Source organism: Muscardinus avellanarius (assembly GCF_963383645.1).
Source record: "Muscardinus avellanarius genome assembly, chromosome: 5".
Taxonomy (NCBI): domain Eukaryota; kingdom Metazoa; phylum Chordata; class Mammalia; order Rodentia; family Gliridae; genus Muscardinus; species Muscardinus avellanarius.
In genome coordinates this window covers 92,885,709-93,015,453 of record NC_137790.1, presented here as the reverse complement: position 1 = coordinate 93,015,453, position 129,745 = coordinate 92,885,709, and the positions used below count along the sequence as shown (strand labels likewise).

Below are 129,745 nucleotides of genomic sequence, written 5' to 3'. Positions count from 1 at the left end.
CTGTTTTAGCCTCCCAAGTACTGGGATTACAAGCATGCAACACCATGAGATTTTTTCTTACTATATTTTGTAAGGATGAAAAGATATAACACCTTCATCAACAGATGAATAGATTACAAAACTATGGGATATGTACACAGTAGAATTTTATGCAGCCATTAAGAATAAAATTATGTCATTTGTAGGGAAATGGAAACTGGAAATATTGTGCTAAGTGAGATTAGCCAGTCACAAAAAAGGAAAAGTGGATGTTCTCCTTAATATGCAGACCCAGTGTCATCTTGAGCACTGTCTATTTTATTTTGTAATTTTTTTTGTGGTTTTGTTTGTTTGTTTGTTTGTTTGTTTTTTACTGGGGATTGAACCCAGGGGTATTCTACCTCTGAGCTACACTCTCAGCCCTATTTTTATTTGGAAACAGGGTCTCGTTAGATTGATAAGAGTCTCACTGCTTGCTAAGTCTGTGATTCTCCTGTCTCAGCCTCCCAAGTACTGGAATTAGAAGTGTGTGGTTTTACACCTGGCTGGAAATATTAATTATTAATATTTGAAAATATTAACTTCCAAACTCACTCTCTCTCTCTCTCTCTCTCTCTCTCTCTCTCTCTCTCTCTCTCAAACACAATATTTTTCTTTGGTACTGGGTATTGAACACAAGGGGGTTCTACCTCTGAGCTATACCTTGAGTCCTTTTTACTTTTAATTAATTAATTAATTAATTTACTTATTTATTTGAAGATCTGGGGATGGAACCCAGGGGCATTCGACCTCTGAGTTACACCCCCTGCCCCATTTTTTATTCTTTATTTTGAAAAAGGTCTAAGTTGGGGAGGGCCTAAGTAGCTGAGGCTGTCCACAAACCACGAACCTCCTGAAGGCTGGGATTACAAGCATGCGCCACTACACTCGGCTTTTACTTTTTATTTTGAAACAGAGTCTCTTCTCAATAAATTGCTGAGGCTGTCCTTAAATCTGCAATTCTCCTGTCTCAGTATCCCATGTGATGGGATTATAGTCATGTGCCACCACACCTGCCGAACCCCTTTTTTTTCCAGCTAAGCAGAAGAGATGATTTATTGTACACACGTTACACTCAGCCACAACAGAGAACTAGTCCAGAATGCCAAAGGCCCAGCGCAAAGGACCAAAGGGGGCAGCTTGTTATGAGCAAGGCGTCTCTCAGGTGATTGTGTTGATGTTCCAGAAACACTGGTCAGGAGCAGCAGTCCAACATGTAGCGGGGTCGCCGGCCTCTGGCATTCCTTGTTTCTGCCTTTTTGGCCTTCACGGTGCATGCACTAGTTTACTTGGACCTCTGCCTCATCTTTCTTCTTTTGCGCTTCAGTCTGCGCATTCGCTTCTTCTTCCACTTGGCTCTCATGGCGCAGAGGTTTCTATGAAGATGGCGCTAAGGCTGAGGGCCGCGAAACCCTTTTTTGTAGTTGATGCAAATTGAACCCAGGTTTTCACATATGCTAGGCAAGCATTCTACCACTAAGCTACATTTTCAGCCCTTTTCACACACAATTTTTATTTTTAATTTTTTTTGGTGATATTGGGGGTGGAGCTTTTCTACCTCCAGGCTATACTCCCAGACCTTTTTTATATTTTATTTGGAAATAGGGTCTCACTAAGTTGATGAGAGCCTCACTAAGTAGCTGAGGCTGGCTTCAAACCTGTGCAATCCTCCTGTCTCAGCCTCCCAAGCGCTGGGATTACAAGCATGCGCCACCACGCCCGGCTCACACACAATTTTTTAAATGTTATTATGGATACTACTTTGTGACTTTTTTTGTTCTTAATTCTTTTAATGATGGGTATCTTTTTACTTTTATTTATTTATTTTTTGTTTTGTTTTTTTGGTACTGGGGATTGAACCCAGAGGCATTCTGCCTCTTAGATATACCTTCTAGGTATACCTCCAGACTGATTTTATTCTCATTTGGAAAAATGGTCTAAGTATTGAGAGACTTGCTAAGTTGCTGGTGCTGGCTAGAATCTGGATTCCTCCTGTCTTAGCCTCCCAAGTACTGGGATTACAAGTATGCACCACCATGCCTGGTGAAATATTCTTATTTATTTATTTATTTGTGGGTCTGGGGATGGAACCCAGGGGCATTTGACCTCCAAGCTACACCCCCTGCCCTATTTTTTATTCTTTATTTTGAAACCAGGTCTTACTGAGTTGCAGAAGGCAAATGCCTCTGGGTTCCATCCCCAGACCCAGACTTAGTGAGTCTCACTAAGTAGCTGAGGCTGTCTGCGAACCACAATCTTCCAGGTCTCAGCCTCCAGAATGCTGGGATTACAAGCGTGCTCCACCACACCCGGCTATATCCTTATTTATTTATTTATTTATTTATTTATTTATTTATTTATTATTTTTTATTACTTTGTGGGCCTGGGGATGGAACCAGAGGCATTCAACCTCTGAGCTATACCCCCTGCCCTTTTTGTGTGTGGGGGGGTCTGGGGATGGAACCCAGGGGCATTTGATGTCCAAGCTATACCTCTTGCCTTATTTTTTATTCTTCATTTTGAAACAGGGTCTCATTAAATTATAAAGAGGGCCTCTAAGTAGCTGACACTGCCCATGATCCACAATCCTCCTGTCTCAGCCTCCTGAATGCTGGGATTACAAGCATGCACCACCATGCCCAGCTCACCCTGCCCTATTTTGTATTCTTTATTTTGAAACAGGGTCTCACTAATTGCAGAGGGCATCACTAAGTAGCTGAGACTGTCCACAAACTGTGATCCTCTGGTCTCAGCCTCCCGAATGCTGAGATTACAAGCATGCATCACAATGCCCAGTTTAGTGGAACATCCTTTTTAAATAATGAAAAAAATACCCATGTCAAAGTTTTAAATTTGTGTCATGTTAATTGTGGTGTTTCTTTTTCTTTTCTTTTCTTTTTTTTTTTTTTTTTTTTTTTTTTTTTTTTTTTTTTTTTTGCAGTACTAGGGATCGAACCCAGGGACATTCTATCTCTGAGCTATATCCTGAACCCTTTTTTCTTTATTTATTTTTTTTTAGTATGTGTGTGGTACTAGGGATGGAATACTGGAGCATTATACCTTTAAGCTATACCCCCAACCTTATATTTTATTATTTTTCTGTGTGTGTGTGGTACTAGGGATGGAACCCAGGGGCATTCTACCTCCAAGCAACATCCCCAGCCCTATTTTTTGTGTGTGTGGGTCTGGGGATGGAACCCAGAGGCATTTGACCTCCGAGCTACACCCCCTGCCCTATATTTTATTCTTTGAAACAAGGTCTCACTGAGTTGCAGAGGGCCTCACTAAGTAGCTGAGGCTGTCCGCAAACTGGGATCCTCCTTTCTCAGCCTCCCAAATGCTGGGATTACAATCGTGTGCCACCACGCCTGGCTCCCTAGCTCTATTTTTTATTCTTTATTTTCAAAGAGTCTCACTGAGTTGCAAAGGCCCTCACTAAGTAGCTGAGGCTGTCTGAGAACCCAGATCTTCCTGTCTCAGCCTTCCAAATGCTGGGATTTCAAGTGTGCACCACCACACCCAGCTGTGAACCTTACTTTTCATTCTTTATTTTGAAACAGGGCCTCACAAATTGCTGACTCTGGCCATGAACTCATGATCCTCCTGTCTCAGCCTCCCAAGTACTGGGATTACAAGTTTGCTCCACCAAGCCCAGCTCAATTATGAATATTATCTGAAGGTTGCAGAAATAATCACTGATGTGCTGGTGGAATGCCCCTAGGTTCGATCCCCAGTACCAAGGAAAAAAAAGTAAAATAGAGCCGGGCATGTGGCGCACATTTGTAATCGCCGCGCTTGGGAGGCTGAGACAGGAGGATCACACAGGTTCGAAGCCAGCCTCAGCTACTTAGTGAGGCTCTCAGCAACTTAGTGAGACCCTGTTTCCAAATAAAATATAAAATAGGTCTGGGAGTATAGCCCGGAGGTATAAAGCCTCTGGGTTCCACCCCAGTACCACCAAAAAAAAAAAAGCAAAATAAAAAAATCACTGATGTGAGTGTTGAAAATGAAATGCTGGGTTTAAATTCTAATTCTGCCAATTAGAATTTGTGTGATCTTATGCTGGGTGTGGTGGCGCATGCTTGTAATCCCCTGTCTTGTGAGGCGGAGACAGGAGGATTGCGCAGGTTTGAAGCCAGCCTCACTGGCTTAAGAGACTGTTTCCAAATAAAATATAAAATAGGTCTGGGAGTGTAGCCCAGAGGTAGAAGGGTTCCATCTCCAGTACCACCAAAAAAACTCAAAAAACAAAAAACAACAAAATAAAACACACAAAAAACAACCAACAAACAAAAAATAACAAATTTGCGTGATCTTAGATAAGTTACTAATTGCTATTAAAGCTCAGTTGCTTAATAAAAATCATAATGTCTACTTAGCAGGAATAGAAAAATTTGGCTGGAGGTCCAGATTTAAATGTTTCCAGTATTCAAGTCTTAAAAAAGACCACCTCTATTTTTCAGTTCAGACAATTCACAGTCATTTGGTATGTGTTCAAAGAGAACTTATGTAGTTCTTTTCCAAATTTCTCATATTGAGAAACAAACAAAACAAAACAAAACAACAACACCCTAAAAGCCAAAACAGACAAGTAAAAGGGAGGAAGAGAGGAAGGAAGGAATCCCCAAAGCAAACCAGGACCCTAATAAACTGCTGGTGGGAACGCAAATCATGCAGCTGTGCTGGAGAAAGTTTTTGACAACTCCTCAAAAGGTAAGCTTAGCCGGGCATGGTGGCGCACACTTGTAATCCCTGTGCTTGGGAGGCTGAGACCTCTGCTGGCTTAAGAGACCCTGTTTCCAAATAGGTTTGGGTGTGTTGCCTGGAGGTAGAAGGTCCCCGGGTTCCATCCCCAGTACCACCCCCCCCCCCCCGCCAAAAAAAAAAAAAAGTAAGCTTGGAGTTACTATTTAAGTGGACAATTCTACTTCTAGGTATATTCTAAAGAGAAATAAAAAGATCCATCCATACAAACCTTGTTTAGGAATCTAATTCTCTAGCCCAAAAGTGGAAATGACTGAAATGATAAATGAATAAATAAAATGATGTAGGCCGGGCGTGGTGGTGCACGCTTGTAAACTTTGTGCTTGGAAGGCTGAGACTGGAGGATCACACAGGTTCGAAGCCAGCCTCAGCTACTTAGTGAGGCTCTCAGCAACTTAGTGAGACCCTGTTTTGAAATAAAGTATAAAATAGGTCTGGCCGGGCGTGGTGGTCCACGCTTGTAATCCCCGCGCTTGGGAGGCAGAGACAGGAGGATTGCGCAGGTTTGAAGCCAGCCACGCGTTCTGGCTTAGGAAACCCTGTTTCCAAATAAAAATGAAAAATAGGTCTGGGATTATAGCCTGGAGATAGAAGGGCTTCCAGGAACCCCAGTACCACCAAAATAATAATAATAATAATAATAATAATAATAATAATAATAAAGTAAATAAAATAGGTCTGGGAGTATAGCCCGGAGGTAGAAGGCCCCTGGGTTCCACCCCAGTAGCACACACAAACATAAATAAAATAAAATGATGTAAGGAATTGGGGGTGTAGCTCAGAGTGCATGCTTAGCATGCATGAGGCCCTGGGTTCTAATCTCTAACACCACCTACCCCCCCAAAAAATAACCCTCACAAGAACAATAAGAGGATGTGGTACGTCCATTCACTGGTATATTGTATTCAACTAAAAGGAATGAGAAGCAAAACATGCTTCAACAGAGATGAATCGGGAAAACATTACACTGAGTGGAAGAAGCTAGTCATAAGTGACCACATATTATATAATTCTAGATATATGAAATATTTAAACTAGACAAACTTATAGAGACAAAAAACAGCTTAGTGGTTTCCTAGACCCTGGGGAGTTAGGGTCAAATGGAAAGTGACTATAAAAAGGTAGTTTTTATTTCCATCAAAGGGGGGAAAATCAAAATAAAATGAGTGAATTATAACTAAAGAAATGTTATATTAAAACACAACCTAGAAGCTGGGTGTGGTAGTGCATGCTTGTAATCCCAGCATTCGGGAGGCTGAGACTGGAGGATCACGGTTCATGGACAGCCTCAGGTACTTAGGCCCTTTGCAACTCAGTGAGACCCGGTTTCAAAATAAAGAATAAAAAAAAAAAATAGGAAAGGGGGTGTAGCTCAGCGGTCCAATACCCCTGGGTTCCATCCCCAGACCTGCAAAAAAAAGGGGGGGGCAGGGGGTATAGCTCAGAGGTCAAATGCCTCTGGGTTCCATTCCCAGACCCACAAAACAAAAACAAAAACAAAAACAAAAACAAAATCCCACAACCTAGGACATTACAGTTCTGAAGGATCACAATGACATGTTATACAAAGTGTTGGCAGAAGCCCTAACAAGTGGCTAGTGCTCACTAATGAATAGTTTTTGTTTTTCTTGCTATGGTCAACATTTTTGTCAACATTTTCACTGTTAATAATAACAATAATTATAGGGTACCCTCAGCCCTATTTTTTATTCTTTATTTTGAAACAGGGTCTCACTGAGTTGCAAAGGGCCTCACTATGTAGCTGAGGCTGTCTTCAAACCACAATTCTGTCTCAGCTTTCCAAATGCTGGGATTACAAGTGTGTGCCACCATGCCTAGTGGCAGACAATATTTTTAAAGGACTATTCTGTACATAACAATAATGAGCACTTTATGCATTACCATTTTCTTTATGACTCTTTGGAGATGTTCAAGTGCTGGCCAAATATTATGTGTGTATGTATGTGTGTCTATATGTGAATGTTTTCTTTACATATATGTTTTATTTTGGTGGTGGTGGCTGTGGTGGAGGTATTGGGGATGAACTCAGGGACTGTTTACTACTGAGGTACACTTCCAAACCTTTTTCTTTTTGAGACAGCCTTAGTAAATTGCCCAAGAGTCCAGCTTGCATCTTCAGTCTTCAGTGTCCCATGTAACTGCCTGCCTGTGTACTTTTTTGAGGGGAGGGGACTACAAAGGCTGGACCAGTGGGCTTTTCATTGGAAGCACCCAGTACTCGCAAAAGCATCCATTCCAAAACAATTTTCTGTGACAACTGTGATACTAGTCAAACAGGCACATACAGGAGCCCTTCTAAACCTGGTGTAGTGGGGCACACTTGTAATCCCAATCCTTGGGAGTCTGTAACAGAATTGCAAGTTCGAGGACAGCCTCAGCAAATAGTGAGACTCATCAACCTAGGGAGACTCTGTTTCAAAATAAAAATAAAGTAGAACCCTTATAAAGGTATAGTTTGCAGGTAGAATGACTCTGCTTTCAATCTCCACTTAGCCTTCCCTCTCCCCAAAGGTACCTTTTTAGTATTATTTCCAAAGGTATTGCTTTGGGGGAAAAAGCTTTAGCATTTTATTGTAACAAACGTTCAAAGTAAGTGTCTTTGCTTTCAGAGTCGGTCGGGGTAGGTTCTGGTAAAGTCCCTATTTGAGGAACTTTGGAAGTGTTACAGCAAGGAAATCCTGGTCTCCTGCTCTATTAAGTTTCCCTATCTACGTCCAATAATAGGCATCAACCTAAACTCTGCTCCAGGTTGCGAACGTGGCTAAGATGCAGACTATACATACTTAGTTCGACTTTTAAACAGCTAAAGTGGTAACAGGTGGGGAGAAGGCTTGGCCAAACCGTGCAATGGGATGTGCAACTGTGGAATTTCAATTAAGTACTGATTTGAAAAGAAAGGAGAGGGCCGAAAAAACTGGGGGGAAAACAGTACACGCCTTCAGGCTGCCCTCTGCCCTCGAAGCCCCGAAAGCTCAAGGTCCGAGCCCCCGAGCCGCGCGGCGCAGGGGGCTGCGGGGCGGGCTGAGCGCGGGAGGCAGCGCGGCCCGAGCAGACGCGCACCTCGGCGGGGGGCGGGGCGGGGCCAGGGCGCCGGGGGCGGGGCCAGGGCGGGGCGCCGGGGGCGGGGCCAGGGCGGGTCAGCAGAGGTCGCGCGATTGTGTCGGGGCGGCCGGGAGTGGGCGGCGGCGGGCGGAGCCCACGCGAGCTCGAGAGGAGCGGAGGGAGCCCGCGGGCGAGTCGGGGCGGCGCGTCGAGACCCCAGGGGTGCGGGGCGGGGAGCCCGATCCCGCCCTGCACGCCCCGCCCCTCCCCGCCTCCTGCACGCCCCTCCCCCGCCTCCCCTCTGGTTGGAAAGTTTCTAGAATCTCTTCCCAGCGGCCTTTGCGGTTCCAACATGGCGGAGCTGACGGTGGAGGTTCGCGGCTCCAACGGGGCTTTCTACAAGGTATGGGCCCTTGCGCTGCTCTGCCGGGCGTCCTGGGGCCCGGGCGGCTTCGGGGGCGGGCTGGGCCCCGCAGGGCGAGGTTGGGGCCCGGAGGGCGGCCGGGCCGGGCCGGGGCCGCAGGCTGCCGCGCTTCTCCCCCTCCGCCCGCGGTTTAACGGTCTCGTGGGCCCGGGCTCCGTTATGTTTTGAAACAACACGCCGGACACTCCAGCCCTCTCCCATTTCTGGACCGTCTCTTCGGCTGCCCGGGGCGCCCTTGGCGGCCGGGAAGGAGGGCGAGCGGCCGCGGCGGGGCAGGCCGGGCCGGCGGGCGGCGGGATTGTGCGCTCACGCCGCTGCCCCCCGCGCCGGCCCCGGGCTGCTCGCGGAAGCCGAACAACTCACCTTTGTGCTGTGAGCTGTTGGGGCCGCTGAGCTGAACAGGAAGGGGGTGCCGGATCGAGGGTTGTATCGAAGAGAGAAGTAGAAAAGCTCGAAAGGTGGCGGGTCACAATATTTTTGCGGCCTGGGGAGTTGGGCGGCGCCTTAGCCCAGCCTAGCCCCCTCTATTATGGAAGAAAAAGCGAGAGTTCCGAAGACTTAAAATGTGAAATGAATTAGGGAGACAGGTGGGGAGGTGGTGACTAGTTTTTTTATATCAGTTACCCCGTCAGGTGTTTATGAGGTTTTTTTGTTTGTTTCCTTTGGGAGGAAAGAGATGCATTACTATGGAATCTGGACTGGAAACAGGAGGGATTCTAGAGTAGAGGAATTTGTTAGGGGCTTATAGTGACGGAGGAGGGGTCATGCAACTTAAAATAAAATTCTAAGTTTACTTTTACCATTATAACAGTTCCTTCTCTCTTTTCCCCAAAGTATGCCAGAATGTTACAAGATCAATACAAAATCTGCCCAGCTGTTGTCTGTCAGTCATTCTTACTAAGCCTCCATCTCAAATGTTTGAGAGTCTTGGCTATTTTTATGAAGGGCCTTCTAATACAAGAGTATTGTGCCTACGCAGAGTAGTTCCTCACAGGTCTCCATTTCAGTGTATCTGTCCCGTGGGATTTTATTTGGTGGTCATGATTTACTATTTTCAGCGTTTTGTTTTGTTTTTTCTTAGTTTGCTGATTAGGTCTGTTGGTTTGTCACAATGGTAATAGCATAGTGGAAAATCACAGTTTCCAGTGTATAAAGCAACTCTTAAGTTTTTACAGTTTTAAATTACCTTAGCTTATCAACATAAAGTAGAAACACTGCCTGTTTGAAAGGAGTCTTCAGCATGACTTACTAATGTGTAATTAGTTATGTTAGCATTCTAGGTTTAAAACGTGGTGTCACACACATGATCTAAATGAAATTTGAGTAGATAACTTCATTGACTTCTGTTAAAGCCTAGTGGTTGCTTTCCCTTTACTGTCTATGGCGAGGTTAGCTGGGGCACTAGGAATGGACTTCCTTATACTTATTTCTGACTGGGATAGATAAAATTTCATTATTTTTTGCATCATCCTCCCTCCCATGGAAGTTTAGTTTCTATTTAACAATAACAGTTTTTGTGCACAAGGCATGCATTTTGAAAGACAGTGGAACCCATTGTGGTGACACAAACTTTTAACCTCACTATACTTGGAAGACTGGAGGGCGACAGTTTGGGGTCAGCCTCAATAATTTACTGAGACCCTGTTTCCAAAAAAGGGGGGGAGGATTATAGCTTAGATGTAGACTGTCTCTGGTTTTAATCCCTGGTACCAAAGAAAAATTGATGGTTTTACTTATTTTATAAATTTTTCTTATTTTGCCATACTGGGGATGGAATCCAGGGGCATCCTACCTCCTAGTTACACCCCAGCCCTATTTTTATTCTTTATTTTGAAACAAGTTTCACTAAATTGAGAGGGCCTCACTAAGTAGCTGGGGCTGGCCACAAACCTGAGATCCTCCAGACTCAACCTCCCAAGTACTGGGATTACAAGCATGCGCCACCACTCCTGGCTTATTTTGCAAATTTTTACAAGGTATTTTTTAGCAGTTTTGTCAAAACTTTTTATTTTTATTTAAATAATTTTGTTTTAGTAAGGATTGTAATATTTGGTCTCTCATGTTTTTCAGTCAGTTCATAATAAATGCTCTCATGTTGGAACTCTGAAGTGTTCATTATTGTTCCTTTATACTCTAAAATCTACAGATTGGTTTGACTTATGCTTAAACCATTTTGCCTAACCAAGTGAGGTGGTGGTTTGGCAAAGGTTGGGAAGGACACATTTAGCTATGTTTGTGTTTATTAAAAATTGTGCTTAGCTGGGGCATGATGTCACATACCAGTAATCTTAGTACTTGGGAGGCTGAGATAGGAGGACGGCAGGTTCATGGCCAGCTTCAGCAAATTGGTGAGGTCCTCTGCAACTTAGACCTTGTTCAAAAATAAAAAAAGATAAACCAGGCATGGTGGTGTACCCTTGTAATCCCCAGTACTTTTGAGGCTGAGACTGGAGAATCGCTGGTTTAAGGACAGCCTCAGCAAGTAGTGAGATTATTCTCAACCTAGGGAGACCCTGTTTCCAAATAAAAACAAAGCTGGGGGTATGGCTTGGAGGTAGAAGGCACTTGAGTTCAGTCCCCAGGACTCCCCCTCCTCCCCAAAAATACTGATGTCAATTTTAGTTAGGACTGGTTACAAAAAGCATTTCAGAGTCATGGCTCCTATAGCCTGACACAAATTTGAAGTGAGGTTACAGTTTGTGTTTGGACACAGGTTTGAAGCCACCCACACCAACTTAAGCAGTCAGCAACTTAGTGAGAGACTCTGTTTGAAAAACAATAAAATAAAAGCAGGGCTGGTGGTATAACTTAGAGGTAGAATGCTCTGCAGTTGAATCTCCAGCACCACACAAAAAAGTCCTGATGTAACCCATTTGTAGGTGCACTTGGTAGAAACATTGGTATACAAGAAATTTGAAAGAATGAGAATGGAAAGAGCCCTGGATTTGAAGTAAACAGGATTTCTGGATCTTGAGTTGAACAAGTCCCTGATTTTTTTTTTTTTTTTTTACCTTTTTGTGGTACTGGGGATTGAACCCAGGACGTTTGACCTCTGAGGTATACCACCCTGGGCCCTATTTTTTAATTTTCAAATTGGAGGGCTTCACTTAGCTGAGGCTGGTGAGAACCTGTGATTCTCCCATATCGGCCTCCCAAATACTGGGAGCCACCATGACAAGTCTATGCCACCATTCCTGGCTGTTTTTTTTTTTTTTTAATTTTTTATTTTGAAACAGGATCTCAACTAAGTTGCAGAGGGCCTCACTAAATTGCTGAGGCTGGCTGTGAACCTGCCATCCTCCTGTCTCAGCCTACCAAGTACTGGGATTACCAGTGTACACCACCATGCCTGGCTTTATTTTTATTTGGAAATGGTCTAAGTAGTGGAGGGCATCACTTAGTTGCTGAGGTGAACCTGCGATCCGCCTATTTCAGCCACCACACCAGGCCCTGAGTCTATTTTCTTTTTGTTGTACATGAGGAATTTGAAGTAGTTCAGTGGTCCCCAATGTTTTTTTATCCAGTGAATCTGCTCATTTGGAAAAAATGTGTTAGTGCAGTTTATTATTATTAGCCAGTTTTTGGTTGGGGGGGCTGGATCAGGAGGATCACGGTTCGCAGCCAGCCTCAGCTACTTATTGAGGCCCTTTGCAACTCAGACCCTGTTGGGAACCACGATCCTCCTATCTCAGCCTCCCAAGTACTGGGATTACAGGCTGGTGCCATCACTCCTGGTTCCTGCATATAATTTTTAAGGTGAATGAAATTTCAGGCCCTTTCTATAGAGGATAGAATTAATTTTATAGCTCTAGGATTTGTTTTATGTAATTGACTTAACTACAAAACAAATCTCAAAGTATTGTGATACATCCATAATTGATTTCCTTATTCCTTTATCTTAATATTAAATGAAATTAGAGTAATAGCTAAATTGTGTAGGAGGTATATGATTACTAATAATGAACTACAGAATTCTAGTGAAGTTGTGTTTTTGTTTGGTACTGAGGATTGAACCCAGGGGCATTCTACTTCGGAGCCACATACCAGCCCTTCTTATTTTTGAAACAGGATTTTGTTAAGTTGCTGAAGGTCTTCGTAAATTGCTGAAGCTGGCCTTGATCCTGTGATCCTCCTGTGTATTTCCAAGTACTGGGATTATAGGTGTGTTTCACCACAGCTGTTGTGAACTTGTGTTCTGATATTATACTGACTTTTCAGCTAGTATAAGATCTTGTTAGTTGATTGCTTTGTGGAGATTCATAATTGAGGAAATTGTTTTAACATTAGAGCTCTTTGTTAAGTAGAAAATAGTGTGAAACATTTTTAGTTGTACTTATTTAAAATACTTTCTTTGTTTTTGTGGTACTGGGGATTGAACCAGGGGCATTCTATCACCAGGCTATACCCCCAGCCCTGTTTTATTTATATTATTATTCATTTATTTTTGTGGTACTGGGGATGGAACCCAGCGGCATTCTACCTCTGAGCTGCACCCTCAGCACTATTTTTTATTCTTTTTTTGAAACAGGGTCTCACTGAGTTGCAAAGGGCCTAAGTACCTGAGGCTGTCTGCAAACCATTATCCTCCTGTCTGGACTCCCAAATGCAGGGATTATAAGGGTGCGCCGCCACGCCTGGCTGGCTGGCTATTTATTTATTTATTTATTTATTTATTTATTTATTTATTTTAGTGGTACTGGGGGTGGAACCCAGGGGTTTTCTACCTCTGGGCTATACTCCCAGACCTATCATATTTAGAAACAGGTTCTCACTAAATTGCTGAGAGCCTCACTCAGTAGCTGAGGCTGGCTTTGAACCCACGCAATCCTCCTGTCTTGGCTTCCCAAGTACTGGGATTACAGGCATGTGCCACCACACCTGGCTTTTTTTTTTTTTTTAAGCGGGTCTGGGGATGGAACCTAGGGGCATTTGACCTCTGAGCTACATCCCTTGCCCTGTTTTTTATTCTTTATTTTGAAACAGGGTCTCATTAAGTTGGGAGGGCCTCACTAAGTATCTGAGGCTGTCCATGAACCATGATCCTCCTGTCTCAGCCTCCCAAATGCTGGGATTACAAGTGTGCACCACCACACCCGGTTTTTATTTTTGAAACGGGATATCTCTAGGTTGATGAGAGTCTCATTACTTGCTGAGGCTGGCCTCGAAACTGTGATCCTCCTCTCAGCCTCCCAAATATTGGGGTAACAGGCATGTATCAACTGCTCTGCTATTTTTATTTTTTGAAACATGATCTTGCTAAATTGCTGATGGCTGGGCAAAAACCCCGGCAGTCCAAGTACTAGCATTACAGGTGAGAGACACTATGCTCATCTACATATTTTACTTTGTGCTGGGTGTGTGTGTGTGTGTGTGTGTGTGTGTGTGTGTGTGTGTGTTTTCTACCTCTGAGTTACATGCCCAGCCTTATTTTTCTTGAAACAGGGTCTTGCTACATTGCTGAGGCTGCCCTCAGCACCTTAGTTTCCCAAGTATTGGGAGAATAGATATATGCCACCATGCCTGGCTAACCCCCTATATTCTATATCATATTTGTGTGGCTTTTGTAAGATATTAGTTTAATATGAGAGCATGTTGTTTACTAAGTAATCTTATTAACCTTCTACATGTATTTCTTGCATATTTTCTCAAGGACTCCATTAGAAACATTTTTATCTTCATTACATATTAGGAAACTGATGAATAATTTGTCCAAGATTATACTGTAGCTGAAAGGGCATTTAACTCTAGGATTTTCACTTCCATTTGCCTAGTTAAGTATATTATTTGAGATTCTTTTTGTGTGTGGGGAGTACTGGGGATGGAACCCTGAGCTATGACCCGGGCCTTTTTGGTTTTTCCTTGTGTTACTGGGGATGGAACCCAGGAGCATTCTACCTCCGAGCTACACCCCTAGCCCTCTTTTTTTATTCTTTCTTTTGAAAACAGGGTCTGAGTTACAAAAAGCCTCACTAAATAGCTGAGGTTGTCCGCGAACCATGATCCTCTGGTCTCAGCCTCTGGAATGCTGGGTGCACCACCATTACAAGTGTGCACCACCAGGCCTTGAGCCTATTTGTTTTGAAACAGGGTCTCACATAGTTGCTCAGGGCCTCCTGTTGCTGAGGCAGGCTGCAAACTTGTCATCTCCTTTTCACCCTCCCAAGTACAGGGATTACAGGTGTGTGCCATTTGAGATTCTTTAAAGAGAATTTTAGGGTTGTGAACTTAACATTTTTGTTAGGAAGATAAAGGTAAGACACTTGACTAGATTATAGCTTACTGAATTCTCAATTCTCTCATCACAGTGTTAAGTATGCTGCAGATTAGCTTTTTTCCCTCCTTCCATTTAGTGGAAAGAGCAATATACATTTTTATTATTGTTGCTATTATTGCAGTACTGGCAATGGAACCCAGGGGCATTCTACCTCCAATCTACACCCCCAGCCCTATTTTTTATTTTGAAACAGGGTCTCACTAAGTTGCAGAGGGCCTCACTGAGTAGTAGCTGAGGCTGTCGGTGAACCACAATCCTCCTGTCTCAGCCTTTCAAATGCTGGGATTACAAGTGTGTGCACTATTGACCTCTAATTCTTATAATTGATAGTTGTGAGATTTTGGTTGTTTTTAAAACAACCATATATTTGGTTGGAATTTATATCAAGTCATGGAATATCTGCCAGGTTGTTAGTTGACTAAGGTCCTACCTAGCTCTAACAAAAATAGCAGCAAACACACACACACACACACACACACACGGAGAAAGAGAGCGGGCGATTGCGCATTCAGATTCATGTTAAGTAGTGGACAATCCTTTTGTGTCTTTTGAGGGGATTGAACACAGGCACATTCTATCTCTAAACCTGTACTTTAGCCCCCCCCCTTTTTATTATTGAAGTAGTCTTTGTCTAGCTTTTATGTCAATTAAAATATCTGTAATAAGAAACATTTTATGTTTCTGGATTGTCTATACAGTTAAATCAGAAAAAAGTATTTAAAAATCACACTGTATTGAAGACAGTAGAATATAGAGGTTTCTTTGCTGAGGGCTTCTAAATCACTGAGGCTGGCCTTGAACCTGTGATCCTCTTGTCTCAGCCAAATATTGGGGTTATAGGTGTGTCCCACTATTCTTGCCTGCAAGCATATTTTTAAAGAGCTTTCGTATTATCTTCACAATTTTAAGAATTCTTACCCACTATGCAAGGATAGGATGGGTTGCCTTCTTGACTTTTACCAGGTGTCAACAGAATAACCATCCGATAAGAAACCTCAATTTTTCCTATAATGCTTCATTGGGTTGCTGAATGAAATGTTGAGCAAGTGCCACAGAAAAATTGCAAGCAAACCAAATTTCAGCACGCCTGTACTGACCTTTATATCCTGATTACCATATGGTTGTTCTAAGGTGCCGTCAGTTCCACTGTTGGCTGTTTTAAGATGCCTTCAATTGTAAGAGACATAGATTGCATAGATGTTAAATTGCATAGATGTTCGTTCTTTGCATAGATGTTGATTACATTGATATTAAACCTTCAGATTTAAGGCTGGGAAGGTAAAATCCAGCCAGAGAATGGCATAGCCAAGTTGGTAGTGGGCACACTTGTGTGTATTCCTAGTACTTGGGAGACTGAGACTGGAGTATCAAGGCTAGCTTCAGCAATTTAGTAAGATCCTATTTCAAAATAAAAATTAAATATTAACTGAAGTTTTAGCTAGGAGGTAGAATGCCCCTGGGATCAATTCCCAAGAAGAGAAAAAAAACCCCAAGAATGAATTAGTGAATAAACTGATAATTGATCAAGAGCTAACAGGTGGTAGTCCAAATGCATTGGGGCAGTTCATTAAAAGTAAGTGTGAGCTGGGCATGGTGGCACACGCTTGTAATCCCATCATTTGGGAGGCTGAGACAGGGAGGGTCCTGGTTCAAGGACACCTTCAGCTACTTACGCCCTTTGCAACTCAGACCCTGTTTCAAAAAATAAAGAATAAAAAATAGGGCTGGGGGTGTAGCTCGGAGGTAGAATGTCCCTGGGTTCCATCCCCAGTACTGCCAAAAAAAAAAAAAAAAGAGTGAAGTGGTGAATTTTGTTTAAGTCTTGCCAGTAGGTTTTTCTTTCTCACAGGTTATATTTTTGTAATCAGATTTATTCTTGACAATAATCATTAACTGATGGATTAGGGAGAATGGAGAGTTAATCAGAAGAAGGGCTGTACAGAATCTGATTAAGTCCAGTACCAGTAGTTACGGGAGAATTTAGTTTATTTTTAGAAATGCAGTGGTTTGACACAAGTTTGTTATAGGAACTAAGCCATCGACTGCAGTTTTTTTTCTTTTCTTTTGCAGTACTGGAGATTGAACCCATGGATTTCTGCTTATGTTAGGCAAGGGCTTTTCTAGCACTTGTTAAACTTTATTTTGAGACAAGAGCATGCTAATTGCCCCGACTGGCTTAGAACTTAGGATCCTTCTGCCTAGACTCCTGAGTAGCTAGGATAACATATGTGTACCATCACACTTGGAGCAGCCTCAGTGATTTTAAACATAATCAGGAAAGAAACATATGTAGGATTATTTCTAATTATCCTGCTGGATAAAGCTTTTACCTTTTTTTTTCTACTGGGACATTTCACTTCCAAGCTAAACCCAAAGCTTTTTTAAATTTTATTTTTATACAGGGTCTTGCTAAGTTACTGTGACTGGCCTTCAACCCTCAATCCTCTATTTTTTTTTTTTTTTTTTTTTGCCCGTCAACCTCCGAGCTACACCCCTTGCCCTATTTTTTATTCTTTTTTATTTTGAAACCGGGTCTCACTAAGTTGCAGAGGGCCTCACTAAGTACCTGGGGCTGTCTGCCAAACATGATCCTCTGGTCTCAACTTCCCAAATGCTGGGATTACAAGCCTGCACCACCACACCCGGCTTCAATCCTCTTGTATCAGCTTCCCAAGTACTGGAATTACAGGTGTGTCTCATCACATCTAGCTAATGCCAGATAAATTTAGACAGAAAACTTTAAATTCATGCCAGTAATTCATGACCAGATATTAAAGACTTAGAAGTATTAAAACTCTAGTGCTATTCAAACTGTAATGTAGAATACTTGGTCAATTTTGAAGGAAGTAGTAGTATAGTGAGTCTGATGGTTTCTTTTGCTTGCTCATAAGAATAAATGAACTGGATGCTTGCTTGCTTGCATGCATGCTTGCTTGCTTGCTTGCTTGCTTGCTTGCTTGCTTGCTTTCTTTCTTTCTTTCTTTCTTTCTTTCTTTCTTTCTTTCGTAGAACTGGGGATGGAAACCAGGGGAATCTCTCTCTGAGCTATGCCCCCAGCCCAATTTTTTTTTCTTTTGAATGTTAAAACAGGGCCTCTCTTCAGTTGCTGAGAGGCTCACTAAGTAGCTGAGACTGGCCATGAACCTGTGATTCTCCTGTTTCAGCTTCCTAAGTACCAAGATGACAGGACTGTGCTATAATGCCTGGCTTGGATGCTTGAATTTTGAAAAATTCCATGAAAAATCAGTTTTGGTACTGGGAATGGAACCTGGTGGCATTCTATCTCTGAGCTATACGCCCAGCCCAACTTTAATCTTTTTTTTTTTTCTTTTTTCTTTTTTTCTTTTTGCAGTTCTGGGGATGGAACCCAGAGGCTTTCTACCTCTGGGCTACCCTCCCAGACCTATTTTATATTTTATTTTGAAACAGGGTTTCACTAAGTTGCTGAGAGCCTCACTAAGTAGCTGAGGCTGGCTTTGAACCTGTGCGATCCTCCTGTCTCAGCCTCTCAAGTACTGGGATTACAAGCCTGCACCGCTATGCCCGGCTCAACTTTATTCTTTTATTTTGTAACAGGGTCTCACTAACTTGCTGAGGCTGGCCACAGATCTGTGATCTTCCTGTCTCAGCCTCCCAAAGACTGGGATTATAAGTGTGACCAATGCTTGACATTCCATGAAAAAAAAAAATTTATTTTTTTGCGGGTCTGGGGATGGAACCCAGGGGCATTCGACCTCCGAGCTACACCCCCTGCCCTATTTTTCTTTATTTTGAAACCGGGTCTCATTGAGTTGCAGAGGGCCTCACTAAGTAGCTGAGGCTGTCCGCAAATTGCAATCCTCTGGTCTCAGCCTCCCAAATGCTGGGATTACAAGGGTGCGCCACCACTCCCGGCTTCATGAAAATGTTTAAGAGATTATATTTTCTTTATTTTTTCCTTTGAGGTACCGGAGTTTGAACCCAGGGGCATTCTAATTTTGAGCTATTTACACCCCCACCCATATTTTATTTTGCAACAGGATCTCACTAAGTGTCTGATTATGGTCACAGATTTGTGATCCTCCTGTCTCAGCCTCCCAAGGACTGGGATTTATAAAAGTGTGCCACTAATGCTTGACATTCCATAAAAATTTTTTAAGAGATTATATATTTTTCTTTTTTTTTCCCTTTGAGGTACTGGGGCTTGAACTCAGGGGCATTCTAACTTCGAGCTATTTACCCCTCCCCATTTTTTATTCTTTATTTTGAAACAGGGTCTTACTAAGTTTTGGAGGGCCTTACTAAGTAGCTCATTGGCCACGAACCTACTCAGCCTCCCAAGTACTGGGATTACAAGCCTGTGCCACCATGCCCAGCTGCTTGTAGTGTTGAGATTTGAATCATTTAAAAAGCTAATGATTGCACTAAGAATAATTCTGGCCTCCATTTAGGAAGATTATATCATATATTTGCTAGCTCTTCTATTGTACTTGGTTTACTTCTCAGTCAGTGTTTCTAAGGAGAATTTTAGCTGGGTGTTGTCCTGCATCCCTGTAAATCCAGTAGGTGGGAGGCTGAGACAGGAGGATCACAAGTTATAGACCAGCCCCAGCAATTTAGCAAGACCCTGTTTTTGTGTGTGTGTGTGTGTGTAGGGGTGATGGAGGTGGAACCTAGGGGCCTTTCTACCTACAGGCTATACTCCCAGACCTATTTCCTATTTTATACTTTATTTGGAAACAGGGTCTCACTAAGTTACTGAGAGCCTCACTAAGTAGCTGAGGCTGGTTTCGAACCTGGTGATCCTCCTGTCTTAGCCTCCCAAGTGCGGAGATTACTAGCATGCTACAAGCTTGCGCCACCATGCCCTGCTAAGACCTTGTTTTAAAATAGTAAAAAGAGCTGGGCGTGGTGGCACACACTTGTAATCCCCGCGCTTGGGAGACGGAGACAGGAGGATCGCGCAGGTTTGAAGCCAGCCACGCTGGCGTAAGAGACCCTGTTTCAAAAATATAAAATAGATCTGGGAGTGTAGCCTGGAGGTAGAAGGGCTTCCAGGAACCCCAGTACCACCAAAAAAAAAAAAAATAAAAAAAAAAATAGTAAAAAGAGCCAGGTGTGGCGATGCAGGCTTGTAATCCTGGTGCTTGGGAGGTGGAGACAGGAGGATCACGCAGGTTCAAAGGCAGCCTTGCTGGCTTAAGAGACCGTTTCCAAATAAAATATAAAAAATAGGTCTGGGAATGTAGCCTGGTGGTAGAAGGGTTCCATCCCCAGTACCACCAAAAAAAATAGTAAAAAGAGTTGGGGTATAGCTAGGCTGTAGCTCAAACCCTAGTACCATTACAAACAAGAATTTTAAAATTTAAGCAAACTGGATATAGTGGTACACAACACCTTTAATTTATTTCAGCTACTTCAGAGGCTGAGACCGGATTGAAGCTCCAGCAATTAAATGAGACACTCTCAAAATTGGAAAGAAAAAATAAAAAGCCGGGCATGGTGGCGCACACTTGTAATCCCAGCATTTGGGAGGCTGAGAAAGGAGGATCACCATTCGTGGCCAGCCTCAGCTACTTAGTGAGCCTCTCAGCAACTTAGTGAGATCCTATTTCCAAATAAAATATAAAATATAGGTCTGGGAGTTATAGCCCGGAGGTAGAAAGCCTCTGGGTTCCACCCCCAGTACCCCCCCCCCCCACACACACACACTGCTGAGGCTAGTCTGGAACTTGTGATCCTTCTATTTCAGCTTTCTTCCCAGGTTTTGGAGTTACAGACATGCACCACCACACCTGGCTCCCCAAAAAATCTTAAAAAAATAAAAAGCAGCTGGGGCATGGTGGTGCATGCTTGTAATCCCAGTACTTGGGAGGCTGAGATATGAGGATCTCAGGTCTGCCAGTAGCCTCCGCTACTTAGGCCCTCAGCAGCTTAGGTCCTGTTTCAAAACAAAGAATAAAAAATAAGCCAGGGGTGGTGGTGTAAGCTTTTAATATACTCCCAGCATCTGCTTATAATTCCAGCATCCGTTTGTAATCTCAGCATCAGAGAAGTTGAGACAGGAGGATTGTGGTTCGTGGACAGCCTCAGCTACTTAGGTCCTTTGCAACTCAGACCCTGTTTCAAAATAAAGAATAAAAAATAGGGCTGGGGGTATAGCTGGGTGGGAGGTAGAATGTCCCTGGGTTCTATCCCCAGTACCCCCCACCCCCCACCCACACACACAAAGGACTGGGGGTGTAATTTGGAGGTAGAATGCCCAGGTTTCATCCCTAGTACCTGTCCAAAAAAAAAAAAAAAAAAAGAAAAAAGAAAAAAGGGTTGGGGGTATAGCTCAGAGGTCAAAGTCCCTAGGTTCAATCTCCAGTACTTGGGTGGGGAGTGTTTAAATAAATTGCATAATAGGAAGGTATTGGTGCATATTTGAAATCATACTTTCTAGTCAAAATCTAGTAGATTTGAAATCATACTTTCTAGTCAAAAGGAGTTATTCTGGATGAGGAAGGTAATGTTTGGAATGAGTTTAGTGGGAATGAGCTCAAAGGGACTTGTGAATCTACAAATTTTTAAGTGAGACCTCTAGCAAGGCCTCTGGTATATTAATCAGTTTTTAGCATTAAAGCTTTAACTCAAATCATGTTTTGGATATAATAGCTGCCTTTCCAGTTGTAAACTAGATATTGATACTTTGTTCTGAATTAAGGGTACCTCATTTCTTGTGATGAGTATTGCTTCCAGACTTTTTTTCATCATTATGAACCATAAGATAAACGAGATCCAGAGAATGAAATTTTAAAACAGGTATTTATTTATAACTTACTAGCGAGTGAAACTGTGTGTATAAGATATACGTATATTGTTGATTTTTTTCCCTCAGTGGTCTGGAAAGTTTATAAATAATTTTTTTTTTTATAATAGAATCATTAGGTTACTTTAGCCAGTGTTCATAAGCCATTTGTTCCGAGTTTTGGCATTATTTATTTATTTATTTATTTATTTATTTATTTTTTGTGGCACTGGGGATGGAACCCAAGTACACCCCAGCCCTATTTTTTTTTTTAATTTTTATTTGGAAACAGGGTCTCACCAAGTTGCTGAGAGCCTCACTAAGTAGCTGAGACTGGCTTAGAACCTGTGCGATCCTCCTGTCTCAGCCTCCCAAGCGCGAGGGATCACAAGCGTGCGCCACCACATCCAGCTTATTTTTTTAATTTTGCAAAAGGGTCTCACTAAAGTTACAGAGGGCTTCACTAAGTAGCTGAGGCTGTCTTCGAACCACAGTCCTCCTGTCACAGCCTCCCAAATCCTGGGATTACAAGTGTGCACCACCATACCCGCTTGGCTATATTTATAATACCAGTGTTTTCAGCTCTTGAAGTTTACTTTATTCATTTTGTGTGTGTGTGTTGTGGTACTGGAGGGCATTCTGCCTTCTAGCTACACTCCAGCCCTTTTATTTTTTTTTGCATGGTACTGCGGATGGAAGGGGCATTCTACCTCTAAGCTACACCCTCAGCCCTATTTTTTTTTATTTTTTATTTTTTCCGGATCTGGGGATGGAATTCAGGCGCATTTGACCTCCAAGCTTACACCCCCAGCCATATTTTTTATTCTTTATTTTGAAGCAGGGTCTCACTGAGTTTGAAAAGGCCTCACTAAGTAGTAGCTGAGGCTGGAAACCACGATCCTCCTGTCTTAGCCTCCCAAATGCTGTCATTATGAGCTCGTGCCTCCATGCCCAGCTCTTTTTCCTTTTGTTGAGAATTTAAGCTTCTACCTCAATTGCTCATTACCTTATGCCAATGATAAAAAATGAGAAGCCAGGCTTAGTGTGGCCCATGCCCAGTAATCCCAGAACTTAAGAGGCTGAAACTGGAGCATTACAAGTTTAAGGACAACTTCATCAGTGTAGTGAGACTGTCAGCAACCTAATGAGACCTGTTTCAAATGACTTTTTTAAAGACTAGGGATATAGCTCTGTAGAATGTCTCTGGGTTTAGCCCCTAGTAACACACCCAAACACTAAAAAAACAAAAACAAAAACGAGAGTTATAGCCAGGCATGATGCACACTTGTAATCTCAGCATTTGGGAGTCTGAGACTGAAGGATCCTGGTTTGAGGACAGCCTCAGCTTAGTGAGGACCTTGCAAATCAGTGAGACCCTGTTTCAAAATAAAGAATAAAAAATAGGGCTGGGGGTATAGCTTGGAGGTAGAATGCCCCTGGGTTCCATCCCCAGTACTGCCCCCCCCCCAAAAAAAAAGTTATATCTTTAAAGGAATTTTCTTTTTCTTCTTTTTTATGGTGGTGGTACTGTGAATTGATCCCAGGGTCATTCAGCCTTTGAGCTATGCCTCCAGCCCTTATTTATTTATTTATTTATTTATTTATTTATTTATTTATTTTGTGGTACTGGGGTTCCTGGAAGCCCTTCTACATTCGGTCTACACTCCCAGACCTATTATATATTTTTATTTGGAAACAGGGTCTCCTAAGCCAGCACGCGTGGCTGGCTTCGAACCTGCGCAATCCTCCTGTCTCTGCCTCCCAAGCGCGGGGATTACAAGCGTGCGCCACCACCCCCGGCTTGTCTGTTCTTTCTTACCTGAACATACTGTTAATTGGGAATTTAGTCCTTTGTTCTGTAGTATTTCCTCCCCTTCTTTTATTTTAAATGTGACATTACCATAATTCATTGTTTTGGTTGTATAAACTTGTAAACTGTTCTGGCTTTTGTGTTGCCATGTAGTTGGGAAAGCTTTCCTTATACTCTAAGCTTATAAATAAGTATATAATATACTCATGTTTTCTTTCTAAATTTTACTGACTTAAAAGTCTGAATCCTAGCGGGGTTTGGTGGCACATGCGTGTAATTTTAGTACTTGGGAGGCTGAGACAGGAGTACTTCAGGTTCAGAGCCAGTGTAGGCAATTTAGTGAAAAACCTCAGCAACTTAATGAGACCCTGTTTTCAAATAAGAAAGTATAAAAGAGGGACTAGAAACTAGTGGTGGTGGCACACACTTGTAATCCCAGTACTTGGGAGGCTGAGACAGGAGGATTGCAGTTTCTAGGGAAGCCCCAGCTACTTAGCCCTTTCAACTTTCTGAGACCATATTTCAAAATGAAGAATAAAAAATAGAGCTGGAGAAATGTAGCTCGGAGAAAGAATGACCCAGAGTTTAATCCCCAGTATTGCAAAAAGGGGGGAACTGCAGTGTAGCTCTAATATAGAATGTCACTGGGTTCAATCCCTAATATACCACCCCAAAATAAAATTTGTTTGCACATCTTATGCAATATCTAAATTGAATGATACCAGATTAGTGGTAGGTGGTATGAAGCTGTGTAATCAATTAACTGATAGGTGGGAATGAAGCTGTGTTATCCATTATGTGTAATCGATCAACAATTCTCTTGGACAAAAAATGTCATCTTAACCATTGATTTTATTTTGGTCAAGATGCTTATTTTTGTTTTTCCCAACAATTATATATTACAGAGCACTTCAAAATAACTTATTTCCTCCCCTTTTTGTAGATTCCTAAATGACTTGCTTTCAAACTGCCTTTACTTTTTCCCCTATCTTGATTATTATTTGTATGTTATTGGGGATGGAACCTAGGCGCCTTCTACCTTTGAACTATACCCCCAGACCTATTTTATTTTTTTATTAGGAAACAGGGTCTTGCTAAGTTGCTGAAAGCCTCACTGAGTTGCTTAGGTTGGCTTCAAACTTGTACTCCCCCTGTCTCAGCCTCCCAAGTAATTTGATTATAAGTGTGAGCCACCATGCCCAGCTTTATAGTTATTACAATAAATATTGTTTGGTAGGTACAGTATGTTTTATCTCCCCCACCCAGTTCATTACTAGGACTGAACCCACGGGCATTCTCCCATAGGCCCTTTTTATTTTAAGACAGGGTCTTGCTATTTTGTCCAATTCATGGAATTGTGACCCTCCTGTTTCAACCTTCTCAGTTGCTGCTGATTATAGGCATATAATAAATTTTTTATTAATGTTTTGTTAAGGTTTTTCTTTTTTGAGAAAGTTTCTTGTATTTTTTTAAATTAAGATTTACTTACTTTCCCTGATAGAAGACATACTCCTCCAGTATTTTAGTGAAATCCTATTGGAATTAGAGGCTAATTTTAGGGGCTTGTAGAAAATTTTACAATATCAGACATATTTAAGAAAATGATTTACATTAAAATGTTCTTTGTATCTTGTAGTCATTAGCATTTCGGAGGTTCTGCACATTGCTTAACGTGATCAAGTTGTTGAGGGCATTTGTAAGATTTTTTTTTTTTTGGGTGGTGCTGAGGATGGAAGACAGGGACATTCTACTTTCATGCTACACCCCCTGCCCCATTTTATTTTTTATTTGAAAAAACAAGGCTGAGAGCCTTTCTAAAATTTTGAGGCTGTTATTGAGCCTGTGATCCTCCTGTCTCAGCCTCCTTCCAAGTATTGGGATTACAGGTTTTTGCCATTACACCTGGCTGTATGATTTATTTTACTTGCTATTTTAAGATACCTTTTGTGAGCTGGGCGTGGTGGTGCACGCTTATAATTCCTACACTTGGGAGGCTTGAGGCAGGAGGATCGCACAGGTTCGAAGCCAGCCTCAGCTACTTAGTGATGTTCTCAGCAACTTAGTGAGACCCTGTTTCCAATTAAAATATAAAATAGGTCTGGGAGTATAGTCCAGAGGTAGAAAGCCTCTGGGTTCCACCTCGAGTACCACCAAAAAAAAAAAAAAAAAAAGATACTTTCTGTCCATTTTATTTTTCGTCTGCTTGTTATGTCTAGAAAGTGAGTTGATTGTTGGTTAACTTTCCACCTTACTGAATCACTAAGGAATTTTTTTTTGTGTGTGTGTGTGGTACTGGGAATGGAACCCAGAGGCGCACTTTGAGTCTTATTTTAGAAGGTAGTCCTCAGCTATACCTTGAGTCCTATTTTATTATTTTAAAACATGGTCTCACTAAGTTGTGGAGGGCCTTGCAAAGTTGCTGAGACTGGCAGTGGACCTGCTACCCTCCTGGATCAGCCTCCCAAGTACTGGGATTACAAACATGCTCTACTACTACCAGCTGTAATTTTAAAAATCACATTTCTTCTTCTTCTTCTTTTTTTTTTTTTGGTAGTACTGAAGATTGAGCCCAGGGGCATTCTACCAATGAGCTACCCCCTCAGTCCTACTTTTTTTTATTCTTTATTTTGAAACAGGTTCTTGCTAAGTAGTGGAGGGTCTCACTAAGTAGCTGAGGATGGGCACGAACCTGCAGTCCTCCTTTCTCAGCCTCTCAAGTACTGGGATTATAAGCCTGTGCCAACACACCTACTTATTTTAAGATTTTGATAATAATTCAAGGTATGTTATATTGCCTTATTGAGTTTTGTTTGAATTATGATTAAGAGTCTCAAATGTAAACAGATACTGGGGTCTGTGAATGAACTTTATCATTTAATAATGATACCTTAGAATCTTTTATGTTTGCTTTATGTATAGAAAGAAATGTCAAAGGTTTTGTTGTGATAAATACAGTAGTTTTCCCTTATTGCAGGGATGCAGGGATTCCCAAGTAGATGTCTAAAACTTAATAGTATATTTTTCTCTTATAAATACAACCTTTTCACCTAAAGGAAGCACTTTATGGCTTCTTGTTGGCATGTCTGAATTGTTACTAATCTTTTGCTCTGGGCTTATTAAGTAAAATACAGGTCTGTACTCCCAAAACTTGGGAGACTGAGACAGATTATAGGCTCAAGGGCAGCATATGGTTAACATCGAAACCCTGTTTCAAGCCATGCGTGGTGGCGCACACTTGTAATCCCCACGTTTGGGAGGCTGAGACAGGAGGATCGCATAGGTTCGAAGCCAGCCTCAGCTACTTACTGAGGCTTTCAGCAATTTAGTGAGACTCTTGTTTCCAGAAAAATAGCCTGGAGTAGAAAGCCTCTGGGTTCCACCCCCAGTACCACCAAAAAAAAGAAACCCTGTTTCAAAATAAAAAGAGTTGGCTTTAGCTCATAGGCAGAATACCCCTGTTTAAAAAAAAAATAAAAAAAAAATGAGTTGATCTGGGCATGGTGGCTCACGCTTGTAATCCCAGTGCTTGGGAGGCTGAGACAGGAGGATCGCACAGGTTCAAAGCCAGCCTCAGCTATTTAGTGAGGCTCTCAGCAACTTAGTGAGACCCTGTTTCTAAACAAAATATAAAATAGGTCTGGGAGTATAGCCCGGAGGTAGAAGGTCCCTGGGTTCCATCCCCAGTAACACATACAAACAAAAAGGGGCTTTAGCTCATAGGCAGAATATCCCTGGGTTCAATTCCCAGTACCAAAAAAAAGTTATTTAAGCATAAATATAACCATGATATTTGGCCTGACAGTAGAGACAGTTACTAAGTGTCTAGCCAGGTGGGGAGTGAATATAGTGTTAGTTATACTGAATAAAGGAATGATTAATGTTCTGGGTGGTGGGAAATTTCATTATGCTACTTAGAAGGATCTACAATTTAAAACTTAAGAAGCTGGGTGTGGTGGTGCATGCTTCTAATCCCAGTATTTGGGAGGCTGAGACGGGAGGATCACTGGTTTGCAGCCAGCCTCAGCTACAAGTGAAGCCCCCTGCAACATAGTGAGACCCTGTTTCAAAATAAAGAATAAAATAGGGCTGGGGGTATAGCTTGGAGGTAGAATGCCTTTGGGCTCAATCCTCAGTAGTGTTAAAAATAACTTTTTGAATTTGTTATTTTTGGAATTTTTCATTTAGTATTTTCGGACTGCATTTGACTTTAGGTAACTAAAACTTTAGGAAGTAAAACAGAATAGAGTGTCTATAGTGTGGGTATTGGGGGTAGTTGTGTGTGTGTAAAAGGAAAAAAGATAAGCCCAAAGGTCAGGGCTAATACAAGGAAGATAGAAATTATGAAAACTTAAATGCTTAAAACCTCCTTATGCCATGTGCAGACAAATGTGGCTATTGTTATTGGTGTCTTATGACAAAGATTTTGCTAGGATTCAACTCTTGACATTTTGGGTCTCCCAAAGATAGAAACTAAGTATCATTTTGGTGGCATGGAGAGAACAAAAATAGTTATTTTTGTGTGTGTATGGGTCTGGGGATGGAACCCAGGGGCATTTGACCTCTGAGCTACACTCCCTGCCCTAATTTTTAGTCTTTATTTTGAAATAGGGGATATCACTAAATAGCTGAGGCTGTCCATGAACCACAATCCTCAGGTCTCAGCCTCCCAAATGCTGGGGATACATGTGTGTGCCACCATGCCTGATTTACAAAAATAGTTCTAAAAGTATTGCTTGGAGCTGGGTGTGGTGATACAGGCCTGTAATCCCAGTACTTTGAAAGGCCAGGACAGGAGGATTGCAGGTTCCAGGGAGGCCTCATCAACTCAGTGAGACCCTCTTTCCAAATAAGAAAGTCAGAGCTGGGCATGATGGTTATAGTACTGAGACAAGAGGTTCAAGTTTGTGGCCAGCCTCAGCTACTTAGTGAGGTCCTCCACAATTTAGTGAGACCCTGTTTCAAAATAAAGAATAAAAAATGGGGCTGGGGGTGTAGCTTGGAAGTAAAATGCCCCTGGGTTAAATCCCCAAGTACCACCAAAAAAACCAAAAACAACCAAAAACCAAAATCAGGAGCCGGGCGTGGTGGCGCACGCTTGTAATCTCCGCGCTTGGGAGGCTGAGACAGGAGGATGGCACAGGTTTGAAGCCAGCCTCAGCTGACATAAGAGACCCTGTTTCCAAATAAAATATAAATAGGTCTGGGAGTGTAGCCCAGAGGTAGAAGGCCCTGTGTTCCATCCCTAGTACCACCCCCCCCCAAAAAAAAAAAATTGGGCTGTAAAAAAAAAATTGGGCTTAAAAAAAAAATACATTGCTTCTCCTGCATCAAGTGGACTAAATTTTATAGTGATCCTTTTGTCTCAGACTGCCAAGTACTGGGATTACAAGGGCCACCAAGCTGCCTGTCTAAAATGTAACAATGTCTAATGGCAAGAGATGATTTACTAAAATGTAGGTGCTTGGAAAATCTCATTTTCTGAAATACTTAAAAACAGGAAAGGAAAGCTAAGTTGCGCATACCTTTTATTCCAGTACTTGGGAGGCTGACACAGGAGGTAGCAGATTTGAGAAAAGCCTCAGCAAGTAGTTGTAGCCCAAAGATAGAATGCCCTGGGTTCAATCTCTATTATCAGAGCAAATAAATATAAAACCAGGAAGGGCACTGGGCACTGTGGTATATACCTGTAATCTCTGTACTTGAGAAACAGAGACAGGAAGATTGCAGGTTCTCTACTAGTCTCAGTTACTTAAATGAGACCCTGTTTCCAAATAAAGAATAAAAAAATAGGGCTGGGATTGTCAAGGGCAGCCTCAACAACTTGGTGAGGCTGTCAGCAATTTAGCAAAACCCTGTTTCTAAATAAAAATTAAGGTAGGGCTAGGTGTTGAAGCTTAGAGGTAGAGTGTAGAATATGAATGTGAGGGGAGGGCACTGGGAGACAAGGTTTATGAATAACTTACGTTTTTGCACTTGGTGATACTATCATATTTAAAAGAACCAACTGCCCAACTGTTTACCCAGTCTGATCTGTCTCTTTTTTTCTGTTGGTACTGGGCATTGAACCCAGGGGCGCTCTGCCATTGAACTATATTCTGCCAGCGTTTTTGAGACAAGGTGTGCCCACCAATCTGACCTTGAGTTTGATTCTTTTGCCTCAGTGTCCCAAAGTGCTGGGATTCCAGGCGAGTGCCATCACACCCAGCCATCTCTTTTCCAAGATTAGCTTCTATTTGAAAGATTTTGGGGGGTTGTATACTGATCTGCTTGCTTTTTGGGTTTCCCATTGCCAGTTTGTTTCACAGTCTTAATTTGCTTGAAATTGAACATGTAGTAAATATTTAAATATTGTTGCTTTTTTAAAATTGCTTTGTAAATTAACAAAAAACTTAATTGTGATTTTTTTTTTCTTCCTCCTTTTGGGTTTATGCATCAGAAACCTTTTAGTGTTTTTTATTTTTTATTTTGGCTGTACTTGGGATGGAACCCAGGGCATCCTACCCCTCAGCTATACCCCCAGCCCTAATTTTTATTCTTTAATTTGAAACAGTTTCACTGAGTTGCAGAGGGCTTTACTGAGTAGTAGCTGAGGCTAGTTGGGAACCAGATCCTTCTCAGTCTCCCAAATGCTGGGATTACATGCGCACACCACCACACCAGGCTTTTTTAGTGTTACTTAACAAACTTTTAGGAAGAGGTGCAGTGTATAGAGTATTCCTTTCTGCCATTTTTTAAATTTATTTATTTATTTATTTATTTATTTATTTATTTATTTATTTTTGTGATGCTGGGGATTGAATCTCGAAACATTCTACCTCCGAGCTACATCTCCAGCCCTGTTTTATTTATTTTTTTAAATTTTGAAACAGGGTTTCCTAAGTTGCAGAGGGTCTCATGAAGTAGCTGAGGGTGGCTGTGAACCTGTGAGCCTCTTGTCTCAGCCTCCCAGCCTGGCTTCTGCCATGTTTTAAACAGATTCTGCATGTGTGTATTCATAAAGCTAGTTTTCAGTGGATGTTACAGTCTGTGATAAAGGTGTTTAGAAAAATAATTATTGTCTGTTGGATCAGTTCTATTCATTAGAATTTGAGCAACATTAAAGCAGTTACAGTTCTAATTGACAGTAACATAAAAAGTGTCTTTTTTATGATACTGATGAATTGAACCTGGGGCATTCTACCTGTGAGCTACATACACCTCAGCTCTTTAAATTAAAAAAATTTTGTTTATAAGTTTATTTATAAACAGGGCCTAAATTGCTGAGGCAGACCTGGAACCTTGGATTTTTCTGTTTTAGCCTCCTAAATACTGGGATTACAGCTGTGTATCACTATGACCAGCTGAGAGAAAACTCAGCAGTTTTGAGACAGTGCATTAACTCTAGTGCTCCTTCCACTTGTTGGTGCAGTGGATTGAACCCAGGGACACTCTATCACTTACATCCCCAACCCTATTTTTATTTATTTGGAGACAAGTTCTCACTAAGTTGCAGAGGGCCTCACTACTGCTAAGGCTGACCTTGAACCTGGGTTCCTCCTGTCTTAGCCTCCCATGTACTGGGAATTAGGGCCATGTGCCACCATGCTCAGCTAGTTTTTTTGACAGGGTTTTGCTAAATTAGCCAAACTGCCCTGGACCTTGCAATGTTCTTGCCTCAGACTACTGAGTATCTAGGATTATAAGAATGCATCACTATGCTAGATTAGCTTTTTTTTTTAAGGAAGCAGAAAAAATAGTAAGTAAGAAAAATCAAGATAATTGCAAAGATAGTATCTGAAATTCAGTTACACATTTTACTTAAAGTTGGGCTATAATTAATATTTATATAATAAAATTGTCCTTACTACTCTTGTTATTGTGCTAAATATTATTAAGTTTTTAATTTCAATGAGGTATTCACTGAAATTAAAATTGCTTAGGAATGTACAAGTGATAGAGTTGGGATATGAATCTTATTAGCCAAATTTGAGATATTGAGCTCTTAGACATAATACTAAATTCTGAACTCTTAGTTACAGCATTAGATTTTGCCTCATTCAGCCAGTACCTATGATCAAAGAGTGAACATTTAGTGTTTGCTAATTTTAAGGTAGGTGATACTTTGAAGAATGTTATTCAGAGAGCTGAAGTAACTTTACATCACACAAATGGTAGATATGATAAATCAAACTCAGATCTGCTTAATTCTAAACCCTTTGTTCTTCAGCATTTTACATTGTGTTTTATTTGTATCAGTTTTTTTTTGTATCACAGTGTTTTAGAATTATGTGATATTTAACTCAGTAATATTTTAGGGTTATGTGATATTTAATATTAATATTTTAATGTTTTTGTTTCTTGCAGGGATTTATCAAAGATGTTCATGAAGACTCCCTCACAGTTGTTTTTGAAAATAAGTAAGTTGTTTTTTATTGATAGAGCTTATTTCTGTAATCTCAGTGCTTGGGAAGCTGAGACAGGAGGATCTCAGGTTTCCAGCTAGCCTCACAATTTAGTCTCTCAGCAAAGTCATACCTGTTTTAAAATAATAAATAAAATAGAGTTGGGGTATAACTCAGAGGCAGAATGCTCCTGGGTTCAATCTACAGTACCACAAAAACAAAAAAAAAATCACTGTTTAGCTGAAGGTCAAAGACTTGTTCAGTTTTTAATTTTGAGCTGCTTCAGGAACCGTGGGAAAATATTGTTGCTTGGGGTTGAAGGGGTGCATCTTCGCTCCAGTGGTAGAACATTTGTTTAGCACACATGAAGCCCAGGGTTCAATCCTCAGCAAAAAAAAAAAATAATAATGAAAGCATAAAAAGATCCTTGTCAAACGTTACTTCACATAGAAAAAAGTTTTTTTTTTTTTTTTTTTTTTTTTTTAATGCAGTACTAGGGATAGAACCCAGGGGCATATTCTACCTCAGGGCTACATCCCCAGCTCTATTTTTTATTCTTTATTTTGAAACAGGGTCTCACTCAGTTGCAGAGGGCCTCACTAATTAGTAGAGGCTGTCTGAGAACCACACATCCTCCTGTCTCAGCCTCCCAAATGCTGGAATTACAAGCGTGTGCCACCACGCTGGGCTAGAAAAAATTTTGGTGATTCCTGTTTTAGAGCACCTGCCATTTAGGTAGTAATGTAAAAAGTATCCGAAAATCCTGCTGGTTTTTGTTTGTTTGATTCGGAATTAAACCTAGCTCATTCTATATTTGAGCTATACCTCCAGCCTTTCTTATTTTGAAATAAGGTCTTGATAAGTTTCTGAGGCTGACCACAACCTGCAATCTTCCTGTCTCAAGTCTATCAGCTACTGGGATTGTAAGCATGGGCTACCACACCCAGCTTCTACAACTGCTCTTTGCCCAGCATTGGCAGATTAGAAACATTAGAACATTTTTTTTGGGGGGGGTCTGGGGATGGAACTCGGGGGCATTTGACCACCAAGCTACATCTCCTGCCCTATTTTTTTTATTTATTTTGAAACAGGGTCTCACTAAGTTGCGGAGGGCCTCACTAAGTATAGCTGAGGCTGTCCACGAACTGTGATCCTCCAGTCTCAGCCTCCCAAATGCTAGGATTACAAGCTTGCGTCACCACGCCTGGCCATTAGAACATTTTATGTGCTGGTATGCATCCCAAGTAAATACATGACCAATGAGAACTTAGAGTAGGGAAGAATTTTTACCTTTATTAAATTCATTTTATAAACTATCAGGTAAGCAACAGCTAAATTAGTAGTTTAATATATTCATTATTTGCTCTAAAGATTAGAAAAAGTAAGTGTTTTATAGGTTCCAATTATAATTTATATGTAAATTATAGAAAGGACAAATTGAAAGTGAGAATAGGAAATTTTTGTAGTTTGGCTATTCAGTGAATTGCCTATATCTCCCCTCCCTTGTGTTTCCAAAGCTGAGGATTGAACAAAGTGCCTTGCATGTGCTAAGCGCATGCTTGTCCATGTGGTACACCTCTAGCTCCATTTATATTTTTGTACTTATATGAACATTTATACTAAACATAATTAAGCAGTTTTATTGTCTTGTAATCTACTATGAAATTGTGTTCATTTTGACAAGTCATATAGTTGTGCTTGAAATAAGTTAATCTTTTCACTTTTATTTAGCAACTGTATAAATTTGCTTTATTTCATATCCAAGTTAGTTAATTACAATGAACTTAGTTTATTTTGTCTTCAGTAAAATGAGTATATGATTCTCAGATGAGTAATATAGGAGATAATATTTATAAAATTTAAGAACTATGCAAAGTCCAGTCTGCCTCAATTAAGAAATTATAGTATTAAGGTTTTTTTCTCTTAGGGAATGCTTAAATGATAAATAACTTGAGCATATATATAACACTAAGCATAGGCTCTATAGGTTTCATATTAGTGGCAGTTAGAATGTTACATTTTAAAATTTAATTCTTTTTTTAATCCTTTAGTTGGCAGCCAGAACGCCAGGTTCCTTTTAATGAAGTTAGATTACCACCACCACCTGATATAAAAAAGGAAATCAGTGAAGGAGATGAAGTAGAGGTATGTGTTTTTAAGTTTCTTTTCTTGTGGTACCTACTTTTTGTTTTAAGTGAGAATTCTTAAAAGGAAATATTTTCATTTGATGAAGAATCTAACTACCTCTGTTTTTTTTCTGTTGGGAATGGCTTTGTAATGTAGCAGTGCCTGAGACTTGGTGTCAGAATTGGATTCATGTCGAGCAGGGCGTGGTGGCTCATGCTTGTAATCCCCGCGCTTGGGAGGCTGAGAGAGGAGGATCGCACAGGTTCGAAGCCAGCTTCAGCTACTTAGTGAGGCTCTCAGCAACTTAGTGAGACCCTGTTTCAAAATAAAACATAAAAATAGGTCTGGGAGTATAGCCCAGAGGTAGAAAGCCTCTGGGTTCCACCCTCAGTACCACACACACACACACACACACAAAAGAATTGGATTCATGTCTCAGCACTACTATTTTTAGTTTTGTGACCTTGATCAAGTTTATCACTAAAGTGAAAATAATTTGAACATTAAGTATTAGAGTCTATTTGAATTGATTTTAAAAGAATTTGGCTCAGAACCAAATGGTGTTAGGGTCTTGTGATTGTTGTTTTAGTGTCTTTTTTCCCCCCCTGGTAATGGGGATTGAATTCTGATGCATTCTTCCTCTGAGCTACACCCCCAGTCTAGTTTTTTTTATTTTTATGGTGTCTTAATAGGTTGATGAATCTCTCACTACTTGCTGAGGCTGTCCTTGAACCTGAAATCCTTCTGTTTTAGCCTCCCAAGTACCGAGATAATAAGTCTGTGCCATCACACCTGGATTTCAGTGCCTTATAATGTTGGTAGTTGTCATCCTTTATTTTATTTGTACAGGGGGTAGAACCCAGGGACTTTCTACCTCTGGACTATACTCCCAGACCTATTTTCTATTTTATTTGGAAACAGGGTCTCACTAAGTTGCTGAGAGCCTCACTAAGTAGCTGAGGCTGGCTTCGAACCTGTGCGATCCTCCTGTCTCAGCCTCCCAAGCATGGGGATTACAAGTGTGTGCTACCACACATGGCATTGTCATCATTTATTATAGTGATTTTTAATCTAGTTCATAGTGTAATGTGAAATAATACAATTAATGAAATACCTTGCAGTATATTTTAGAACTGTAGAACATTTTTTGAAAGTTCAGAAAAGTAAAAAAGAAAAAAATTATCTCAGAGAAAAAGAACACTGTTTATATTTCATCCTCCAATAGATTCATTGTACATCTTGGTACTTTTGGAGGGTACTTGGGATTAAATATAGGGGCATTCTAACTCAGCTACACTCTCCAGTCCTTTAAAATTGTTTTATCCCCCTCAATCTAGGAAAAGCTGTCTGTCTGTCTGTTTGCTTGTTTGTTTATTTATTGTACTGGGGGTAGAACCCAGGGGCTTTTCTTTTCCGGCCTATACTCCCAGACCTATTTTATATTTTATTTGGAAACAGGGTCTCACTGAGTTGCTGAGAACCTCACTAAGTAGCTGAGGCTGGCTTTGAACCTGTGCGGTCCTCCTGCCTCAGCCTCCCAAGTGCTGGGATTACAAACATGTGCCACCCTGCCTGGCAAAGCTGTTTATTTTTTAATAGAAGGAATTGGGTGCTGGAGAACAAATAATGACAATTAGTGGTAATATTTTTTTAGTGTCTTAGAGCCTATAAAGTACTTTCACATATACTTTTTCATTTTATTTTGCTGGATTCATCTTAGAATTGACTAAAATTCTGCCAGTTCTCTTGAAAAAGGTATACAGGCCAATGGATGAGAGTGTTAGAGCTTCCTATGAAGGACCTGGGCTCATAACCTTATCACAAGTTGTATGGGATTCTGCTTTTCTTGATCAAATTCTAGAACTGGAAAAATCTCAAGAAGTCACCTGATCTGGCATCTTTATCCAGAAGTTGCTTGTTTAAACTGTTTGTGATAAACAGATGTTTGTCAACCACTAGATTTCCTTTCCTGTCAGTGTTTTGTTTAAGTCATGGTGCCCAGATATATCCAACCAAAACCTCTTGGTTGGACTAAAACTCATTTCTACCACATCCTAAAACATATGTTCCCAGATCCCCTCAGAACCTTCCCTAGCAAAATTCTCTTCTGGAGTCCCAGCCTGTCTTCCAGCCAAAGTCCTTCTTGTCCTTCACAAACCCACAACACCCATTCATTACATTTTAACATCTTTGTCTTCCTGTATTCTGTGATCCCGGATTGATTCATAACTATGTCAAAACACTATAGTCAACTATGTTAACAGTGCCCATACTAAACTACTTCTTAAAGCCTTTCTAATATAGGTTGGTATCTGAGTAACATTTTCTAAAATGTCAAAAAAGCCATTGTTCTTTTCAGAATAAGGCTAATCTCAACATCAAGAGATTGATATGTGTGCTTGGCCAGCACCTGCCATTACAGATAATGAGCTGCTAAATGTGTGTGTGTGTGTGTGTGTGTGTGTGTGTGTGTGTGTGTGTTTGTTGGGGATTGAAACCAGGCATTCTACCTCTGAGCTATATCCCAAGCCCTATTTTTCATTCTTTATTTTGAAACAGTCTTACTAAGTTGTAGAGGGCTTCATTAAGTAGCTGAGACTGGCTGTGAACCTGTGATCTTCCTGTCCCAGCCTCCCAAGTTACTGGTATTACAGGTGTGTGTTACCATGCCCAGCTTGGATTTATATAACTGTGTTAATACTTGGTTTCCAAAGTACTGACAATTCACATTCTGTCAACCTAGCATATCTCACTATTCTAAATATAGATTATGTTGTTCCTAAATTAAAAATTTAAGCCCTGTTTATACCTTAAGTTTTGATTCTGATCCTTCAAATTGCATCATACAGCTTAGAAATCTCTATTTCCAACTTTTATCTGTACTAATATATTCTATAAATAATTTTATATAGACATAGTCTTCTATCCTTAGAATTCTATAGGGTTTCTAAGTGGTTTCTAATTAAATAATTGCTGCTCATCAGCCCTGTTCCTCAAGCCCACTTACCCTAGTCCTTCTATTAAAATTGTTCACCCATATATCACTCAGTCTCCTCTGTGTTATCACACATGAAAATCCTCATGATTGAAACAGTTCTTAAAACCCAACACTCAAGATCTAATACTCAGTTGGGCCATTTCTGTGTGTTAAGTGTTAAAATAGTTGGTGAGCACTTATAGATGAAGGCTAGAGCCAGGGATGCAAAATATTCCACAATGCATGAGACAGTCTTCAATAATAAAAAAGGATCTTACCAAATGTCAAGAATGTCTCTGTAAGAAACATTGCTCTAAACAAGCTTATTGTCTACTCCCAGAGCTGCCTTGTCTGAAAGCAATATTAAATAACTTTGCTCTTTTCCTGTCACTCCTTTTTTTTTTCTTTTTTTCTTTTTTTTCCCTTTTTGTTATTTTTTTTTATTGGTGCACTGTATTCATACATCATAGTGGGATACAAACTTTTGTAGACATACATGCACACATTACCCAGTCAGCCCCCACCGAATCCCCACCCTATTCCCTCCCCATCCCTCCTTCACATGCTTGGCTTAGTGGTTGACATCTAGTATTATAGCAATTTATCCAAAATTAAAAATGATAATCTCACATAACAGTTTCATTTGTCTGATACCAAGCTTTTGATGACTTAAAGATAACATTTCAATATTTCTTTTTGCTTTCTTTCTTACCAGAGAATATTTTTTTTTCTATTTTTTTAGGTGAAACTATCATATATTTATATATTTATTTTTCAGAAAAAAATCTATCCTAATATAGAATAAGGATTCTAGATACCCAAAACGATCTTGAAAAAGAACAAAGCTAGAAGATATATATTTTCTGATTTCAAACCATATAAAGCTACAATAATTGAAACAGTGTAGTACTGTTCCAAAGGCAGATATATAAACCATTGGAGTTAAATACAAGCCTAGAGATAAATTCTTTCCTATATTATCAATTTATTTTTGACAAGGTTTCCACACACATTTGGTGGTGGAAATAATAATCTTTTAACTAAATATTGTTGAAAAATAATAATTACATGGAAAAGAATAAAATTGGACCATTACCTAATCCCATATACAAGTATTAACTCAAAATAGATAAAGGACCTAAATATAAATCTTAAGACTATAAACTTTTAGAAGAAAATCTGGGTCATAAAACCTCACAACATTGAAATTGGCAGTGATTTCTTGGATATGATTTCAATGGCACAGGCAACAGAAGAGTATACAAACTCCCTAAAAAATAAAAAAATATTGTATATCCAAAGACAATGTAAACAGAGTTAACAGTTACTAATAGAATGGGATAAAATATTTCCAAATGCTATATCTGAAGGTATATTAATATTCCAACTAGACATCCTAAAAATTAACAACAATAAAGGCAAACAATACAATTTAGAGATAGGTAAAAGACTAACATAATGAATCTCCACAGAAAACCAATCTTAGTTGTCTGTTGGATGGAAAATCTTGTTTCTCTAGTTCTGATGTGTGTTACCTATTTCTTCTTTGTAGTTAATCTCTTTGAGTATTTTCTTTAGTGCTGGTTTTGAAGACATAAATTCCTTCAGTTTCTGTTTGTCATGGAAGCTTCTTATTTTTCCATCTAATTTGATAGAAAGTTTTGCTGGGTAGGAAATTTTTGGCTGGAAGTTGTTTTCTTTCAGAGTTTGAATATGTTACTCCAAGCCCTTCTGGCTCTCATGACTTGGTTTGGGAAGTCTGGAGTGATTCTAATTGGTTTGACTCTGAATGTCACTTGGCCCTTTGATTTTGTTGCCTTTAAGATTCTCTGCTTGGCTTCCACATTGGTCATTTTGACAATTATGTGGCGTGGGGCTCCTCTTCTCCGATCCTGTCTAAAGGGAGTTCTATAAGTTTCCTGGACCTGTGTATCAACCTCTTGCTCTATGTTTGGAAAATTTTCTGCTATTACTTCCTTGAAGAGAATGTTGATCCCTTTGGTTTCACTTTCTTTTCCCTCCTCTATTCCAATTATTCTTAGGTTAGCTCTCTTAAAATGGGCCCATATTTCTTCAATATCAGATTCCTGCTGTCGGATATTTTTTTCTAGATTAGAAACTATGCGTTCATTTTTGGAATGATCATCTTCTAAGAGCGAGATTCTGTTCTCCATGTGTTCTAATCGGTTGTTTGTGCTTTGAATTGAGGCCTGTACTTCATTAATTGCATCCTTTATCTCTTTTTGGCTGTCTCTGAGTTCTTTTCGAAGCACCTCTATTATTTCTACAGTTATTTTCCTGATTTGATCTTCTAGAAATCTCTGATTTTCTGTTTTATCGGCTTCTGATGTTGTGGGGTTGTGTGCATTCATTGCTCCAGTATTATTCCTCTTTCCCATGATTTCGGAAGTTTGTGCCTTCTCTGGGTTCTTCCTTTGGGTCACTATGACTTCACTTAAGGTGTTCTGGATCTCGAGTCAGTAGTATCTCAGACCCCACTACTCTTTTACTGGGTTGTATCACAGAGTCTCCGACCCAGAGAGTCGATAGAGGCTGCTTTAGACTATGGGTGGTGCCAGGTTGCACGTTCTCCTATGGTGTGATATCTCTGCCACCGCCACTCCCCCACTGGGTCAAGTCCCGGGGAGTACAGTACTGGGATTTCTCCTCTGTGGCCCGCAAGTTGACTCACTGTTCTTGAGTACGCAGATGTAGCTGTACTGAATTCAGTGAATTCGCTGCTGCTGCCGCCGGTGGCAATATGGCGCCGCTGCTACGCCCTCAGCTGTGGGGCTGGAGTTTTTCTTCTTGGTTTTGATTTCCACTCTGAATCCCTGCAGCGTGTGCTGAGCTCGGCCACTGGGAGCTTTAGGTGATTTCTGCGCTAAGAAATCCTGCCTGGCTGTTCCGCAGTGGCTCACCTCGGCTTGCTGTAGCCGTCCCGTGAATTTGCCGGTGCCGCCGGCAGTATGGCGCTGCTGCCGCGTCTTCGGGCGTGAGGCCGCGTCCTCGGTCTTGAGGATCTCCTCTGTGGCTCTGTTTTCAGTCCGCTTTCCTTCTGGAGCCTGGTGATTTTTTTTCCCCTCTGGTGATGGTGTTTTCTGGCTATGAAAGGCGCTGATTTTGTGGTAATGGAGATTTGTTGTTAGCGGGGCTCTTAAGCCCCGCTTTTCTCGGTCTCCATCTTCCCGGAAGTCTCCGCTTAGCTCTCATAAAATGGGCCCATATTTCTTCAATGTCAGATACCTGCTGTCGGATATTTTTTCCTAGATTAGAAACTATGCGTTCATTTTTGGAATGATCATCTTCTAAGAGTGAGATTCTGTTCTTCATGTGGTCTAATCGGTTGTTTGTGCTTTGAATTGAGGCCTGTACTTCATTAATTGCAGCCTTTATCTCTTTTTGGCTCTCTCTGAGTTCTTTTTGAAGCACCTCTATTATTTCTACAGTTATTTTCCTGATTTGATCTTCTAGAAATCTCTGATTTTCTGTTTTATCGGGTTCTGATGTTGTGGGGTTGTGGGCATTCATTGCTCCAGTGTTATTCCTCTTTCCCATGATTTCGGAAGTTTGTGCCTTCTCTGGGTTCTTCCCTTGGGTCACTATGACTTCACTTAAGGTGCTCTGGATCTCGAGTCTGTAGTATCTCAGAACCCACTACTCCTTTACTGGGTTGTATCACAGAGTCTCCGACCCAGAGAGTCGATAGAGGCTGCTTTAGACTGTTGGGGGGTGCCAGGTTGCACGTTCTCCTATGGTGTGATATCTCTGCCACCGCCACTCCCCACTGGGTCAAGTCCCAGGAAGTACAGTACTGGGATTTCTCCTCTGTGGCCCGCAAGTTGACTCACTGTTCTTGAGTATGCAGATGTAGCTGTACTGGACTCGTTGAATTCGCTGCTGCTGCCGCCGGTGGCAATGTGGCGGCGCTGCTATGCCCTCGGCCGTGAGGCTGGCTTTTTTCTTCTTGGTTTTGAATTCCACTCTTAGTCCTCTCATTGTGTGCTGAGCTCAGCCACTGGGAGCTTTAGATGTTCCCTGCGCTGAGAAATCCTGCCTGGCTGTTCCGCAGCGGCTCACCTCGGCTTGCTGTAGCCGTCTGGTGAATTCGCCGCTGCCGCAGGCAGTATGGCGCTGCTGCCGCGTCCTCGGGCGTGAGGCCGGTGTATCTCCTCTGTCGCTCTGAGCTCTGCTCTCAGTCCGCTTTCTCTCTGGAGCCTGGTGATTTTTTTGTTTCTCTGGTGATGGTGTTTTCTGGCTATGAAAGGCGCTGATTTTGTGGTAATGGAGATTGGTTGTTAGCGGGGCTCTTAAGCCCCGCTTTTCTCCTCCTGTCACTCTTTCAGGAAATTTTCAACTTTACTGATCTTTGAGCCCCTATTTTATACTGTGAATGTAGTTATGGCACTTGACCTGCATTTATATATCTGTTTGATCTTGTCCTAGTTCTCTACTTTTATATGGAATTATACAATGTCATGTGCATTATATCTTGTTAAGCAACTGGCTGATTCTGAAAGATTGGTCACTACCCTACCTTGATGTTGGTTACAACCATATCTATCATACTAGATTCCCTTTAAAACGGAAAGCACAGTCCAAATTATCACCAAGCACATGGCACCTTGTTTGATGAGGCATATTTGTGTGCAGCATCTGCTTTCACCTTCTCTTGTGCCAGGAACTCGCCCAGCATCTTTAATTTCAGAAATGCGTTTTTCAGTTTTTTTCTCCATCACCTGCTGAAACCAAATTTTTGCCACTTGTGCAATCTTCTTTGCTTCTATAACAACCGTTTTTTGTTAACCTTCTTCCTCCACAACCTTTTTTGTTTCTGTGCAGCTATAAGTTGTTTTCTCAGCTTCCATTAACTCAAAATTTCTTCTTATGACTTCTGGGATTTGGGGTTTTGTAACATGTACAGCTTGTATAGTGAGACCCAGGACCATGATGTTTAAATCTTTTTGCAGTGCTTGCTACAGATTTTTAAGTATTTGATCAAATAATTCAATGTAAACTTCTTGAAGTGTGTGGGCACTATATAACTGGTTCAGCTCATGGTGGATTTTATTGAAGATTAAGGTCTTATCATAATTTGTAGTGTAGCTTCTCACGATATCAAACACTGCATGAAGAGCCAACATATTAACCACTTCTTTTTGGTCAATATAGATCATAACTCCACCACTTTCTTTCCCTAAACCTCTTTAGGGCAGCCATTCTCAAATGGAGGTCTTCAGACCAGACCAAGCACCAGCATTATTACCCAGGGACTTTTGTTAGAAATGCAAACTTTCGGGCCTCACTCCAGACCTTGTTCCATAAGGCACATTTTTTAACTTCATCAGTTTGTATTGTTTTCTGCACAGATCTGAAGGTGTAATGAAAGGCAACATGATATGATAATATGGTCCACTGGGGCTAGTTAGTAAGGCTCTTTCTTTGTAGTACACAGCCAGGTGTCCTTCCTCAATCATGAGGATGGAGACTGGATGGAGGCGTAGAGGAGGACAACCAGCAGCCCCTCCACTGCAGCTACCAGAACGCTAGCTTGATGCATCGCCCCCGCCTATACATGTAGCCAACTCCTGGGCCACTCTTAAAATAGTTTTGAAATACGATATCACTAAGTTGCTGAGGCTGGCCAATATCCTGCTTCAGCCTGTTTTGGACTACTAATTACCACCACTGCATCTGACTTGTTCTGCTCCTTCCTTCCCTTTTCACTCATTTCTTTCCCTTTCTCCTCTCTCCCTCTTCTGTGACTGTTGCAAATCCAGGAGCGAGTTAGGGTATTTAGTGGGCACTGTAGATTATGATAGTGATTACACTGATAATTGCACCATGCTCATTTGGAGTTTAGACTTGAGTGAATATTTTTTTCTCAATATTGTATATTATTTTATCTTTCTGTAAGGATGGAAAAGAGCTTGATTTGTTTACACCTTTCTTCAGTTGATGTCCAAGAAAATCAAGGCTTTTTCAAACTGTATCTTCTCTGTGGGCTGCCTCCCCAATAGTGAACAAAACATTGATGTTGGAGATTGATTGACTTAGAAATCCATGATCCTACATTATTTAATGTTACTGTGTATTGTGATTCAGCATTTACTCTATACAATTTTGTGAATTATTGTCAGAAATTAGGATGTCATTTTTCACTTTTAAAAATTTAAGAAAGTTTAAGCTTCCTCTTAACCACCTATGATTACGTGTGTTAATTACTGGGGATTGAACAAGGGATGCTCTGCCATTGAACTACATGTCAGTACTTGCTGAGAGTTTCTTTCTGTGTTCAGCCTCACAAAAATTTGGATTGCAGGCCTGTGACACCACACACATTTTATTTTTTTTATTTTGAAACAGAGTTTCTATAAGTTACTGTGTGTTGGCCTTGAACTTGATAACTACCGCCTCAGCCATCCAAGTAGTGGGATTTTAGGCATGCGCCACCATACTTGGCCATATAACTTTTTTTTTTTGCAGCACCCTTCTTTTTTGAAAAGTTATTTTGATTTGGCTGTCTAGTAAATTCAGAACAAAAATGATCTAGAAGAGCTTTTTAGGTATTTAGAGTGGAACCATGTGAAATATCTATTTCTGCATGACAGGAATTATTGAATATTGATAGTTTTATATGGTTTACTCTAAAGTTATATTTTTTAAAAATAGTTGAAGCTGGATGTGGTTGTGCATGCTTGTAATCCCAGTACTTGGGAGGCTAAGATAGGCGGATCTGATGTTTTAGAACATCCTCAGAATGTAGCACGACTCACATCATCCTGTTTCAAATTTAAAAAGAAAACAGGGTTGTGGATGTGGCTCAAGGTAGAATGCCGCTGGGTTCACAGTCCCCAGTACCAACAAAAGTTATCAAGGATGGATTCAAACCTATGATCCTCCTGCCTCAGCCTCCCAAGTAGTGAGATTACAAGCCTGTATCACCACTCCCAGCTTGTGTTTTGCCTTTTAATGTTGATACCTGCCTTATTCAGCAAATAATACACAACAAAAATAGTAAGCCTGACATCTCAAGGAGATACATAATTTTATAAGGTTTTTAGGGTTTTTTTCCCCCCTTGGGTTTAGCATAAGCATATTTTAAAATTAAAATATTGGTTTTGAGCCGGGCATGGTGGTGCATGCTTGTAATCCTCGCGCTTGGAAGGCTGAGACAGGAGGATCACGCAAGGTTCGACGCCAGCCTCAGCTACTTAGTGAGGCTCTCAGCAACTTAGTGAGACCCTGTTTCCAATTAAATATAAAATGGGTCTGGGAGTATAGCCCGGAGGTATAGCCCATTACCACCAAAAAAAAAAAAAAAAAATTTGGTTTTGAATGACAGTTTCTTTTTGGTAGTGTTAGTTGAAATAAGAATTGGCAAGTTACTCTGTGTTATGCCTTTTCATTTCCAGCTGTGCAGCAGATTGTCATATATTATGGTTATGCATCTATATTTCTATTAAAGTATTAGGATAAGTGCCCTGACAGGGATTGGATAAAAAACAATCAAAATAATTTAAGATAGGACACTATTATCCTAACCTTTTAATTTAAAACCTTACTTACACAAAAGTTACAAGTAACGGTGTACTCCCTAAAGATAGGGAGTATGATTCCTGTAGCTAATATGAAATTTTTAGCAATATGAGTTATGACTTTGTCTTTTTTTTCATATACAAAGTCTGTTAGTCTTACTGCTTGGGGGGGGATATACTTCATATAGGGGAAAAGGTAAAGATACTCTTTAGATTTTTCCATTTGGGGAAGTGTAGCCAGTATTGGGCACATAATAAAGTTTTCATGAGTGGTTGGACTTGCAGGCCTGTGCCACCATGTACCACCCAAACTTGATTGTATTTTGTGCATTTTCTAGTTCTTCATAAATTGTAATGACATAAAATGAAGATACATAGGAACAATATTCAGATGTATCACAAGTAAAAAATGGGCCCTTATAAGTATTCAGTTTAATAATTTAGTATTTGGGTAATTTTTATAGAAGAGGGCGTGGTGATGCACCCCTGTAATCCCAGTACTTGGGAGGGTGAGACAGGAGGATCGTGGTTAGCAGACAGCCTCAGCTACTTAGTGAGGCCCTTTGCAACTCAGTGAGACTGTTTCAAAATAAAGAATAAAAATAGGCCTGGAGGTGTAGCTTGGAGGTAGAATGTCCCTGGGTTCCATCCCTGGTACTGCAAAAAAAAAAAAAAAGTTCAAATGTAACATTCTACTTTTTATTCAATGATTTTCTGCTTTTGATGATACATGAACTAAAATGGGTACCATTCTTTAAATAAAACTAATGACTCATCTGTCATGCACGATCCTAGAACTTACACAGTTTATAAATATTGATATATTTGTGTATGTATATATTGTATATATGTATGTATGTATTGGTACTGGAGAGTGAACCCAGGTGCATTCTGTCTGTGAGCTACTTTCTCAGCCTTATTTTGTTGTTATTTTGAAAGAGGGTCTTGCTAGGTTGATGAGGCTGTCCTCAAACGTGCAACCCTCCTGTCTTAGTCTCCCAAGTACTGGGATTACAGCCTTGTTTCATTTTGCCTGGCTGTTGATATCACTTTTTTTTTTTTTTTTTTTTTTTTTTGGTGGTGCTGGGGATGGAACCCAGGGGCATTCTACCTCCAAGTGACATCCCCAGTCCTATTTTTTTTATTTTGAAACAGGGTCTCACCTGAGTTGCATAGGGCCTCACTAAGTAGTAGCCAAAGCTGTCTTTGAACTGCAATCCTCCTGTCTCAGCCTTCCAAATGCTGGGATTTCAAGTGTGCGCCACCACACCCAGTGATACCATATTTAAAATTAAGTCTCTGCAAGATATATTATTATTCTGGTTCATCTCACACTTTAGATGATCAGAATGCAATACTTGAAAAACTTTTGGAACTCTGTAATTTTATTAAAGATTATCCAGGTGTGGTGGTGCATACTTGTAATCTCAGCATTCAGGAGGCTGAGACAGGAGGATTGTGGTTCACAGATAGCCTCAGCTACTTAGTGAGGCCTTTCACATCTCAGTGAGACCTGTTTAAAAATAAAAAGACTAGGCCGGGCGTGGTGGCCCACGCTTGTAATCCCCGCACTTGGGAGGCAGAGACAGGAGGATCGCGCAGGTTCGAAGCCAGCCGCGCGCGCTGGCTTAGGAGACCCTGTTTCCAAATAAAAATGTAAAAATAGGTCTGGAAGTGTAGCCCAGAGGTAGAAGGGCTTCCAGGAACCCCAGTAACACCAAAAATAAATAAACAAACAAACAAACAAACAAACAAACTAAATAACAGGGCTAGGGGTGTAGCTCAGAGGTAGAATGACCCTGGGTTCCAGCCCCAGTGTTGGATAAAAGAAAAAAACTATAAAGATTATAGCAATTTTATCCTATAATTATAGCACATTTTAGTATTTAACCAATTCAGTTGACTAATCCATTCAAAATTTTGTATTTATCACCTGTTTCTTTCTAGTCAACTTTCTAGAATGCCTTTGGGGTGTTTTTTCATTTAGAAAATAAATTTTGGTGCAATAAAACCTTAAGAGATGAAAGAATACTGTCATGTGTCCTTTTAGAAAAAGTTGTTCTGGCCACATGTGGTAATGCATGCTTGTAATCCCAGTATTTGGGAGACTGAGGCAGTAGGACTTGGTGAAGCTCTCAGCAATTTAGTGAAACCCTGTTTCCAAATAAAATATAAAATAGGTCTGTGAGTGTACCCTTGAGGTAGACAGCTCTTGGGTTTCATTACCAGTACCATACACACAAAGAAAAGTTGTTCTGAGTCTTTGTCAAAATTTTTCACATGATGAAATTCCAGTTCACTAATTAACTAGATGAGAATATCATCCTACCTTTTTTCCTTAGAAATATATTGTTTGAGAGGCCAGACATGGTGGCATATTCTTACAATCCCAGTACCTGGGAGGCTGAGACAGAAGGGACTGCAGGTTTCAAGATCAGCCTCAGCAGTTTAGCGAAACTTTCAGCAACCTAGTGACCCTATTTCAAAGCAAAAATCAAACAAAAAGAAAATTATTTGAAAATATTCATCTAAGATACTGTCATCTGAAGACTTGATAGTTTAAGATATTGCTTTATAATTTCACATTCATCACAATCTAGAGTTGTTTGCATTCTTTAATGCCTCTAATAATTTGAAAGGCCTTTGTAAATTTTAAGTATGGATAAGAATAAATTTCAAGCTGGGCGTGGTGACACATGCTTGTAGTCCTAGCATTTGGGAGGCTGAGACAAGGAGGATCGTGGTTCATGGATAGCCTCGGCTACTTAGAATAAAAAATAGGGCTGGAGGTGTCATTTGAAGGTAGAATGCCCCTGAGTTCCACCCCCAGTCCTCCCCCCCCCAAAGTTAAAATTCTCTATTGTTAATTAGTCAATAGTAGCCAAAAGATAGTGTGTTGTGTGTTTTTAGAGTTTCTTGAAGTTAAAAGTTGCAGTTCTTAAAGTTATGCAGTAAGGAAGTTGTAGGATGATGGCAGCAGTAATTTGTTTTATTGTGGTATCTTTTTAAATGATGTCACAGTTCTACTGTTGTCTTATTTTAGTCTTTTTTTTTTTTTGGTGGTACTGGGGTTCCTGGAAGCCCTTCTACCTCCGGGCTACACTCCCAGACCTATTTTATACTTTTTTATTTTTAGAAACAGGGTCTCTTAAGGCTGGCTTCGAACCAGCGATCTTCCTGTCTCCACCTCCCAAACTCGGGGATTACAAGCATGCTCCACCACACCCGGCTAGTCTTTTTTTAATGGGATGTAGCTCTTAGAGCACTAGCCTAGTATATGAAAGCATAAGGAGGGCCTTACTAAATAGCTGAGGCTGGCCAGGAGCCAGGATCCTCCTGTTTCAGCCTCCCAAGTACAGGGATTACAAGCATGCACTACCACGACCGGCTAGATCACTAGATTTTGTCTTAGATAATTAATTAATTAATTAATTGGCAGTTCTGGGGATGGAACCCAGGGGCATTCAACATCCGAGCTACACCCCCTGCCCTATTTTTTATTCTTTATTTTGAAAGAGTCTCACCAAGTTGCAGAGGGCCTCACTAAGTAGCTGAGGATGTCCGTGAACCATGATCCTCTGGTCTCAGCCTGCTGAAAGCTGGGATTACAAGCATGGACCACAATGGCCGGCTAAAGGTTTTTGTTGTTGTTGTTTGTTTGTTCTTAGCTTATTTTTTTTTTTAAAGGGGTTCTTTTTTTTTTTTATGGTCTTTTTGGAATCGGGGATTGAACCCAGAGTGCCACACCTGCAAAGCAAGTGCTTTGCCACTGAGCTACATCCCAGCCCCTCATCTTAGATTTATTATAATCCAGTTCCTACATATAAATTACAAGGTAGAATGAGCTTTATTGTGTTAAATTTTTTTTTGTGTGTGTGTGTGTGTGTGGTACTGGGGTTCCTGGAAGCCCTTCTACCTCCGGGCTACACTCCCAGACCAATTTTTTAATTTTTGGAAACAGGGTCTCTTAAGCCAGCGCGGCTGGCTTCGAACCTGCGCGATCCTCCCGTCTCTGCCTCAAGCACGGGGATTACAAGCGTGCGCCACCACACCTGGCTCTTGTGTTAAAATTTTATTCTTTTTTTGGAAGACCTCTAAGAATGTTAAACTGATGAAATATGGAATAGAGCTTCTCATTTATACTTAAATTTAGTCTGCTGATCCTAGTAATATTGGCCTTTCTGTTATTACTCTTGTAGCTTTTTCTTCCTAATAAGTTGTACATTAAGTTGATTGTTACTTTTTGACTTGTTCATTTACAATTCGATTAGTCCTACCACTTCCATGATACAGCTTTCTCAATCAGTCATGGTAGAGGCTTCAGAATTTCCAAAATATTTATTTCCATGAATTTACCACATAGGTGTTGATAACTACTAGTACATTTCCCTGGCCACTCTGCACAAAGTTATACTAGTAATCCTGGTACTATAATCAAGATTTTTGTGGTGGTACTTCTTTGTTTTTTTCCCCCCAGCTACTGAAAATATGCTAAACAAGTCACTGTATTATTAGAGAACGGATAGGCTTCTGATCCCCAGGGGAAACTTTCCTAATATGTTATGTTAATAAAACTGATACTTACATATAAAAATGTAAGATGCAATTTTTTGTGGACAGGAGTTTTTGTAAAATACTTGTATGCTCTGCTAGATGATATGTGTGTCTTTATTTTTTTTTCCAGTTCAACAATTATAGTACATTTGGTTTCTTTAGCAAGGTTTCTGAATGTCATTGGGTTTATCATTTCGGAAAACAATTTTTAATTTTGTTAACAGTTACTTCTAGAAGCTGAAGGATTTATGGTATATGTAATGTAAAACTGCCTTATAAGAAGCAAAGAAGCACCTTTTCCTTTTATTTATTTATTTATTTATTTATTTATTTATTTATTTATTTATTTATTTTTGTACTACTAGGGATTGAACCCAGAGTCATTTTACCAGAGAGCAATACTAGCACTTTTTAATTTTGATTCAGGGACTTGCTAAGTTGCTGAGGCTGGCCTCGAACTTGTGATCTTCCTGTATTCAAACTACAAGGAATACAGGCACATGTCTGGTTATAAGTAAGTGTGCTTGTCTGTCTTTCTCTCTCTCTGTGGTACTGAGGATTGAACTCAGGGGCATTCTGCCTCTAAGCTATACATTTCTAGCCCCCTTTTTAAATTTTATGTTTTTATTTTGAAACAGGGTGTTGCTAAGTCGCTTGACACTGGCCTCAAACCAGCGATCCTCCTGTCTCAGCCTCCCAAAGTACTGGGATTACAGGTGTCTGCCATCATTTACTAAGTTGCCCAGGCTGGCTTTGAACTTGGGAGCTCCTCCTTCTTTAACCTTAGATTCTAGTGGCTGATCTTATAGGGGTGTGCCACCAGGCCTGGCTATGTACCACTCTTTTTTATACTTCATTTAGTACTTCAGTTTCAATAACATTTCTTTTGTTGTTGTTTAATGAGATTTGGCAGTTTATAACAAGCCATTGTTATAACATTGGTTCAAATAATTTGGGACAAATGGATAAAGGTATTTTTCTCTCCTCTTAGGTATATTCAAGAGCAAATGACCAAGAACCCTGTGGATGGTGGCTGGCTAAAGTTCGGATGATGAAAGGAGAAGTAAGTGATCTTGATAATTGCTTTGTGGCTGTTTTCCAAGGGAATACATTAGCTCCTGGTTTCTCTACATGTTATAAATCTGAGTTTTGTTTCTAAAATCCTACTCAGAAATAGTTGGTCAGATATTTCAGAAACTAATTTAGATTATTATTGTATATGCTTGTTAGAATTTTATAATCTAGTTAAAGCAAATTAGATCAGTGACTTAAGCCAATTTTAGTTATGCTATAAAGGGAGGGTCTACTGATCATGCCGAACAAAGCAATTAGAATTTAAAATTTATTGTATTTAGTCAGATGGGATTTTTAAAGTTATTTGATGTTTTTTAGTTTTATGTCATTGAATATGCTGCTTGTGATGCCACTTACAATGAAATAGTTACATTTGAAAGACTTCGGCCTGTCAATCAAAATAAAACTGTCAAAAAAAATACCTTCTTCAAGTGCACAGTGGATGTTCCTGAGGATTTGAGAGAAGCGTGAGTAATTTTATTATTGGATTGCTTTGTGAATTAAGAATTTTTAGAGCTACAAAACAATACTTTGCTCCAAACAACTAGTCAAAACCTTTTTATCCAGGAGTGGTGGGACATGCTTTAATCCTAGTTCTTGGGAGACTGAGACAGGAGGATCACTGGTTCGTGACCAGCCTCTATAACTTGTGAGGCCCTCTGCAACTTAGTGAGATCCTGTTTCAAAATAAAGAATAAAATAGGGCTGGGGGTATAGCTTAGAGGTGGAATGTCTCTGGGTTCAATCCCCATTACCGAAAGAAAAAATGTTTTTAATAAATCGGGCGTTAATGGGAGATATAAAATTGAGTTACTGAGCTTCTATTATAACTTTTCTTTTAAATTTAATCTGGTATCTGAATTAATTTCTCTTTAGGTGTGCTAATGAAAATGCACATAAAGATTTTAAGAAAGCAGTAGGAGCATGCAGAATTTTTTACCATCCAGAAACCACACAGCTAATGATACTGGTAAGTTAACAGTATATTTTAAGAAGCTAATTGATGGCTATTGTGTATATTTAAGTTCAATATAAATTTGGTGTATAATGAATTTCTTAAAAACTCCTGCCTTAAGACAAAGTTTTGGTGACTAAAATGTTAATTATCTTTGATCTGTTAATTATGTTCTGGAGTAAGGAAAAAGGAAGTACTTCCTATGCCATTCTTAACATGGATAAGTTTTTTATGTGTTAGTACTGGGTATTCAACCCAGAAGTATTCTACCTTTGAGCTACAACCCCAGCTTGATTTATTTGGAAACAGAGTCTCATTAGATTGATGAGAATCTCATTGCTTGCTGAGGCTGTCTTCAAACCTGTGCTCCTCCTGTCTCAGCCTCCCAGGTACTGGGATTACAGGCATACACCAGCATGCCAGCTAACTAAATTTTTAATGTGTGGAATCCTAAATTTTTTTCTTCTACCAAACTCATTCTGAATAGCAGATGTAAATTATACAGGAATTCAGAAAGGATAGTAAGCCTACTTAAGAAAGGTGGTGTGTTATTTTATAGGGCGGGATGTGTTGAGTAAAAAGGGTGGTAGATACGAAGGAAGACTTTAAATAGAAAACCATGTTTCTGTTATCTTTAAAAGTGATTACATGAGTGTTTAACTTTTTTGTTTATAGTCTGCCAGTGAAGCAACTGTGAAGAGAGTAAATATTTTAAGTGACATGCATTTGCGAAGTATTCGAACAAAGTTGATGCTCATGTCGAGAAATGAAGAGGCCACTAAGCATTTAGAAGTAAGTTGGTTTAGTTTCCCCCTAGCACTACAAACAAACAAGTAAGTAGGCTTATTTATGAAATGCCTTTTGGGTATACCATTTATTTTCACAAATATATTCTTTACATTTGCTGGCTCAAACTTATTACTGACTATTAGATGAGACAACTTCGGGCTGGTTTATGACTAGTACCTGGGTTTCTCAGAAGATTGTTTTTCTATTTTATCAAACATAGCCTGAGTAAGGAATTTGCTAAATTCCTCTTGAAAAGTTTAGTTAAGGCTTAAATGAGAGGTGCCAAAAAGTTGAAACTAACTAGGGATACTGAGTAGAACTATATTGCTAATTCTGTTTTTACCTTAAAAATGTTTCTTTGAACTACTCTTGTCACCTGTGGTCATGACACACTTGTGTCTTAGTGTACTCAAACAACTCCTGTATAAGAGGAGTTAGTGAAAAGTTGCCTAACGTGTATTTTTAAAATGTTAAGCCTATCATTGCTTCTCTTGTCTCAAGGCTATTTTTTCTTGGTGTCCACTGCCTTGTACGTAAAGTACTTGTTGTTCCCATTGCCCTTAACTCTTTCCAACTGAACACATGTACAACACATATGAATTAGAGAAATTGAGATATGTTTGTCCTTAGGACAAATTTGGGAATGTCCTCATTAACTTAAAAGTTCCAGACAAGAAATATGTGGATGAATTTTGAATAAAGAATCATGAATTGTAGAACTACCTTTTACTTTAGTTCTTGAAAATATTTAGAAAAAATAATTTTGTTTTCTGTGGCAATGATTAAATAGACTCATCAAATCATTTTTAACCTTTTATTTTATGATACCATACATGCTGCTTTTGTTCTTTAAGAGATTGACTTTTGGTTTTTTTTTTTTTAATATATTTTTTGTGGTGCTAGGGATTGAACTCCAGGAACATTCTCCCTCCAAGCTACATCTCAAGTCCTATTTTATTTTTACTTTGAAACAGACTCTTGCTAGGTTGATGAGTCTTACTACTTGCTGAGGCTTTCCTCAAATCCGCAATCCCCCTTTCTCAGCCACCCAAGTACTGGGATTATAGGTGTGTGTCACTCCATTTTTTAAAACTTTTTTGTTTGTTTGTTTGTTTACAAGCTTAAGAAATTGTAATATATAACATTTATTTTAACTTTTTAAATGTATAATTTGGGAGTGTTGAGTGCATTTATGTTTTTGATCACTCTCTAGAATTTTTCATACTGTAAAACTGAAATTGTCCCATTTACAGAATAACTTACTATTTTCTTGTCACCTCCAGGCCCTGAGAACTACCATTTTTTTCCTACAAATTGAATGTCTTTAGATAACCTCATATAAATGAGATATTGTAAGATTAATGCATTTTGTTACTGATTGATTTCACTTAGCATAGTAATGTTCTCAGGGTCCATCCTTGTAGCATGTGTTAGAATTTCTTTTAAAGTCTGAATGATATTGTATGTATATACCACATTTTGTTTATTCATTGGTTGATGGACATTGGTTTGTTTCTACCTCTAGACTACTGTGAATAATGCTTTTATGAGCACTAGTGTATTTGATCTTTTATAATAAATTCTAATTCCCCCCTTTTTATTAGTGCACAAAACAGCTTGCAGCAGCTTTTCATGAGGAATTTGTTGTGAGAGAAGATTTAATGGGCCTGGCAATAGGAACACATGGTAGTAACATACAACAAGCTAGGAAGGTTCCTGGAGTTACCGCCATTGAGCTAGATGAAGATACTGGAACATTTAGAATCTATGGAGAGGTAAGCTGCCTGTCTTCTGTCCAGGCTGCCTTTATTAAAGCATATTAACAGTCTTTTATTTCATCATATTTAATTGTCTGGATTTTTTTTTTTTGCCAGTGATACTTCTGAGTTGAATTTATTTGTTTAAAAGCAGCTAGCCTAGTAATCATTAATTTAAGAAGCTAGATTGAAGCGGCCTTTATACTGGAAGAATCAAGGAGTTTCTGGGCAGCCAAGTGTGGTGCTTGGTTTATAATCCCAGCATTTGGGAGGCTGAGACAGGAGTATCGCAGGTTTTTGGCCAGCCTCAGCTACTTAGTGAGGCCCTCTGCAACTTAATGAGACCCTGTTTCAAAATAAAGAATAAGCCGGGCATGGTGGCACACGCTTGTAATCCCTGAGCTTGGGAGGGTGAGACAGGAGGATTACACAGGTTCGAAGCCAGCCTCAGCTGGCTTTAAGAGACCCTATTTACAAATAAAATATAAAATAGGTCTGGAAGTGTAGCCCGGAGGTAGAAGTCCCCTGGGTTCTATCCCCAGTACCACAAAAAATAAAATAAATAATAAAATAAGACTGGGGTATAGCTCTGATATAGAATACCCCTGCTTCCATCCCCATTTAACAACACACACACACACACACACACACACACACGAAAAACTAAAGAGTTTCTGAGGAACTGTCTGTATTTTCAGAAGTTCCATAACTGCTTCCGAGTTTTTTTTTGTTTTATGCCCACTCATTACAAATAATTTATCAAAAATAAATTATGGTGCTGAGGATTGAACCAAGGAGCTTGTGCCTGATAGTCAAGCACTCCGCCAGTAATTTGCATCCCTAGTCCAGCTATCAGATACTGTTTGAGTGCTTACCACTTGTCAGACACTGTTGGTAAGTAGCATTTCAGAGAAGTTCTTATACCTTTGAAGAATGTTGTCACTGGTTGTGATGTATATATATTTCTTCTTCTTTTTTTTTTTTTTTTTTTTTTTTTTTTTGCAGTACTGGAAACGCGACCCAAGGTCTGAAGTATAACCCCAGTCCTATTTTTTATTTTTTATTTTGAAACATGGTCTCACTGAGTTGCAAAGGGCCTAAGTAGCTGACGCTTTCACTGAATTGTGGTCCTCCAGTCTTAGCCTCCCAAATCCTGGAATTACAAGTATGCACCACTGTGCCTGATTGTGACATATTTATAGGAATAGAAAATTAGCAAGTTATATGTATGTATGTATTTGATTAATAAAGTAATTTTGACTTTTTTTTTTAAATTGGTATTGGGGATTGAACCCAGGGGACATTCTGCTTCCTAACTATATACCTAGCCCTTTTTATTTATTTATTTTTTAATTTAATTTTTGTTTTCTTATAAGTGGAACATATTGAGAAGCTCTTTTTATTTTTTATTTAATTTTATGTACGGAGATTGAGCTCATGGGCATTCTACTTCTGAGCTACACCCTCAGTCCTATTTTATTTCATTTAATTAATTAATTAATTAATTTTTGTGGTACCAGGAATGGAGCCTAGGGGCTTTCTACCTCTGGGCTACATTCTCAGATGCATTTTATACTCTATTTGGAAACGGTCTCACTGAGTTGCTGAGAGCCTCACCAAGTAGCTGAGGCTGGCCTCAAACCTGTGCGATCCTCCTGTCTCAGCCTCCCAAGCGCTGGGATTACATGTGTGCATCACTACACCCGGCCTAGTTATTAATTTTTGGTACTGGTGATTGAGCCCAGGTACATTCTACCTCCAAGCTATATACTCCTAGTCTTATTTTTAATTTTTTCTTTAGTGGTACTGGGGATAGAATCCCGGGGCATTCTACTTCCAAGTTATATCCTCAGCCCTATTTTAGTCCTTATTTTGAACCAGTGTCTCACTAAGTTGTGGAGGGCCTCACAAGTTGCTGAGGCAGGCCACAAACCTGCGATCCTCCTTTCTCATTCTTCTAAGCACTGGGATTACAAGCATGCACCACCACACCCTCTAAAATTAAGTTTTAAAATCATTTCTAATTTTGAGAATAACAATGAGCTGTGTGTGGTGACACAACTGTACTTGAGAGGCTGAGCCTCACCAGATATCTTAGTTTGGTCCTCAGCAACTTAGGGAGACTCTGTTTCAAAAAAGAATAAAAAGTGAAAGGGCTAGGGTACAGCTCAGAGTTAGAATGCCCTTGGGTTCGGTCCCTGGTATGACGGAAAAGAAAAGAAATGTAATTTAGAAAATTCAAACAGTGGTTTTTATTTTTCTTTAAACACTCAGCTGGAAAAATACATCATGGGAACATGTACCAAAATATTTAGGATTGGCTTGAAGTTTGGCTATTCAGTGTTAGAATTTAATCCAGTGTTTTTCTTAGCACTGTTAATAGGACCTTAGAGATGTCTTTAATCTTTTGGTTTTAGTAATACTGATAAGTTACTTTTGGAATTATATAACCCGAAATGTCATTCCATTGGTCTGAGTAATCTTTTGGTATAGCATAATAGTTTAGAATTTTCTTTTTTCTGGATTTAGTTTTGGATTCTAACAGGATTTTGTTTCCCTCCCTATAGAGTGCTGATGCTGTAAAAAAGGCTAGAGGTTTCTTGGAATTTGTCGAGGATTTTATTCAGGTTCCTAGAAATCTTGTTGGTAGGTACTTATATTAAATGTTAGAAAAGTTAAATATTTACTTTAATGAGACTTAATTGAAAATAGTCTTGTGTTCTGATACTTTATTCTACTTAAATATGGAATGCTTAGATAGCATATGTTGTCATTTTTTTGGCAGTAATATTTTTTGTGGCTTTTACCTTGTCATTGTTTTATGTTATAAAATATAGGTGCTTTTCTGTGCAGGGTGACCTACTAATAATACCTTTAATTTTTTTTTTTAAACCAGTTTGTCATTACACTTTTTCATCAGTCTTCTCATCCTTGGGACTTTTTCCTGTTGTCTTTAATGTGTTCTTGTCATTGATCTGTCCACCGAAATTGCAATACTACTTTTTGAGAAGGTGTTTGTGATAATTTTTTTCTTTTATTTAGCACAGAAGAAAAAGTAACTGTGGACTAACAATAGGTTAATAAACTTCTACACAGTAGGCCCTGAATAAATAATAATTGGTTGTTGCAAAGGCATAGAATAAGGTAAGAAGTAATGTGTAGGAAAGATGGATGGTGATGATAAATGAGGGGAGGTTCACTTTTTTATTACCATTAATGAAAACTCTTGTACCCCTGGTTTATAAAGTTAAGTGACAAAGTTCTGAGTTTGAAACTAAGGTTGAATGAGCATTATAACTTGGGTGAGTTAATGGCTCTATTTCGTTTGTGTTCTATATCTGTGCTGTGTCTTTATGTGCTATTTGAGGCAAATGCGAAGAATTTGGTTATGTATTAAGGACTTAGTGATTATTCAAAATAGTGACTATAAAAGAGAATCATTTGCTGGGCCTGGTGGCACACACCTATAACCCTAGTAGTTGGGAAGCTGAGACAGGAGGATTCTTGGTTCAAGGCTAGCCTCAGCAACTTAGTGAGATCCTATTTTCAAAATATAAAAGGGGCTGCTGGGGAGCTAGTACGCAAAACACGGAAAGAAAACTAAAATAACACAGTAAAGTTTATAGGAAGGAGGATGAGGTTTTTTTTTTTTTTGCCTTGTTAATATTTTTAAATATAAGAACTTCACTTTCATATTGCGGTTTCCATTTATATAATGAGACCTGTTTAGCCTTTAGGAAATAATTTCTTAGTTATAGGTTTCTCTCACACATAATTCCAAATAAATGTCAAAACAGGTTAATTCTTAAAAGATCCTATTTTGATCAGTTAGAAGCAATTACTCAGGAGAAGTGGATTACAATACAATTATTTTCTTGGTTCAGCTGTTAGATCTGTAGCAACCTTTTCAATGTGCATGTTCAAACATTTGGACCTACTGCCAGTTAGATAAGCTTTACCTTATCAGTTTTTGGTGTACTATAGGTCACTGTAAACTGAAATGCTGATGAGAGATGCTAAAAGAATGCTAAAAGAATGAGAAATACTAAAAGAGATGAGATGTTAAAGTTGAATAAGTTGGGCATGGTGGCGCATGCCTATAATCGTAGTCCTTGAGAGACTGAGAGGAGGATCACAGGTTTGAAGCCAACCTCAGCAGCTGTTTTCAAATTAAAAAAGGAGAGGGGGCTGGGGAGTATAGCCACAAGATAGAAGGCGGCTCCCCTTCGTTTGGTTCCGTTCCCAGTATCATCAGAAAGAAAGGCTTGATGAATTTTGTGTAATTTTAATAGACACTGATAGGTTACCAAATTTGTTTCATTGTCAAATGAACTAGCTGCTTTTGAACATGATGTCGTTTTGTATATTTAAATCTTCCTGAGAATTGTTTGCATCTGTTAGTTACTAACATTTTGTGGTAGTTACTGTACAGAAAGTACATTGACCAAAATTTCCTTACTACATAAAAACAACTTAGAGAGGTTAGGAAAGGGAAAGGGAATCAGGTTTCTTTTCAGTTTAACAGTTTTAAGCCTTTTTTTGGGTACTCTTCATTATAAGTAGAGATTTCTGATATTTCAGAAATAAGGAAATTTGATATGTTTGTGGTTTTCGATTCTTCATTTATTAGTATGATAATGTGAGTTCATGTTATGTTTCTTCTGTATGTCTTGGTTGGCTTTGATATGGATCGTTTGTGTGCGCTTTAGTAACTATATATTAATAACAACTGTTACGACTGACGAAACGCTCAGGTGTAGTGTAAAAAGTTTTATTGGTCGTCATGTATAATTATACTATATTTCCCTCTAAAATGTTTTATGGGCAAAACAGTCTTTTAAAAAATAGTGCGTTCTTAGTCCAAGTGAAAGAAAAAGAGGACTGAGGAGTAAAAGGGAATGAGGACCACTTGGTGGGTAAGTTACAGAGAGGATTCCCTTACACACTGAAAGTTCACAGATTTCTAGGATTTGAACACTTTTATCTTTTCCAAGTCAAAGGAAAAAAAATACTGTGAACAATGATTAGAAAACATTAAAACCCTTCACTTCCTAGAACCTCCTTAATCACCTCTTTACTCTGTCCCTTCAGCATTTATATTCAATGCTCAATTTATACTACAGGTCTGCTTCACTTTGTCAATATGCTCTGGAATTTAAACTATGGAAATGATCAATTAAAATATTGACGGTCTCTGGTGGGACTAAATAAAACTTGCAGGTAGGTCCCTGCCAAGGACCCCAGAAGGGTGACGGATGTTTACTCACCACTGGTATAGTTCACAAGAAGGAAATGACAAAAATTCTGGGGGAAGGGATTATGTTCTATCAACCTGATTTTGTTTTCCCGAAAAGACATTTGCTTATTTTTAGCAGGATCAAGGATGAAGTTGATGCTTGAGCTTCACTGTGTTAACATGAAGGTTGCTTTTATGTGCTGCTGCTGCTGCTAGGTCTTCTCAGAAGACATGTATCATGTGAATTCCGTGTCCTACACTATTTTTAACTAGTCATCTACTGCTGCTTTTAAATTTAGTGCTATTAATTGGGAAGGAAGATTGTGAATAGGAATAAGAGTGATAAAATACCATTATAGTTTATTTGCTATATTGACTAGTTTACTGTTGATATTGTTTCCTTATTCATTCTTCAGTGGAAATTGTTTTTTAAAGTGTGCACTAGGAAGAACTTCATTTTCAACTCCTTTCAACCAAAATTCATTTAAGCTTTTATAAAAAAAAATGTGGATGTAAACCTGACAACAAATATAGTGAAGGTTCCCAGTACACTGACTTCTGTTTTTAGATGCACTGCCCAGTGTTCTTTTTTATTTTCTGTGTTAATCTTTATAACTAGATAGTAAGTTCCTCAGGGAGAGTCTTCATGTCCCCTTTTGAGTATCTCCTTTAATTATTGTTTGTTCCATAACTGCTATTTGACAGACTTGTAAGTCAAGTATTGAGAAGGTAAATGATTCATATTTTATGCCATTTTACAGTATTTTATATCTTGCAAGGCAAGAGTATATAAGCTATTTTTACTTCTATGAAGCTAAGAGGTACTTAAAAAATTCCTTGATGAAAAATGTAACATTTGTTAAATATAAATTTATTTTACTCAAGAGAATATTCTAAAGTGATCTTTCTAGTCTTATAGGTTGACACTTGTGTGAATGCCATAGCATGTGAACAAATTGAAATGGCTAATGTCAAAATATAATAGTTTTTCATTTGCTTTTATGCACATTTTGAAATGGGTTGGAGTTAACGTGTTAAAAGTAAAAATGATACAGAACATTGTAAAAATGCTTAGACTCATAATTTTTTCTTTTACATGTGGAGAGCATTGTCAATCTCAGGTAACCTTAGTCATACTAAAGAGAAGGAAATTTCAGACCAAAGATAAAATTCCTTGGTACTCTTTAGTTGAGTTAATTGAACATAAAAAGATCGGTTTTTGGTAGTTCTAATTTGATAACAAGTTTAAAACCATTGGTCTGGTATTTAAAGAATAGCAGAATTGGTTTTTAACTTATCATCATATTTGTTTTCTCTTACTAAAGGAAAAGTAATTGGAAAAAATGGCAAAGTAATTCAAGAAATAGTTGACAAATCTGGTGTGGTTCGGGTGAGAATTGAAGGTGACAATGAAAATAAACTACCTAGAGAAGATGTAAGTATTTAAAATGCAACTCATTTGCTTGTTTTGTTAATGTTCCTTTATTTTTTTTATTAGTTAGGATATGAATTTAATATACACTTAAAATGGATAAGAAGAAACAAGTTATTAAATATTAAACAAATGAATTCACAGGGCTCTGAATTGCAGGGGGGTTTGTGTGTGTGTGTGTGTGTGCGCGCGCGCGTATGGGGATGGAAATTGGGGGCATTCGACCTCTGAGCCACACTCCTGCCCTTTTTTTTTTTTTTTATTTTGAATTAGGGTCTCACTAAGTAGCTGCGGCTGTCTGCAGACCTTAATCCTCCTGTCTCAGCCTCCTGAATGCTGGGATTACAAGTGTGCACCACCATGTCCGGCTTTCAGTTGTTTATATATCTTTGCTTTAAAGAGTGTTGTATACGCGGGGTGTGGTGGCGCACACTTGTAATCCCCGCGCTTGAAAGGCAGAGACAGGAGGATCCTGCAGGTTCGAAGCCACTGGCTTAAGAGACCCTGTTTCCAAATAGAAATATAGAATAGTTCTGGGAGTGTAGCCCAGAGGTAGAAGGGCTTCCAGGAACCCCAGTACCACCGAAAAAATATATATAAATAAAAAAAATAGTGTTGTATACTTCATGTAACTTTTCCTTATTTTAAGAACTCCTCCCACTTGGATTTTTCTTGATTTTAGGATGCCTTTGAGATAAGGACTACAACTGATAATGTATCATTATAAAATGGCCACCTTTTCCCAATATACTTAGTACATAAAATAAGGGGGAGCTACTTGGCATGTAACAACTACCTAAATACTGGTTTGAAGATCATGATAGCCAGGGCCATTAAGTGGCTCAAGTGCCTGGGCGTGGTGGTACATGCTTATAATCCTAGTATTTGGGAAGCTGAGACAAAAGGATGGCAGTTTTAGGCCAGCCTCAGCTATATAGTGAAGCCCTCTGCAACTTGGGCCCTGTTTCAAATAAAAAATAAATAAGGCTGAGGGTGTAGCTCAGAGGTAGAATGCCCCTGGGTTCATTCCCCACCCTCCAATCTCACTGTCAATAACATGCTGGAAAGGTCAAGTCTGGTTATGACTTGGGAACAGATGCTGTATTGTTCTAACCCCTAACTTCTTTTTTGTTTATTTTTTGTAGTACTGGGGATGGAACCCAGGGGCATTCTACCTCTGAGCTACATCCCCAGCCCTATTTTTTTTTTTATTCTGTTTTGAAACAGGGCCTCACTAAGTAGCTGAGGCTGGCTGTGAACTTGTGGTCCTTCTGTGTCAGCCTCCCAAGCACTGGCTATACAAGTGTGCACCACCTTGTCTGCTTACTTCTGGGTTTTTTTTTTTTTTTTTTTTTTTTTTTTTTTTTTTTTTGGTGGTACTGGGGTTCCTGGAAGCCCTTCTACCTCGGGGCTACACTCCCAGACCTATTTTTACATTTTTATTTGGAAACAGGGTCTTCTAAGCCAGCGTGCGTGGCTGGCTTCAAACCTGCGTGATTCTCCTGTCTCTGCCTCCCAAGTGCAGGGATTACAAGCGTGCGCCACCATGCCCAGCTTACTTCTGGTATTTTTAAGAGAAGCAAGAAACTTTTTTTTTTTTTTTTGGTGGCACTGAAGAAAATTTAGAATAGCATAGAATGGTACAGTGTTAAACATCCATCTTTATCTTGTTCATGAGTCTCCTTCATTTTCCTTCATGCCTAATAGTTTTTAGCTTCTTGTGAGGCTGCCTTTTCACTTTTTTATTTTGTTATTGAGAACAATGTTTATGTGAATAGCTCCTAATAACTGGAGAATTAATTTCTGGAAATGCATTTGTTATACAAGGGCATATGGATTTAAAATTTGAGAAATTATAATTATTTTCTCAAACATCTTCACTACCAGTTTAGTTAAATAGGGATTTTTTTGTATAATTGCCAGTACTGGGTTTTATCAAACTTGATGTAATTTCACTTTAGAAGGTGTACATACTAGTTTTGTTTGGCATTGGTGGTCAAAACCAGGAATATTCTGAGCTAAACCCTCAAACCCCATTTTATTTTTATTTTGAAATGGTCTTGCTAGCTGAGCAAGGTGGCACACACTCGTAATCCCAGTACTCAGGAGGCTAAGACTGAAGAAGGATTGCAGGCCACCACACCTGACTGGTGAACTTTTTTTTTTTTTTTTTTAAACTGGGAATTGAACCCAGGGATATTTTACCTTTGAGTAGAACCTTTAGACCTCTTATTTAATTTCAAAACCAGGATCTCACTAAGTTGTTGAGGCTGTCTTTGAACCTCTGATCCTTCTGTCTCAGCTTCCTGAATACTGGGGGTATAGCTATGCACCACCGTGCTTGGCTTTTTAGTGAACATTAAATAAGATATAAAATGCATGCAGTGGTAATTTTGGTACTTGGAAGGCTGAGGCAGGAAGATCTGTGGATTCAAGGCCAGTCAGTAGTGTTCAGTAACTTAGGACAGTTTCCAAATTAACATATGTGATACAGAATGCATAATATAGTTCCAGAATTAAAATTATTTAGGACTTGTTTTTTTCCACTTTCTTTATCTTTTATTGACTATCAACTGCTTGTTAATTCCTGTTGGCATTGTCAGTAATTTTTTATTCTCATATCTATATACTAGGGATTGAACGCAGGGACCTTCGACCTCCAGCCTACACTCCTAGCCCTGTCTTAATTTTTTTAATTTTGAAACTGTGTCTTGCCTTGTTGAAACTGGTGTCCAGCAAGTGTTTCTCCTCAGTCTCCCAAGTACAGGGATTTCAGGCATGGACCACCATGTCTGGCTCTAACCTTAATTAAGATTCTCTTCTCTTGTTTTATGCCTTTATTAAGTGAAATTACTTTTTCACAGTAAAACTGTAGCTCTCTGTAAGATCCACAGTTGTGTCCTGTGCTATATCCCTAGTATCTGTCTTAATGCTGTTCTTTTTAATAAACCACTACAAGTTGTAATTGTTTTAGAAATTACTTTGAAGACTAATCACAGTGGCATGTGGAACCAAAAGTTCTTAAGCCAGTCTATTTAAACAACTGTGAGGAAACTCTAAAGTGAAGAAAATTAAGTGGGGGCATTGAAACTGACTGGAAAGTTTAAGCTTTTGCTCCAACAGTAGAAAGCCAAAGTGCATTTACAAAACTACGGGATATGCACACAATGGAATTTTACTCAGCCATAAAGAAAAACAGTTATATCATTTACAGGGAAATAGGTAGAACTGGAAAACATGCTAAGTGAGATTACTCAGTCACAAAAAATAAATCGATGCTCTCCCTAATATGCAGAAGCTAGAGAAAAGTGGGCCATAGGAGGAACGCTAGACAAGAAGGTTCTATAGATGAGCAAATAAGGTGACCTAACTGAGGGGATAGGAGAGGAAAAGAGGAAAATTCTCTAATCCACATGATGTACATTAACAAACATAATCAAAGTCAATAACTAAGCCAAACATGAGAAGGAAAGAGGGGGAGGGAACAGGGCGAGAGGTAAGGTCTAATTGTGTAATGTGTGTGTATATGTCTCCACCATCTTGTACCCCAGTAAGATGTATGACTAAAATGCACCAACATCTTTAGCCATTTTATTTTTCTTTTTTCCCACTTTTTAAAATCCTCCTGTCAGGCGAGGTGGCGCATACTTGTAATCCCAGCATTTGAGATTTGAGAGACAGGATTGTGGTTCACGGACAGCCTCGGCTACTTAGGCCCTTTGCAGCTCAGTGAGACCTTGTTTCAAAGATAAAGAATAAATAGGACTGGGGGTGTCGCTCAGAGGTAGAACCCCCCTGGGTTCCATCCCCAGTACTGCAAAAAAAAAAAAAAAAAAAAATCCTCCTGATCTGAATTCATCCAAGCTAAACAAACTCTGGGTTAATCCTTTGGTATAGTTTAATACCTGTGAATATCTGATTTTACTAATTCCTTTATTTTTATACTTTGGACATTGTGTAAATATTTATACTCTGTAAGAATATATCTCTTAATTGTAGGGAATTACTCCCTGTAGTATCACAGACAAGATCTTATCTGAGCATATTTTTATATGCTGAATTGGCCAATGTGTGAGTTTTTTTATTATCTTTTTTGGGTGCTTTTTTTTTTTTTTAAAGGTGGTGGGGACTGAATACAGGTGTTCTACCTCTGAGTGGCATTCCCAGACTTTTAAATTTTTTTTATTTTGAAATGATCTAAGTTGCTGAGGCTGTCTTCAAATCCATTATCCTTCTGTCTCAGCCTTCCAGGTTCTTGGATTACAGATATGTACTATCACATTTTGCTTTTATCTGTTTTAAAGGTATTTCTGCTAACGTGATCTTTAGTCCTAAAGTTCTTGGCCAACTTGAAGATTTTTTTTAACAAGTTGACTTTTTGTATACTTAAAAGTCATATGACATATTACTGAAAATTTTCAGATTATGTTGAAATTTTTAAGGCATTTTTTTCTCTCATATCTTGCAGTGTAGTATGTATAATTATTCTGTGTTTTAGAAACGTTTACCAAATTATATGTTGCTATGTTAATTTCAGGCTAGGAGTTTAAAAAATATTTAAAATCCTGAGTACTTTTTGTTGTTAAACAGGGGATGGTTCCATTCGTATTTGTTGGCACTAAAGAAAGCATCGGAAATGTGCAAGTTCTTTTAGAGTATCATATTGCTTATCTAAAGGTATGTATATGGTTCACATTATATCTTATCATCCTCGCTCCACTTACTATCTAAATGTATATTTACTAAAAAAAGATGTCTACACATGAAAATTTTTTGTTTATAGGAAATTTTAAGCACTTAATGTTTTAAATTCATCTTTTAGTGTTGCCTTGATTTTGTTTTGTTTTCTCTGTTTTTACTTTTTTTCTTTTGCGGTACCAGGGATGGAACTCAGGGATTCTACCTCAGAGCTACACCCCTAGCCCTATTTTTTTTATTCTTTATTTTTTTTATTTTTTGTGGTACTAGGGATAGAACCCAGGGACATTTTATCGCTCAGTGACACCCCTAGCTCTATTTTTTATTCTTTATTTTGAAACAGGGTCTCACTGAGTTGCAAAGGGCCTCACTAAGTAGCTGAGGCTGTCTGCACACCGTGATCCTTCTGTCTTAGCCTCCCAAATGCTGGGACTACAAGTGTGTGCCACCACGCCTGGCTTATTCTATATTTTGAGACAGGGTCTCACTGAGCTGCAAAGGGCCTCCCTAAGTAGCTGAGGCTGTCCTCGAACCATGATCCTCCTGTCTTAGCTTCCCAAATGCCAGGATTAAAAGAATGCACCACCATGCTGGGCTGCTTCTTTATTTTTTTTCCAGAACTGAGGATTGAACCCAGGGCATCCTACCTCTAAGTTATACCCCCAGTCCTATTGTCCTATTTTTTAATTCTTTATTTTGTTGTGGGTTGTGTGTATTACTGAGGATAGAACCCAGGGACATTCTACCTCTAAGCTTCACCCCTAACTTTTTTTTTTTTTTTTTTTTTTTTTTAACTAGTGCTGGGGATTGAACCCAGGGGCTTTCTACCTCTGAGCTACACCCCCAGCACTATTTTTTATTCATTGGTGTTTTATTTTATTTTTTATTTTTTTGGTGGTACTGGGAGTGGAACCCAGGAGCTTTCTACCTCTGGAGGGGCTATACTCCCAGGCCTATTTTATATTTTATTTGGAAACAAGGTCTCACTAAATTGCTGAGAGTCTCAGTAAGAGGCTGAGGCTGGCTTCAAACCTGTGCAATCCTCCTGTCTCAGCCTCCCAAGTGTGGAGATTATAAGTGTGCGCCATCATGCCCGACATTTTATTTTTCATTTTGACATAGGGTGTCACTGAGTTGCAAATGGCTTTACTTAAGTAGCTGAGGCTAACCGTGATCCTCCTGTCTCCGCCAAATGCTGGGATTACAAGAATGCACCACCACGCCTGTCTCCAGCCCTATTTTTTTTTTTTCTTTTTTTTCTTTTCTTTTTTGGTGGTACTGGGGTTCCTGGAAGCCCTTCTACCTCCGGGCTATACTCCCAGACCTATTTCATACTTACTTATTTTTGGAAACAAAGTCTCTTAAGCCAGCAAGGCTGGCTTCAAATGTGCGTGATCCTCCTGTCTCCACCTCCCAAGCGCAGGGATTACAAGCATGTGCCACCACACCCAGCTGCCTTATTTTTTATTCTCTATTTTGAAACGGTCTCACTGAGTTGGAAAGGGCCTCACGAAGTAACTGACGCTAGCTGCGAACCTATGCTCCCAAGTATTGAGATTACAAGTGTGCACTACCATGTCCAGCTTGCCTAGGTTTTCTTACATGAGAATTTAAGAATAAAATGTTCTTTGCTATAATAAAAATGGCTCCATGTATATTGTTTTTCCTCTTAGGAACTTTTAAGTTTCTTCTCTGCTTGTTTAAGAAATGGTCACTTTCATTCATAGAATTTGACTGTCATTGCTTTTGTATTTTTTGTTCTTTTATTAGAGCTGTATGTGTGTGAGGGGGGGTACTGGGGGTGGAACCCAGGGCTACATTCCCAGACCTATTTTTTTTTGTGTGTGTGTGGTACTGGGGGTGGAACCCAGAGGCTTTCTACCTCCAAGCTATATTCCCAGTCCTATTTTTGGAAACAGGGTCTCACTAAGTTACTGAGAGCCTCACTAAGTAGCTGAGGCTGGCTTCGAACCTGTGTGATCCTCCTGTCTCAGCCTCCCAAGTACGGGGATTACAAGCATGCACCACCATGCACAGCTCTGTATTTATATTTTTAAAATACCCCTGACAATGTCATTTTTTAAAAAAAAATTTTATGTAACAAGTCTCATTTTAAATTGGTATTCTGTGCTGTATTTGCTCTTCCAGTATTCTACTGCATTTTATCCAAGAGCTTTGGCTAGATACCTTGAGGTCCTTCAGTAACCCACAATTTATGAAAGATTGAGTCAGCCAATTCATGTAGGCCATAACTCAGATTCCAGTACTTTGTGGGAAAGTAGCTTGTTAATAAAATATTTTTCATACGTAGATGGTACCATACCTCATTTAGCAGAGGTTTATCTCCTCTAGAGCAAAATTTGGTAATGTGCACTAAATAACTTACTTTAACACTATTAAACACTCCCGTAACTTCATTATATGCTTATAACTGTGGCTGGTACACTCTTAAGGGATTTAGTGTTTGCTGAGTTAGCAAATAACCTTGTGAATTGTTTATTATGAACACAATGTTGCTTTACCACATACTTGTCCAAGGTCACAGATTCTTTTGTAGAGAATACATTCTGGCTCTAGACTTCAAGAAGACAAAATTACAATTAAAAAGATTTACTTGTTTTTGATTATAGGAAGTGGAACAGTTAAGAATGGAACGCCTACAGATTGATGAACAGCTTCGACAGATTGGTATGGGTTTCAGACCTTCTTCCACCAGAGGGCTTGAAAAAGAGAAAGGATATGCCACTGATGAAAGTACCGTCTCTTCTGTACAAGGTTCTAGGTCTTATAGTGGAAGAGGCAGAGGTCGTCGGGGCCCTAATTACACCTCCGGTTATGGTAAAAAACATTTTTTATTTTTGTAGTAGTGTTCTAGTTTAGGTACTCTAATACATTTTGTTTTTAAAATAGCTCATCACTAGTAACTTGGCTTTGAGGGTGGAAGGTAGTTCTGAGGTATATGTCAGTAGTGATGACATATTTTCTAATAATGATAGTAAAAAGTATATAGTTTTCAAGCAGTAGTAATATGATGAAGCATATTTTTAAGTTGGTTATCATAATCATGATTCTTAATATTTAGGATGACTATATATAAACCTCCAAATAATTTCTAGTACAGTTTTATTATTACCTAGTAATGATGGTGACAGTGCCAGTAATTGTTTTTTTTGTCTACCCTCTTAAGTAAAAGTAGAAAATATTCCAGCATGTAGAGTATGATTGAATTGCATTTAGTGAATCTTTATTAGTTGTTAAAATATACTTTATTGCCTGGTGTTGGTGATGCATGCTTCTAATCCCAGCTATTCTGGGGTCCTTTTGTTGTTGTTGTTGTTGTTGTCCTGTTGTTGTTGTTGTTGTCCTGTTGTTGTTGTTGTTATTGTTGTTGTGCTGAGGATTGAACCCAGGACATTCTACCTCTGAGCTACATCCCCAGCCTTATATTTTTTTTCTTTATTTTGAAACAGGGTCTCACTAAGTTGCAGAGAGGGCCTTACTAAGTTGCTAAGGCTGGCTGTCAGCCTCTCAAATGCTGGGATTATAGGCCCACCACACCTGGCACTATTTCTGGGTCTGAGCTAGTATGATCATAAGATTGTGGCCAGCCTGGGCAACTTAGCAGAATCCTGTCTCAAAAAAAAAAAAAAAAGCTAGGTTTCTGACTTAGTAGTAGAGCAAGTACATGCCTCGCTTGTCTAAGGTCCTGGGTTCAATCTCCAGCATCACCACTCCCCCCCAGATAATAATATAACATACATACATTTATTTATACATTTGGTAGATTTGATATTTCACATGTGGAATTAGTTTGTGTAATAGCATTTCACTAGTATGAAGCCTCTACAAGCCAGAACCTAATTACCATTTTATAAATGAACCTTTTTATAAAATGTTATTTCATTGAAGATTGGGCCTAACCTAGGAAGGAAAGGGCTAGTGGAATGGTAATATTTAACAATTCTCTAATCCTGAATTCTCACTCCTCTTCGGCTTTGGAGTTCTGTTTTTCTACATTTGGACTTGGGTCTTAGCAATGACCTGATTATCTATTTACCCCCCCCCCCCTCCTTATTTCTTTCTCTTCTTTATTATTCATTTCCTATGGTCATCGGTTTTGGGAAGTATTTTAAAACTCTTTTCTATAATACAAATATTTAAGAAAAATAGGAAAAAGTAAATTTCTAATATTCATATTTCAGATTCAGATTTTGTATTTGACTAAGAAATCATTTGATCCTGTTCGAATTTTATTAAATAGTATAATTTGTTTTAGTGGTGGAAAGTATCTTTTCTTTAGTATTACAATCTTTTATCTTGGTGTTCTCATTTTTTAAATTTTTTTTTTTTAAGAAATAAAGCCTACATCATAGCCTAGAAAGTGAAATTCCAGTAAATATAAGAGGTGTTCTGCATGTAAAGGTCTAAGAGTTGTATACTGTTACTATATTCCTGAAAGCTTATTTAATATAAATGATACAAATAATTAAATAGAAAGTAAATATGTTTGATTTTTGAAACATGATGTATAAATCAGATTTGGCTTTTTTGATGATAAAAAAGATGAATTTATTGAATTTTAGTTTGAGAAGTCTGTTTAGTGATGAGCAGTTTTTCTGACAAAATGCTTTTGTGGTGAGCAGATTATTTGAGAGCGAGTGGCAGAAAAACATCTGGATTGGAGAAAGCTATGTATTGTTCAGTAGAGGGCACTCTTACCTCTGAATCAGTTTTAATACTAGTAACATTGAAATTTTGAATTACTGAATTTTAAATGGGCTTTAGAGAAATAAAACCGTTTGAATTTAGTTACAGGAGTTGTTGAACACTTTATGGGAGAAGAATATCAGGTGAGATCAGTTCTGTAAGAAACATTTTCTCTATAACATCTGAAGATAGTTGTTTTTCGTTGGATGACATCTCACAGATTTAGCATTTTCTGTTTTTAAATGGTTACACATAAGATATGTCTTAAATTGACGTCTTCTTGGATTTGATAAATTTTTATTTATTTTTTTATTTTTTTGCAGTACTGGGGATGTAACCCAAGGGCATTCTACCTCCGAGCTACACCCCCATTCCTTTTTTTTAGTCCTTTTAATTTTGAAATTAAAAGGTAACTGAGGCTGTCCAGGAACTATCCTTTGGTCTCAGCCTCCTCAATACTGGGATTACAAGCTGTGTGCCACCATGCCTGGCTGAAAATATTTTTAACTATCAGTTTAGCACATATTACCATTGAAAATGATGGGAATCGCATTGATAATAAAGTGATTTTTGCAAGTTTTAGAGGAAAGTCTGGTTTGAAATTTGGTTAAAGCCAAGAAGTTGTGTTTTATTCTTTGGATTAAGTGATGGATCAGTGTCCTGAATAATTTTTAAAGTTTAAAACAATTTTTTTTTTTATCATGAACTTGTGGAAGTTGAAATGGATGTAGTGATTTTAACAGAGTACTTTGTTGCTTTTAAGGAATGAATAGAAAGAGGTCAGTGTTCAGTTAAATTGGTCTGAAGCTAGAAATCGACCTAGGCTCTGAAGGAAACCTATTTGGGTAGATGATGGAAGGGGAGAAGTGGCATGCCATAGCTAAGAGTTAGAATGAACATTGTAGTGATTTGGTTATGTATCTGATTCTTTAGTTTTAATATACTAATAATGATATTGTAATTTTTAAAATTGTAATATCCTAATAGTGATATTGTAATTTTTCTATTATATTTTTGTATGCACTATTTAAATATTTGAAAGATTACCATTAAGATAGGTTGTTGGAATAATAAAAATGGTCTGTAAACTTTCAAAATCATTCTAAATTCTGAACTCACTAGTTGTGACTTCAGTTCTATTAGTTGTCTGATGGGAGTTGTCTTATCTCAAACCTTTAAATTTGTTGAGCATTTGTAAATATCTTACTGAAATTTGAGAGAGCACTAAAAGCATGATGTCATTTTATGTAGAATCAGTGAGAAACACATTGTCAGCTTTTAAAATAGTATCACTTAAAAAAATGTCCAAATGTCAGAGATTTTAAAATGAGAAAAAAATACCCCAGTCAGTGAAATAATGGTAGCCTAAACATGAGTAAATTTGCTTTCAGATATTGGATGGCAGTTACATTTCTTATATTAATATTTAAGTTGTTAAAACCTAAAAATGAGCTAGGCGTGGCGGTACATGCTTGTAATTACAGCACTAGGGAAGCTGAGACAAGAGAGTCACAGGATGGCCTCAGCAATCTAGTGAGACCTTGTTTCTAAAGAAAAATAAAATAAAGCTGGGTGTGTAGCTAAGAGGTAGAATGCCCCCTAAGTTCAATTCTCAGTGCCACATATCCCTCTCCCCCCAAAATCCCTAAATAGCATGCAGAAACTTTTTGACTATTTCCTGATATTAAGTGCTTTTGTGTGTATGAAACAGTCATTGAGGATTTCATCTACCTTTGAGCTATACCCTCGGTTCTTTTTATGTTTTGTTTTGCTTCAGGGTCTTGCAAGGTTGCTTAGAATCACTATGTTGCTAAGGCTTTTTATGAACCTATAATCCTCTGTCTCAGCCTCCCAAATATTGAGATTACAGATGGGCACTATCATACCCCACTTTAAAGCTTTTTTATTTTATTTATTTATTTATTTTGAAAAAGTATATATATGTTTTATTGGTGCACTGTATTCATACATCATAGTGGGATACAAACTTTTGTAGACATACATGCACCCATCACCCAGTCAGCTCCCACCCGATCCCCACCCCATTCTCTCCACATTCCTCCTTTCCATGCTTGGCTTAGTGGTTGACATCTAGTATTATAGCAATTTATCCAAAATTAAAAATGAAAATCTCACATAACAGTTTCATTTGTCTGATACCAAGCTTTTGATGACTTAAAGATAACATTTCAATATTTCTTTTTGCTTTTTTTCTTAGCAGAGAATATTTTTTTTTCTATTTTTTAGGTGAAACTATCATATATTTATATATTTATTTTTCAGAAAAAAATCTATCCTAATATGGAATATGGATTCTAGATACCCAAAACGATCTTGAAAAAGAACAAAGCTAGAAGATATATATTTTCTGATTTCAAACCATATAAAGCTACAATAATTGAAACAGTGTAGTACTGTTCTAAAGGCAGATATATAAACCATTGGAGTTAAATACAAGCCTAGAGCTAAATTCTTCCCTATATTGTCAAGTTATTTTTGACAAGGTTTCCACGAACATTTGGTGGTGGAAATAATAATCTTTTAACTAAATATTGTTGAAAAATAATAATTACATGGAAAAGAATAAAATTGGATCCTTACCTAATTCCATATACAAGTATTAACTCAAAATAGATAAAAGACCTAAATATAAATCTTAAGACTATAAACTTTTAGAAGAAAATCTGGGTCATAAACCCTCACAACATTGAAATTGGCAGTGATTTCTTGGATATGATTTCAATGTCAAAAGCAACAGAAGAGTATACAAACTCCCTAAAAAGTATAAAAATATTATATATCCAAACACATTGAAAACAGAGTTAAAAGTTACTAATAGAATTGGATAAAATTTTCCAAATGCTATATCTGAAGGTATATTAATATTCCAACTAGAAATCCTAAAAAATTAACAACAATAAAGGCAAACAATACCATTTAGAGATAGGTAAAAGACTAACATAAATAATGAATCTCCACAGATAACCAATCTTAGGTGTCTGTTGGATGGAAAATCTTGTTTCTCTGGTTCTGATGTGTGTTATCTATTCTTCTTTGTGGTTAATCTCTTTGAGTATTTTCTCTAGCGCTGGTTTTGAAGACTAAATTCCTTCAGTTTCTGTTTGTCATGGAAGCTTCTTATTTTTCCATCTTATTTGATAGAAAGTTTTGCTGGGTAGGAAATTTTTGGCTGGAAGTTGTTTTCTTTCAGAGTTTGGAATATGTTACTCCAAGCCCTTCTGGCTTTCATGACTTGGTTTGGGAAGTCTGGAGTGATTCTAATTGGTTTGCCTCTGAATGTCACTTGGCCCTTTGTTTTTGTTGCCTTTAAGATTCTCTGCTTGGCTTCCACATTGGTCATTTTGACAATTATGTGGCGTGGGGCTCCTCTTCTCCGATCCTGTCTAAAGGGAGTTCTATAAGTTTCCTGGACCTGTGTATCAACCTCTTGCTCTGTTTGGAAAATTTTCTGCTATTACTTCCTTGAAGAGAATGTTGATCCCTTTGGTTTCACTTTCTTTTCCCTCCTCTATTCCAATTATTCTTAGGTTAGCTCTCTTAAAATGGGCCCATATTTCTTCAATGTCAGATTCCTGCTGTCAGATATTTTTTTCTATATTAGAAACTATGCGTTCATTTTTGGAATGATCATCTTCTAAGAGCGAGATTCTGTTCTCCATGTGGTCTAATCGGTTGTTCATGTTTTGAATTGAGGCCTTTACTTCATTAATTGCATCCTTTATCTCTTTTTGGCTCTCTCTGAATTATTTTCGAAGCACCTCTATTATTTCTACAGTTATTTTCCTGATTTGATCTTCTAGAAATCTTTGATTTTCTGTTTTATCGGGTTCTGATGTTGTGGGGTTGTGGGCATGCATTGCTCCAGTGTTATTCCTCTTTCCCATGATTTCGGAAGTTTGTGCCTTCTCTGGGTTCTTCCCTGGTTCACTACGGCTTCACTTAAGGTGCTCTGGATCTCGAGTCTGTAGTATCTCAGACCCCACTACTCCTTTACTTTGTTGTTTCACAGAGTCTCCGACCCAGAGAGTCGATAGAGGCTGCTTTAGACTATGGGTGGTGCCAGGTTGCACGTTCTCCTATGGTGTGATATCTCTGCCACCGCCACTCCCCCACTGGGTCAAGTCCCAGGGAGTACAATACTGGGATTTCTCCTCTGTGGCCCGCAATTTGACTCACTGTTCTTGAGTTCGCAGATTTAGCTGTACTGGACTCGGTGAATTCGCTGCTGCTGCCGCCGGTGGCAATATGGCGCCGCTGCTACGCCCTCGGCTATGAGGCTGGCTTATTTCTTCTTGGTTTTGAGTTTCACTCTGAGTCCCTGCAGCATGTGCTGAGCTCAGCCACTGGGAGCTTTAGATGCTTCCTGCGCTGAAAAATCCCGCCTGGCTGTTCTGCAGCGGCTCACCTCTGCTTGCTGTAGCCGTCCGGTGAATTTGCCGCTGCCGCCGGCAGTATGGCGTTGCTGCTGCGTCCTCGGGTGTGAGGCCGGTGTATTTCCTCTGTGGCTCTGAGCTCTGTTCTCAGTCCGCTTTCTCTCTGGAGCCTGGTGATTTTTTTGTTTCTCTGGTGATGGTGTTTTCTGGGTATGAAAGGCGCTGATTTTGTGGTATTGGAGATTGGTTGTTAGCGGGGCTCTTAAGCTCCGCTTTTCTCGGTCGCCATCTTCCCGGAAGTCTTTTTTATTTTATTTTATTTTTTGTGGTACTGAGGATGGAACCCAGGGCCATTCTACTTCTGAACTACATCACCAGCTCTATTTTTTAATTTATTTTGAAACAAGGTCTCACTAATTTGGCAGAAGGCCTCACTAAGTAGCTGAGGCTGTCTGCGAACTGTGATCCTCCTGTTTCAGTCTCTCAAATGCTGGGATTACAAGCACGCACCACCATGCCCAGCTTAAAGCATTTTAACAGTGTGTGTTTTCTATAATTTTTCTATTGGCAGTGTTTCTGAACATCAAAATAATTTTTAATACAACTTGACTAGTAAATATCACTACTTGTAAAATAGTTACATGATTTTTTCTTAAATTTCACATTTGAAGCAAGCAATTACTATACTTATTTAAATGATAATTTGTAGAAAACAATTTTGAAAAATCATGAGCATCTTTTTTTCATAAGACATCAAATTTGTGTTGTTTTTTCTTCTTTCTCAAGGTACAAATTCTGAGCTGTCTAACCCCTCTGAAACAGAATCTGAACGTAAAGATGAGCTGAGTGATTGGTCGTTGGCAGGAGAAGATGATCGCGAGAGCAGACATCAACGTGACAGCAGAAGACGCCCAGGTGGAAGAGGCAGAAGTGTTTCAGGGGGTCGAGGTCGTGGTGGACCACGTGGTGGCAAATCCTCCATCAGTTCTGGTAGTCTTTTCCATACTATGTCAGCATCCATTGTTTGTTCACAGTATACTCTTACAAAAGTTAATTTGTGTCTAAGGGTCATACATTCTTAGAAATTTCTGTTTCCACAAACTGTTACATAGAAGCCAGGCATGGTGGCACATACTTGTAATCCCCATGCTTGGGATTCTGAGATAGGAGGATTGCATGGGTTCGAAGCCAGCCTCAGCTACTTAGTGAAGCTTTCAGCAGCTTAGTGAGACCCTGTTTCTGAACAAACAAAACAAAACAAAAAAAAGGTCTGAGAGTATAGCCCAGAGGTAGAAGTCTCTGGGTTCCACCCCCAGTACCACCAGCCACAGACTGTTACATAGAAAAGCATAGGTCATACAGCAATTATAGGGAAAGCCCTGTAGAGTATCCCTCTTCAGGTCACAACTTTTAGTTGGCTAATTTTGTTTTGAGGGTCACATGATTATCTCTTTAGCGTGGTGGTGGAGACTTATAAATTGGAATGTTTTTCTTGTTTTCTGTAGTTTTGAAGTATATGTTTGTTGGCTAGATAGAGCCAGCGGATTTAAATGTACACAGAGATCTAAATACTTTCTCTTATTTAATAATTAAAAATCAACTGAAAATCATTCTTTGCCACAGTATGAAATGTTTTGGGAATGGGGAAAAGTTGTGGAATCAACTCTTAAGTACATTACATTATTTGAATAATTGAGCTATTAAGAATAATTGATTAAGCCGGACGTGGTGGCACACGCTTGTAATCCCAGCATTTGGGAGGCTGAGACAAGAGGTTCACGCAGGTTCGAAGCCAGCCTCAGCTACTTAGTGAGGGCCTTTGCAACTTAGACTGTTTCAGAATAAAGAATTAAAAAAAAATAGGGGCTGGGGGTGTCGCTCGGAGGTAGAATGCCCCCTGGGTTCCATCCCCAGTACCACCAAAAAAAAAAAAAAAAAATAGTGGATCAGTGTGGCTGTCCTTAAAATTATTTTAAGTGCTCTAAATTATGTGGATTTATAGAAGTTGCTTTATTTTTTTTAGTCTAATGGGCTAGAGGGGAGAATTGCCAGAGATAGGTGAATTAGATTATTTCAAAGATATAACTTTAATATATTTTTATAGTCTTTAAAAAAAAACTACATCTTAAAAATGTTATACCCATTAAATTTTGTATAGTATTTAAAATGTTTTACACTATGTGTGTGTGTGTGTGTGTGTGTGTGTGTGTGTGTGTGTGTGTATATATATATATATTAAAAAAATAGGGCCTGGGGGTGTTGCTCGGTGGTAGAATGCCCCCTGGGTTCCATCCCCAGTACCGCCAAAAAAAAAAAAAAAATAGTGGATCAGTGTGGCTGTCTTTAAAATTATTTTAAGTGCTTTACATTATGTGGATTTATAGAAGTGTGTGCATATATATATATATATGTACACATACGTATACATACATAAATACACACACAATAAGTATATGCCAAGTGTGCTTAATATTATAAAAACTGGAACAAATCACAAAATATGGTAATTTAGGTTCTAATTCTAATGTAATTTCATTGAGCCCTTAGTCTTAAAGGGTTTCAGTAACATAGGTTTTGTATTTAATACATTGCACTGTTACCAGATGTTTTAAAGTTATATTATGCCAATTTGCAAAATAATATACTTAGTGTTTATGATTAATGGATAAACTTAGTGTCTTTTGCAAAAATGCTAGCTTTCTAACTGTTACCAAAGGAAACTTAGGAAGGAAAAATCGTGCTTTAGGTGAATTTCTTCTATAATTTGATTGTTGGAGGCAATAAATGCACATAGGTAAGATGGGTATTTTTCTTTTGAATTGTATCTTTAAACTTTCCCTTTTCTACTCTTACCCCATCTTCACATTTTGTTTCTGGAGTTGGAATACAAGTCAGCATTTGTTTTAACATTTTCCCTTCTATAACTAGTTAGAATTCCAGCTGTATTTAGTTTACTTTCTGTGTAATTACTTTGCTTTGGTTCATGGGGTGCAGGAGCATTGACATAAACACAATGGAGTATCAGTCATCTTGAATTCCATACAAAGGGCAAAAGCTCTCATAAAATTAGCTCATATTAACTAAATATCTTTAGGCTCTAGGTAGAATTACCTTGAAATGTAAATGTCAGCATGTATCACATTATGTTCAAATTCCTTATAAGATCACATGGGATTTACGTACAACCTATCTACATCCTCCCATACCCTATCTGTATATAGCCTGTTATACCTAATACAGTGTAAATAGTTGGTATACTGTATTTAGTTGTATACTGTATTTAGATGTGAAAAAAGTTTTTTTTTTTAATCCTCCTTCCCACTAAAATAATTTTAATCCAGCCAGGTGTGGTGGCACACGCTTGTAATCCCCGCGCTTGGGAGGCGGAGACAGGAGGATCGTGCCGGTTCGAAGCCAGCTGGGCTTAAGAGACCCTGTTTCCAAATAAAAAAATATAAAAATAGGTCTGAGAGTGTAACCCAGAGGTAGAAGGGTTTCCAGGAACCCCAGTACCACCAAAATAATAATAATAATTTTGATCCAAGATTGGTTGGACCTGACACGTACAGATAGCCAACTACATATTGTATATATTTTCAAAACAACATATTGTATATATTTTCAAAACAAGTCAAATGAAATATTAGGAAGAGGAGACATCTGCGTATCTTTTATAATTTATTATCATTCAAAATTTTTATTTAATTATCTTTGCTATTTTCCAGGTATAATAGTGATACAGAAAACATTGTATTTGAGGATATTATTTTTTATGGGGGAAATTGAAGTTTAGTTACCATTAGTTGATATAGATCAAAACATTCATAACTTCAGCCCTCTTAAACAAATATTTCTTGCCTCTGACATGAATATAGTGCTCAAAGATCCAGACAGCAATCCATACAGCTTACTTGATAATACAGAATCAGATCAGACTGCAGACACTGATGCCAGCGAGTCTCATCACAGTACTAACCGTCGTAGGCGGTCTCGTAGACGAAGGACTGATGAAGATGCTGTTTTGATGGATGGATTGACTGAATCTGATACAGCTTCAATTAATGAAAATGGACTAGGTATGTAAGCACTTAAGGGGAAGAAATACACATAGATATGTATATGCACACATATATAAAATTGTATTATATTAATGTATGAAGCTTTTTTCAACGAATATGCAATTTACTATTGACTTTTTCTTGGTGTTTACATCAAACAAGGTAGATAGCTTTTTAGTATGTTTGTGTGTCTAGTTCTTAAATTTGTCATAGTCAAATTATTTGAAACTTGAAGCTTTTATTAAAGTGCCCTTTGATGCCATTAAATCACTGTAAATATTCATCTGCTCTTTCTGTTCTCCAAACCAAAATCAAGCTTTCAAGCTTGCTTCTTCAGAATTACTATAAATGACACTAGTGAAGAAATGTATAACAGAGAGTGAGCATTAATTTCTGAAGGGCTCATGTGTCATTTAATTTTGTTAAACACCAAACAATACTGAGAGAACAAAGTTCTATCCTTGATTTGTGGCAATTTAAATAAGTCCAGGAGCTTGTTGTTCCGAGTTTAAACCCTTGGAACTTTGAGATAATTCCACCTTCAATCTGTTTGGAATGCTTTAAATTACATAGTGTTTATCATGTCAGTACTGTGTTTTGTCTTTGATGTTTAATTAAAGTTTCTCTTTTCCTTTCCTTAAATAAGAAAAGAAGTTTTGTTTTGTCAGAATAGTTCATGGTAAACTTTGCAATTACAGATGATAGTGAAAAAAAACCCCAGCGACGCAATCGTAGCCGCAGGCGTCGTTTCAGGGGTCAGGCAGAAGATAGACAGCCAGGTAACTTGAGTGGATCTGTTGACATCAGGCCACAAGCATGAAAAATAACGTGATGTGTCTGCATTCTAAATATATTTACATGTGCACATGTGTGCATATATGTTCCAATTTTGCATTGCATAATTGTTTATTCAACTAATAAGACTTACTACTCTTATAAAAATGCATTCTTCCCTCACAATGTAAATGTTTAGTAAATCAGTCTGATTGAACTAATGTTATGGCTTGATTTTTTTTACATGGAAAACTGTTGCAAAAACCATATTTTGTTTACTTGGCAGATTGTTCACACTTGAGATGATGGGGCCTGCTGTCCCAGGGACTGTTTTGTAGATTGTGATTGAGGTTGATTGGCAAAACTGGGCAGCTTTTGCATGGTGCCTGCTTTACTATATCTGAATTCAGCACCTCATTTATGTGGGATTTGTAATACCCACAGTTTAAAAAAAGAATAAAAGAAAAACACTTAAGCATCTTTTTTCTAGTAGAGAAATGCATGTTATATTTTTGTTTTATCATAGTGTGATGCCTTTTCCTTTACACCGACTAACTATTCAAATGAATAGTCTTAGTTTCAGTGTTGTTATGTAGTCATTTCTAGTAACTGCAAAAAAAACTTGTTTGCTGTGTCTATATTATTTTGAACATAATTCTATTTTTTGTGTACAGAGAATCACATGTGTATTCATCTTGAAGAAATTGTGTGCACCACAAATAAATCCCTTTGAAACTAATCAATTTTTGCGTTCTTTCCAAACAAATTTTTGTGTTTTCCACTAATACTGTAAATTATAGCATCTTTAGTATGTTTAGTGGTTGTAGAGATACTTGGGAAAACTGGGTAAGGGTATTAGTTCCCATTCTGAAAAGCTCATACTTTAGAATCTAGTTAGGAATTTTAAAAGACGTTAAACACTGTCAAAAAATAGAAAAGTGTCTAGAATGTTTTTTCCCCTCTGTATCTTTTTCTTCCCTCCTTTAGTATTAGAAATATATTATAGATGAAGAGAGATCACATGTGATTCATTTTTTTTAAAGGTGTTACAACAGTGAATACATTTTGGCCTTTATAAGAATATTCAGGTTACTAGTATGGGCTTGACATGTAAGGTGACTGTTGGTTAAGGCTATATATATTGAACTAAAATAGGATTTTTTGAACAGGGTGAGTTTTCTGAATGCTATTAGTTGAAATGAGTAATTTTGAGTTGTTGACAATGACTTAGATTTGTTTCCCATTCTGCATCTAGTCCTGTTTTGCTCAGCATTGTTTTTGGAGCATTACTGCCTCTTTTCTCCTAAAATACCTAGCATTCCTTAGTCTTGTCTCTCACCTCACTAAAGATAGGAACTTAAAATAGGTGAAACACGTACCAAAGTTAAAAATTGACATTGTCTTAAAAACAGCATCATTTTTAATTGTTTGCATTTGTTAAAATTACTATTTTTTACGACACTTATGTGACAATCCAGTTGTGTCAAATCTTTGATCCCATAGAGGAAACTTGAGTCCAAATACTGCTTCACAGATTGCCTGTGAAGATTTTGTAAAGTTATATTAGAATCTTGAATTTTTAAGGGCCTTGTCAAAGTATATTATTCCATCTTTGTGAATTGCTTCAACATATATTTCAGTTGAACGTTATGTCTGTCTATACAACAGGATTTTTAAATAGATGAACTCTTTCAGATGTCATTGAGGCCTGAACTATGGAAACAGGGAAACATTCATTGTTGTGCTCCCCAGACTATTGGTAGAATAATTCTCAGAATGGATTTGTTACTGTGTTTGTAGACATAATCATGAAGTAGACTATAAAAATGTCCTCTTTGCCAGTATTGTAAACTCTTAAATGTATTCATAAGTTCATGCAATGAATTTAAGTGGTAATTTTAAAAGCTTTTAAATGCATATACTAAGTTCATTAAAATTTGAAGCAAAAGTGTCAGTTTTAGACTTTTAACACTCTCTAGTTAGCCTTCTAATATAAGTCTGGATAATAAGTTGTTTCTTTATGATTTTAAAAGGCTCAGTGGTTGCTGGGCGTGGTGATGCACGCTTGTAATCCCAGCATTTAAGAGGCTGAGACAGGAGGATCGCGGTTCGCGGACAGCCTCAGCTACTACTTAGTGAGGCCCTTTGCAACTCAGTGAGACCCTGTTTTAAAATAAAGAATAAAAAATTGGGCTGGGGGTATAGCTTGGAAGTAAGAATGCCCCTGCATTCCATCCCCATTACCACAAAAAATAATAAATTAAGCCGGGCGTGGTCCCCGTGCTTGGGAGGCTGAGCCAGGAGGATTGCGCAGGTTCGAAGGCAGCCTCAGCTACTTAGTGAGGCTCTCAGAAACTTAGTGAGACCTTGTTTCTAAATAAAATATAAAATGGGTCTGGGAGTATAGCCCAGCGGTAGAAAGCCTTTGGATTCCACCCCCCCCAAAAAAAATAATAAATTAATAAATAAAGGCTCAGTGATTGTTAGAAAGTTCTTACATCTTAATATTAGTACACTAATTCATAATTAAAACAGCATGGATTATGAATACTATCCAGCTTTTATATCAAAATGATATAGGTGTGTATAATTTAAACTTGATGGACCAAAATTTCCCATACGTAGTGACTTTAAATAATTTACTTTTTGCCAGGTGTGGTGATGCACACTTGTAATCCCAGTACTTGGGAGGCTGAGACAGGAGGACAACAGGTTCAAAGACAACCTCAGCAATATAGTGAGGCTCTCAGTAACCTAGGAAGACCCTGTTTCTAAATAAAAAATTGATTTGCATGTAGCTGGGAGGTAGAATGCCTCTGGGTTCAATTCCAAGTACCACAAAAAAACAAAAAATATTTTTTTTTCATTTTTCACATCATTAGCTTGTTCACATAATTTAAAATACATATTTTTTATTCTTTAGGGGTTTTCTTAGTTTGTAGTAGAAAATATTTTTTGAAAGAGTGGTGATATTGACATTTAGGTCTGTGAATTCAGAATTTCAAGTTTTTGAAGAGGAAAAAGAAGTTAGAAAATGAGGCCAGTCCACACAACCTATAGTGAGGTCATTTACTGCATTTGGGTTAAGAGTAGGACATTAGCTTGGGTTAGTCCTTTTCCTAATCCACTACTTCTACTAATTGTAAAAAAGACATATACATTTCAATCAGTCCTTAGCAAGACTGGCAAAGTATGGAGGATAGGGTGGTTACTGAATTCACCCTGGCCCTTTTCACACCCTGGTCAGTGTCCATATCCTTAGGGTAGTGGTTTGTCATCTTCTGTTTTGCTTATACTTACTTGAAATCAGAAAAGTGTATGGTTAATCAGAAATGGTTTCTAGAATGTAATATTAAGTCATGGAACCACAAAATGTCACAGTTAGATAACTGCAAATCTAACATATTAGTAAATCTTTGGTAAACTTCAAATTTAAGTGTATCACATCATGATTTGTCCCGTTTTCCCACCACTAATTGCAAACACTCAGTTGGGTGCTTTGAACACTACACTGCATTTGGACTTCTTGGTTGTGGGTTTCTACACCAAATTTGTCCCATAACCATAGATACAGTCAGAATGAAAGAGCTGGAATATTGAAAAAGAGGATTTTAATAGATTTCCTCAATTTCCAGCTTGAAATTTTCTGTTGTCAACACTAAAATCATAGGTGAATTTTTTTAATTTTGATTTTCATTTGAGTGGTACCCAGCTTAAACATGAAATTGGGTGATCCACCACTAATTTTAGTAGTGAAATTACTCTTTATCCATAAATAAACTTTAGAAATACTTTTTTCAACACCTGTAATTTTTTTCTCATCTTTAACAGTCACAGTTGCAGATTATATTTCTAGAGCTGAGTCTCAGAGCAGACAAAGAAACCTCCCAAGGGAAACTTTGGCTAAAAACAAGAAAGAAATGGTAAGGAGAATTTAACCTGTAGGGTTTTCTTTTTCTTTCTTTCTTTCTTTCTTTCTATCTTTCTTTCTTTCTTTCTTTCTTTTTTTTTTTTGTTTTGGTATGGTTTAGCTCTATTTTTTACTTTATTAACATACTGTATGATCATTTGTTCCCCAAATAGACAAATAATATCTTGTAGAAAAATATTTTAAAGAAGATTCTTGATTTTGTTCTTGGCCCCAAGTAACTGAAGATATGCATGCTTGAGCTTCAAAGTACTTTTCAGATAGAACTTTTTAAAGTAGCGTTTGTGAAATTCAGTCTGCCCAAAAATACTGGGTGTAGAAACTTAATTGTTGTGCAGATGCCTGTTTACTTCTTTTTAGTAATGAATATAGACATTTTAAGTTTCAATTCTTTTAAATGCTTTCAGGGATTTGATATATAAATATTCTATTAAAAAAAGGTGAGTAAAAGTAAATGATGATTTTCTTTACTTTGGGTATTTACCTGTTTATATCAGTCATTAACCTGGTGAGCTTTTCAGGTGGTTTAAAATGAAACTTAGGTATAGGTTTCATTTAAACAGTACAGATCTTTTCTATGGTTTGGATACTCCTACATACTAACAATACAGAGTTGAAAGACCCAGAGAGTGGAATACATTGGTATTAGTTTTAAATTATAAGTACATTTAGCTCTTTTACCGTTGCATATGAAACTGAAGCTTTTTATTAGCTAATTAATGTTTGTGTAGCTATTTTTCTCCTCTGATATAGATTTCATTTACAAAGAAGTTGAAAAAGTTGTCTCCCTTTGGCAGGCAAAAGATGTGATTGAAGAGCATGGTCCTTCAGAAAAGGCAATAAATGGCCCAACTAGTGCTTCTGGCGATGAAATTCCTAAGCTACAGCGTACTCCAGGAGAAGAAAAGATTAATACTTTAAAAGAAGAAAACACTCAAGAATCAGCTGTCCTGAATGGTGTTTCATAAACTGAAGAAGTTCCTAGTTTACAGTTCTTTTACATTACATTTACAATAGTGCTTGTACAAGCTTGCCAAAGATAGAATATGGATCGCCAGTCTTTACATCGCACTTTCAGTTCCTCCATTTGGAATTCAGAAAGGGGAGGGATCCTGAAGAAATCCTATGTTAAACATACTTTGACACCTACTGTGTTATAAAATATATCATCAGATGTGCCTTGAGAATAGTATATGTAACATTAAAAAAAAGTTGCTGGCTATAGGAAATGTTATTTTGTTTTCAAAATATGGCAGAGATGGGGGAGGTGGGTGGGGTGGGATCCCTAACGTAATATTCTTTATGAAAGCATTAGCTGCTTTTGTTACATTTTTAATAATATGCAACCACTTCTTCACCTGAGGAAAGCTAGAATGAAATGCAGTCTAAAATATTTTGCACTGAATTGTAATTTCTTCATTAGTTTAGTCTGGAAACTGGTCTGTTTTAATGTGTTTTTTAAATGCTGTATGTAGAGGGAAATCTGCAGACCACTGGAATACATTTGTTAACTCTCATCTGCAGGGAAACTGGGTGATATTGGCAGTGACTGTTCCTTCATTGAGGCTTTGTTTGGTTTATTTATTAAAGTGTACAGTATTTAAAAATCAAACATAGCTTTAGTTTAAAACACTAAGCTGAATTAGTCGTGTCCATTCAGACATAACCTGAACTACTGAAAAGATCAATTTCCAGAAGGTTTATTCTGTATAAACTACATGTTAGTCTTCAGTAGTATCTTTTTCTTTTTTTTTTTTTTCTTTTTTTAAAATTTTGGTTGTTTGATGTGCAATATGTTTTTGTATGCAGGTAGTAAATAAACTTTGATCTTCCATTTGCTGATTTTTAACTTTCTACTTTTTATGCCAGTTATTACAAAGTAGTTGGAGCTAGAACACCTAGAATAGTATTCTCTGCTTTTAAAAAGCATCTGTTCTCGTGCATACATAGTATTAAAATCGTCAGTTGCCTGTTTAACCATTTTGTGACGAATTCTGTGAAATCTTAACACTTAAAATTTAGGCTGTGAGAATAGATGGCTTAGGGAATTTAAAATACATTTGATATTGGGGAAAAATATCTTTGTCTCAAGTTCTAATCTGAGACAACCTTTGGAAGACAAGGGAAAATTTTATTTTTGCCTTTAATTCTTTACTAAGTTATTTTTTAAAAGTAAGATCTCAAGATCCAAGTCAGCCTAAGTTATTTAATGAAGCACTCAAACCTAACAAGACCCTGTTTAAAAATAAAACTCGTTTGTGGGTGTAGATGAGAGGTAGGGTGCCTCTGGGTTCAGTCCTCAGTCAGTACAGTAAAAACCTTGACAATTACTTGGTTCAGCCTAATTATGTTTTTAAGTATGTAACTATTCTAGAAAGTCAGTAGTGTCCAAACTATCCAGAACACTACTGAATGGTGGAGATAGATGTAGCATAAGGATATAAAATTAATTTATAAATTCTTTGATCATCTCACTTGAGGCTAAGGTTTTTGTATCTTCTCATTCAAGTACTGAAGCAAATTGAAAAACTAAAGCAGCTTTGTGACCTGGTCTTTTTTCCTTTTTGTTAAAATTACTCAGTTGGGAACCAATATTTTACTACTGCTAACTTGTCTGTGGATTCAGTTTCATCCAACCAGAGAGCTGGATTAGATCTCGAGGGCCCTTCCAGTATTAGAATTTGAGTCTGGTTATGATACACGTAGGCACTCATATAGAGAAAGCTTAATGAAAATTGGTGGTTGAATCCAGGGGCATTATGCCTCTGAACTACACCCCCAGTTTTACTATGTTGTTGAGCTGGCTGTGAACACATTCTCCTGTCTCTCAAATTACTAGGATTACACATCTGTACCACCTCACCAGGAGATACATTTCCAACTGGTTAGATTGCATTCTAAACAAGGGCAATATTTTTTTTTCTCAGCCTTAAACTTCATTAAGTATACCAACTAATAGCTTATATTTAATGACATTATAAAATATACCTATTGCTTTTCTTGTTTAGAGACCATTTTCTTAAAAGTATCTTTAATAGTTTTTCTAGATGAGCCAATTCACAATTGTTGCCTGGAGCTTTTGTTTTTCAAATGATTTGCTGTTTTCCAGAGAGCTGTAGATATATTTTAAAGTTCCATTAATTGAAAACAGCACTTAGGTGACAACAAGTGTTAATATGTTCCAGATTATAACATCATACTGTATTAATCATTGGTTCAGGTTAACAGGATAGAAGCACTTTGGTGTCCTGTTGCTAAGGCAACAGTTGGCTGGCTCTAAGCACATATCCAGCACTCTGCAGCACAGAGCAGCAACAATTTTTTTTTTTTTTTTTGCCATACTAGGGACGGAACCCAGGAACATTCTACCTCTGAGCTACACCCCCAGCCCTATTTTTTTATTCATTATTTTGAAACAGGGTCTCCCTGAGTAGCTGAGACTGTCTGAGAACCAGGATTCTCCTGTTTCAGCTTCCCAAATGTTGGGATTACAGGTGTGCACCACCACAACTGGCTAGTTTTAGGTTTTGTACATTTCCTGGCACAAAGATGAGCCACAGTTTTTAGTCAACCAGAAAGTAGAGCATTTTATAGGTATTACCCCTGAAGCCTGTAAGAATTCGAAGTTTTTGAACCAAGTTCTGAAATCTCAGAATAATTACGTTGCAGGGAATGTTGATGTGCAAAATGCAATATACTATATTTTGTATGTATATAAAATAGATACCAAAAGCCTGCTGTAGGTTGTCTATAAATCTTATAGGTCTCCATCACTAGAAAAATGCTTAATAAATTCTCACAATTGAAACAGAACTTGGCATTCCAGTCTAAAATTCTAAAACTTTTAAATGAAGCCTTGTACCTGAGTAAATTAAAAATTTTGGTTGTGTGGTACTGGGAATGGAATTCAAGGATGTTTTACCTCTGAGCTACACACCCCATGCCCAATTAAAACTTAAAAAAAAAAAAAAAGCATCTATTTATGTTGTGGGGGGCCTCACTTAAATTGAGGTTGACCTTGAACCTGAAATCTTCCTGTTTCAGCTTTCCAAGTACTGGGATTCCAGGCCTTCATCAACATGTCTAGCTAAATTGTATTTATAAATATTTCTGGTGTAAGGTTTTCATTAAGGTAGGACATGTGTTTTCACAGTATAGCTCCTCACTGTAGCACAGTTAATGTTTAGGATTTCACATTGTGTTGAGCTAGTTAACAGATTTTTCCCAAACACTTGATTTTGCCTCTTAAGTGCCTTCTATTCTGGTTTCTTGAATTTATAGCAAATTAAAGATGACAGAAAACCATATAAACCAAATGTTTTAAAATCAGCGGAGGTACTGAGGACTGAACTTGGTGGCATTCCATGTCTGACATGCACTTACAGCCTTTTTACTTTTGTGTGTGTGTATGTATGTATGTATGTATGTATGTATGTATGTATGTATGGCACTGGGGATGGAACCCAGAGGCTTTTTGCCTCCGGGCTATACTCCCAGATCTATTTTTATATTTTATTTGGAAACAGGGTCTCACTGAGTTGCTGAGGGCCTAAGTAGCTGAGGCTGGCTTCGAACCTGCTCAATCTTCCTGTCTCAACCTCCCATGCGCAAGGATTACAAGCGTGTGCCACCATGCCCGGCTGCCTTTTTACTTTTTTGAAACTGTCTTGCTAAACTGCTGAAGCTGGCCTGGAGCCTGTGATCTTCCTGAGTATCCCAGGAACTAGGATTACAGGCATGTGCCACCATACCCTGCTGGGTCCTCAATTTTAGAATGACGTGGGTCTTCTACAGAGTAATCTGCATGACTATTTTTGTTTAAATGCTTCCATAAGCACTCATTATTTGGAGAGTTAGTTTTAAACTAAAGGTAGGAGGAGAAGGTTAACTCCCAGGACCACTCAGTGCCCACTTTCATTACCAACAAATCAAAGCTTTTCTACAGCAGTGTAGGACTGACTTCGTGGTAACTCTGAAACTCAGTAAAGGTAAAAGCTAAAGAAAGGGTAAGGACATTAAAACCTGGTATGTCAGATGAATTAAGACTGGATTGGAATTTTCCCTTAATATCTATTGAGAACTAATATATAGAACACCAAATTATAAATGAACTGGAGAGGACCCCCAGTTCTAGGAATCCTCACAATTTCAAGTTGGCTATTCTTCCTTTTTCAAATGAAAAAAGTGAGCCTTTAGCATAGATATCACTTGGTCAAAACTGCCTTGCTAGTGTAGAAATTTGACTTGAATCCTATTCCTTTTATGCCTTAGTGTGTTTGACCATACACACACACACACATACACATTTGGTGTTAGGGATGTAACTCAAGAGGCTTTCTACCTTTGGGTTATACTCCCAGAACTATTGTGTATCTTATTTGGAAACGGTCTAAGTTGCTGAGAGCCTCACTAAGTAGCTGAGGCTGGCTTTGAACCTGTGCAATCCTCCTGTCTCAGCCTCCCAAGTACAAGCGCATGCCACCACACCCGGCTTTGATCATAGATTTTGCTCCTACTGGTTATGTTGTATGTTAACCAAGCGAGAATAACTGTCCAAAGCCAATTGTTTGTCTGAAAAGCCACACTTTATTAACAGGTTCAAACCTGGACCCAAGCACCTCTGCTCAGCAGATAAATGACAAGGGCCCCATCTTTTGTTAACCCCTTCCTTATATAGCATCTTGTTACAAGGTCATTAGTCATTTTATCAGCCTGGACATTCTTGATACTTACAACTTGTATACTTGAAAAGCAAGCATAAAGCACACCACTGACATGGGAACGGGGTCCCTCCTCTTATGGTATGTTTACCCAGATGTTGAGGACTGAGATAACGAGGATGTGTGAGCCGGGCTGCTGCTTTCATCTCATCTCTCCCAAGGACAGCCGGGGTTTCTTGCCCAGACTGTCTTTTGACTGTTAATTAAATAGAGGAAATGAGGGAGAGCAGGCTGGGAATGGTATTTTAAACTAAGCTATAATATTCTAGACATTTTTGAAATTTATAACTTCTATGTTTAAATTGCCTGACGAGCCATAGATGTTTAGGGGTTTGCAGGGGCTCACAGAAGAGGAGAGGAGGGTCTCTTATCTATTAAACATTTGTTCAGACATAAGAGTAGTGGGGCTGGCTCTGGGCTGGCACTTTACTTTCACACTATGCCTGGTTCTTTTTTTTAAAAAACTGTTAAGAGGAAGACAAGCCTTAAGACAAAGTCAGCATTATAAAACTATGATACACTAATTTATTGGTCCCATCTCTACACATCTATTAATTCAGACTAAAATCTAAGCAACTGATTAAAAGCATATCATAACATTTCTTTACCTTATAACAACTTATACCTACAATTTTTAAGATAACAGGGGCCTGGGGTAGAGGATCCCTTACCTGAGGTATGCAGTCCCGACACAGGCGGTTGTTAAACTAAGCCTTAATACTTCTAGCTTAAAACACTTTAAATACGGCACAACAGTTAAGTCTTTGCTGCTACTAAACCACACAAATGGCCCTCTCTTTAAGAAAGTTATGTATTTATCATAGATGCTTAAGTGCATGGAACTTAAGGGATCAGCCTTTTTAGAGCATATTTCCTTACACTTTAAAGCACACATACAAACTAGTGTGGAGATAGAGTCCTTAGCACAATGCTAGTACATTTTAAGTACTCACATTTTGTAAGAATATACTACTAAGAGAGAAAGTCTCTTTTACAGACTAAATAGTCAAACATTTAGTTTGTCTGAATAGCTTTAATGAAATCTTATACTTAAAAATGGTAAGCCTAAACTGGGCATGGTGGCGCACGCTTGTAATCCCCACACTTGGGAGGCTGAGACAGGAGGATTGCGTAGGTTCAAAGCCAGCCTTAGCTACTTAGGCTCTCAGCAGCTTAGTGAGACCCTGTTTCCAAATAAAAAAGAAAATAGGTCTGGGAGTATAGCCTGAAGGTAGGAAGCCTCTGGGTTCCATCCCCAGCACCACCACCATCACATACACACACACACACACAGAAAGGTAAGCCTAAAGTCCTAAAGTCAGGTGTGGTGGTGCCTGCTACACACACACACACACACACACACACACACACACACACACACACACACACACACACAGGTAAGCCTAAAGTCGGGTGTGGTGGTGCCTGCTTGCAATCCCAGTACTTGGGAAGCTGAGACAGGATTGCATGTTCGAAGCCAGCCAGTCTCACAACTTAGACCGTTTCCAAATTTTCCAAAGAAAATTGGGCTGAGGGCTTAGCTCAGAGAATGCCTGTGGGGTCACTCCCCTATTCCACCACACACACACACACAAAAAAAAGGTAAGCCTAGAGAAAATAAAACTTATGAAAGTAAAATGTCCTCTGCTATACTCCTTAGTATTAAAAGTGGCTTCCAGCTGGGCATGGTGGCGCAGGTTCGAAGCAAGCCATGCTGGCTTAAGAGACCCTGTTTCCAAATAAAATATAGATCTGGGAGTGTAGCCAGTGTTCCATCCCCAGTACCAAAAAAAAAAAAAAAAAAGTAGCTTTCATTGTCTTAACACTTAAGGTGTATTACGTTCAGTGAACACTCCTAAGTAACCCACTACATTAAGCCTTCATTTTTACAGTTAATGCTTGATTGCCCATGAGACTATTATCGGATGATTTGAAAAAAAATAGGCCTTTAAGATGCAATTAATTCTATCTCATACCTCTTCAAAGAAAGTTTTTGATTAATCCAAAGAACTAAAATAACAGTATACCAAAATAAAATCTTTATTAGTAGATTTATTTGTAAATTACCTGCTCATTAAAGTAACCCCCTAATCATTACTTCACATGCTTTCCTGGTCATTCTGAACATTTGGAGAGTTGCAAAATATTAGAATTACATCATGTGCTCAAACAAGGCAATGCTCTGCTTTCTTGTTTCATCTCTGGTATTATAAACAAGTATTCTTTATGTCATCTCTTTAGGGCCAGGCTTCATGTTTGTGCTCTTTGTTGGTGTTAATTGTTTAAGAGAGCTCCCAACCATAATGGTATTGTCAAGTGTTCCTAAAAGAGGGCTATGATATGCCAAGGGTAAATAAAAATGCTATTAACTGAATCCAGTATTAATGAAGCAACAATATATTAAATAGGGCTGTCTCTTTAAACACATATAAAACAAGGTCATGTATTGAGCTGTCAACAATATAACCAGAGGCTCACAGGAACCAGTGTTTCCCCTAAAACAAATGATCTGTTTGGTATTTCAATGCTCACAATAACTATAGAGAACACACTAAGTAGGTCTTCATCTCTTCTTACCCCTTAAATAGAGTGAATATATCCTTACTTTAAAATGTCCCTAACACATTCCAACACTAAAGATGGTTATCACCACTGTTTTTACCTTGAAAGCCCTTGTGTTCCACATTGATAATTAAGAACTTTGCAATGACTTGAGATTTAGGCGCTAAGTGGTATAACTTACCATCTTAGAGCTATACATAATCTATTAGGGGATAACTGGCTATATTATATTTTATTCAGGTGATCTGATTAAGATCCTTACATGTTAGATAGTCATCTGCCTTGAAATCTCATTGAAACTTAGTATATTAATTTCTAGTCCAAGTTGAATATTTGGCTATCCAGGGAATTTCAATTTTGCTAATCGTGTTTCAGCTTGATCATAAATGTAAAAGCTAGATTACATAAAAACAATTGATAAAAACAGCATCCTTAAGGGACTGGCTGAATACAATATAAGTACCCTTGATTTTTATAGTCTATGAAATGAGTTGTTAGAGATACATATGTATACATAGGTAATTTCTTAGGTCAAAGTTGTGGCTAAATCCACTTACGTACAAGGTTCAAAGTAGCTAGGTCATTTGGATCTTAAGCAGCTTCCCTTCCCATAAATTAAAACTTCCTATTTTAAAAGTTATGCTAATTCCACTATAATATTTAACATTTTAGTTACTAATCTGTCTTCCATTAGAATGGTGGCTCCTTCAGAGCAATTACTGGAAGAGCACAGAGGTGCCAAATGAGTAATGAACAATGTTGCTATTCAAGTGGTGTGCATCTAATGCAAACATTAACCTCCAAATTCTATACTCTGATTTTAAAGTCCTCGATTGTAAACAAAATTATACCAAGGCTTTGATTTAACTTATGCTACATAATTTTTTAAAAACTAGCTCCAAGGTAATTTTATTATAAAAAGTTGGTACTCATATACATAAACTAATTTGAACTTGAAATTTGTCATGCATTTACTTCATTTTTTAGCTTGACCTTCTAGTAAATCTTTAGCTTCATTGATTTTGGCTGCTATATAAGGAGATCCTCCTACAAGGAGAAAGAAAAAGAGTAGTTATTATATGGATTTCTAAATTTGTTACAAAGTTATACCTATTTTTAGAATCCTAAAGCTTCTTCAAAAGGTAGAATTACCAGAAAAAGCATCTTGTTTTTTTAACCCCTGAGCTATGAATTCTTCTTGTTTTCCTAGCCCTCCATTTAAAAATTTTAATTTTAAGTAGGATCTTGCTAACTTGCTGAGGCTAGCTTTGAACCTGTGATATTCCTGTCTCAGTCTCCCAAATACTGAGATGACAGGTATGTGCCACCATGCCAAGCTGTAATTAAAAAAAGAATTATATCATGAAATACATGTGACCATTTTTTTTGGAAACTCGGTCTCACTAAGTTGCTGAGAGCCTCACTAAGTAGCTGGGACTGGCTTTGAACCTGCGGAGTCCTCCAGTCTCAGCCTCCTGAATGCTGGGATCCTAAGTGTGCGCAGCTATGCCCAGCTTATGTGTTTTTGAGATATAAATTAGTCTACCTACGGGGCCAGGATGTAGTTCAGTGGCAAAAGCGCCTGCTTTGCAGGTGTGGTGCTCTGGGTTCGATCCCCTGTTCCAAAAAAGACAAAAAAAAAAAATAAATAAATAAATAAAAAAAGAACCCCTTTAAAATTAGTCTACCTACGCCAGGTGTGGTGGCGCATGCTTGTAATTCCCGTGCTTGGGAGGTGGAGATAGGAGGATCGCACAGTTTGAAGCCAGTCTTACTGGCTTAAGAGACCGTGTTTCCAAATAAAAAATATAAAAAATGTCTGGGAGTATAGCCTGGAGGAAGAAGGGTTCCAACCCCAGTACCACAAGAAAAAAAAATTAGTCTTCTTGTGTGCTTATCATTCATTATATTGTTATGCTACTTTTACTATTTTTAAACCATGATATTTTCCGGCTTCTGCCATCAGTGCTGGAAAGATCCCATTTTGCTTCAGGCTCCTTTCCTGTCGTTTAGAGTTCCTCTTTCTATTGCCAACTGTCCCTTCATAATGTCATCTATAGCTGCTATCCTCCTAATCTGATGGGGTACTGTGGTCCTAAGACCAGAAAGCAGCATCGTAGAAAACTTGGTAGAAAGATAAACTGATGGGTTCTACTCTGAATCTACTGAATCAAAAGCCCTCCAGGCAATAATAGAAGCCAAATTTCATGCTTTGTTGAAATCAGATATAAAACAATTACAATCTTGTAATTCTATATTTTTTGGCCAGGGGAGAGGGGTTCTTGGGGATGGAACTCAGGGGCATTGTACCTCTGAGATAGAACTCAGCCCTATTTTTTGTTCTTTATTTTTGAAACAGGGTCTCTGAATTGCAAAGGGCCTCACTAAGTAGCTGAGGCTGTCCTCGAACTGTTGTAATCCTGTTTAAACTCCCAAGATCCTTTTTATTCTTTTGGTACTGGAGCACTGAACCCAGGGGCAGAAATAAGGGCCATAGGTTCAAGGCCAGGCTCAGCAACTTGGCAAGGCCTTTTGTCAAAATTAAAAGCTGGGGTGTAGCTTGGAGGGAGAATGCCCCAGGTTCAATCCTCAATACCTGCCCCCCAATTTTTTTAATGATTATATACCTTTGTCTGGGTGATTTAAGAGCATAATTCGCCGATGAGCATCTCTTATTTTTCCTTTATTGGCAGTAGGGCTAATTGAAATAGAAAAAAAGCATTATTTTAGCCTACTATATCAACCAAAACTATACATACAGGATAATTAAAGATTTTGAAACTGCAGTAATTCAACAAAATAGTATGAAAAGCTTCTTAGAAGTCTTATAAATTGTAAAATTCATATTCTGAATCTGGAAAATTAAACTGCACCTCAAAAAAGATCCTCAAAAATATAGACAACCTTAGAGCATGTTTATTTATTTTTTATGTTTTTGGTGGTACTAGCGGTGGAACCCAGGGGCTTTTCTACCTCTGGGCTATACTCCCAGACCTATTTTATATTTTATTTGGAAACAGGGTCTCACTAAGTTGCTGAGAACTTCACTAGGTAGCTGAGGGTGGCTTTGAACTTGTGCAATCTCAGTTTCAGCCTCCCAAGTACGGGGATTACAAGCGTGTGCCACCACAACCGGCTAGAGCATGTTTAAATACATGGAAATGAAGGCAGAACTGCACCACAGGAAACACTCATTTATAGAGAACAACATTGAGCACTATGATACTCTATTGAGAAGTCTACTTTCAATGAATGAGAAAGTGCTTCTTTCCTTAACTACTTAGCGCTTAAAAATGTACACAGAGGAAAGACCAGCAAAGTTTCATTGACTGAAACTAACATCAGTCCTCCTGGGACAAATATCCCTTAATAATTCCCTTATTCTTAGTAGTAGAAATTATCTTACCTTACACCTAGTATTAATGCTGCTTCCCGCTTTGTCATTTTGGGTTCAAACCCACCTCTGTAATAGCTACCACTAAAGGCCTGAAAGAGGAAATGCATTCATAATGGAAGATTAATAAACTGCAAGTTGGTTTAGTTTGTTCAATCAGTAAAAAACTTAACAGTTCAGAGAACCTAAAGTGTAACTCCCATGGGTATTTTAGTATTATAAGGAACAATAATATTTAAATGATCATTAAATCCATTTTAGCCAATAAAAACTTACCTTGGGAATATAAGGCAAAAGAACAGTATCTCAATGCCAACTAAAGGGAAGACTAGGCCTGGTTAGCCATATTCTAAAACCCCAGCTGCCATACTGGGGATTAAACCAAGACCTGCGGATTGTTAGGAAAGCACTCCACCACTGAGCTACATCTCCAGTCCTGCCATGTTTTTGGTGAAAATTTTATCTCATAATATGGCAACAGAGTTTAGAACAAAAATATATGAAGAAGAGTATCTGGAGTTCTTAAGAGAAGTGGGTCTAGGCAATCACTAAAACAAGACTTATCAGGCCCTCTGAACCTAATAGGTCGGAAATCATGTTGGAAATCATGTTAGTAAAGCCTATTGTCACCCTATTCTGACACATTTAATCACAGTGTAAAAATATAATAGGGTTTTAATGACAACAGAGGGTATGATTATCACAACTAGTCATACCTAATAGACTAAGTACAGTAATTGGTACCATGTTAGTGAGTGCCAGGACTATATACTAAAAATGGAACACAGTATATCCCTCTGCTTGTGATTTAGAAATGAAGGAAGGCTAGAATAGGGACAGATAATATTGAAGTTATTATGTGAATAGTACAGTGATACTAACTTTACAACACTAGAATTGTTAAACACAGAACTTTTAACTGTCACAACACTGCAATTTTTAGTGTAGCACTATTACAAAGTACACAACTACTATACCCTGTTTGTGAGAATAGAAAGGGTCAGAAGCAATCAGTTTGAACTTTATAGATGTTTGGAAATTCATCTTTCCTTTCAATAATGTGCTTTAGGCTTCAAACACAGGCAACAAAATTAACAAAAGTACCAAAAATGTTTAATCACGTCTTACAGATTTGGGTAGACTTTGAAAAACTTGTTTTACTTGAGGCTCCACATGCTTCATGGCTTGTAAAACATAACGGCCTAAAACCAAAAATAATAGAATAAATAATAAATTATATTCATAATATTCATTTTCTTATTCTAGTAAGTAGAATAAGAAAATGAATATTCAGTCCCTCGATTTCACTTCAACCCTCAAACCATAAACAAACCTGCAAATCCTGCAGCAGCAATGGTCAGTCCAACTGCTACCACTGTACTGGCCTGGTGGGGGGGTGGGAAAAAAAAGTAAATCTCCAATTCCCACCCTTATCATGCCCATTTATCCATCCTAACTCATTACAATTTTCAATGGAAAAAACAATTTCTGGGGTGAAAATATTCTATCCAATAAGCCTTTAAAAATACTAAAACTTTTATCTACAGTGCATGGTAAAGGTATGATATTTTTCAATGTGAAAGAGGCCAAATCGACTTGTTTATTTACCTCTACCAACAGTGAAAAGGATAAGTTCCTCCCTTTGAAAACCTGTATACCCCTCGGCAAATGAAATCACATCTTAAGAGCAGAAGAAATAAGATTTCTGGTAAAGAAGGAAACGCTGTTTATAGAGGGTTTCTGCAAAATTCTCCTAAAGCATTTGCAACGTTAAACGTGGTCACATGTAGCCGAGAGCTTTCCTGAGCGCCTTCTGCACTGTCCTCACTGTGCCTTCATCTCGCAAAATATTAAAGCGGCCGGGATCTAGGTCAGCAAGAGCCAAAGTGCAAAGAAAGAGCAAAGTGAAGCAAGAGCCGGTAAAATCAAGTGCGTGTGCCCGCATCGCCGGGGCCGGGCAGCCTCTGGCCTCCGAGGCGCGGCGGCGCCCGAGCCTCCGCGCCGGCGCCGGGACACGACGCCCCGGGGAGCGCCGCGGCGCCGAGACCGCCACCTCCAGCCCGCGGGCGCTCTGCACTCGGCGGCCGGGGCCGGGCCTGGCCAGGGGGCCGCCCGACAGCCGCACTCACCATGGCTCGGCTGCCTGCCTCCAGCAGGAGCGCGGGTCATCCCAGCCCGGGCGCCCGGCCCCAGCACCGCGGGAGCAGCGGCGACGCAGCGGCCGCGGCCGCAAACTGTCGTAAAAGGGGCCGCAAAGGAGGACTGCGGGTCGCCGAGGCGGGGGCGGAGGACGCGGCTCGGGGTTGGCTGAAGCGGAGGCGGGTCGCCTCCTTTTTAGGCTTAAGGTGGGACGTCTGTCTGTCCTTCGTCCTTTGCTCCGGAACTTTTGAGATTTGGAAATATTTATCAGGGAGGAGAATGAATGAGCAAGGAAGAGTATGGGAAATGGCGAGCAGTCTTACTCCAAACGGGGTTCCTTCCCTGCCTTGAGACACTGGAGTTGCTATTTACAGTACTCTTTCAAAACAATAAAAAAGGGTAGTGAAGAGACCTAAACATACTTTCTGCCACGACGCCAAGCAATTATACAGCAGCCCTGTGTGGCTACCGAGAAGTCGAGACTTCGTAGCGTGTTTTTTTGTGTGTTTGTTTGCGGGTCTGGGGATGGAACCCAGGGGCATTCGACCTCCGAGCTACACCCCCTGCCCTATTTTTTATTCTTTATTTTGAAACAGGGTCTCTCTGAGCTGCAAAGAGCCTCACTAAGTAGCTGAGGCTGTCTGTGAACCGCGATCCTGCAGCCTCCCGAATTCTGGGATTACAAACTTGCACGCCCGGCTATGTAGCGTGTTTTTAAAAAGAATTTTAGAGATGTGACTTGACGGGACTTTCAATGAATGTTTCAATTTTTTTATTTTGTAGAATGGAACGACCGCTTCGAACAGTTGATATCTGATCTCGGGATCTCAAGGTCCTACAACCGAAAAGTGCTGTTTAAAAATTAACCATGAGCCAGGCTCGGTGGCGCCTACCTGTAATCCCTGCACTTGGGAGGCTGAGACACGAGGTTCGAAACCAGCCCTGGAATTTACTGAAACCCTGTTTCAAAATTAAAAAAATAAATTTGGGCTGGGGTGTATAGCTCAAGAAGTAGACTGCTCCTAGATTCATTTCCCAGTACCACACACAAAAAAGAAAAAACTTCGTGTTTCCCAAGGAGAATATAGGGCTTGATTTTTGTTCTTTCAGGGCATCAATTTCATAATATCCCTACATAAATACACAAGAAGAGAAAAATAGTGAAGACAATAGTGCAAATATTACAGTGTAGTGTTTGGATGGCTTTGTTTTCCTCATGTGTAAAAGCAGTTTGCACTTAGATCCAAGAGTTCTTCTGGCCCTAAGTTTTTGTGATGTAATTTGTAACAAACTTAAGATGATATGACATCCAGTACTAAGACTAGTGTTAAGTGTGCATCTTCCCTTTTTTGTGTCTTGTATCATCCATTCTGTATGAAATCTCTTTCTGCTTCTCTCTTAAAGGATATAAGTAATTATATACATTTCCTAATTTGTTAATCAGGTAAGTCACTTCTTGAAGAGGAATGTGAGAGATGAGAGAGAATAACTGAGAGTTTTCTTTTTGCATTGTGGCTTTCTAACCTTTACTGATTATCACTTTAGTAAGAACTACACTTTACATTATGGCCCAAGAAACTACATAAAAATGCGCACACATATGCACATACACACAAATATCTATAATTGAAATTTGTGTTTTATAATACAATACTTTTCCTAACTTTGAATTTCATTTTGATATTTTCTATTTCTTAAAAAAAATTCTTGGAGCTGGGCATGGTGGTGCACACTTGTAATCCCAGCTTTGGGAGGCTGAGACAGGAGGATCGCTGTTTGAGGACAACCTCAACTACTTAGTGAGGCCCTTTGCAACTCAGTGAGACCCTGTTTCAAAATAAAAAAAAAATAGGGCTCGGGGTGTAGCTCGGAGGTAGAATGGCCCTGGGTTCCATCCCTAGTACCACAAAGAAAAAATGTTCTTAGAAACCTTAAGTTTCAGATCCACTAATTGTTTATGATCTGAAATTTGGATAGCATTAGTCTGTAAATATTCACGCTTAGAAATATGATGCCAGGCAAACAAATAGGTTTTCCCTTTTAAAACTATATGCTAGCCGGGCATGGTGGCGAACGCTTGTAATCCCCGCGCTTGGGAGGCAGAGACAGGAGGATTGGGCAGGTTCAAAGCCAGCTGCGCACTGGCTTAGGAGACCCTGTTTCCAAATTTAAAAAAATGTAAAAATAGACCTGGGAGTGTAGCCCGGAGGTAGAAGGGCTTCCAGGAACCCCAGTACCAAAAACAAACAAACAAACAAACCCAAAAAACAAAACTATATGCTAGACATTGCCTTGTATAGATTATTTTATTTTTTGGAATTAACACTTCTGTTTTGCAGATGAGGACATTTTACTAATACATCATTTTTTCCCCTCCAGATTGTCTCTCTCTGCTTTTTTTTTTTTTTTTTTTTTTTTTTTTTTTTTTTTTTTTTTGCCTTGTTCTGTATTCCAGAGGAGCACAAATGGGTGAGGGCTGACCTTACTGGACTGCATTAATGAACTTTTTATGTTTTTAGTCTTCTGGCTTGGAATTTAGTTAGGTCCATGATAAGCAGATCAGAAGGTAGGAGGAAAGTGAGTTCATGATCTTTATTTCTCTATGCCCTTCCTGATGGTTGCCTTAGGCTGAATGAATTTATCCACTGGAGAATACAGTTCCAACTGGGTACATTGGTGTGCACCTGTAATCCTAGTACTTGGGAGACTAAGACAGGAGGATCAAAGGTTTTAGGCAAGCCTCAGCAACTTAATTAGACCCTTAGTAACTTAATGAAAACCTGTTTCAAAATAATAAAAAGAACTGGGTGTGAAGCTAGGAGGTAAAATCCTCAGTACTCCACCCCCACATCAAGGAAAAAAGAAAATATATTTCCTTTTGTGTGTATTTTTTGTGTGTATGGGTCTGGGGATGGAACCCAGGGGCATTCGACCTCCAAGCTATACCTCCTGCCCTATTTTTTTAAAAAATATTTTCAGAACTGTAATTACCAAAGTAAATAAACAACTCTTAAGTTAGAATGCAAAATGAAAGCACCTTATTGTTTCAAGGTGCAAAAGCAAGAAAATACAAACACACCCACATTTTAAATAGTTGCTTGTGTGGTAAGTAAATACCATTTAAAAACATTTTTAATAGAAAACTGATTTATTTAATTAATTTATTTAATAGAAAACTGAATTTACAAAAGATAAAAAATCAACTATAAAATAACCGAAGGGGAAAAAACTATCCTGATTTTGCTTCACCATCTATGTTTTCTGCTCCTTGCCTTTTGGAGAAAACATTGCATTGTACCGCTACCATCTTTTTGGATGAGGGCAGAGATCAAGATCTTCCTTAATGTAACCTTTCCATACAAGTTTGTGTGGAAGGAAAACCAACTTCCCAGAAGTTTTCTGGTGTGTTTGGTGGAATGTGGCGAAATCGTTGTCTTGAGCAGGAAGCCAACTTCTTTTTTCTTTTTTCTGCTGGCATATCTGCATAATAAATTTCACATTCCTTACACATGTGTCCAAGCAATTTTCTTCTCTCTTCTTTTTTCCGAACAACCTCAATATGAGGAAAATTTTGTAAGCTTGTCTCTCTCTCATCATCTTTAAAATACGGCTCCACAAATGCTTTCTGCTTGACTTTATCTTGTTTATCACCATGTGTGTTTGGTTTCTTTGTGGTAGTGGACAATTCTTCCTCTTCATCTGCTACCTGAGAAAAATTCTCTACCAAACCAGATTCATATTCTTCATGTGTTGTCCGATCAAACATGTCTTCCAGGCTATCATTCATTTTTCTTTCTCCATTTGGACTTCTTTCTTCTTTTTGTTCTTCTTTAAAAGCACAGTTTCAATGACCAGTGTACAGTCCATGTCTACTGTCTCGCCTCCTAATCTTGACTGACTGCTGAAACGAACTTGCTCAGTCCTGGGGGGCAAATCTGGCACTGAGTCCGTTTGGAACCGAGATCCTCAGAAAGATGGACAAGGGCTTAGGTTGCAGTTCTGCAGCCACTTATCTGCAGCGATTTTTTCCCTTTTATGAAATAAACTCCTTTAAGTTCCTGTTCACGGCGCTAAAGGTGGAGATTCCTCTCCAGGAAAAAATCTGAAATAATTATTGACATGGACAACCACCTTCTGTGAAGTTGACAATATTTTAATTTCCATCACCAGTATTTATACCCTATACCCCGTGTGTGCACTAAAGGACAATAGTGAGGCATTAAGTGTAAACAAGATAAACAGGATAAAAGAAGATCCATGGTGTCACAGTTTAAGATTCCTCTGGGACTAGGTGATTAAAGTCACTCCCCTTGGCCTTTGTCATTGGAATCAGGTTTCTGGCCTTGGGTGAGCCTTAGGGGGCAAGGTCTGGAGTCCGGAAAGGCATCTGGAACAGGCAGGCATCTGTAAAGGTGGGGGTTCACACCCAAAGTCTGTTTTGGGGAAATTCAGTCTTCTAGGATCTCCTTTGATCCTTCCAGAGTCTTTTTGTCTCTAGGGCTTAGTCCAGGCCCTCCTTTATCAAGATCCATGGGCTGTGTTGCAGATTTGTCTGGTCCTGTCTTCTCTGCCATCCCCTATGAGGTAATGCTTATATTACAGTTAGTAAAACAGGGCAAAAACATAACACAGGTGATTGGATTTCTATAATTGTTCTTTAATGCATGATTTTGGGGCAGACTTTTGAGTTTTTTACTGTCCTGCTACAGAGTCCTAAAGATAGGCTTGTTAAGGCCAGATAAGAGCTTATTAGCATCTCTTAAGAGGAAAAACAAATGGCCCAGGTTCCAGAGACAGTTTTGCATCTCTTTGGGAAATGGGGCAAGAAGTGGGTTTGCAGCTTCCCCTGCTGGTAGAGAGGTGCTGGGAGCTAATCTTTAGATCAAAGGACTTGCCTTAGGAAAAACCCGAAAGGAATTTTGCAGCCCCTGAATTCTGGCTTCCCTTTACTAGAAAATTTATCTTTCATGGACTCAATTTTTTCCACAGTCCTAATTCTTGAGATCCTGTTTTACATCATTGGAGCTTTTTAGTGTAGAAATCTAAGAGCAGGGAGTATTTCTGCCAGAGATGACACCTCTTTCCTCGGGGCGTGGCCTCCTTGGACCTTGCAGATTGATACAAGCATTTGTCACGCTCGTATATGCCGAGGTGGGCGGTGGCAACTGACTGCCATCCTTTGTATCTATTACCATAATATCCATTTTATACTGAGAAAGGTTCCTGCCCTATTTTTTATTCTTTATTTTGAAACAGGGCCTCACTAAGTTGCAGAGGGCCGCACTAAGTAGCAGCCTCAGAGTCTCTCCAGGATCCTCTCTTTTTGTGTGGTACCAGGGATTAAATCCAGGGGCATTCTACCTCCAAGCTACATCCCCTGCTCTATTTTTTTATTCTTTATTTTGAAACAGGGTCTCACTATGTTGTGGAAGACCTCACTAAGTAGCTGAGGCTGTCCGCAAACTGCGATCCTTCAGTCTCAGCCTCCCGGATGCTGGGATTACAAACGTGCACCACCACGCCCAGCTTTTGTGTGTATTTTAGTAATTACTTCTACTTGTTACGCCTTCAGGACTAAGAGTAGTAATAACCTCCCTGACCCCTTGCTTTGCTAGACCCAGGACACTTAACCATTATTTGCCAGTTTCCCTTAACCCTGCCCACACCTTTGTAAATAGTCTCTTTATAAAATTTCCCATTTACTATGTCACTTCTTTAGTCAAATGAATTCATGTGCTGAAACCCAGTCACTAATATCGTGGTGTTAGGAGATAGTGCTTTGGGGACATAATAGGACATGAGAGGAGAGCCATCATGAATGGAATTTGCACCCTCAAAAAAGAGGGTCCCAAGCTGGGTGTGGTGGTACAGGCTTGTAATCCTGGTACATGGGAGGCTTAGACAGAAGGGTTGCAGGTCTCAGCCAGCCTCAGCTACTTAGGTCGTTCACAACATAGTGAGACCCTGTTTCAAAATAAAGAATAAAAAATAGGGCTAGGGGTATAGCTTGGAAGTAGAATGCCCCTGGGTTTAATCCCTGGTACCACACAAAAAGAGAGGACCCTGCAGAGACTCTCACCCCTTCCATCATGTGAGGACACAATGAAAAGATGCCATCTGTGAGCCAGAAAGCTGGCCCTTACCAGATATCGAATATGTCTTGAATTAGACTATTACTGAGAAGATTGCTGTCTATGATGAAACAGGCCCTCACCAGATTATGATTCTGCCAGGACCTTGAACTTGAACATCCCAACATCCAGAACAGGGAAATACATTTCTGTTTATAAGCCACGCAGTCTGTAGTATTTTGTTACAGTACCTCAACCAGACAGGGAGCGCACCATTTCTTTCCCACAAGGATACTGCCTGTTACATGGGGCCATTACAAAACAAGTGAGAAGTATTGGTAGGAATGGAGGTAAAATAAAATTGGGATTCCTGATTATATTTTGAAGGTATTGTTGATAGAATTTGCAGAGTGATGAAATATAGTGTGACAGAAAGAAAGGAATCTGGAGCCAAGCATGGTGGTGCACGCTTGTAATCTCAGCATTTGGGAGGCTGAGACCAGAGGATTGCAGTGACCAGCCTCAGCTACTTAGTGAGGCACTCTAACTTACTGAGACCCTGTTTCAAAATAAAGAATAAAAAGTAGGGCAGGGGGTGTAGCTCGGAGGTCTAATGCCCCTGGGTTCTACTCCCAGACTGAAAAAAAAAAAAAAGAGAGAGAGAGAGAGAGAGAGAGAGAGAGAGAGAGAGAGAGAGAGAAAGAGAGAAAGGAATCTGGAGTAGCTACAAAGATGGAGTTGTTTGCCACTTAATGGGATTAGAAGGACTTCAGGAGCCGGGCATGATGGCGCATGCTTATAATCTCAGCATTTGGGATACTGAGACAGGAGGATCTGGGTTGGCAGACAGCCTCAGATACTTAGTAAGGCCCTGTGCAATTCAGTGAGACCCTGTTTCAAAATAAAGAATAAAAAAGAGGGCTGGGGGTTTAGGTCTGAGGTAGAATGCCCCTGGGTTCCATCCCTAGTACTACTACTACTACTACTACTACTAATAATAATAATAATAATAATAATAATAATAACTTCAGGAAGATCAAGCTGGGAGTGGGAACTTTTTCATGTTACGTTTGAAATGCCAACTACATTAAAAATAGCTTTATTTGGCCAGAAGTTGGACATAAAAATCTGGTGTTGAGAGAGGTCTGGAAGTGATCAATCTCTACATGGTCTTCAAGGCCATGGAACTGATAAATCATCTATTTCAAGAGTTGAGAGAGATCTGGGCATGGTGGTGCATACTTGTAATCCCAGCACTTGGGAGGCTGAGACAGGAGGATCGCCGCACAGGTTCGAAGCCAGCCTCAGTTACTTAGGCTCTCAGCAACTTCATGAGACCCTGTTTCCAAATAAAGTACGAAATAGGTCTGGAAGTATAGCTTGGAGGTAGAAAAGTCCCTGGGTTTCACCCCCAATACCCCCCCCCACACACACACACACAAGAGTAGAGAGAGAAAGAAGTGGAACAAGGATTGTGCTTTGGGGTATTTGTCTATATTTGGAATTTGGGAATATAAGGATAAAGCAAAAATTTAGGTGAAAAAGAAAACAGGTGAGTGTATGTCCTGGAAGCCAAGTGATGAAAGTGTTCAATGGAGGAAGGAGGGATTACTTGTATCAAATGCTGCCAGTAGTCAATAAAGAATGACTAAGAATTGACTACTGGAGATCATTGATGAAGTTTATGACAAGAAATTATGTGGTGTGATGAGAACGAAAGTCTGGTTGGAAGGGGTTTGAGAGAGGCTTGGAGGATAGAGGTGAAATATGGATTGCAAAGTACATTTTCTAAGGTGAAATATGGATTGTTAAGTGTACTTTTGTTGAAAAGGGAATTAGAGAAATATGTGGCATGCAGACAGGGAAGCAGTAAAAGAACTTTTTTAAGATGGAAGATATAATAGTATGCCTATCTGTTATAAGAACAATCATACAAAATTTATTGACTTATATATACACTCCCAGACCTATTTTATACTTTTTTATTTTTGGAAACAGGGTCTCTTAAGCCAGCGAGGCTGGCTTCGAACCAGCGTGATGCTCTTGTCTCTGCCTCCCAAGCACGGGGATTACAAGTGTGCACCACCATGCCTGGCTAAGTATGAATATTTCTCATAAAAATGGTCATACTGAGGTTCCACCAGTAGTGATCCCTGTGATGTGTTAAAATCCTATTGGTGTTATAGTAGAAGAGTTTAATTGGAGTGAAAAAAGGAAAGAAGAAAGGAGAAGAGATTTGGAGAAAAAAAAGGGAGTTGAGGATAGGCTCAAATAATAGTTAAATGAGATCTTTGGCACTGGGCAAGAGAAGAGAATGCTGGGAAGTCAGAAGGAAAGACCCACTTTTCCTCTTTTTAGCTACATCTTCTATGGAAAACTGTTTTAAGTCTGAAAATATTGGCTTAAGAATTTATATTTTCTTGCTTGCTTTGGCAGAAGACTGCCTCTCTTGAGGGAACTGAAGAAGTGACTTCAATTCCCCTTCGAGATCTAAGCTATTTCTTCCCATTTTACTATACTTTTTACTAGCTTTCCTTAAGGGTAGAAGACCATCCCAAGGAGGGAGCAGAAGACAGCATTCTCTGCTGCTCTTGCAAAAACTGCCAGATAACAACTTATTTTCTAAAGCATTCCTAACCCAATGCTCAAATCCTTAGCCAGAGACAATGATTTGTAGACAGAACCTTAATTCTGTAAACCTATAATAGAAGGAAGAGCTGAGTTTTGCTTGGGGAGTTTGACTCTCTTGATTTCTCTCTCATCTCTTCAAGATCAGGAATAGAGTCTCAAGAGCAGTTTTTTTTTCCTCGTGTTGTCCTGTGTCCTGCTGGTACAGAGCCAGGTGATGCACCCTGTTTTGTGGCTATTATAAAATAGGTTATGACTATTTATTTACCCTTTTCTCAACTTATTTCATCTTTCCTTATAGTATCTATATTAGTCTGACTTTTCTATGTTAGTCTTACTTTTCTTTCTAATTATAAAAACTGATCTAACTTAGTCTAGAGCATGATTTTCCAACCAACCCTCCATTTTATTTCAGCTTGGCATGCCTTTGCCTATTTCCTTCCTCAATCCCTTTTCCCCCTTCTTTAGCCAAAATTCCAAGAACATGCACAGCTTTCTACATTGAATGAATAAAGCCCTCCTTGCTGAGCTGTCAGCAAATGGAACTGACCAACAGAATAATCTGTGTAAGTGTATCTTGTGCCTGGGCTGGACAGACAAGCACAATTATTTGATTGCTGGAGATTGCCACTAAATGAGGGTAAACTAGTGGGTTTGAGACTTCTTGTTGAATATTATTAACAATATAGTGTCATACATTAATAACATAGTGTCATGTGAATCAAAGATACACTGGAAGGTCTGTTTGAAGTCCCATTAAATCACATTTTCAGGGAGTTAGATGGTTGAGGAAATGAGCAATAGTAAAGCAAGGTGTCTTTAAGCACCACCTAAAAGTTCCAGTGTGATGTAGGTATAAATTAAGTGAATATACATTGCTGTCATAAGTTATTTGGTCAGAATGAAGCATGGGATTCATCCTTGGCTAAGCATCATAAAAATCATGTTACTATATTGTTCCACTGTAAAAAATCATTTTCACTTTCATCAATAGAGTCTTCAAAGAGAGTCCACTTCAGAAACTCAAAGGAATGCTGTCTGGCAACTCAGGGATCCTCAGCTATTGCACAGTTCATTTCCATAGTCACTTTAAACTTTCTTCCAGACTTTCCTTTTACTTATTCACTTCATAAACCTCATAGTCTTCTTAAATGGGATTTACCACCACTATTCTCCAAATGTTCCCTAAAGCCCACTGTCCTTGGGGCTTTTAGCCAAAACACTCTCTCTCTCTCTCTCTCTCTCTCTCTCTCTCTCTCTCTCTCTCTCTCTCTCTCTCTCGTGGTAATGGGGATGGAACCCAAGGGATTTTTACCTCCAGGCTACACTTTCAGAACTATTTTATATATTTATTTGGAAACAGGGTCCCACTAAGTTGCTGAGAGCCTCACTAAGTAGCTGAGGCTGGCTTCGAACCTGTGTGATCCTCCTGTCTCAGCCTCCCAGGCACTGGGATTATAACCATGAGCCACCATGCTCGGCTGCTAGTCTCTCTTCTAATACCTTTCCCCTATCTCATCTCTGTCCTTCAGTGAAATGTTTAGATCAAACGTGACTTCTATTATGCTTTCTTTTTCCATTAAAATCTGCAACAGATGTTCACAGAATTCTTTGTGCTTCACTGACAATTTCTGTATAATACACAGAGACTATTGATACAAAAAAGTTTTCTCTATTTGAGGATTATTGAAAGAAGAAATTATGCTTCATATACTTCTTTTTACTTCCTACAACATCTATTAAAGTCTATAGTTATTTTTGACTTTCAAGCCTTTCCTTGTATGAGAGTATATTTTCCATCCTAACCATACCTATGGACTCCTCAGTAAGGTCATGTATATTATATATGCAAATTGTAATTAGAAAAGGAATATTGTTTTCATTTACTAAATATTATTTTTATTTAGCACTTATAGTTTGGATATAGAATCACCCCAAAGAGCTTTTGTATTGATGTTCAGAGGTAATGGAATTGATCATGAGGGTTAAAATCTAATCAGTGGATAAGTTCATTGTAATGGATATTTTGATGGTATCTAGGCAGGTAGAGTGTGACTGAAGGGGGTGGATCACTGGAAGCATGGCCTTGGGAACAATTGATAAGGTTATGAACTCCCTTTTTGAGCTTTCTCTGCTCCATACTTTGTGGTGTGAAAGCAGAGCCCTTGAACTCTTTTCTTTCTCTCCTTCTGGCCTCATGCTCCAAGCTCTGCAGATTTTACTTGGGCTAACATGGACTGACCCCCTGAAATCTCCATAACTATGAGCAAAGAAATCTTCCTTTCTCTAAGTTGTGGTCATCAGGTTTTTTGTGGGTTTTTTTTTGGCATCACAGCACTGAGAATGTTGACTGTAATAACTTACTATGTGCAAGGCACTATTCTAGACTCTTAGAAAATATCTTTAGACAAAACAGACAAAAACCTCAGCCTCTGTTCGGCAGTGTAGCTGGGAAACATAATGCTAATATGAGCTATCCTCCTAATATGTCTCAACTTCACTTTCCTGTTTCTTTAGGTCTTTGACTTAAAAATAATATTTACTACTGGGTTTACCAGGGTGCAAGAAATAACAAAAATTATAATAGAAATTGATACTATTTATATACTTAAGACAGCTATAGATATAATCTTTTAAAATATATATAGCCACATAAGGAATTTATAAAGCAATTAACTACATTTAGTTATTTTGCTGTCAATCTGGATAAACTGGTGATCGTAGCTGTCACTTACCTGGATTACAGGAGCCAACTAGTCTATTGAGGCAATGTTGTGATGACAAGCTAAATAAGCAACATTATTTGGAATAGTCATGCAGAGCTGAATTATTGGTAGTGGTTTAAAAATAACATATCCTAATAGATGAAAGAGTAAAGATTTAAGATCTATTTTCCAATGTAAATAAAATAATGTTGAATCACATTAAGTTTTATTTTGAGCACAGATTTGCATTGAAATTGACAAAAGTGAAGCAAAAAATAAAAACAAGAAACAAAAACAAATTACACATATAATTGGTTGAAATTAAGGTATTTTGTGACATTTTACAAGAAGGAATAAGTTCTCAACAATCAGAATTTCCTTGTAATCTTTCTTCCCTTACTGCATCTTTCTTTTTTTTTTTTTTTCTTTTTTTGGTACTAGGGATTGAATGCAGGGGCATTCTACTTCTGAGCTACACCCCATTCCTTTTATTTTGAAACAGAGTCTTGCTAAGAGTCCTAATATGTTGCTGAGGCTGTCCTTGAACCTGCAATCTTTCTTTCTTTGCCTTCCAAGTAATAGGATTATAGGCATGTGCCACCATGCCTGGCCTTGCATCTTCCTAACACCTGACTCACACAAAGTCCATTGCCAGATAAACTCTTTTTTTCCCCCAGTTTTCTTTGCTCAGCTCCTTTTCTTCTTACCACCATTCCTTGAGCTATTTAATTTTTCTTTCAGTCACTCTGTCCATTCAAGAGTTCTCCCATTCCTTTATTTTTTCTTCATTCCTGCAATGCACACTGTAGCAAGCCAACTTCTAGAATGGTCCTGAGATCCCTCCCTATTGATATCTTCCTCTCTACGATGTCATTCCCTTGACTGGGCTGGAAGCATGGAAGTAGGGAGATAGTAACCCCTTTGTTTAGATTACATAATATGTGGTGAAGGGGGTGAGGTATTCACTCCTGAGGTTACATTACTTTGTGTAAGATACCATTGTAGCAGAGTGTAGTGAGATTCTCCTGCTTGCTTTGAAGAAGTAAGTTGTCATGATGTGAGAAGTTTGTTGAAGACCTGAAGGGGTATAGGGGCATGTTTCTATCTTCCCCCTTTTCTGTTAATGCTCATGTAGAGAATTTCATTGATTCTTAATGCTAACCCACCCTTCCTTCCTTCCTTCCTTCCTTCCTTCCTTCCTTCCTTCCTTCCTTCCTTCCTTCCTTCCCAAAGTTTTTCCCCATTTTATATGATGTTGACTGTGGGCTTATTGTAGATTGCCTTTATGATGTTGAGGTATGTTTCTTGTATTCCAGTTCTCTGCAGTGCTTTTATCATAAATGTGTTGGATTTTATCAAATGCTTTTTCAGCGTCTATTGAGATGATCATGTGATTTTTGTCTTTGGTTCTGTTTATATGATGAATTACATGGATTGATTTTCATATGTTGAACCAGATTTGCATCCCTGGGACGAACCCTTCCTGGTCATGGTGTATGATTTTCTTGATGTGGTTTTTAATATGTATTGTTAGTATTTTGTTTAGCAGTTTTTCATCCAAGTTCATCAAAGGTATAGGCCTGTAGTTTTTCTTCCTTGAACTGTCTTTATTTGGTTTGGGTATTAATATGATGTTGGCTTCATAGAATGTATTTGGGAGAGTCCCATTTTTTAAAAAAAATTTCTATTTCATGAAATAGTTTAAGGAGTATTGGGATTATCTCTTCTATAAAGGTTTTGTAAAATTCACTTGGGAAACCTACTGGTCCTAGGCTTTTCTTTGGTGATAAGCTCTTTATTGCTGTTTCAATCTCTTTGATTGCTACTGGTTGGTTTATATTTTCTATATCTTCTTGATTCTGTTTAGGCAAGTTGTATTTATCTAGAAAGATACCAGTTTTCTCCTGATTTTTTATTTTGTTGAAGTATAGTTTTTCAAAGTAGGTTCTGATAATCCACAGTTTTTGACTTTTCTAGTGCTCACTTTGTAGCCCACGATGTAATCTATTTTGGAAAAGATTCCATGAGCAGCTGAAAAAAATGTGAACTCTGCTGTAGTTGGGTGAAATATTCTGTATGTTTCTTAATAGGTCCATTTGATTTATGGTATTCTTTAGTTCTGAGGCATCTTCACTGACCTTTTGTCTAGAAAAATTAGACACACACAACGTTAATGTAGCACTGATGTCCAAAATTTCTGAATCTTTGTAAAATTATATAAAACTAAAATTGTTTCTCTTGAGGTTTTACAAGTCTAGGACCACCAGACACCTAAAGAAGGGTCAAGATGCTTGATTACAGATGCCTTTTCCTAATGTGTGTAAACAAAAGACATAATCATAGATAACCCTTATGTGAGCAAGTTGTTGGTACTGATAAACAGGGTAATAGTAATCAACATGCTATTTAAAAAAAACACAGAATGTATTAAATATATTATCATCAATAGAGATTTTTTAATTATACTAAAATTCTATAAAGGAAATAGATAAACTATTAGATATTACTAGCCAAATAGCATGGGAAAATAGATTAGCTCTACAAGGATTAACAACCCTAGCATATAAGCTCACTAAAAATTTATGGATAGATGAACCCTTTACTAATCTAATAGAACAATTCTTTGGTAAATAGAAGGGAATAATGTTTGTCCTGACCTCCTTTATTATTGTTATAGAAGTAATGATTTTAGTAGGATGTTGTATAACATTTTGCACACAGGAAATAGTCCAAAGACTTATAGAAATAATAGTTACAAAATAAGTTTTACCACATATACTGATAGTCTTTTTATACTTACCAATTTTAGAGTTTGAAGAAATAATAGAAATGTATAATAAAAGAGGGGGAAATTGCAAGAAAGAAAAATTATCTATTTCATTGAAGTTATAAAGTCATATAAAAATTGACAAGTATCTATTCTGTAACAGTATTTTAGGAATTCATTTTGTAACTTTTTGGTGCACATGTCTGTATGCTCCACTATTGGAAGTATAGGTTTTCTATTTCTCCCTTGTTCCAAAGAAAAAAACTTTCTCAGTGGGAAACTAACCAACCAGATTAGTTTGTGAGGTCTCACCCCAGCCAATGGGAGATGACACAGTGGGCTATGCATAGAAGAATATAATGAAGCTCAGACTGCCAATGTAGTGTGCTTGTCCCAATTTTATGGTGTACATGCACCCTTCTATGCAGAAGTAAAGTACCTTGCTGAATTACTTTTGAGGTCATAAGTATTTACTTAATACTTCCCTAAAATATGTTTCCAATACTCTTTCATTTTCTGTACACTTTCTTTGAGGCCTTTCATCATATTTAAGATTAAAATTTGGAATTATCCTTGCATTTCTTGCACATGACTATTGATAATCTCCTTTGTTGTTGAGTTTTGGGAGTTGTTTGCTTCTTCACTGTTCTTCATTCTCATATTTTCAGAGTTCTCAGGTTTTTATTTCTGTTGTATTGGCATCTTCTATTTTTCTGGGCAGCATATATTTGCCTCTTCTAATCTGTCTCATAAAATAAAACTTTTATTGCTGGGCATGGTGGTGCACACTTGTAATCCCAGCACTTGGGAGGCTGAGACAGGAGAATCACCCAGGTTCAAAGCCAGCCTCAGCTACTTAGTGCGGCTCTCAAGCACTTTGTGAGACCCTGTTTCCAAATATAGTATAAAATAGGTCTGGGAGTATAGCCCAGAGGTAGAAAAGCCCCTGAGTTCCACCCCCAGTACCACACGCACACAAAATCAAACTTTTAAGTTTGTTCCCCAGAACCTCTTTGTCTAGATGTAGTTCTTAGTACAGACAAACAGGAGTCTGATTGGCTGAATTCCACTGTGCTTTCCAGGCTCCAACTCCATAGGACCAGAGACTATGATGTCCTTTTCAGAGCCTGCACCCTGCTGTTTGAGATTTAATGCTCCTCAGACCCCACCACTGCTCTACTGATTTTGAGCCCATAAAACTGCAGTGCACTGACCTCAGGTCTCTGTGGCCTGTGGGCTTAAGCTCAGCAAAGCCAGTGATTGCTATGTTCTGAGCTTATGGCTTAGTTCACTGAGCTTTGATGGCCCCTGGGACACCACCCCTGATCTGCTTGTTACAATAATGTGGATCACTGTCAGTCACTGGCATGCATGTGTGCCAGGCACAAACTCAGCTGGTGGAGAGTGTTGAGTGCTCAGCCTGTAGCAATGATGAAGTGAAACCCTGCTAGGCCCCTGACCTTCCAGCTTTCATGGCCCTAGCTCTGGCAGGGAGAGACTGTACAGTACTAAACCTGGGGCTGGGTGGCTCAGTTATTTAACCTTCGGGACACCACTGCTGCTCTGGACGGCTGTTGGCCTCTGGCCTGGGTGCTTGCAGTGCCCAAGTGCAGCCAGGTGTGGGTTTATTGCTTTCTAAGCTTGCAGCTTGGTAGGCTGTTATTTCCTCCAACAGTCACCACAGCTAGCTGGGGGTGATGCCTGGAGATCCTGCAAGGGCTTGGTGAACTCTGACTTCAGTGCTTTCTTGCCCAAATGGCCCTAAAGGGCTGTCTGCTAATTTATGTTTCTGCTCTTTCCAACAGTAGCCCCAAATTCCACCTTCACAGTGGTGATTTGTGAATTCACAGACATGGCAAGTATATTTCTTGCCACACAAGTCTCTTTGGCTACACAGTGTGTTTTTCTGCTAGGAAAGTTTAACTCATGGTCTTGATAAGTGCTGCTCAGGTCCTTGCAGGCAGAGATGGTTCAGCTGTAGCTCTAGGATCTAGGTGGGCCATCTGGGTAGTCAGGTCTTTGTCAAGAATGGTGAGAAGAGTCAACTGCTTTTTATTATGGTCTGTAGTTGTTAGATTCACAAAAATCTACTGCTTTTTTGCTGGAGGTCTCTGAGAGCCACAGTACAGGGAACCACAGTACCAGCAGCTTATAGCCCATGCCGGCTGGCCAAGAAGGCACTGCCTCTGTCGTTCTCCACCAGGTGAGTCATGTGGACCCTTTACAATCCTTTGCTCTCTCTTTTGGCTCTGAGTCAACCTTGTTTCAACTGTTGCTGTTTTATTGATTTTTTTTACACTGCTTTTTTTTTTCTTGTCAAGAAACAGTCTCACTGGTGGTTGAGTTCCAAGTCTCAGAGCAACTCAAACATGCTCTTTTCCTCTATGATGACATCTTTATTCTCCAATAATTTCTTTTACTATAAATTTTCAAAATGATTTCTAAGGACAACATTAATATAATAATTTCTAAAAATCTAGTTTTAGCTGGGTCTGGTGGCAGAGGCCTGTAATCTCATTACCTTGGAGGCTGAGATAGGAGAATCACAGGTTTGAAGCCAGCCTGAGCAATTTATTGAGGTCCTCAGACCCTGTTTTAAAATAAAATAGGACCTGGGAATGGTGACCCATGCTTGTAATCCTGGTACTTTGGAGGTTGAGACAGGAGGATCTCAGGTTCAAAGCCAGCCTCAGCAACTTAGTGAGGTGCTTCACAACTTAGTGAGACCCTGTTTCAAAATAAAGAATAAAAATAGCTCAAAGGTAGAATGCCCTTGTGTTCCATCTCCAGTAACACACACACACATGCACTTGTGTGTGCTCACACACACACACACACATACACACTCACTCACTCTAGTTTTGATTAATACCCAAACTAATTTCAATAACATGAAAAAACTTCACTTCTATATGGGTTCTTTCCCTCCACCCCATGATTTTGTTGTCAAAAAGATATCTTCATACATTGTGTGCTTGCCGAATTATGTTTATAATTCTTGTGTCATGTAGTTTCTATTTAAATTAGATAAAAAGTTACAAAAAAGTATTTTATTATTACCAATGTAGTTACCTTTAGTAACGCTTACTCTTTATTTAAAATTTTAATTGGTGTACTGTAGTCATTGGTGTACATTTTAATAGAGTACAAGATGGTAGAGGCATACATGCACACATCACTCATTTGGCCATTCTTCAACATCCTCCTTTCCTCCCCCTCCTCCCCCTTTCTCATGTTAAGCTTAGTGATTGACTTTTAACATTTTAACATTTTACATATTTCATTTCACTGCTTTATGTCTCCATACTTTTTGGCAAAAATAGTAATCTGACCTCTCTCACTTTTGAGATGACCTTAATTCTTTTCTGAATATGCATTTCTTAGTTTGCAAAATAAATCTCTGTTTCTGAAAAGCAAAATCAGTAATCTTACTGAGGACCTCATGCTTTTTATTTTTATTGGTGCATTATATTCATACATCATAATGTGGTAAAAACAACTTGTGTGTACAAATATGTACACATCTCTGATTTAACCCCTACCCAATTCCCACCCCATTCCCTCCCTGTCCCTCCTTCCCTTGCTCGGCTTAGTGGTTGACTTCGATATGTTTAAGTACATTGTGTGTGTTAGAGATTTTCCTCTTCCCCCTCCTTTTTCCTCCTTTAGGTTGCCTTGTTTGCTTCTCTATAGGATTTCCTTTTTCATCTAGAGTTCCTCCTTTGACCCGTTTCTCTCTAACTCTCACATATTAGGGAAAGCATCTGATTTCTTATTTTTTTGACTGACTAATCTTACTTAGCATAATGTCCTCCAGTTCCATCCATTTCCCTGAAAATTATGTAATTAAGTTTTTTCTAATGGCTGAGTAAAATTCCATTGTGTACATATCCCACAGTTTTGTAATTCATTCATCTGTTGATGGACATCTTGGCTGGTTCCATAGTTTGGCTATGGTGAATTGTGCAGCTATGAACATAGATACACATGTATTAGTTTGGTAGTTTGGTTTCTTTTCTTTTGGGTAGATACCCAGAAGTGGTATTGCTGGATAAAATGGTAGATTTGTTCCCATTCTTCTGAGGATTCTCCATACTGTTTTCCAAAGTGGTTGCACTAATTTGCAATCCCACTAACAATGCCTTAGAGTTCCCACTTCTCTACATCCTCGCCAGCATCTGATGTTGTTTGTGTTTTGAATGATTGCCATTCTAGTTGGAGTTAGGTGAAATCTCAGGGTAGTTTTGATTTGCATCTCTCTGATTGCCAATGATGTTGAGCATTTTTTCATGCATTTATTGGCCATTTGGATTTCTTCTTTTGTGAAGTGTCTATTTAGTTCCTTTGCCCATTTTGTTATTGGATGCTTTGTTTTCTTAGTGTTGAGTTTCTGGAGTTCTCTGTATATTCTAGATATTAGTCCTCTATCGGAGGTGTAGGTGGCAAAAATCTTTTCCCATTCTGTTGGCTCTAGATTGAGGTTCTTGACAGATTCCTTTGCTGAACAGAAGCTCTTCAGTTTCATGCAATCCCATGTATTTTGTTGCCTTTTAATTTGTTGTGCCTTTGGGGTCTTGTTGAGAAAGTGTTTATCTGTACCTATGTGTTGCAGTGTTGGACCAATGCCCTCTTCAAGGAGCTTCAAGGTCTCTGGTTTAATTTCCAAGTCTTTGATCCATCATGAGTTGACTTTTGTACAGGTTGAGAAAGTAGGATTAATTTCCAATTTTCTGCATATGGTTAACCAGTTTTGCCAATACCATTTGTTGAAGAGGCTATCTTTTTTCCAGTGTATGTTTTTGGCCCCTTTGTCAAAAATCAAATGGCTGAAAGTGTGTGGGCTTGTTTCTGGGTCTTCTATTCTGTTCCATTGGTCTATGTATCTCTTTTTGTGCCAGTACCATGCTGTTTTTATTACAATGGCTTTGTAGTATAGTTTAAAGTCAGGTATTGTGATTCCTCCTGCATGGTTTTTGTTGCTGAGAACTACCTTGGCTATTCTGGGCTTTTTGTTATTCCAGATAAATTTAAGGACTGATTTTTCTATGTCTGTGAGGAATGATCTTGGTAGTTTAATGGGCACTGCATTGAATCTGTAGATCACTTTTGGAAGGATGGCCATTTTAATGATATTTATTCTGCCATTCCATGAACATGGAAGATCCTTCCATCTTAAGATCTTCTTCGATTTCTTTTTCAGTGTTTTATAATTTTTTTTGTAGAGATCTTTTACATCCTTGGTTAAGTTTATTCCTAAGTATTTTATTTTTTTTGTGGGAGATCCTGAGTGGAAGTGTTTTCTGAATTTCTTTTTCAGTGGATTTATGGTTGATGTACAGGAAAGCTTCTGATTTTTTAAGATTGATTTTGTATCCAGATACTTTGCTCAATTTGTTGATCAGTTGTATAAGTCTTTTGGTTGAGTTTGTTGGGTTTTCTAAATATAGTATGATGTCATCTGCAAATAGTGAAAGTTTGAGTTCTTCTTTTCCTATTTGTACTCCTTTGATTTCCTTTTCTTGCCTTATTGCTCTGGCTAGAGTCTCTAGTACTATATTGAAGAGAAGTGGTTATAATGGGCATCCTTGTCTTGTACAAGTTTTTAGGGGGAATTCTTGAAGTTTTTCCCCATTTAATATGATGTTGGCGATGGGCTTATTGTAGATTGCCTTAATAATGTTGAGACTTGTCTCTTCTATTCCAATTCTCTGCAGTGCTTTTATCATAAATGGATGTTGAATTTTATCAAATGCCTTTTCAGCATCTATTGAAATGATCATGTGTTTTTTGTCCTTGATTCTGTTTATATGATGAATTACATGGGTTGATTTTCATATATTGAACTAGCATTGCATCCCTGGGATGAACCCTACCTGGTCATGTTGTATGATTTTCTTGATGTGGTTTTGAACGCGTGTTGCTAGTATTTTGTTTAATAGTTTTGCATCCAAGTTCATTAGAGATATAGACCTGTAGTTTTACTTTCTTGAACTGTCTTTATTCAGTTTGGTTATTAGTGTGATGTTGGCTTCATAGAATGTATTTGGGAGAGTCCCACTTTTTTCTATTTTGCGAAATATTTTGAGGAGTATGGGGTTAGCTCTTCTATAAAGGTTTTATAGAATTCACTTGGGAAATCATCTGGGCCTGGGCTTTTCTTTGATGGTAAGCTCTTTATTGCTGTTTCAATCTCTTTGATTGTTACTGGTTGGTTTAAGTGTTCTATATCTTTTTGACTCAGTTTAGGAAGGTTGTATTTATCTAGGAAGTTGTTGATTTCCTCCAGATTTTCCATTTTGTTGGAGTATAGTTTTTCAAAGTAGTTTTTGATAATCCTCTGGATTTCTACGCTGTGAGTAGTAATGTCTCCTTTTTCATCCCTTATCTTCATAACTTGGGTTGATTCTCTCTTTTTTTTAGTTAGGTTGGCTAGTGGTTTATCAATCTTGTTGATTTTTTCAAGAAACCAGCTTTTGGTTTTGTTGATTTTCTGTATTGTTTTTTTATTCTCTATTTCATTAATTTCTACTCTAATTTGAATAATTTCCCATCTTCTGCTGGCTTTGGGATTCAATTGTTCCTGCTTTTCAAGGGCTTTGAGGTGTGTCGTAAGGCTATTTATTTGAAGATTTTTTCTTATGTGAGCACTCAGTGCTATAAATTTTCCTCTTAATACTGCCTTCAAAGTGTCCCAGAGGTTTTGATATGTTGTATCTTTATTTTCATTTGTTTCCAGAAATTTCTTGATTTCACCTCTTATATCTTCTATGACCCATTCTTCATTCAGAAGTGTGGTGTTCAGTCTTCACATGTTTATGTTGTTTCTCTGGGTCTTCTTATAGTTGATTTCTAGTTTCATTCCATTATGATCTGAAATGACACAGGGAAGTATGTAACATTTTTTGAATTTGCTAGTGCTCATTTTGTGTCCCAGGATGTGATCTATTTTGGAGAAGGTTCCGTGAGCAGTTGAGAAAAATGTAAATTCTGCTGTAGTTGGGTGAAATATTTTATATGTGCCCAACAGGTCCATTTGGTTAATGGTGTTCTTTAGTTCTGAGGCATCTTTATTGACCCTTTGTCTGAAGATCGGTCTAGTGTTGTGAGAGGTGTGTTGAAGTCTCCCAGTATTATTGTGTTGGGATTTATGTGTGACTTCATGTCACAAAGAATTTGATTTATGAAAGTAGCTGCACCTATGGTTGGGGCATAGATGTTGATCATTGTTATTTCTTCTTGCTGGATTATTCCTTTTACCAGTAGAATATGATCTTCTTTGTCCCTTCTAATAAGTTTGGGTTTGTAGTCTAAGTTGTCTGATATCATAATTGTTACTCCTGCTTGTCTTCGAGTACCATTAGCATAGATTACCTTGGTCCAGCCCTTTACCTTGAGTTTGTTCCTATCTTTACTTGTAAGGTGTGTTTCTTGTAAGCAGCAGATGGATGGATTCTGGTTTTTAATCCATTTTGCCACTTTATGTCTTTTTATTGGGGAGTTGAGGCCGTTTACATTCAGTGTGATTATAGGGAGATAATTCTTAATTCCTAACATGTTAAGATTTTATTTCTGTTTGAAGATTTTATTTCTTGTTTATTCTTCTTTGCTTAGTTGTCTGTTGAATGGAAAATCTTTTTCTTTGTTTCTGATATGCATTACCTATTTCTTCTTTGCAGTTAATTTCCTTGAATATTTTCTCTAGCGCTGGTTTTGAAGACATAAATCTCTTCAGTTTCTGTTTGTCATGGAAGCTTCTTATTTCCCCATCTAATTTGATAAATATTTTTGCTGGGTAGGAAATTTTTGGCTGGAAGTTGTTTTCTTTTAGAGTTTGGAATATGTTACCCCATGTCCTTCTGGCTTTCATGACTTGGTTTGGGAAGTCTGGAGTGATTTTAATTGGTTTTCCTCTGCATGTCACTTGACCTTTTGTTTTTGTTGCCTTTAAGATTCTCTCCTTGGCTTCCACATTATTCATTTTGACAATTATGTGGCATGGGTTCCTCTTCTCTGATCCTTTCTAAATGGAGTTTTGTAAGTTTCCTGGACCTGTGTATCGACCTCTTGCTCTAAGTTTGGAAAATATTTTGCTATTACTTCCTTGAAGAGATTATTGATCCCTTTGGTTTTACCTTCTTTTCCCTCCTGTATTAAAGTTATTCTTACTTTAGCTCTCTTAAGATGAGCCCATATTTCTTCAATGTCAGATTCCTGCTGTCGGATTTTTTTTCTAACTTAGAAACTATGCGTTCATTTTTGGAGTGATTATGTTCTAGAAGCGAGATTCTAATTTCCATGTGGTCTAATTGGTTGTTTATACTTTGAATTGGGGCCTTTACTTCACTGATTGCATCTTTTATCTCTTTTTGACTCTCTCTGAATTCTTTTTGAAAGTCCTCTATTATTTCTAAAGTTATTTTCCTGATTTTATCTTCTAGTGATCTCTGAATTTGTTTTATCAGCTTCTGATGTTGTGGGATTGTGGACATTCATTGCCCCATTGTTATTCCTCTTTCCCATGATTTCGGTAGTTTGTGGCTTCTCTGAGTTCTTTCCTGGGTCACTACGACTTCACTTAGGTTGCTCTGGATCTCGAGTCTGTGGTATCTCAGTTAGCACTACTCCTTTGCTGGGTTGTATCGCAAAGTCTCAGATCCAGGGAGTCAATCAAGGCTGCTTTAGACCATGGGGGGTGCCAGGTTGGGCATTCTCCCACGGGGAGTTGTGACTATGGTGTGATATCTCTGTCACCACCACTCCCGCACTGGGTTGTACTGCAAAAATATCTGACCCAGGGAGACTATCTGCACAAGTCCCTGGGAGTGCAGTACTGGGATTTTCCTCTAGGGGCCACAATTTTACTCACGGTTGTTGAGTGTGCTGATGGAGTTGTGATGGACTCAGTTATTTCGCTGCTGCCGCCGCTGGCAATATAACTCCATTTTCACACCCTCGGCTGTGAGGCTGGCTATTTCTTCTCTGGTTTTGAGCTCCGTTCTGAGTCCCTGCAGGGTGTGCTGAGCCCGGCCCCTGGGAGCTTTAGACGCTCCCTGCACCAAAAGAACTGTCAAATTCCACCCGGCTGTTCTGCAGCCGCTCACCTCAGCTTGTTGTCCACCCCTCCTCTCTGGAGCCTGGTGTCTTGCTGAGTGTGTTGTTCTGGAGCCGTCCGATGAACTTGCCATTGCTGCCGGCAGTAAGGTGCTGTTGCTGTGTCCTCGGCTGTGAGGCCGGCATATCTCCTCTCTGGTTCAGAGCTCCGTTCTGAGTCCCCCTCCTCTCTGGAGCTTTGTGGCTTGTTGAGTAGTTGGTCTGTAGCTATCCGGTGAACTCACCGCTGCCGCCGGCAGTAAGGTGCTGCTGCTGCATCCTCAGGCGTGAGGACGGCATATCTCTTCTCTGGTTCAGAGCTCCGTTCTGAGTCTCCCTCCTCTCTGGAGCCTGGTGCTGCGAGGGAACAGGACCTCATGTATGATGAGCTTATTTTTGCTTGTGGGTATAGACAAGATTTTTAGATGGGGTCTTCCAGGTAACAAGACAGATTAAATGATGCCTCATTTTGGGAAAAAGATATTTAAAAAGCTCCAGGTCTGTTCTTCTTCCTCCAGTATTAGAATAAAGATTATTGTCTTTTTTAAAACTACTGGGCCGGCGTGGTGGCACACGTTTGTAATCCCCACGCTTGGGAGGCAGAGACAGGAGGATCATGCAGGTTCGAAGCCAGTCTCTCTGGCTTGGGAGACCCTGTTTCCAAACAAACAAACAAACAAAAAAACAAACAAAAAAAACATATATAATAGGTTTGGGAGGGTAGCCCGGAGGTAGAAGGGTTTTCAGGAACCCCAGTACCACAAAAACAAAACAAAACCAAACAAAACCAAACAAACAAACAAAAAAAAACTGCTGAAAAGCTGGGAAGTGCGGAATGAGACTAGTGTAAATTAAAAGTGCAATAAGACCTAGAAGTTTTTATTTACTAAATTTTTCCAAGGTTACTGAAATCCCTTGGTTAATTTCAAGAGTCCTAAATAAGTGGATTTTTAGAGTTTTTGCTTTTTTTTTTTTTTTTTGGTACTGGTGTTCCTGGAAGCCCTTATACCTCCAGGCTACATCCCAGACCTACTTTATATTTTTTAAATTTGGAAACAGGGTCTCTTAAGTCAGCGTGGCTGGCTTCAAATCTGAGCGATCCTCCTGTCTCTGCTTCCCAACTGCTGGGATTACAAGTGTGGGCCACCACGCCCGGCTTATATTTTTTGCTATTTTAAAAATTGTTTTTAAGGAGGGGTAAGTTTTCAGAGGTCTATACTTTACCATTGTTGCTGACATAGAAAATAGTCTTTAAAATTTTCCTCTGTGTGTGTGTGTGTGTGTGTGTGTGTGTGTATGTGTGTGTATTTCCTAAAGTTAAATTTACCAAAACATTTGAAAAACCTATAGAGTGAAAACTGCCAGAAGAAGTGAAAGTAGTTCTAAAAATAAAAAGAGAGATATATTCTCCTTTGAAAATGGCTCTTCTACTTCAAACATACATATTTGTAGGAAGATACCAGCTACTGTCTGTCTACAGGGCTAACCTATCTACAACAAATTTGTAATATAGATGATTTTTATCTACATTTTTGAGGTATTCTATTTCTATTTGTAACTTTTTTTGCTATCCTTCTATTTATAAGGAATTATATTTCTATTTGTCAATTTTTTTTTTTGCAATACTCAGGATAGAACCCAGGGACATTCTACCTCTGAGCTATACCCCAACACTATTTTTTATTCTTTATTTTGAAACAAGGTCTCACTAAGTTGAAGAAGGCCTCACTAAGTAACTGAGGCAGTCCAAGAACAACAATCCTCCTGTCTTAGCCTCGCAAATATTGGGATTATAAGTGTGTGCCACCATGTCTGGCTTGTAATTCTTCTGATGTTAGAGTAATACTGGTATCATAAAACTGGTTGGGAAGTATTTCTTCTTTCTGAAATAACTTATATAAGAATAGCATTTTTTCTTTTATAAGTATTTTATGTAATTTCCAGTAACACTATTCTGGATTTTTTCCTTTTTCTTTTTCAGTACTGGGAATGGAACCATGGTCCTCTTGTCTCAGCATCCCAACTACTGAGATTACAAGCATATGCCACCACATCCAGCTCTGAGGGAATATATTTTCACCTTTATCTTTATTTCTTTCTTTGAAGGAATACATTTTTATACTAAATTTATAAATAAATTTATATTTTCTAGTTATGTTGTTTTGATCTTGGTAATATGTGTTTTTCAAATAACTAGTTCATTTCAGCTAAGTTGCCACACTTTAGATCTATGTCATTCAGAATATTGCTTGATTATTCTTTTAATATCTGAGATAATGAAAGAGTAGAGATATCTCTACTCTTTCACTCATGATTTGTTAATTTGTATTCTCTTTCTTTAATCAATTATATATTTTTCCAAAAAACAGCTTTTTCTCTACATTTTCTGTTTTATTTATGCTTTTATTTATAATATTTCTTTTCTACTTATTTATGGTATTTCTTTTCTTTTGTAGCTTTTTTGCTCTTTATTTCTTCTCCTCCTCCTCCTCGTTGTTGTCATCATTGTCATTTTCTTTTGTCCTCCTCCTCTTCTTTTTCTTCATCATCTTCTTTCCTCATCGTCATCAATGTCGTTGTTGTCTTCTTTTGTCCTCCTCCTCCTCCTCCTCCTCCTCCTCCTCCTCCTCCTCCTCCTCCTCCTCCTCCTCCTCCTCCTGTTTCTTCTTCTTCTGTACTTGGGCTTTAACCCAGGGGAATTCTATCTCTGAGCTACATCTCCAGCCATATTTTTTATTTTTTATCTTAAAACAGGGTCTCACTAAGTTGCATAGGGCCTTAATAAGTTTTTGAGGCTGGCCACAAACTTGCAATCCTCCTATCTCAGCCTCCCAAGTACTGGGATTACAGGTCTGTGCCACCACACTTTGCTCTTTATTGCTTCTTAAGATGAAAACAATAATAAATCTTGTATCTTTCTTCTTTTCCATTTCTCTAAGTCTGCTTTAGTTATATTTTACAAGTACTGATATGTCATGTATATTATAATTTAGCTTATAAAAATTTAAAAATCTTATCTCTCTTTTCATTTGTTTGACCCATGGGGTATTTATTTATTGTATTTTTTTGTTTGTTTGTGGCACTAGGGATTAACTCAGAGGCATTCTATCTCTGAGCTATACTCCTAGCCCTTTTTTATTTCTTATTTTGGAACAGGGTTTCAGTAGGTTTGCAAGAGTCTCACTAAGCTGCTAAAGCTGAACTTGAATATATTATCCTCCTGTCTCAGCCTCCCATGTACTGGAATTTCAGGAGTGTGCCACCATGCTACACTGACCCATGGGTTATTTAGAAGTATGTTGTTTATCCACTATATCACTCCTGGGCATCTTTCTTTTTTTTCATTTTTTAATTATTTATTTATTTATTTATTTTAATTAAATTTTTTTATTGGTGCACTGTATTCATACATCATAGTGGGATACAAACTTTTGTAGACATACATACACACATCACCCAGTCAGACCCCACCCAATCCCCACCCCATTCTCTCCCCATCCCTCCTTCCCATGCTTGGCTTAGTGGTTGACATCTAGTATTATAGCAATTTATCCAAAATTAAAAATGATAATCTCACATAACAGTTTCATTTGTCTGATACCAAGCTTTTGATGACTTAAAGATAACATTTCAATATTTCTTTTTGCTTTCTTTCTTACCAGAGAATATTTTTTTTCTATTTTTTTAGGTGAAACTATCATATATTTATATATTTATTTTTCAGAAAAAAATATATCCTAATATGGAATATGGACTCTAGATACCCAAAACGATCTTGAAAAAGAACAAAGCTAGAAGATATATATTTTCTGATTTCAAACCATATAAAGCTACAATAATTGAAACAGTGTAGTACTGTTCTAAAGGCAGATATATAAACCATTGGAGTTACATACAAGCCTAGAGCTAAATTCCTCCCTATATTGTCAAGTTATTTTTGACAAGGTTTCCACAAACATTTGGTGGTGGAAATAATAATCTTTTGACTAAATATTGTTGAAAAATAATAATTACATGGAAAAGAATAAAATTGGACCCTTACCTAATCCCATATACAAATATTAACTCAAAATAGATAAAAGACCTAAATATAAATCTTAAGACTATAAACTTTTAGAAGAAAATCTGGGTCATAAACCCTCACAACATTGAAATTGGCAGTGATTTCTTGGATATGCTTTCAATGGCACAGGCAACAGAAGAGTATACAAACTCCCTAAAAAATAAAAAAATATTGTATATCCAAAGACAATGTAAACAGAGTTAAAAGTTACTAATAGAATTAGATAAAATATTTCCAAATGCTATATCTGAAGGTATATTAATATTCCAACTAGAAATCCTAAAAAATTAACAACAATAAAGGCAAACAATACAATTTAGAGATAGGTAACAGACTAACATAAATAATGAATCTCCACAGATAACCAATCTTAGTTGTCTGTTGGATGGAAAATCTTGTTTCTCTGGTTCTGGTTTGTGTTACCTATTTCTTCTTTGTGGTTAATCTCTTTGAGTATTTTCTCTAGCGCTGATTTTGAAGACATAAATTCCTTCAGTTTCTGTTTGTCATGGAAGCTTCTTATTTTTCCATCTTATTTGATAGAAAGTTTTGCTGGGTAGGAAATTTTTGTCTGGAAGTTGTTTTCTTTCAGAGTTTGGAATGTTACTCCAAGCCCTTCTGGCTCTCATGACTTGGTTTGGGAAGTCTGGAGTGATTCTAATTGGTTTGCCTCTGAATGTCACTTGGCCCTTTGTTTTTGTTGCCTTTAAGATTCTCTGCTTGGCTTCCACATTGGTCATTTTGACAATTATGTTGTGTGGGGCTCCTCTTCTCCGATGCTGTCTAAAGGGAGTTCTATAAGTTTCCTGGACCTGTGTATCAACCTCTTGCTCTATGTTTGGAAAATTTTCTGCTATTACTTCCTTGAAGAGAATGTTGATCCCTTTGGCTTCACTTTCTTTTCCCTCCTCTATTCCAATTATTCTTAGGTTAGCTCTCTTAAAATGGGCCCATATTTCTTCAATGTCAGATTCCTGCTGTTGGATATTTTTTTCTAGATTAGAAACTATGCGTTCATTTTTGGAATGATCATCTTCTAAGAGCGAGATTCTGTTCTCCATGTGGTCTAATCGGTTGTTCATGTTTTGAATTGAGGCCTTTACTTCATTAATTGCATCCTTTATCTCTTTTTGGCTCTCTCTGAATTATTTTCGCAGCACCTCTATTATTTCTACAGTTATTTTCCTGATTTGATCTTCTAGAAATCTCTGATTTTCTGTTTTATCGGGTTTTGATGTTGTGGGGTTGTGGGCATTCATTACTCCAGTGTTATTCCTCTTTCCCATGATTTCGGAAGTTTGTGCCTTCTCTGGGTTCTTCCCTTGGGTCACTATGACTTCACTTAAGGTGCTCTGGATCTCGAGTCTGTAGTATCTGTGACCCCACTACTCCTTTACTGGGTTGTATCACAGAGTCTCCAACCCAGGGAGTCAATAGAGGCTGCTTTAGACTATGGGGGGTGCCAGGTTGCACGTTCTCCTATGGTGTGATATCTCTGCCACCGCCACTCCCCCACTGGGTCAAGTCCCAGGGAGTACAGTACTGGGATTTCTCCTCTGTGGCCCGCAATTTGACTCACTGTTCTTGAGTACGCAGATGTAGCTGTACTGACTCGGTGAATTCACTGCTACTGCCGCCAGTAGCAATATGGTGCCGCTGCCACGCCCTCGGCCGTGAGGCTGGTGTATTTTTTCTTCTCTGGTTTTGAGTTCCACTCTGAGTCCCTGCAGCGTGTGCTGAGCTCAGCCACTGGGAGCTTTAGATGCTCCCTGTGCTGAAAAATCCCGCCTGGCTGTTCCGCAGCGGCTCACCTCTGCTTGCTGTAGCCGTCCGGTGAATTTGCCGCTGCCGCCGGCAGTATGTCGCTGCTGTCGTGTCCTCGGGCATGAGGCCAGTATATCTCCTCTGTGGCTCTGAGCTCTGTTCTCAGTCCACTTTCTCTCTGGAGCCTGGTGATTTTTTTTGTTTCTCTGGTGATGGTGTTTTCTGGCTATGAAAGGCGCTGATTTTGTGGTAATAGAGATTGGTTGTTAGCGGGGCTCTTAAGCTCCGCTTTTCTCGGTCGCCATCTTCCGGAAGTTCCCTGGGTATCTTTCTAAAGGGATTAAACTCAGAGAACTACAGCCTCAAATACTTATTACAGCCCTTTGCAACTCAGGGAGACTCTGTTTCAAAATAAAGAATAAAAGATAGGGCTGTGGGTGTAGCTCGTAGGTAGAATGCCCCGGGTTTCATCCTCAGTGCCGCAAAAAGCAAATAAATAAAATATCAGAGAACTGTAGTAATATATGCATACCCATGTTCATAGCAGTATAATTAACAGTAGCCAAATTATGGAACCAACCTAGGTGTCCATCAACAAATAAATATATTACAAATTGTGGGATACACACACAATAGAATTCTACTCAGCAATAAGAACTAAAATATGTCATTTGCAGAAAAATGAATGGATCTGAAGAATATTATGTAAGTGAGATTAGGCAGTCACAGAAAGTAAAGAATCATATGTAGTTTGTAATATGTGGAAGCTAGGGAGTAATTGGGATTCCAGAGGAACTTCAGATAATGGAGAAGAAAGTTCAGTGGAGCCAGGGAGATGGTCTAAGGAAAGAGGAGAGGAAAGAGTGAGGATCAATGAAGGAATTACTTTCATCAACTACGTGTACATATGTGAGAATACCAATGCCATTCTCAATATTTTGTATGGACAATGTGGGGAGGGAGGTGTGGGAGAGCTCACCAAGTGCTGTGTGCATGTGTGTCACTATTACTATGATATACATTATTATGTGAGGCTATAATACACCAATAAAAGTATGTTAAAAAGTGAGATTTTTGCTTTTTAAATATTAAGAATTTTCAGATATCTTTTGTTACTGATGTTTAATTCCATTTGTGTATACATAGAAAATATTGTCTGATGTCAGTTTTTAAACATGTTAAAATTCGTTTTTTTGCCATAGAATATGCCTTATTTTAATGAGTGTTTCAGGTGCATTTTGCAACACAATATGTTCTATCATTGTTGAATGCAGCAGTCTAGAGATATCATTTAGGTAAAGTTGGTTGATATTGTTTTTCAAGTCTTTATCTTTATTAATTTTCTGTAGATTTGTACTATCAGTTATGAGAGAGAAGTGTTACATCCACTATTTTAAAAATTGATCTATTTATAGTTTTCTTTTAATAAGATTTTACTTCACATAATTTAAAACTCTGCTATTAATAGTTTACACCCACTAAGCCTGGAGTGGTGGTGCATGCCTGTAATTACAGTACTTGGGAGACTAAGCCAAGAGGATCACAGGTTTGCAAACAGTCAGATTCTCTTCAGCCTTGTGAGACTCAGTTTCAAAAAATAACATAAAATTGGGCTGGGGGTGTAGCTCAGAGGTGGAATTTCCCTGAGTTCAATCCCTAGTGAAACACACACATGTGCACACACAGATTGATACTTGAAGCTCAGGCAGGAGAATTGCAAATCGAGACCAGCCTGGGAAATTAGTGATCCCTATCTCAAAATAAAAAAGAGCTGGGATGTATTATAGTGGTAGAATGCTTGCCTAGCATGCATGAGATCCTGGGCTAAATCTCTAATACTGATTTAAAAAAAGTTTGTGCATTTAAGATCATTATGTATCATGATGAATTACCACACTTAGGAAATGTTCCCTTCTGTGGCTGATGATATTCATTGTTCTTAAGACTTCTGTCTGGCATTAATATAACAACTCCTACTTTTTATGATTACTGATTACATGGTTTTCAAATTTACTCAAAAGATTTTTATGCTTTTTCAAAAAAAATTTTTTTTTTGGTGGTACTGGGCCTGGAACTCATCTAACTCAGGGCTACACTCCCAGACCTATTTTATATTTTTATTTGGAAACAGGGTCTCTTAAGCCAGCATGGCTGGCTTCGAACCTGTGCGATCCTCCTGTTTCCACCTCCCAAGCGTGGGGATTACAAGTGTGAGCCACCACGCCCGGCTTTTCAAATTCTTTTAAATCTGTTATTCTAGAAAATAATAAGAGCAGTATTTCTAATTTTGAACCATCTCTGTTTATTGGGTAATATGTAATGTATCATGATATATCATTCTTTTATTACAATCCAGCGAGCAAGTAAGAAGAGGCCAGGCTCCCACAATCCCCCTCAGAACATGACTTGGTGGGCCTAAGGACGTCATAAGATTCCACCTCCTAAAGCTTCTTCAGCCTACTAATAATGACACTCTGGGGGCCAAGCCTTTAACATATGGACCTTGAGGACACTCATCCAAACCATAGCAGGGGCCAAACTTATCTTTATAACAAGTAAACCTATTCCTAGGATAATGACATTAACCCATCATGAGGGCCGAACCCTCATCATCCTTCTCTACAGGCTGCAGTGGGGATTAAGTTTCCACCACATGAACTTTGAGGGACACACCCCAATTATAGCCAGCATGTAGTGGGATAATGAGGAATTTGTTATTTTCATATCTTACATTTCCAAGTTATGCTCATTATGCAAGCCCTTAATCACTCTGAAACTTTATTATTTATTAATTATTTAAAAAATGAGAATGAGAATGTTTCCCCCAAACTATGCATATGTTAAAAAGGTATGAGCTGCTTCAAGGTGCAAGGTGTCCTCTTTATTTGAGAAATTAAGTCCAGCTCTGGGCTCCCTTTCTTTTTTAAAAAAAATTTTTATTGGTACATTATATTTATACATCATAATGGGATAAAAAACTTCTGTGGACATAACATGTACACATCACCCATTTAGCCCCTACCCAATTCCGATGCCATTCCCTTTATTTTGGGTAAACACCCAGAAGTGGTATTGCTAGACCAAATGGTAAATTTGTTTCCTTTCTTCTGAGGATTCTCCATACTGTTTTCCAAAGTGGTTGCACTAATTTGCAATCCCACTAACAATGTTTTAGAGTTCCCACTTCTCCACAACCTCACCAGCATTTGTTGTTGTTTGTGTTTTGAATGATTGCCATTCTAGTTGGAGTTAGGTGAAATCTCAGGGTAGTTTTGATTTGCATTTCTCTGATTGCCAATGATGTTGAGCATTTTTTTCATACATTTATTGGCCATTTGAATTTCTTCTTTCGTGAAATGTCTATTTAGTTTGCTTGCCCATTTTTTATTGGATTATTTGTTTTTTTAGTGTTGAGTTTCTGGAGCTCTCTGTATATTCTAGATATTAGTCCTCTATCGAAGGGGTAGGTGGCAAAAATCTTCTCCCATTCTGTTGGCTCTCAATTAAGGTTCTTGACAGTTTCCTTTGCTGAACAGAAGCTCTCCAGTTTCATGCAGTCTCACGTGTTGATTCACCTATTAGTCTGTTGTGCCTTTGGAGTCTTGTTGAGAAATACTCTATCCATGTCTATGTTACAGTGTTGGAACTATGCCCTTTTCAAGAAGCTTCAAGATCTCTGGTTTAATATCCAAGTCTTTGATCCATCTTGAATTGACTCCTGTGCAGGGTGAGAAAGTGGGATTAATTTCCAATTTTCTGCATATGGTTAACCAGTTTTGCCAACACCATTTGTTGAAGAGGCTATCTTTTTCTCCAGTGTATGTTTTTGGCCCCTTTGTCAAAAATCAATTGGCTGAAAGTGTCTGGACTCATTTCTGAGTCTTCTATTCTGTTCCATTGGTCTATGTATCTGTTTTTGTGCCAGTACCATATTGTTTTTATTACAATGGCTTTGTAGTATAGTTTATAGTCAAGTATTGTGATTCCTCCTGCATGGTTTTTCTTGCTGAGAACTACTTTGGCTATTCTGGGCATTTTGGTATTCCAAATAAATTAAAGAACTGATTTTTCTATGTCTGCAAGGAAAGATCTTGGTAGTTTGATGGGCATTGCATTGGATCTGTAGACCACTTTTGGAAGGATGGCCATTTTAATGATATTTATTCTGCCTATCCATGAACATAGAAGATTTTTCAGTCTTCTAAGATCTTATTCAATTTCTCTTTTCAATGTTTTATAATTTTCTTTGTAGAAATCTTTTGCCTCCTTGGTTAAGTATATTCCTAAGTATTTTTTGTTGGAAATCCTGAGTGGAAGTGTTTTCTGAATTTCTTTTTCAGT

At 38.6% G+C, this 129,745-nt stretch overlaps 2 protein-coding genes and 1 pseudogene across 4 annotated transcripts; 1 reads left to right on the top strand and 2 right to left on the bottom strand.

Moving 5' to 3' along the window:
- Positions 1-8,197: 8,197 nt before the first annotated feature.
- FXR1 (FMR1 autosomal homolog 1) lies at positions 8,198-83,469 on the top strand (the record flags this gene model as incomplete). 2 transcript variants are annotated; one of them, XM_080696392.1, is made up of 17 exons in its annotated part: positions 8,198-8,248; positions 31,466-31,518; positions 33,555-33,648; positions 49,691-49,762; positions 50,092-50,240; positions 50,650-50,743; positions 51,404-51,520; positions 53,122-53,292; positions 55,842-55,920; positions 59,836-59,945; positions 64,533-64,619; positions 67,271-67,478; positions 74,528-74,731; positions 77,617-77,817; positions 78,498-78,578; positions 82,405-82,496; positions 83,299-83,469. In XM_080696392.1, 17 exons carry the CDS (start codon positions 8,198-8,200, stop codon positions 83,467-83,469), a joined length of 2,034 nt encoding a protein of 677 aa, XP_080552518.1. The 2 variants fall into 2 exon arrangements, with proteins under 2 accessions (XP_080552518.1, XP_080552519.1); XM_080696393.1 differs by lacking the exon at positions 78,498-78,578.
- On the bottom strand, positions 41,214-42,167 carry LOC308263124 (erlin-1-like; annotated as a pseudogene). Its single transcript has 2 exons — positions 41,938-42,167; positions 41,214-41,804 (listed from the first exon to the last, which is right to left on the bottom strand). The product of its transcript is annotated as an erlin-1-like (transcript).
- An 8,290-nt stretch (positions 83,470-91,759) lies between the features above and the next one.
- DNAJC19 (DnaJ heat shock protein family (Hsp40) member C19) lies at positions 91,760-95,556 on the bottom strand (the record flags this gene model as incomplete). Its single annotated transcript, XM_080696394.1, has 5 exons — positions 95,511-95,556; positions 95,306-95,379; positions 94,190-94,269; positions 93,411-93,481; positions 91,760-91,830 (listed from the first exon to the last, which is right to left on the bottom strand). Exons 2-5 carry the CDS (start codon positions 95,357-95,359, stop codon positions 91,760-91,762), a joined length of 276 nt encoding a protein of 91 aa, XP_080552520.1. The 5' UTR covers positions 95,360-95,379; positions 95,511-95,556.
- Positions 95,557-129,745: the final 34,189 nt, after the last annotated feature.